This window comes from Barbus barbus (genome assembly GCF_936440315.1).
Source record: "Barbus barbus genome assembly, chromosome: 17".
NCBI lineage: Eukaryota > Metazoa > Chordata > Actinopteri > Cypriniformes > Cyprinidae > Barbus > Barbus barbus.
Window position 1 is genome coordinate 11623880 of NC_136745.1, and position 121896 is coordinate 11745775.

Here is a 121896-nt window from a genome sequence, read left to right on the forward strand (position 1 = left end):
GCTAGCGCACGCGCTCGAGCAGATGCTAACTCCTGCCACACACAGGTGGATTCAAGCATGTTTAGAAAGCTCTGTTGAATGATGGGATGCGTCCACAAAGTATGCTAGCAGGGTGTCAGGGTTGTGCAAAATTGCGAATTGAAGAATTGTCAATCTAGCTCAGTTTTAAGAGAATTGCCCCACACCCCACAGGAAGTTGAATTAGAATGTGAATATGAATGACAGGATGAGGAATTTAATTAACTGTAAATCAACCAAATATATCATAGGAAGTGCATTCTGGGAAATAAATTGTTTTTCGACCTGGTCCAAATTTATTAAATGTAATGAAATGTACTTTTAAATACTAAATATAAGCATCCATCCATCTATCTATCTATATTGTTCTATCTAGCATTCTATTGTTCTATCGTTTTACTGTTCAGTATGTCATTCAATCAGTCTATCTATCTATCTATCTATCTATCTATCTATCTATCTATCTATCTATCTATCTATCTATCTATCTATCTATCTATCTATCGTGAGTTATATAACAATTATTTTTCATTTCACTTTAATTCTACTCTACGTCCGTACATTCATATTCAAGAACTGAATCAGAATTTAAAAGGCATTGTCGGTTCAAAATAGCACATAACCCAAATGCGTGTCTTGTTGTAACTGGTTATATGTCTTAAAGTTGTCTAATTTAGCACTATTTTTTATTCTGAATTCCATTCAAATTGTTAAGTTTTGAATTTTAGAATTTCCAACATCCTACTTGAAGTCAGACTTTTGATTTGCTCATCAATCCGATTTTACAAAGACGCACATGTATGACAACATGGCAACAAGTGTTTGGCAAATGCTTGAAATGTGTATGACATTGCATTATTTGTCATGTATCAGCTCCTTTCTTTGTGGACAATTAACACCAACAAAGCTAGCAATTACATTGCTTTTTTATTTCTATGCAATGCATACTTTGTATACCCCATTTTTTCACCCATTGGAGTATCCAACACTGGACTTTGATTGAAACGCAGTTAGCCAACAGCTAGTTGACCAGTAAAATTTACTTTTTTCACATTGTAGCAGCTTAGCTTTTTTAAATATCATTGAGTTTTGATGAACACCTCCAAAGTTTGGTCTATTGAGCCTTACGCAGCCTTTGAAAACATATCTGCTTTTTATACATTGTCGAAACAATTGATATAAATAGATGCCATCACAATAATTAATGTTCTCCTCATATAGTTGTAATTATTTAATCACAGTCGGAATGTCTGACATCTCCTTTTCTCTCAAGCAAATATGAGTGTAAAGTGAGAATGGGGATTTCCACGGACATAATGCGTGGCATAAATCATCTTAAATGTAGCGCCTTTCATCTAATTGCTCTGCTTTGTGTAGCACATGTAACAGAAGGCCGTCCCCTTTGGAAGGAAACATGGTCGTTTTTCACAGTATAAACTGATCAATTGAATGGGACATCAAAAAATGAAATTTGAAGAAGCAATTTTTTTGCTCTTATCCATCTTTGAAATACCACAGTAATAGCAACAAAGTGGTTTTTCCTCAAAAATGCAGTTTCTGCTGATCAAATCAGGATTTCAGGGCAGCACATTTGAGAGTATGAACGACAGGACCCATCAGACTTAAGTGAATTATGACCCTGTTAAACCAGGTTTTAGTGCCATCCAAAGCAGACACATTTTCCAGCCTTTTCCTGTAATTTTTGAAAGCCTTTTTGCTGTAATAAAATATCACTTTTTCCAGCATTTATGCATTAAACACCCATCGTCCTCGTGTCTCTGCTCCGATGATAATCAGATTGCATCTCGCTTCCTTTTCTACGCCTCTCTCGGATCACTCTCGATAAAGATGACACGAGGGCCTGCAAACTGGACCAAATTGACCTCGGTGTCTTACTCTCGCTTCAGTTTTTCCTGCAGTCGTTCGTGTTATGATTACATCATCTAAATAAATACTGAGGTGCTTGTGTGACTGTCACCAAGGGCTCTAATGCCCCATCATGTAGCTCTTTACCCATAATGCCTTGGGACCAAGTTCCACACATATTCACCGCTCTGTTACTTGGTACACATCCTCGAACCAGCTATTACAGCACATTGGCACGTTGCCAATGGCCGTGTTTACAAAATCCTGATGTCCCCAACAGGTCCTTTTACTGTGAGAGTGAAACACTTTCAGTTTTATTTCTCATAAAGTAAACCCCCCTCTTATTTCACTGTGGAAATATGATCACTGGTCATGTGATACCTCATTGAGAACCATTGAAACCCAGCTGTGGATATTGGCAATTAAGTCAGGCATAATTGTTTGGAAATGAGAATAGGAGGCGATAAAACAGGATGGAAGAACTGACGATCACTCTCTAAATAATTCTGCTCCTTCAGTCTGCGATGAGATGGCTCACAGCAGGTTTGATTTTGCATTACTGATTTGGGTTGTTCAGTTCACCTTAACAATAGTGCTTCCCTCGCCTCAGGTAGGCCTACTGCAATTCTGAGAGCGCTCAGGACCAGAGGCAATGATAGGTACCCATCCATAACCAACAAACCTCAGCACCTGCTGTAGCCTCCAGCGTCCATTTATTCTCGCAGCATGAAGTCACTGCAGATTTGGCTGTCGTGAAATGCATTGCAGTTAGGATTTAGTTCGTCTCGGCCTCTGATGGCACACTCACTGTCCATTCTGTGACCATTTGATCTATATACACAACAATTGTTGGGAACTGGCAGGAATCTAGTAACAAAGGCGTCTGCAAGGTACTGGGTTGATACAGGAAGCACATTTAAAAAGGAACTACACTGAAAATATTTGGTGTTGGATTAACTTTAAAACAATTTTCACTCAAAAATGGCTAGTAAATCAGGGTTTTCTTTTGAATTTGAATGCAATTAAGTAATTAAAGTGAAATGAAAATCAAATAACTATCATAAGTTACAAAGATGATAGATAGATGGTAATTAACAGTCGAGCTTGTTATTTAGGATAGCTATTATTGTTTTAGCTTGAACAAAAAAAAAACGGAATGGAAAAAAAGAAAGAAATATAGATTTTGAAAGTGAACAGAAGCTGGGAGAGAGTTGCCAAAAGGATGAATGAATGACTAGACAGTTGATTTATTATGTTGGTGACAGTACCTGCTGGTGAACCCATGACAGCTTTCCCTGATGGCATCCTCAACATATCAAACACCGCACTCTTCCATTTCCTCACAATACGCACTGTGTCAGTCTTAAAGGACATGCGCTACTGTCAGCGGTGGCTAGGCTGGATTAAAGACAGGCAGTAAATAAAAATATGCCACATCACCGTCACAAAGCTTCTCTGGGGATCAATACATCTGTCAATCACTGACTGCTGTCTGCCTAAGCCAAATGGAAATGCATGCATAAGAAAACGTGTGATTTTAATAAGTCGAAGGCAAATATACTTTTACTTGAAACATGAGTATAGCTGTCACTTTATGAAATATGAAAAAGTTTGTTTGTACAGCTACAGAATACATTATGTTCCTTCAACTCGTTGCTGAAAGATTAAAGCCATAAGAACCATGAGTAACACCCTCGCCATCTTTACTCAAGTCAATACACATGTTTTATCTGAACACACCATTACATTTTCAACATGCCGTATTGTAAATATTCATTGTTCCATGCTATTCATTTGACTGTATACATTATTAAACAGCAAACAATTCCTCTGAAACCCTCTATAGTTATTGACACAAAAGATTTTATAAAAGGGAAGGACATCAAAAAGGGCTGATCTGATGTGTTTGCAAAGGCAAATGTGAGCGTCTGTAACACTGTGGTTATTTCTTGAGGCTGTGTATGGCTGGCATTGTACATTTACCTGCATAGTCTCCTCTGTGAGGGTTTGTTTGTGTGAAAGCTGATCTGTGAAAAGTGCTATAGATGAGCTGCATCCACAGACTCTGAGGCCCTGAACTCAGAACAAGCTGAGATGGAAAAATACCTGCATGTTTACTACTTACCGTAGTAATCAAATCCTGCTTTCACAGGAAAAAGCTAAGTGAAAGAGTAGCTCTCCGGAGAGCAAAATAGAAGGGTTAAATGATACATTCCTGCAAATGGAAGTCCATTCCTACATCACTGTATTCCGTTTATAAGAATAAAGATTTAGATAAGATTGAAACTGTAAACTCTATTAGGGCTCTGTTTGCTCCTGCATTTGGATAAAGTAATGTTTTAAAAAACTATACCAACTAAAACAACTAATAGGGAAGCCGGGGCTAGTTGTCACAGCAGTCGTATCTCAACTATTTTGAGTCAAACGTCAAAAATGCTCCAGTTTTCTCTGGCAGTAGTTTTGGGTGTTGGTTTTAAACCATTTCTGCTGGCCATTTGTGCTGTTTAATTAATTATCTTACTGTATTTTGTTAAGTAAAAAATGCACCCGGTCTCCGTCGAAGAGTACATAGGTGTTTTCCTCACCTATTGTTGTTCATGTAGGCTACAAGAAAAGCTATCAAAATAAAGCATTTTGATCTCATGCCACTATCATAAAATAGGCCTGCCTATTTTGTAATAGTGGCATGAAAACAAAATGCTTTATTATTAATATTCCCTCTATGCCCATGTGGTTATTTCATATTGGCCAGTCTATGAGCAGCTGGTTGTGAAAACACCAGTCAGACTGTGCCACCCAATGCCACTGCAGAAAACGCACGCGCCCCGTTAGTAATTCACCGCCATTTCCAATTAGTGTGACAACAATAACCTTTCATCCTGTCATTTATCAATTAGAAGAGAGAAAAAATCATCCAGCTGAGAGCTGTGCAATAATGTGCAGCTGTACTGAAGAATTCGGCGTCCCTTTATTACTTTGCGACAAAGGGGAGACAAAGACATATTTCACTCATTGCGTGACTTAATGAGGCCGCTCACAATCCATCATCTAAATGCCGCCCAACAGCGGACGGAATTCTCGCGAGAGTTCCTTCAAAAGCCAACGGGGTTCTCGCGAGAGTTCCAGAGGAGAGCGAATGAGACGGCAGCACGCGCCACCTGATGGTGTTAATGAGGCATTTTCCAACTTCATCTCGATTCTGCTCTTTGATAGTATTAAAGCTTGGGAAAGTAGCAATAAACTAACGATTACTGCTTGTTTTTTTTGTGGGCGTCGTTCATGAGGACAAGATCTCGTTAAGCAAAATGAGGTAAATAGGAAATACAGGAACAACTGTAAAATAAAAAAATAAAACATTTCGTTCTTGTATTTATTTATTTATTTTTCTCCCTTTCTAAATATAATGTATAATACCTTAATTACTTTTTCTTTCTAAATATAAATAAACAGGCTATAATTAAATTATAAATATATTAGAAAGATAATAATTAATGAATAAATTACATGTTATTAATTAAATTCACTCGTCTTATTTTTTATTTATTTAGGCTTAATCCTGCAGATATGAATTTCTTTGCACTGTATGAAATATCAAAATCAGCTGAATATCTGTCAGCAAGCGATTATTTGCTGGAGTCTGTTTTACTGCAGTCAGTATGATCTCTGTTCATCTCTCCTGTGGATATTCATGGTCTTTTTCATCGACCGGCACAATATTAAAATGCTTCATTCACTGTCATGACTGCTTCATTAAGTCTAATGTCTTTCCTGCATGTTTCTTTTTTCACTTTGTTTCAGTTTTCTCTAATTTTCAGCTTATGTTTTTATATAAAATCAGTTCAGATGTGTTTTTTTTCCCTGATTTCTTTTAAAAATGTATAATACACAATGTCCAAATAATACTGTCTTAAGAATTAATATGTGCTTATTTAATATATTTTAGTGCAGGAAAGTGAAGATTGTAACCACATCCTCTTCTGCTCAACTGAGGTGAGTCTTGTGTATACACTCTAGTGAAATAATGAGAAATGGTGTGTGTGTGTGTCTGTGTGTGTGGTGTGTGTGTGTGTGTGTGTGTGTGTTTGTGTGTGTGTCAGATCAGGCTGGGCAACTGGTAACCCGACCCTGCGTTTTATTGAGATGTCCATTAATCCAAGCTCTCTGCCCATGACCTCTGACCTCGGCTGACCCCTGCACATGGTGTGGCCGGCCAGAGGGACTCGGGCACTGCTGCGTCCGGATCGCGTCTCCCATCCTGACAGCAGCCCACTCTCTCCCATCGGAGAGGGAATCATTAAGCGCGAATCTAAAATGAGGGCCAGGGGAGAGCTTTATCCACACAAATACAGCCATGAGAAAGAGGCTCGGCTCTCATCTCCACGGATAGAGTTACGCTGGAGTGAGAATGATTCAGCTTTTAATTGCATTCTTCTAACTCCATATCACATCTTCATCCATCTCTCCCTCTCTCTCACCCAGTCTGTCTCTCCGATTCTCGCTCGCCCAATCGCCTCGCACGCTCCCCAACAAATGCCTTTTGGAGTACAAATCATTCCAAATTGGAATTCATTTTCAAAGGGCTTTTAAGAAGACGAATATGAGAGCCACTTACTTTAAATGATCCACTTATTTTAACGTTCAAAGTCGTATCGTTTACCTGCTGCCTGTAAAAGAAAATCCTCACCTGCCAACAAAAGTCTAAAAATAAAAGCTGTCCTGAAAGCGTAGAGATAAGCTTTCGTTAGGTATCACTGCTTTCTCACCGACAGTCTGAAAGCGAACACCTGATTGGCTCGCTGTTTCTCCTCAAAGCTGTTGTCACCTATCCGAGCTCTGGTGAGGAATTACCTGGCCTGTTGGAATCCAAGCCAAACAGATTGAATTCTGATTGATTTCTGCCCAGGAAAGAGGAGAGAATTTAAAGGTCTTCTTTTTTAATTGGGTATTTGGTGTGTGCTGATGTGAGGAACTTGTCCCTCCCCAGGGATCCTTTATGGGGCAATAATGGTGCTGAGAAACAGCCTGGTCTGCTCTCTCCCTGGAAGGCCATAACCCCACATTTGTCCTGAGTGCTTTTCTATTATGCATTGATAGCTAAGCATCAATCAATAGGGGAGGGAAGAGAAAACCCAGCAAAACCAACTTCTTAAGTGTAAAACGCCTCTTAATACCAGAGCTTTCAAACAACTTAACCTGGGTGCTTTTTTTCTGCTCAGCGTCTTTGAGAAGACAGAAGTGAAGAGAGACACTGCTGATGTTTTATTCAACAGCAGGGAATGGGTTCAGGGTAAATGCATGCCACATCAATGGCCTTTTTTGGCTTTTAGAAAAGTCTGGCATGTGCACTTTTGCATTATAACATTTGGCAATTACAATTTACCCTAAACGGACTCTTAGCAAATATTTTAGATCACAAACAATAAAGCACTCAATTTGTAAATCAACTTTATCAAATCAAATTTAATTAAGTTCTACTTTTAAGTACAATTCTCAAGAGTGAATAGAAATTATTTGGATTTATATACAATGCTCACACTTAAACATAAACCCTTAAAAGGGCAATAGAAAAATTTAAGAGTACACATTTTATGCTGAGCTTACATTTCAAAGCTATTAATAAAAAAACCATCTGTGTTTAAATGCTATGATTTTATAATCTCTGTATGTTACAAATACATATATCCACTCGGCTGGCCTTCATAATCTTCATCATCAACATTCTCCTCTTCGTCTGATATTCTATAAGCTCCGTTTTCTTTTTGCCGGAACTCTTTGGTGAGCTGAGAACCTGTAAAATATAAAGAGAACATGTTTGATTGTAGCAAATATTTATGATGCAAAACGAAAAAATAACTATTTATTTTTATTTTGTTTAATGCACTCTTAAAAATAAATGTTTTAAAAGTGGTTTTCGCAGCACAGAGGAACTATCTTCCGGTTCCCTATATAGAACCTTTCAGTGAACAGTTCTTAAAAGAACCATTTTTTTCTTAGTGTGAGGAGCATTTTAAAAATCTTTTGTCGTTAAAGGTTCTTCATGGAACCACAGATGCCAATAACAAACCTTTATTTTTATTAGCACGTACTATAATTAATATAGCCTACTATACTAAAACATTTTAGAAGATGCTTTTTTAATTAACAGAGTGAAAATGTGGTGAACAGCCATTACCAGCATGCAAATAGGATCTATTAATTATTGCACTAAATAAAGCACAGCACGTTTACTTTTGATCATATTAATGAAGCTCAGCTCAATATTTTTGCCCACAACTTCCTGTAAAAGACACACACACACACACACACATGCTTGATATATTTAAATCTTCTCTTTCTATTTTTCTCTATAGCCTCTAAACCTATAGGAAAGGGTCTGTCCTGTGGCCAGAGTCACCTTTCACTACCACCTATCCCAGATTTCATAGCAGTCGGGACGTTCCGGGAAGCGAGGGATGGGGGGGTGGGGGCAGGCACTGGTGGTGAAGATAAGGGCAGGTTTAAAGGATCAGACCCCCCAGAGAAAGAGATAACAGCCAGACAGTCACAGCAACGACCTGCCACATAATACACAAGCCCTTCCACCCCTTCTCCCTTTCCCTTCCAAATCTCCCCCCATCTAGGACCCTCTCGACCTCCTGTCATCACCAGCCTTTACGTTCCTGCTGGAGAAAGCCCTCGACTGGTGTACGGTTATCGTCAGCTTTGTCAGATTCTCGGAAGCCAAGTTCACCTTTAGCGATGAGGAGATGATAAGCTTTGATAGTGCATATGCGAATCGATCAGCTCCCACTGTTGGTGCGTTCGCATGTCTTTTCTGACCATGCTACAGACCGCAGAGAGAACATGAATAAATAAGATGAATAAATTGAGAGCAAATGGAAATCTGATTGGTACTATGTTCAAATGAAATTAAAGCTACATAACCTGTGTAGCTCCATAAAATGCTTCTGAAACGTAATGCTTATATTTTACTTTGGTCTTATCTGTATTGGTTTTGTGTACATATGTATATGTAATTTTGGCTGCATCTTGGCCAGAACACTCCTGTAAAGGAGATTTTTCATCTCAGAGTTTTTTGTTGTTGTTGCCGAATAAAGTTTATAAAAAGAATAAGAATAAAAAATGTGACTTTTGAATAGAGACTTTTTCAGATTTTCTGAGAAAAAGACCACAGAAATATTTCTATTTGTTTAATTTTGGGAGAAATACCTGAGACAACATTGACACATAAAAGTCTCCTGAACAAGTAACTTCTGAACAATAAACAATAATAAAACATGGAAACAGTGTTGTCTCTCTGTGTGTGTGTGTGTGTGTGTGGAAGTAGCCCCAACAATCATGTTTTTTCTGCTTGTTCACCTCTGACCTTGTTTTCTAATGGCCGTGTCTGTGTCTATGAATGAGTGTGTTCTCAGACATACCTCCATGTGTAACCTGTAATCTGGCGGAGGCAGACACCTCTCCGAAGGCGTTCCTGGCGGTGCATGTGTACACACCTGCATCGTCCGGCCCAACTGCTTGAATCTGGAGCCAGCCGGTCAATTCAAACTGCTGCAGACCCCCACGGGCCTGTAATTACAGAAACACACACACCATTGCACATTTAACAAAACCAGAACTGTTTCTGAGAATGTGACTGTAAACGTACTGTTTGAGAGGTCATTTGTCTGTTTACACTCTTAAAATAGGTTATTTATTAACATCTATGGTTCCATGAAGAAACTTTCATAGCCATGGAGCCATTCCATTCCACAAAAGCTTCTTAAGATTATTGAAATATTATTTACTAAGAAAAGAAAGGTGTTTCTATTGTAAAAAAATTGAAACATTTATTTATTTAAGTTTAACTGTGTGACAATGCAATGAAATGTTAACTATGGACAATCCAATGCAAAATACTTTATTATGTGACTATCATTCTGTGCAGACTGATGCCAGGTCAAATGGTGCTTTCCTGTGTACTTGTTAGAATGTCACTGGTGTTGCTTACTGCCCCCCCCACCCCCATTTTATTGTCCACCAGGTACAGATTATTTAATGTGCACATACCTGTACAGCTGTGCTTGAATCATCAGCAGGAAAAGAAATAAGGTCTCCTTCTTTACTCCACTGGATGGAGGCCAATGGATACGATGACACCTCACAGGAAAAGATGACATCACTTCCTTTGGTTGTGACGACGTCACGGGGAGCATAAGTGATAACTGGTTCTGTAAAGTTTGCAGAGAATAGATAACTTTGAGTTTTAGAGTAACTGATTATAAAAATAAAACATATTATAAGATAATAATAAAAAAATTAAAAAACATCCTGAAACAAATCTTTGCTACTGGATGCTTTTTTCACACCAGCTTCAGTATTTACTGTAGCCATTTGTGCTGTGTTTTGATTAGCTTGGTTAATTATTTTAAGGTGTGAGATTGGGCACTTTTGAGCTGCTAATCTTAAACATGACGGTAAGGTAAATACAAACTTAATGGCTGATTTATTATTCCCACAGCTGAACAAATGGGTTTTGATTTGGCCTTTTCCATGACAAAACTTTTAAATGTGGTGATTATGTTGGCACTCAGACTCTATCCATGACAATGGTTCCTCCTGAGACGACATTTACATCTATATATACATTTACATTTACATTAGCAGATGCATTCATACGAAACTGATGTGGCCATTACTTTAGCTGAGGTCGCTGAGCAAACACGTACTAGTACTAAAGATAAATATCAAATGCCAGTAAGAAAACAGATGCATTACAATTAAAAACATTTTTAATAGCTGAAGGCCTTTAGATGGGTAAATCTATTTCCCAGCCATACTTCCAAAAGCAAAAGAAAAATAATCAGATTTTTAATGATCTTAGAAATAATCATATTTTGTTGAAGTAAAAATAAACGTATTTAAGAAAAATTGCGACGTTATTTTTTATGACAATTAAGCACCCCAACCCGATTATCATTATCTTAATGCAAAAACAAAACATACTCATTATTGTAATGTGAATATAAAATGTTATATTCAATATTTAATCATTTAATTTGATCAATTTAATATTTAAAGAAATCTAAAACTATATAAACTGTAAAATGTCATTTTAATATAAATATATAAATAATATAAATGCAATATTTGTTGCTTTCATACATCATTACTAGTGCTGCCTTTAATCCATGCAAATTTTTATACTGTCTGTAATGAATTCAAATGCAACAAGAGTTGCAATAATGAAAATCACAGTTGAGGATAACAAGAATTACAATTAATCCATATAAATGTATATTAAGATTTAATCCTAGTACATTTAGAGATACTCACTTGACTTGCAGGGTCCATGGTGCACTATTGTCAGCATCTGACCTTTGGCTTGCTTGTGTTGGGCTGCCCGAAACTGGCATTTATTTTTATATGTCTTTCCATCAGAAGCGCAGAGTGCTTCCTGTTTACTGCACACACAGATGGCTCTGGGTTCACCTGTGGGGTTTCTGCGTGGGGCTCTGCAGCGCATACCTTCAGCACAGCGCCCGTAAAAAGTAGACCCAGATCGGGGCTCCGGGTCACACAGTTGCCCCTCATCGTTTCCACATTCCCAGCAGCACCCGCACTGGTCACGAACCAGCCCAGCTGGACAACCCTGCAGCTGCCTAACATCTGGACAGTGCTCAGGGTGGCACTTTTTAGGGCATCCCTCGCCTGGTAGAATGCTCTTTTGCCAGTCAAAGCGACTGAGGTTCTCCAGATGGAAGGACTCAGATACTGAAACTACGATCAGCACCAGTAAAACTAGTAAATAAGCCATTGTCTGTCAGGTTAAACTGGTTGAAGTCACCAAAAACAGATCAGTCCTTGTTTCTGATAGCAGAAGTAGCTTTTATGTTGATGTAGCAGGCCAACAAAAGCAGTCTTGAAAGCAGTCACTGGGCCTGGAGATCCCAAAATACAAAGCCTTTTCTCCCCGCTCAGTCCTTGAAGTATCTTACAAACTGCAGTGTCACAAAAGTGCAACAGGCTGAATGAGCAAGAAGGTGGTAAAGAAAACAGAGACAGCTCTAACTTTGGTGACCCCCTCTTAAACTGCAGGGTGCCTCCCCCCCATTTGCCCAAACAAAAGAGTAAAAAAGGTGTGAGCTGGGGGATGAGCAACAACCAATCAAAACACTCAATCCTGAGTTAGGGTGGGGGTGAAACCTGAGTTTGAAATCATGGGTTTTAAAACCAAACTGGACACAGAAATGGTCATAAATTAACCCTCAGAAACTTGGTCTCAGATAGTAAATGATTTTTTGCATACCCAGCCCTCACCAAGGCTGTTTTCCCACGTAATATGTGAGTTAAGTGATAATAAAACATCCATTTATAAAAATGTTTAAAACAACAAAGATTAATATGGTGAATATAGTTGTGTAACTCAGAGTTTATAGATCACTGGCAGAATCAAAGTGTTCCCATTCACTTAGAAACATTTTTTAGCCAATCACAAGACCCGCACATATCATGTGACTGATCACGGTCATCACGGTGCGTTTTACAGATCTGATTACAAGTGGAACTTTGTTGATAAAGCACAAAGAGATTTGAAAAATCAAGAAAGAAAGAAAGAAAGAAAGAAAGCCTGACTTTTTCGTGTTATTCACAAATTTGACGTTTAAAGCAGTTGTTGATATCAGACATGCTGAAGAAGTTCAGTAAGGTATTGCGCGTTTATTTAGACACGTTTCTCCAGACATTCAGTCTAGGTTATTAAGTTATTCTTATTCTTCTATTCTTATCTTATATAATTGGTCTAGATTAAAACAGTTTGGACCCTGTTTGTATCTGAATTTAGTGTAGAATTTGTGCTTGAATCTTTATTTTTCCGTAGTGACACCATGAAATTAGTTTTCTTAATTCTATTTCCTATATGGTAGAAATAATATATACCATGATTTGCTAAATTGCAGGTTGTATGGAGGGGGGGCGGAATCTAGGGAGCACACACATACTTACTTACTTTACTTTTGTCATTTAGCAGACGCTTTTGTCCAAAGCGACTTACAAATAAGAAAAAGTAACTAAAACTAAAAAGTTACAACTCTATAAATACTATCTACCCACATATTTAAGAAAATAAAGAAATAAAATAAAATTAACACATGCATATAACAACAACATTTCAATAATAAACATATCAATTAAAAAATTAAATAAAAAGCTACTACTATCCCTTGCCGGTGTCCCTGCCCGGTGGAGTCGCACGGTAGAGTCGATGGTCTTTACACTCTTTGGTCTTCACACTAAGAGGGCTTCACGCGACCGCTGCCGCGGTATAATAACCTTTATTATACCAATCTAACAAATGATCATTTCAATTCAGCTGGACCCACTTTCCTGTTTATCCACTACAAATGGCCAAGCAAGTGCACACACTGACAAGATACACGATACAGTACGAGACCAAACGCAATTTCAGCAACTCTCATCCTAGTAAACAAAATAAGCGTTTCCTAGCAACGGCAAATGCGCTAAACACTGAGACAAGTAAATACACTTACGAGCTGATTTTAAACTTCCGCTGATAGACTGCTTCTCTTAAAGACCACTTCATTACACTATATATATATATACATATGTGTGTGTGTACATATGCATGTATGTGACTATATAACCTATGTAGCCTACATGTATATTGTGTGAAGACAGATTAAAAGTCACAAAACTCAACATTTTGATTAAGAGGGGACTAAAAAACATTAAGCAGATTTGTTGTTGCAGGCCTACATGAAAAACAAAACGGTCCTCCATTACAAACGAGCTTATCTGTGCTGTGAAAGAAAGTGAGAAGACATTTAGCTCCTCTCTCTCTCACTAATGTCCTTAGTTTATCTGCTGCTCTCACCTCGCCACGTTAAGCCAAAACAAACAATTAGGCGGCCATTAAGGGCCCATTGTTAATTGTAAATAATCCATCATTAATATTGATTAGCTGTGGTGAGCAGTTCTCATTCACTTCTTACCTCCTAATGAGTGGGTCTTAGTGGGCTAATTGCTTCAGGCTATTTCTATTCAACACCGGAGAGGCTGCAGCGAGCTCTGGAGTGTGCCTTGAGTTTTACTATTAACTAACACAGATTGAACGTCCATGATACGATCAGACCCCACTCCAATTAACTTTCTCTGAGAATCTTTCCCAAGGTTACAATGTGCTTTTCCTATAATTCTCCAAAAAGCACCATAAACGCAGGTCATGACTCGCACAACTCAAGTCTTCTGAATGTAGAGCACAGGACATATAGACCATTGTTATGGTGGTAGTTCTTGTTTTTTTGTTGTTGATTTTTTTTTTGGGGGGGGGGTTGATTTTTGGACCTTGACAGCTCCAGTGTGTGATGACATTTTCATTGTTTGATTAACCGTTAAGGACTTAAACTGAAAAATACATGCTGTCACTTTAATTAGATAGCCTTCAAAGACTGTATACAGTATTTCTGTAAATGCACTGTTAGAAAGTAATACTCAACCTGAGACTGTAACATCACAAGTTTTTGCTTGAAGGCAAACCAGCTAATTGTGTAAACTCTGGTTGAGGTGACAGCAACAAAAGATTTCACATTTTCTCCCCATATGTGAGTTAGCATAATGTCTGTTGAAGTTTTAAATATGTTGTCAAAGTAAAAAAAAAGAGCTTCATTTCTTTTCTAATACTTCTTAAAAGATATGTCAATTTCTCACAAAAGAAATTTATGAAATTTATATACCAATTGCAAATGTTTAAGAAATTAAAAAGGGATATTAAGATGTTTGCATTATTTTTCATGACAAGACATTTAGTGTGTGTGTGTGTCTGTGTGTGTATGTGTTTGTGTATGTGTGTGTGTCTGTAATTTCCATTATTCTCAATGTTAATTCTTATTATACTCAACAATGCAGAATTATCAGATTGTCTAACCCAAAGAAATGCAAATCTTACCAATCAAATATTCTTTAGAAATCCTTTAATCGCAATTAGAGACCCATGAAAATAAAATAAAACAAAATTTGATATGTAAATCATTCTTATTCATGTCAATTTCTGTTGTCTGTTTTGCAGTGTAATGGGTACTTTGCTCTTGTGATTTATTTTCAAGTGGACAGGCATGTCAGTTTCATGAAGATCAATTGCCTTATCCTGTCTGTCTGTCTCTCTCATGCGTCTCACACACACACACACACGCTGTCTCACAGTCTTCATGGAGCCTCCGAAAATTCAATTCCTTTATAACAATGATGTCACCAAGCGGAGGTCACATGTGGAGCAAATGCTTGTAAATCCAAATGGCTGTATAGTGTATTATACAGTACAGGGCCAGCAATGGAATTACAGGAGGTGAAACAGGAGAGAGGTTCAGCTCACCTCGGGGATTAGATATATTGGTTTGTGATAAAACTGAAGCCATGAATCAGTGCAGTGTGAGCCCTTATCATGGGCCTTTAAATTATGATCAATATGCTCTTTATTTCACTAATTTTACAAATAAAGTTCCTCTACAAAACTGTGAAATCACCTCACAGCAAAAGCAGTCATTGATTGTTTAACATTTCATATTAAATAATTGTGTATTTCTTATTGTTTCTTGAGAATATATGAATGTAGATAGATACAAAAATACAAAATATGTATTTTGTGTACATACACAAAAAACTCATCTGTTCCATCTTTACTTGACCCTCTAACTCTAGCACTCTCTATTCTAATTTTATTTTATCTGTCTTTTTATTAAAAAAATATATATAAATAAATAAATAAATAAATAAAAAATTAATAATAATAATGATCTGTACTGCGTTAGGCTAACTGAGACTTGTAATAGCACTTGCACGTTGTCGCTCTTTTGTTGGTTTTGATTGCTTCTTATGTCCTCATTTGTAAGTCGCTTTGGATAAAAGTGTCTGCTAAATGACTAAATAAATAAATACACAGACAACTTACTTATTTATTAATTCATTCATTCATTCATTTTTTGAGGACTGAGGGTTGTGAGCCACAACTTATAAGTTCACAACTGAATTCACAACCCTTTTAAAATTAATTCAGTTTCTGAAGTTTATTGGATGTCGTAAATGAGAATTAAAATTAAAATTTGATTGGAGGGAAGTAGAATAAACAAAACATTTAAATATATATATAAAAAGATATATGTAGTCTGAGAAAAACCTGAGAAATTACTAGTAAATTTCACAAACTGACACACAGAAACAGCAACACACTGAATTAAACATGACATTTTGAACTAGAAAAACTCAAATAGTATTTTGTTGTAAAAAAAAATATTCCAATAATATGTTTTAATTATCTTTTACAGCTGCTTTACAGTAAATCTCAATTGTCTATGGCTATTTTTCTATTTATCACTTTTTTATTTACTACACTAATATATATATAATATATATATATTTTTACAGTGTATATTCATATAGGCCTACAATATATACTTCTGTTGTACTGTAAAGTAGTTGTTTTTGTTATGGTGCTCTTGCAAAGCACATATTCATAACTCTCATGTTTTGTTCTCCCATATAAAGATGCATTTCCTTGAGAAAGCAATATAAATCCCATTCAGCACATCACCTGCTGTGAAATCACAGTACGATGTTTGGTCGGGCTGTGTACACATGCTGTGTTGAAGGTACTGAGTTTAGCATAATGCATTTTGGAAAATATTTCCGCTGACATTTTTGAATTGTATCTTAATTCACTTGCATGGTTTAGCCTGCTAGCGAAGAAAACAAGAATATTAAACAAAACAAGCCAAATACATCAGCGCATTCATTTTCTCCAGCCCATCTTTGCAAAATACACCAATCCACATTTATGGCACTTTCATTACCCATTATTTCCCATATTATGAAACACCTTATAACCTGTCAAGTCTTTTATCTCACCAGGCAAGTACTTAACTTCAGCGTTATTAACACAATCCAACTGCCGTAGACTCACCACAGGATGCTTTTCCTGCAAAGTGCACCCCTTGATTTCTTTTTAAATTGTTTTAAAGTGCCTTTATTTTCCTTCGACAGACATTAGCCTCACAGCGTTAGCCACGACTTGAGAACTTGGCACGCTAGGACATCGAAACGGTCAATCAGAGCAAGCAATATTGGTCAGGGTGGTTGATTCAGTCTCTTTACAATCTTCCAGTCTGCATGATTTGCTGAGACGGACCAATTAGGCAGCATATTTCCATCATTTTAATAGTTTTATTGCTCAACAGGTACACAGATCTGGGCAGCGTGTGCTGTGTTTCCCAAAAGTCACACCCTGTGCCAAGCTGGACTTGAATAATTGAAGTGGTTTTGTGTGCACTCATTCATCTGAAGTGCTCTCTCATAAGTCTTTCTCCAGAGACGGATTTGAGCGGGAAAAGGCAGCACTGTTCCTGCATTAATGAGAAGCTCTTTCCTGCATCCCAACTGGACTCTGTTAAGAATGGCTGTGCGACCCAACATTACACAGTTTTTACAGCCATTTATCACATCAACCACAACTGTGTGTGTGTGTGTATGTGTGTACACATTTTGATCATAAATCCTTGTATACACATTTTGATATTCAAAGACGTTTTTTTTTTTTTATTTCACAGAAAGCTGTGGATTTAAACATTTAGGCTATCAACATTTTTCTTCAGTGACGTAAATATTCAGTTTTCCCACTCCTCTATGACAATTAAAAGAACACATCTTAGATGCTTAGAAATGCATTTCATGGCTTTAGTGCATTGAGGAAAGTGTGTTTAAAGAGACTTTGTTTACTAAAAGGACCTGATGTGGCCACCATACTCATAAATATGCTCATAAATGGATGTTTATATAATCAGGAAAACATAGCCTCATATTAAGGCCTCTGAAAACAGAGGATGTCTAATGCAAGTCTTAAAGTTGGCTGAAAAATTACGGTTTTAACTTTTCTTTTTTTTTTTTTTTTTCAAATTAGGTCTGTTGAAGTTGTTTACCAGTTGTTTACAATATTTTAAGATGAAATAGTGAATATGATGTGTGAAGAAAATAGATAGAAATCAAGGTAAATATTACTTGCGAACATAATATATTCATTGGCCATTTCGTTTTACCAATCAACCTGTAAAAAGTGTACAGAATAAATAAAATAATGTTTATAGAATTAGTCTAGGCCAGACAAGTGAGTCTGTCATTTTGTTCCACCACATAATGCTATTAAACATCTTAAAACATCAACTGAAATGGTAGTGGAAATAACATTGTGGTCAATTGTTAGTATGCAAATGCAAAAAAACTAGTGAGAAAAGTGTAAATAAATAAATACATACATAACTAAATCAATAAATAAATACATATATATTAGTACTGGGCAATGATTAATCATGATTAATCACATCCCAAATAAAAGTTATTGTTTATATAATATATGTGTGTGTGCTGTGTATATTTATTATGTATATATAAACACACACACATACAGTATATATTTTGAAAATATTTACATGTATATATTTATATTCATATAATTACTATTGTATATAAATATATTTTATATATAAACATAATATATTTTTCTTAAATTTATACATGCATATGTGTTTATACATAATAAATACACACACACACACACACACATTTATACATACATACATACATACATATATATAATACACACACACACACACACATATATATATGTATATATAATATATATATATATATATATATATATATATATATATATATATATATATACATATATAGGGGAAGTTGACAAATAGCCAGTAAAAAATGCTTCTTTTTTTTGTAAAAGACCATTTTTTAAGAAGAAATCCATATATTTATGTAGTGTGAAGTCTGGTCTTTGAGAAAATATAAAGGGTCCCTAACTTCGCCAATTCTTTCCTGTTTTTTTTTTTTGGGGGGGGGGGGGGGGGGGGGTTACTGGTGTGGCAAAAATAAAAATAAAAAAAATAAAATACAATACAACTCAATACAGTTTTTTTACGATTGTTTACACACTAAAATAAAAATTTCCACACAATTTGCAAAATTCTATTCCAATGAGCAAAACACCTACACAGATTTGCACAACATTACACACAATGTCTGCTTCACCCTTTTTGCAAAACATTACACACAGTGATTTGTAAAACTCTACACACATTTTCACACCTTAGACACAGATAAGGATTGTGAGGTTACTTCCTTGTCATTACAAAGCCCCGGATTGCCAATGACCACACTAATGAACGAATTGGATAATCACATCCACCAGGTGTGGAAGCACACATGTGCTAATTTGAAAACACAGCACTTAGGTGTGCTATAAAAGGCAGCAGGTGAGTTCACCTGTCTACACCTTCAACAAAAATGGAAGGAGCTAGAAGAAGAAGAAGAAGAAGAAGAATAGTGAGAATGAGAATGAGAGGGGGAGCTCAAAGAGGAGATGAAGGAGGTAGAGGAAGAGGAGAAGGAGGTAGAGGAAGAGTTAGAGAAGGACTTGAAGAGTTGATAGAACCCGAACAAAGAAGACGAGGACCAAATTTGACTTACAGTTTTTCTCGATTGTTTACACACATTTTCTGAAAGCATGCCTCATATTCTCAGAACTCTACACACAAATCCAAAAAAACACACACGATGGGCAAAACCCCTCCATTCTCCTGCAAAATGAAACTTTACATTCAAAACAATGTTATTTCTTCTCAGAATGGTATTTTGTTTTCAAATGACACACACAAACCATCATATGAATAGACATTTATAAGAACCAGCTGAACACTGATGTGCTCAATGGAAAACACTATGATGAATGGAAAACACTTCTTCTCCATTCATATAATGACTTAGGCCTTTTTTTGGTTCAGTGTTACACTTACTACAGACAGTACATACATAAGTGTGTTGTAAAATATTTGAGAATATTGTTTTTATACTCAGAACACACAAATACACGGTAAAATTTTATTTTATTTTTCCCGCAAAAACAATGTACACAGTGTACATCCCATTCCCAACCAACACAAAGTTGCACATACACTACATACAAAACAACAGAACAATTTACTGTATACGGTAAAACAAAAAAAAAAACTATGCTGCATCCTCTCTTCTGTTGCGGTCTGGCCACAGCACCTCATCCACATCACAAGCAATGTTTTCCCTGGCCAAGCAGCGGGGGAAATATCGCCTAGCATGGCGATTCCAGCCATGAAAAACATCAGCTGCTATATCTCCACATGCATCCTCCATAGCTTGGAGAAGAGGTATACGTGTTTGTGGATTTCGGTCATACACTTTGCATCTCCAGGCAGAAAAAAATTCCTCAATAGGATTGAGGAATGGAGAATATGGAGGGAGATAAACAACTAAAAAGCGTGGGTGGGCAGTGAACCAGTTACGAACCAGAGCAGCCCTGTGGAAACTTACGTTGTCCCAAATGACAACGTACCTGAGCTGCTCTGGGCCATCTACCTGATCTGGTGGAATGAGTGTGTTGTGTAGGGTGTCCAGGAATGTGATCAGATGGGCGGTGTTGTAGGGGCCAAGGGTAGCATGGTGATGGATGACGCCGTGGTGGGTAATCGCTGCACACATTGTGATGTTCCCTCCGCGCTGGCCAGGGACTTCAACAATGGCACGCTGGCCGATGATATTCCTTCCCCTCTTTCGTCTTTTTGTGAGGTTGAACCCAACCTCATCAATGAAGATGAACTGGTGCTCCACTGCAGCCACCTCTAGCTCAAGGACTCTCTGAAACACACATGACAATATCAGAAATAGACATGGAGTGGTCACTATTGTAAAGCACAATCATTATGATTACAATATTGAAATATGTATAATTTACTGTATACAGTGTTGAGAGTATGCATCAATTGTGGGACTCACTTGCACATAGTTATATCACAATTCTTTGACTCTTTCTGAATTGCGTTCAAATGGCACCCTGTAGACCTGCTTCATCCTGAGATGATTTCTGCGCAAGACACGGTCCAGTGTTGATAAGCTTACCCTATCAATATTTTGAAACATGTCATTGTTTTCTATTATTTTTCTTTGTATTTGCCGTAATGTTATGGCGTTGTTTTCTAGGACCATGTTCATGATTTCAGTTTCCTGTTCAGGAGACAGAACGCGTTCCCGACCACCTTGTGTTGGTAATCTTTCAGTTCTGGCAAACAAATAGTAAAGTACTGTAAATACAAAGTAGGTATACATTTCCTAAATACTTGAAACATACTTTACAGTATTTTTACAGTCCTACAGAACAGTCCACAGGCAATACTGTACTACTGTACTCATTGAGTGCTGTATTGATATGCAGTACTGCAATTTTCTAGTGAGAGTAGATTTCTTACCTATTCTCATTTCGGAAAGTCCGGATGATGGATGCTACAGTGTACCTGCTCAAATTTGGCTGTACTCTTTGCCCAGCCTCCCTCATTGTTAGACCATGGGTGACCACATGATCAACCAAAGTGGCTCGGATCTCATCAGAGATTACGGTCCTTGGCCTTCCTCGTCCTCGTCCTCGTCCCCGTCCTCCTCCTCTTACTCTCACTCCTCTGGCTCTGCCTCTGTTTCCAATGTTGGCATCCATTGCTCCAAAACAGAAGAGCTCACCTGTTGCCCTTTTATGCTAAAGCTCTGATTGCTCATTGTAAAACTGTGTGACGGGTGTTTGCCCTTGTGATGAGTCAGTGTGCATATTTGCATGGCAGTGTGTTCCTTGTGAAAACAAGATATTTTCTGCATGAAAATTGTGCCAAAAGCAGAGAATTGTGTGTAGTGTTTTGAAAAAAGTGTGTTTTAGAACTGCAATTTGAGTGTAAAGCAGGAACTGTGCTTGTAGTTTAGCAAAATTGGTTCAGGGGGTTGGTGAATGAGTTACATGTTGTGGTCATTGTGTCTCAAGTACCAGAATTTGTGTGTAAACAATTGAGAAAAACTGTAAGAAATCCGTGCAACACTTATTGACCATGTTATCAACCATGGACTGACACTGATGGAAGCTGCACAAAGAGTTCAACCAAATCTCAGAAGAAATACTGTTGCATCAGTAATTCGGGCATTTCATCGAGAAAACAGGTAAGCTAACCACACAGTACATTGAAACTGAAGCTTTCTGTACTTATCAATATTGTTTACTGTGACATTTGACAGTAGGCTGCATGTGTATTTTGTTTTATATATTTTTTTTACATAGGATTGAGGGTCGAGGACACCAAGGTGGAAGGGGTCCTGTGTTCACTCGTGCACAAGAGGCTGCCATTGTGAACATGGTTTTGACCAATAATTGTATCAGGCTGCAAGAAATCCAAGCCAATATCATCAATGATGACCCTATTTTCAATAACATCCGACGAGTCTCTCTGTCAACATTTGGTCGAATCCTCAAGAAAAATCAAATATACATGAAGCAACTGTATCGGGTACCATTTGACAGAAATTCAGAGAAAGTGAAACATCTGCACAATGAGTGTGTGGAGGTATGTATTGTTCATCTTACTATGGTGTGGTATTGTGCACTGCTCATAATGTTCAGACACAAAAAAATACTGTGCAATAGATATTGAATAGCATCTTATTGTCTTTTACGGTCTTTCAGAGTCTTGCGAATGGATGCTGCAGAAATTCAACATGAATTTATATATGTGGATGAGGCTGGATTTAACCTTGCGAAAACAAGAAGAGGGAGAAGTGTAATTGGACACAGGGCAATCACCAATGTGCCAGGGCAGCGAGGGGGTAACATCACCCTTCCCTTTGCACTGCTATTACACAAAATGGGGTCCTCCACCACCATGCAAATCTGGGACCCTATAATGCAAATCTAATACTTGCATTTCTTGACAAATTGCACGAGATTGTCACCGCATTAAACCAAGGGGACCAGATGCGGTACGTTGTCGTTTGGGACAATGTCTTATTCCATCGGGCTGCTCTGGTCCAGAATTGGTTCCATGAGCACCCTGAATTGGAAGTCTTATACCTTCCCCCATACTCCCCCCTTCCTGAATCCAATAGAAGAGTTTTTTTTCAGCATGGCGGTGGAAGGTATACGACCTGCAGCCCTATGACCGTTTGCCCCTCATTCAGGCCATGGAGCAGGCCTGTGATCATATCGAAGCAGCTTCTGTGCAGGGGTGGATTCGTCACACGAGGCGATTCTTCCAACGGTGCCTTGCCAATGAAGACATACCCTGTGATGTGGATTAAGTCTTCTGGCCTGATCCAGCCAGACGGAGAGATGATGAATAGTTACAGTATTCTTGTTGCTTTTACAGTAGCTTTTCTTCAGTCAAAGTATATGTACTTCATGCAGTAGTTTTTGTTTGTCTACAGATTTTATGTTTCATTGATTTCATTGTTGGTTGATTACTGTAACTGATTATGGCAAGAAATACTGTAAGTATTGAAATAAATACTTGAAATATTCAGTCTGCAGCATTAGTGTTGTTGTAAGAGAACTGTTGTGTGTGTGTGTCATGTGTTCCTGCCTCTTGTGCCCATATTTGGTTTGTTTCCTGTCCTTGTCATGTCATCAGTAGTTTATTCGGTTCCAGGTGTGTTTGAGTTAATTTACCTGTGTATTTATAGTCCTGTCTGTGTTGTGCCGTTTTGTCTGGTCTACTCGTTACTCCCCGGTGTTCCTGTCAGTGTCTGCCTTGTCTTGCCCTGCCTGATGTCTAGTAAATATGTTATTTGAGTTTACATCCTCGTATGCGTGTTCCTTGTTCCTCCCTGCTGTGTGCACCGTGACAGTTGTGCAGTGCTTGGGAAGTTTATAGTAGACCTATTTGTGTACATTCTCCCTATATCTCAAACTAATCATGAAGAATGTTGTGGGTTTGTCACTTTTTCATCTAAATTATCCCTTACATAACAATGTCTGGCCAAAAATCTAGCACATGCTATTTCCTAAAATTAGTTTTTTACAAATGTGTTTATTTATCATAGCAGTGTGAAACTGGCTGCAATAGTGTCTGATCATTGAGGACTGTGTTGGTTAAATGAAAACTAATAGCATTTTCACAAATCTGTATATGTTTTGACTGAAGTGTGTCATTTTGCAAACAATCTAGGAACTATGCAAATTGAGTGTGGTGTTTGGATAATTGTGATTCTATTTTGAAAAAATGAACCCGGTTTTCAAAATTGCGTGTATAAACAAGTGAGAAAAACTGTAATAAATAGCATGAGAGAAATTTATCTTCAGTGTTAGACATGATTTTTTTTTATTATTATTATATAGCTACTCTAAGGCATGATTTTGATTCTATTTACTTTCTGCATTGTTCTCTTAGGATCTCCTCCTTTCTGGTGGATCCCTGTTAATTTTCTGTCTATATTTCCGCGTCCTCTCTCTTCCACTAATTTTTCTCCCTAAGTTTTTTCTGTTTCAAAAACAAAGTATCACATTTAATGTAATTATTGCATTTAAGAACCCTGAAATAAAAAGGATCTTATTTAAAATGCTTTTAAAGGGCAGTCGTAGCCTAATGGATAGAGAGTTGCACTTGTAACCTGAAGGTCGTGGGTTCGAGTCTCAGGTCCGGCAGGGATTGTAGGTGGGGGGAGTGAATAACCAACACTCTCTCCACCCTCAATACCACGACTGAGGTGAGACCCTTGAGCAAGGCAACGAACCCCCAACTGCTCCCCGGACGCCGCAGCATTGGCTGCCCACTGCTCCAGGTGTATGTTCACTACTGAGTGTACACTTGGATGGGTTAAATGCAGAGCACAAATTCTGTGTATGGGTCACCATAGTTGGCCACACACCACTTCCCCCTAAAGAGACCTTGCAGGTTACCTTGGAATAGCAAGGTCATTAATTGACACAAAAGGCTGAAACGTCCTATGGTGTGACAGTACAGGCGTAAGGACAGTTTCTGTCACACCATAGGACGTTTCAGCCTTTTGTGTCAATTAATGACCTTGCTATTCCAAGGTAACCTGTCATTAGCAGTTTGCAAGAAACATTTGCATAATTTTCCATGATTATGTAGTTTAACATGCAATAAAAAATATATAATTTAGGGGTGTCACACCAAAGGACAACAAAACGAAACACTTTTGTAGTGGTTCCAAAAAAGTTCAAATTTGAACAATTCTGAGACAAAAATTGACCATCTGCTCATGTCATGGGCTTGACAGTGGGCTTCAGTAACACGACCATGAACGGGGTCCTTTAACTAATTAAAGTTTTCTCTGGAATTGGCCGATTTAAAATCAGGATATGGTGTCACACCATATAGGACATGGTTTTCAGAGACAAAATATATCAAGTTCCTACACATTCAGAAATATATGGATGAAAAAAATGATTGCCATTTTACTAAAATAGACACTTGTACAATTATGCCAGAGTATTTATTAACATTTTTATACTTTTCTTTTTAATTTATAAAAGTTGTAATTTATTGAACCATGCTTGAGACAGTCACATAGGACAATTTTGACATTTGGCTATAAAATGTAAAAAATCAAATAACACTGCAGCTTTTATAATAACAGTTCCATATATATATATATATATATATATATGTATAGGCACTGAAATGGACACCCGACGGACACAGAGGACGTACTGACACAGCAGCACCAGAGCTTCTACTGTTACACAAACTTTGCTTTCGCCCCCTCTAAATCAAACCCCTTTACCAGCATCTGCCATCTGTTTCAGGAGAATCTGTTTCACTCCCCAAGCCAAGCAAGGCCGTTATTGGTCCTAATGGCGCTATCAGCTAGGCCGCTAAACCCAATTACTGCTTAAAATGGGAGGCCACCCCAGCTAATCATGGCCGCCTAACCTGATTTGGCTGTGATGAAGAGATGGGATAAAGATCAGTTAATGCAGGGAGAATGATCTCACAAATACAAAAAACTCAATTCATTTCTCTGGGAGGCTAATCAGTCCGATTCAGCGCTAATGGAGTGGAGTTTCATTAGACTCGAGGCGTGCTGCTCGCTCTTATCAGCCTGTTGACAAATAATATCAAATAAGGGTGATCTTCATTAGGGACATGTGTCTCAAAAAGCTTCGATTTGTGCAGGGTTCAAGCAAAATGTGTTAATATACTGATCGGGACATAATGGTGGTGGAACATGACCAACATGGAAGTTTCTAAAGTGTACTAATGTCTAAAGGGAATATTTGAACAAAGCCTATGTTTTATGTTTTAACATGTATTTGAGTATCACAGACATGAATGATACCTTTAGCTTGTTCAAAAGAGTGAAGTTTTTGAAGTGACTTTTCTCATCTTAAAAAAAGGACAGATGTGAAAATCATAGAAATTTTGGGCCTGGAAGTAACCACCTGCCTAGCAACCTCAGCAACACATTCAGAACAACAGCATCAACATCTACACACTTACATTTATTATGCTTTTAGTAATAATTCATTTACTCTTACTCGTTACAACAAAATCTGTGTGCACACTTACCATGATTTGTGTTTTTTCCTATTAATTAAAGCAAGGGGTTTAGATGACATAGACCACCAGATATGATCCATATATTTAAATTGTGTAAAAAATGCATATTATAAATTTGGAAAATAATTAGTTTTTTATTGGGTTACAATATTATGATTTTTTTTTCTACTCAATATACCGTCCTGTTAAATGTATTTTGTAAAGGATTGATTGATTGATTGATTGATTGATTGATTGATTGATTGATTGATTGATTTTTTCCATTACATTTTGTAAATAAATTTGATTTGGGAATTTATTGACCAGGCACTAGAGAGAAGAGCTGAGCTTATAGCTTTTTATTTATATATTTTAATATATATGTGTGTGTGTGTGTGTGTGTGTGTGTGTGTTCCTGTAAACTTTTCCAGACCCCAGTTGGAAAACCTCTGAAAAACAACCAGGGTAATTATTTTTTCAAACTTTCTAAAAACTAGTTTCTAGCCAAACAGAAGTGTCCTTGTTTTGCCTTATGGTGAACATCAGCTTTTTTCCTGTGTGGTTTTAGGTTTTAAAGTCAAGTCCTCTTAACACACTGTTAACCACACCATCTGTTAATAGGTCTGGTCCGACAGCGCGTGTGCGTGCGTGTTCACCTGACGCTACAAATTCATTTATTGGTCCGCTCTCGTCTTGCCCTGTAGTAAGCGTGAGTTGTGCATGAGGCGGTCGTGGGGCTGAAGGGCAGGTCTGGCCTAACAGAGCCGAGCCAGGCCTTACAGACGGACATTAGGCCAAACCGGAGTTAAAATCCTATTAGTTTCAGCTCGGAATCAGATTATCGTCGTCGAGAATCACTCGTCTGGCAACTAGGGTCTAATTTACGCCAATCAACAGCAATTATTGAGGGGAAGGGGAGCATCTATTAGGGAAGCTCATCCACTTAGGCTAATGAATGGGGCAGATTCAATCTCGTATTTGGGAACTGCAGCTGGAGGCGAATGCACTGCATTCAAGGGGCACCACTGTTATCTGACTCTGTTTGTGTGTGTCTGTGGACTACATTCAGTCGTAGAGTGAGTTTTATTATAGATGGCAGCCGTATAGATCAGACGTTTCAGTTTTTAGGATTGTGTAGTATATTGCCTTTGCTGTATACTTGGATCAATATATGACAAACTGCGTTATTTGCTTTGTCAATATACTGTCAAACTGTTCATGAGAGAGATGTGGTTTGCTACAGTTAATGTAGCCTACCCTGCTCTGACTTATTACCTAGAAGGAGAAAAAGTAGGAAAAATAAAGTATTTAGCAGTTTATTGTTTTATTAATTAATTTAATGGTTTTAATTTATAAAATAATATGGAGGGCTAAAAAAAGTCATTGTTTTCCAGCCGAAGTTCTGTCTTGAGAGTTTGAGAGTTGGAAAGATAACATTGGGAAATAAGAAGGATTGTACTGCCCTCTATTGTTTGAAACCCGCAAGTGTTTCTTGCACAAAATTAATTTCTTACAAAAATAATAGCCTATAGAATTTTGTACACAATGCAAATGTGTTTTTCCCCTACAGGAAGATTTTTTATTTTTTTTTAATAGAATTACAAGTCCATATCTCACATTTTTTACTTTTCTGACAGAACTGCAATAAAAAAAAGTACATTTGAATTGAACCCAGAATTGTGAGCTAATAAGTCGCACCCTTTTATTATTATTTTTTTTACTGTTTTTATAACAAAAAACTTCGATACTAGAGTCCTAATACTGTAATAAAAAAATAAAAAACACGTAAATAAGTAGTTCGACATTATACATGCAAGTATAAATACAAGTTCGTCTTATAACAATACATGTTTTTCAATAAGTATTTTTGTGTTAGTTTAATGAAGGCTATTAAAGATTGTCAGACTGTATCGTAGTTCATATTCCAGAACGCAAGATGTCAGCCTTTAACTAAAAAAATGTGCCTATAAAAGCAAATGAATAAGATGAAGATGAAAGGTGAGTTGTCCTTTGAAAACGCAAGAGGAACATAGAAGCTATACTTACCAGCTCGTCCACTCTTCACTATATAGTAGCAGGTATCAAATAAGCAATGAGGACGCTGGACATTTACTCTTGGGTTTATAGCTGAAACGGTTCATACATAACTGTAATTAAGACACTTATTTAGCAAAATAACACATAGATAGATACTTATAGTATTTATGTTAAATATCACACTGTCTCAAAAAATAGCTATTTAAAACTGTATTTGTAGAAAATTGTACTTCTCCTATATTTATTATTTGGCGGTGTGCATTATTAAATCTTAAGTAATATAATTCTTGTGTAAAACCCAGTAAGTCGAGACTCACCATCTAGGGACCAATCAGATGCGCTACTGCGAAGCACGTGGCCTAACACGCAAATAGCTCCAGAGTGTCTAATCTCTCGTGAAACTCTTTGTTCCCCATCTAGAAATATCAGCAGCGTCTCAACATGGCGAACAACAGCACAGGCTAATAACTAGCTAGCGTCTTTTCCCTCTCACCTGCCGTTAAGGTCTGAAAATAGTATGCAGCAGCCTTTGAAAATATCCCAGGAAGAGTTTAAATAATGGAAACGAGGGGGATTGAGCAGATGTTCGACTTCCAGCGGTAATTTACTCACATTCCAAGCTTGAAATGATAACAGTTGCAGAGCTAATATAATTAGCCGTAGCATTTTCAACGTCAAACTCACAAAAACACAAGCGTATAAAGTACGTTAGAGACTGTTGAATGATCTTCAGATAAATGCACATACGAATGGATAGTCAATGAATGTTTTCTGATTCTTTTTGCACTTATGTAATTTAATACACAATATTTGCCATAAAGGTTTTTCAAACGGTTTCGAATAGCACTAACGTTCAATGGTTTATGAGAGTATTGCAGTACATAAAAAGTCTGGCTGTGTTTATATTTCATAAAAAATGTTGCATAATAACACAGTCTTAATATTTGTAGTTGTTAATGTCACTAGTAAAGCCTTTTGCATAAAACTGATCTAATGAAAAATAATTATGCATGATCGTATATTAGCTGATTTTGTCAGGGGTTTCCGCATAACGCATGTTTCTTTGGTTTGTCTTTCTGATCTCTTTGAGCAACTCAAACATGACAGCAGAAGTGAAGCACTGCTTAGTAAACAGTATTTGAAATGTGTGCACTGCTGAGGTCTCTGACATGGAGAGATGAATGTTAGTTTCTGGCAAACGGTTCTTGTCATAAATAGATCCTGAAGCTGGTTGCTATTCCTGTCATCTCTTTCCACAGGTTACCAAATGATCGCTTCGTCCTGCTGTTATTGTTGCTGTACTCCCCTGTTGGTGTGTGTTTGATGCTACTGCGAATATTTATTGGTGTCCATGTGTTTCTAGTGAGTTGTGCACTGCCTGACAGTATTGTCAGAAGGTAAGAAGCCATGCTGGAGTGTTAATAGATAGTAAAATTCAGAACAGCAAAAGACAGCAATTTTCATATGCTTTTTTATTTTATTAGTTTTGAGCGTTTTAAAATATTTCTGTTTAGCTTTAAGTATTTTTTATTCCTGATTTTTTTTTCTTTTTTAACAGCATTCATATATATATATATATATATATATACATATACAGCCCCTGGCAAAAATTATGGGATCACCACACTTAGATGTTGTTTACCCACATTTTTTACTTCATAACGAATAAACAAATCACAGATATAGCACAAAACAATTTTTGTTTAATAATTCAACATTCTGGTTATGTGAAACATATTTTAAAAAAAAATAGATATTAAACTCTTTTAAGTAATGAAAATTTGTTCTCCATATCAAGTAGAGGGAAAAAATATGGAATCATGGTCCCCTGTTCCTTTGCCTGACATGCAACCCCATATCATACAACCTGAATTCCGGAAATGTTGGGACTTTTTTTTAAATTTGAATAAAATGGAAACTAAATGAATTTAAAATCACATGAGCAAATGTTTTATTCTCAATAGAACATAGATAACATAAAATGTTTAAGAAAGAAAATTTTTACAATTTTATGCGCAAAATGAGCTCATTTCAAATTTGATGCCTGTTACAGGTCTCAAAATAGTTGGGATGGGGGCATGTTTACCATGGTGTATAGGGCTGAGTATTGGCAAGAATCTGGCAATACGATACGCATCACGATACAGGGGTTACGATACGATATATTGCGATACTGTAAGCAAGGCGATATATTGGGATATTTCTTATTTTAGGAATAGGATATATATTTTTTAGGAAAGCTGTCACTAAGAACTAGGGCTGAACGATATATCGTTATCGTATCTATATCGAGATATGAACTTTCAAGATATTACTATCGAAAAAAGCAACGATATAGATTTCCCCTCTCCGCGCTCGCCCCGCCCTGCATACAACTCTGGCAGTCACACAACGAACATCAGTTTTACGAGTGCCCTTGAATGCACCGCTGAGGTCCCTATTCGACCGCAAACTTGTATGGTATAGCTCTGGAAATTCAGACACACAGAGAATCAGCTGTTCATCCATTTTGAGTTCGGCGCTTGTTTGGATGCCCCGTTTCTATTGGCCGCGCGGGGAAACGTCATAGAGCGCAGCGGCAAAAGTTGAACTATTTTGAACTTTGACCGCGGCGCGCGCGCAAGCTCGCCGCTGGTGCGCTCCACTGCGCGTGCGCTTTGGTCGGCGCAGCAACTAACCGCCCTCGCGCAGCGCAAGCCATTGAAATGAATGGGTTTCATAGCGCAGCGCATGCCGCGTCCTGTGTGAAAGGGCCTTTACGCCGTACGAGTCGACGTCCACCAGTAAGTTCTTAAAAATAAAACTACACTTTCCAAATTTTTTTTGTATTATGATGTTTTTATTTTTCTGAGAAATGCTTGGTTTTCACCGAACCCGTAGTCATATCGTATCGATATCGAGATATGAAATTTTCATGAAAATCGAGATATGAAATTTTGTCCATATCGTTCAGCCCTACTAAGAACACACCACCATATGCAAACCTTAGCAAAAACTAAATAAATAAAAATAGTTTAACTAGAACACACTGCAGAATACACTGGGATCTGCATTTGCAATAATCAGTCCCTATAACATTCAACATTACTGAACCACTTTTTGTGCAGTACGAGTAAAGGGGGAAATATTCAAGTTCTTGCATGATTCTTTAGTTAAATGTATGTATAAAATGTATTTTATAAAAAGAAAAAAAATATATTTATAGATTCTACTTTAAAGGTTCACAGTTTAAGTTTACAATTGTGACATGCAATGTCATAAGAATTGATCTGAACAAAAAATGACATCTGCTTAATATCAATGAAAAATAAAGTGCTTGCAGGATTCCTAAAGAAAACTAAATAATTGTAAAACAATCAAATAAATACAGATGTTAAACATTCTCAGAACTTTTCAACTTGGATTTCACAGGTTTTTCAGTTTGTATTTATGTTCCGCGTGGAATCGCAGAGACCGTGACGCGAGCACCGCCCCAACTGCACAAAACACCCCCGAATTACGAGAAAGCTGCAACTGCACAGCGACTCTACCGCCCGCCGCGCAAAGGCTCTTCAACACGGGAAGCGGCAGAACCGATGTTGCGCTCGCGCCGCGGTCCCGGGGCGGACATTACTACAAAAGCCCAAATGACGTCACACTTCAGCTTTGTACACCGAAACGAGAACTGGAACAATTCTTTCATCCTCCATTACTGGCAGTGAACTATATTAACGCTAACATTAGTGGAGTGCCCTGATGCTAGTATTTCTTGTCACTGTTTAAGTTCAGAGATGAAGACTGATATCTAGCGGTCGGGATATGAACTCAAAACGAAACAACTGCCATGAATCTTGTATGATTTTTTTATTTTTTTTATATCGATATTCCGTTTTGGAGAATCGATACAGTATCGCCAAATAAAATATTGCGATACTCACGTGTATCGATATTTTCTTACACCCCTAATGGTGTAGCATCTGCTCTTTTTTTTCTAAATAGTTTGAAGACGTCTGGTCATCGAGGTTATGAGTTTCTGGAGTTTTGGTCTTGGAATTTGGTCCCATTCTTGCCTGATATAGGTTTCCAGCTGCTGAAGAGTTCGTGGTCGTCTTTGACGTATTTTTCGTTTAATGATGCGCCAAATGTTCTCTATAGGTGAAAGATCTGGATGCAGGTAGGCCAATTCAGTACCTGGACTCTTCTACTACAAAGCCATGCTGTTTTAATAGCTGCAGTATGTGGTTTTGCATTGTCCTGCTGAAATACACATGGCCCTGTTATAGACGTCATCTGGAGGGGAGCATATGTTGCTCTAAAACCTTTATATGCCTTTCAGCATTCATAGTGCCTTCCAAAACATACAAGCTGTCCATACCATATGTACTTATGCACCCCCATACCATCAGAGATGCTGGCTTATGAACTGAACGCTGATAATACGCTGGAAGGTCTCCCTCCTCTTTAGCCCGGAGGACACGGCGTCCGTGATTTCCAACAAGACTGTCAAATTTGGACTCGTCTGACCATAGAACACTTTTCCTCTTTAAAACAGTCCATTTTAAATGAGCCTTGGCCCACAGGACACGACGGCGCTTCTGGACCATGTTCACATATGGCTTCCTTTTTGCATGATAGAGCTTTAGCTGGCATCTGTAGATGGCACAGTGGATTGTGTTTACAGACAGTGGTTTCTGGAAGTTTTCCTGGGCCCATTTAGTAATGTCAATGACAGAATTATGCCGATAAGTGATGCAGTGTCATCTGAGGGCCCGAAGACCACAGGCATCCAACAAAGGTCTTCGGCCTTGTCCCTTACGCACAGATATTTCTTCAGTTTCTCTGAATCTGATGATATTATGCACTGTAGATGATGAGATTTGCAAAGCCTTTGCAATTTAATGTTGAGGAACGTTGTTTTAAAAGTTTTCCACAATCTTTTTACGCACTCTTTCACAGATTGGAGAGCCTCTGCCCATCTTTACTTCTGAGAGACTCTGCCTCTCTAAGACTTCCCTTTTTATAGCTAAACATGTTACAGTCCTGATGTCACTTAACTTAATTAGTTGCTAGATGTTCTCCCAGCTGAATCTTTTAAAAATGTCTTGCTTTTTCAGCCCTTTGTTGCCCCCGTGCCAACTTTTTTGAGACCTATAGCAGGCATCAAATTTAAAATAAACTCATTTAGTGGATAAGTGTAAAATTTCTCAGTTTAAACATTTGTTATGTTCTAATGTGAATAAAATATTGGCTCATGTGATTTCATGTGAAGTTTTTGTTTTCATTTTATTAAAATTTAAAAAACATCCCGACATTTCCGGAATTCGGGTTGTAAATGATTTGGGCAATTTGGTTGTTTTCTTCAGGCAGTCATCTTTATAAATTTCATTAGAACGGCACCAGACAAAAGTTCCAACATGTTGCAGATTCGTGATTCATCACTTAATATCACTTTCATCCAATCATCCACACTCCATGACTGCTTCTCATTAGCCTACTGTAACCTTGTTTTCTTCTGTTTAGGTGCAAGTTTTCATTTGGCTTTTCTATATTTAAATCCCATTTCATTCAGCCAGTTTCTTATAGTTCTGTCACACAGATTGACTCCTGTTTCCGCCCATTTGTTTCATTGTGCATTTTCTATTTTCAAGGCAAATTGCTTTGAGTTTTCTGTCCTGACGCTTTGAGGTCTTCCTTGGTCTTGCCTGTATGTTTTCCTTTTGTAACCTTTCCATTTAGTTTATACTTGCACCAAATTTTAGAAACAGCTGACTGGGAACATCCAACTTCTTTTGCCACACTCTGAGATGGATTTCCTTCTTGAAGGAGTTTTATAATCCTTACCATTGTTTAAACAGACTGCTCTCTTGTGGGGGCCATGTTTCCTTTCAATTAGCCAAGTCCAACAGCCCGTTAAGGTCTGGAAGCACTCTCTTTTAACTGCTGACTAAACTGCTGACTAATTTTAGATATGCAAATTACAAGCTGATTCCATTTTTTTTTTCTTTAATATTGAATGATTCCATAATTTCCTCTACTTGATATGGAAAGACAAGATATATAACAGGATATATAATTAAGCTTCAAACAAGCTAAAAGGTGTTAAAAAATGGTGCAAACTTGTCAACTTTTCCCATTACATTTAATGTTTGTTACTTTTGGATTGGCAGATTTTGGTTTTGCATTTTTGTATGTGTTTTTAGTATTGCTGGTTACACATTTGTCTTTGTTATAGGTTCATAGTGAGAATAATGTGTTCAGTATTGGGTCTGCATGTCCGGCAGAACAGTCCACGCTTACGGGACAAAACCGCCCGACTTTACATCTGCAATCACGTTACACATTTTGACCACAATATTATCAACCTTCTTACCTCCTGTAACACGGTGAGTGTATATGTGTTTCAGTGTTTTCCCAGCATGATGTAATCTTTTTCTCCTCCTCTGCTCTGCCCTTGACCTCTGTGTCTTTTGGTTCTTTCATTGGTTTACTCACACAATGAGGTCTATTTCTCCTTTGGCAGCTGTGCTGACTTAATATTGGGCCAGAGGCCAGTGAATGAGGTTTAGTTCTCTCTGTTTGCTTAATTCAAATCATTCACTTTGTTTGGTTGCAGGGCAGCAGGAATAACTTAAATTCATTTTTAAGTGTTAAGTCATGCTTGAATTCCTGTCTGCATGAGTTGACCTAGGATTTAGTTAGAAAGTAAGGATTTAGTTTTATAATTGTACATTACAATAAACATAAAACTGAAGATTCACAGTTAGTGTATTAAGTAGGGGTCGACCGATTATCAGAAAACTGTCATTTTCAAAACCGATAAAATGATTTAATTTTGAAACGCACTATTTGGCTCTGATGCAGCCTGTGGGAACTCACTACTCTGTGGCCTAGAGCAGTCTCCGCCCATCTGATTTGTTGGGAGTTATGAGTCCGACCAATCAACGTGGAAGACTAAGGCACTCTCACATCGAAAGCGCTTGCTAACTGGAGCTGCTTCATCACGCATCAGTTGTCTCTCAAAGGCAGCAGCAGACGTTGCTCAAGTTGCAATAAATCGCAATCCACTACACTGAAGTTGCAAAACACCTCAATATTAAATCAGTTTTTGTCAGAGCTCTTGTTATTCTTAATTTTGACATTACTTTTCATTTTTACACCAGACATATATATCGGTTCAAAATATTGGCTATTGGTCTACTCGGTCTGTAATAATCGGTATCAGCATCGGCCCTGAAAAACACACCGGTCGACCCCTAGTATTAAGTCATTAAATTATTATAATCATAAATATATAATATACGTAATATGTAATTTACACACGTACATAACTATTAAAATTTACATTATATGCTCAGCATAGGCATGAATTTAGTTTATTACTAGGTTTGGAGTTTGGGTTCAGAAATATTTATATTTTTTCATAATATTTTTATTCTGCAAGGACACATTAAGTTGATCAAAACTGGCAACATTTATAATGTTTCAAAAGATTTCCTTTACAAATAATTGCTGTTTTTTGTACTTTCTATTCATGAATGAATCCTGAAAAACTGTATCACAGATTTCACAAAAAATATTTCAACATTGATAATAAGGGTATATATATATTGATAATATATGTGACACTGAAGACTTAAATAATCATGCAAAAAATTCAGCTTTGCATCACAGGATTAAAATAAATTTTTTAAATATTAAAATAGTTATTTTAAATTGTGATATTTCTTTGTACCAATTTTACTGTATTTTTATCAGATAAAATGCAGCCTTGGTGAGCAAAAGAGACTTCAAAACGTTAGCAAAATATTTTTCCTGATCCCAAACTTTTAGATAGTAGTGTATACATTGCTCAGATGTATTTTAAAATGTGCTTTTACCTTCACACAATGTTCCCTACTTGATTCAGCTTCAATAATAAAATAATAAGACTATATAGCCCTTTGTATTTATTTTACACATTTCATTACTGTGGACTTCATGACTAACATCATGCTATAGCTAATAAGCTACGTGTAACCATGTTTTCCTGTCTGTCTCTTTGTGTTTAGCCACTGCTGGAGGGCCCTGTGGGTTTCCTGTGCTGGGCGAGGGGTTTTATGGAGCTGGGTCAGGGTGTACAGAGCAGGTCGGAGCTGACGGAAACCCTCCACAGGTATTGCTCATCTCCTGCTGCTTTGCCCCTCCTGCTTTTTCCAGAGGAGGACACCACCAACGGCCGAAACGGTCTCCTGAAGTTCAGGTACTCCAACATCACACAGCTGCCAACAAAACAATATTCTTTTTTTGCTTTCGACTATTGTCAAATTAATTTGAGTTTTTGGGGTATTTTAGCTTTAAAAGCAGCTTTAAAGAAAATCATATTGTTTATATCTTAATAACTTGATGCTGTCACATTTAGTAGATTACAAGCAATCAAGTAGCTAATTACGATATATATATATATATATATATATATATATATATATATATATATACATACATACATGCATGCACGTATCCGTATTGAACTGTTCTGTACAAGGCTTTCAGTTCGTTACACATTACAAACCAAACGATCCGTTGGACTAATCGTATTATGCTTGGAAAATAAAAGAGCTTAAAGTGTGTGAAATATAATGTTCTCAGTGCCAATGCACTCAATAAGGCAGCCCAAACGTCGTAACAGGCAATGTGCTGTCTGCCCCGTGATAGCCTCCCTTTGCTGGGGTGTGTCGAAAGACAATGTTTTATCGACGAAAGCTAGAGATATTGTCAAAAACATCGATTATTGGCAATATTAAGATGATTTGGCATTTCCAATTAATGTAGGCCTGTTACATTCTTATTTTTGCTAGCCTATTAGTGTTAAAAAGTTACTTTTGTAATTAAATTAAAATTACAATGAATTTTCCCCACAATAATTACCGCATAACTGATGCGCTGCAAGGATAACAAAAGAGTAGGCTATTTAGGCTGCTCCTCAATTAAAATGTAAAAACAAAACAGTTTTATTATACAATGAATTATAGGCCTATAATTAAAATATTAACACTGCAGTCATCAATAAAAACCAATGAAATAAAAAGCTTTAGACCTATTTCAAGCACCGACTTTCAAAAACGGCCTGTTTAACACAAAATGTTTCTTCTCATTTTTAGGGAATAAATTAAAATAGTTAGCTATACCATTATCAGTATATGTTGAAGTAGATTCGTCTCTCGTCGTCTCTAAGAGAATATGTGGCGTCAGATGGCGAAATCTCTGCCCGTTATTCAGTTTTTACTTTCTTTATAGTGAATTGACTGATATTAAGATGCTCACCGGCATAACTCTTGCGCAAAGTTTTGCACGTTGCTTGTGTGATATCCATTGGCTCGCCTTCATGGTTTAAAACAGAAATATTTCCAACATTGAGAAGTAACCAATTACCGTGCGCCCCGTATCGAAAACGTACCGAACTGTGACACCACTGTGTTGTATCGAACTGAACCGTGAATTTTATGAACCGTTACACCCCTAATATATATATGTATATGGACTGTCTTTTTAAATGCTTCACTTACTATATGTAACATTATGTAACAGTAATATTATTTAAAGATATCAAACAAGTCATTCATTTAACCAACCAGTCATTCATTTATAGTGTAAAAATATCCTGAATACTGCTTGTCATATCTCATCTGGTTTTAAATGTGACTATACTGTGTATAGACAGTCAGGTGCCGGATATAAATAATGTTTGGTAAGTAAGGGCCGCTTTAATGCTGAGTCTCCGGTGATTAAATGTGGTTCTGTTCTGGGAGGGTTGCCAGGTCCTCTCTAAGCTTCCTTGAAGGGTCTAAGATGTGATCAGGCTTTACTGATCCTCGGGTTTAGCCTCTACTGCCTGTAAATCAGCTGACACCCACTTTGCCATTAGCTTTTAGATGACAACATTTCCTTTCTCTTTAAGACAGACGCCATTTTTAAAAGACCAACTTCTACTCTCTCCTCAGCTCTTGGCCTTTCGCTGTGTCTGACACCATCCAGCCAGTGGCATTGCTTGTGAAGAGGCCTTTCATAGCCGTGGTAATTACATTCAAAACCTCTTTTGTAATCCACTGTTGTTAAATGATTTGTCATTAGGATGTGACCCTTGCGGTTGCTAGGTATTTTTCTTGTAACCCTTTTAAATTCTCAAACATTACAACAAAAAAAATGATTGTTCTGAATGTGTATGAAATCCGACCCAGTTTTTATGCCATTGCTGCTCTTGTCATTTCTGTAAATCGCTTCGCTGTAGAACCATCCACCCAGGCATTTAAATGTGACTGAACAATCGTGTCTAGAGTTTCCATATCTTTTTTTCATCCTCAAGTTCCTGTTAAAGCACACAAGAGGGTCTTTGTGAGAGTGTGGCTCATCAGGAGGATATTTATAGCAGCACTGATAATAAGTGACTCACAGTGCAATAGAAAGGCGGACTGTCAAATCTCATAGTGACTTTTTGCTCCTATTACGGCATTGCAAAATGGGTTTATTTATTTTTGGGTGAACATTGGAGTATGTTTACGATCCGTTCCCTCAGCTGCTGTATTACATGAGGGTTTTCAGTCTGTGTATGTTTTTTTTTCTATCAAAGCCATGAGTCCCATTGTCTGCCATTTATATGACCGACACTGCAACGGTTTGAGTTAAAAATCTTCGTTTGTGTTCTACTGAAGAATCAAAGTCACCTACATCTTGGATGCACTGGGGGTAAACAGATAAACATCAAATTTTCATTTTTCGGTGAACTATCCCTTTAAGAAAAATAGTAATGAGCTGCTCAGTTAATTTAGCTGATTCAGTTATTTTAGTGTTATATAGTTTCTGCTGCTCATTTCAAAGCATATTTTAACAAATCTACGTGCACGTTTAACATGTTGAACTCCAGTGTGAGGTAGTTGTTTATTTTTAGTTCGCACATTTTCGAGTTGTGAAAAAAAAAAAATCTAAAAATTAATTTCTGGTTAAACCATATACCTGAAAAGGTAGAATTTAAAACAGTTGTTACAAAAGAGTTGTTGTAAAACTTAATGGTCACAGTTGTGTGGTTTTGAAATATGTTGTGGCAAAGCAAATAAAATACAAAAACTGTATTACTTCTGAAAAAGGTTTTTGTTTTATCTTCCTGGAAAAGTAATCATTTTGATATATGTTGTGGAAAAGCAAATAAACAGGAAAAAAATGTAGCAAAAAAATTATAAAATGTATTTTTTTCAATTGAGAAATAAATGCCCAATGTAACATGAAAAATGTATCATAAACGCCCAATGTGTCGTATATGTAGCATTACAGAACTTTCACAAGGAGGGGTTGTATTTCAAAAACAACTGCAGAAACATGTTATAAGTGGTCCATTTGGTTTGTTTTATATGGCCCATATTTTTCCTATCAGGAGAAATTGGTCCAGGTTCTTATGGGTTAAGTGTTGTATATGTAAATGACCTCTGTTACGATTTGTTTACCCGTTTGCTTGTGAAAACAGCTGGTGCAGGTCGTTCAGGATGGGATGGGGCATTGCTCAATACTGTATATAAGTGTTTTATGTAAATGGGGCGGTCATATGTTAAAGTGCTTATGGTTGTGATGGTAATTCCCGGACAGTTTCAGAATGACCTGATTTTGAATCTCTGTAAATAATCTGTCAACTGGAAAGGGAGATTTGCATTGTGAAAGTGAAAATGTGTATATATTGTCAAATCAACAACATCCACATAACTGTGGTTTGTTAAACACTAACATCTGGGATGATATAAAAAGTCTTTCTTGGTTTCATTTTTTTCAGAACGCACCAGAATCCTCATGGCTGATAGAGCTGCTGTGGACCTTTTTTGTACCGTTCACAGTGTACCATGTAAGGTACTACATATTACAGTCTCTCCTTTGTCCAGTGGCAGTATTTTAAATGTGCAATCGACAGGCCAGCACTGGTAATATGACATTAATGAAGCTTTTTAGTATTTAATAGCCTCAGGAGTCTTAGGCATGCAGTTTATAAGATTGGCAGTTTCAGTTTTAGTCCTGAATTTTTGTGCATACTTGCCTGTTGGTAAATATATTAACTTAATTTCTGTCCCTTTTGAATATTTGGTTAGTAAATACTTACACACCTTTGTAAATGTTTAGTTTTATATAATGTTTAAAAATAGATACTAATGTTTAATGTTGTAAATGTTGAGTGAATAAAGGAAGAATCAGAAGCATTGCATCTTTCTGATTAGATCTCTGTACAATTGTAATTGTTTTGAAATGCTCTCAACCAGATGGCTTCCACCACTGTCTAAAGAAGATGTTGAATCCCATCAAGAATTTGCCAGCAAAGTACAAGAGGTAAAACTCTTTTCTTTCCAAAATGTTTTATTTTTTTGCATTTTGTGTACTTTTTTCTTCATCAGATGTTGTATGGTGGCAGTTTGCCTTGGTTGTTTTTGTTATTTAAACAAAAGTGTTGCAATGTGCAGTGATTGTAGTCAAGGCCAGTTTTAGCCTGATTAACGTATAAATGCTGGACAAAGCCGAGCTACACTATCATTAGAGCTGCACGATTAATTATTAAAAGATCTTGATTCAGACACCCACGCACTGGGATTGAGAAACGCTAATTTAATGTAAGTGTCATGCTTGTGATTTATTTATTTTATTTTTTTCCATGGGTGCAAGCAGGCGAAATTATATTATGCAGCGCCTGAAAGTAGTAGCTGGGGACTACTTTCAGGCGCTGCATAATATCATTGCGCCTGCTGCACCCATGCTATGGCGGCAAAATTCCTTTATTATTACGCCAGGATGAGAAAATCGCAACTTCATTTTCCGTCAGTCTTAGTACACGATGTAACTACAGAAGAGTCAAGTTTTAAATAGGAAAAATATCGAAACTCTTTGGTCATTTTTGAGCGAGAATGCTAATGGTTTAATCCGATTCAATGGTCTATGCTAAGCTAAGCTAAAAGTGCTACCGCCAGTCCCAGAGATCGGCTGAATGGATTCGAAAACCTTAAAACTGAACTGTTTAACTCTTGGGGAGTTGAAAAATTTGCCTATTTCCAAAAAAAGTGGAGTGTTCCTTTAAATCAAAACATACTCATGATATTATGGCATCAATTACTGCTTTATTTAATCAGAAACACAGTCTAAATATTATTTGTGTATTTTGCTTTCATTTTATTAGAAGTAGGCCAACAGTGCTATCTATCGGTACGTGCATTATCAGGTTGAATGCAGCGATCCAAAACAGTGAATCCAATCACCATTCAGGCAAAACTTTGCTTCAAGAATGAGCCACAATGCAAGACACATCGGCAACATTTTTCATATCGGGCCGATGCCGATATTTACATTTTAAAGCCATTATCGGCCTATTCCGATATTGGTCCGATAATATTGTGCATCCCTAATTAAAATGTTTAATAATGCATTCCAATTAATTAAACACTTTTAAATAGACTGCAGCAATTAATATTTTGTCACACATTATTTTGTTCAGTTCAGAATTGTGGGAGAATCGTGATCTCTGTTTTAGAAAAAAAAAAAAAATCATGAATCTCAATTTATTATCATTCAATTTTTTTTTTTTTTTTTTTTTTTTTTTTACATTGATCAAGAATGCATTAAATTGATCAAAAGTGTCATTGAATACATCTATAATGTACAAAAGATTTCTATTTCAAATAAATGCTGTTCTTTTGAACTTTGAACAAAGAATCCAGAAAAAAGTATCACAAAAGTGTCCACAAAAATATTACACACATTCCCTATTACACAATGATAATAAGTCGTTTCTTGAGCAGCACATCAGCATATTAGAATGACTTTTGAAGGATTATGTGACATTGAAGACTGGAGTAATGATGCTGAAAATTCAGCTCTGACATCACAGGAGTAAATGACATTAAAATTAAAGAAAAATTTAAATGCATTTATTTTGCATTGTAAAAATATTTCACAATATTAGTGTTTTTGTAACTGTATTTTTGATCAATTAAATGCAGCCTTTGTGAGCATAAGAGACGCCTTCAAAAAACATTTTAAAAAATCTTACTGACCCCAAACTTTTGAATGGTAGTGTTAGGTCTGTTAGTCCAATTTCCCAAAAAAACAGACTGTTGTGATTTCAGTCGGACTAAAGTGTTCTTACAAGAATTATTGCATTAGTCCTACTGAAACATTTGAAATGCACATAAATGCATTTACCGATATAGCCTGTTCAAAAATCTGTGAGTCATGCTCTGTAGCAATAAACTCGTTCTGAAATGCCTTGAAATTGAATGGATTTGAAACCATTTTCCAGTAGTCATACCATTATCTTATTGTCTGCTGACACAGCTTTTCATCTGTCTAACCTTCAGATCTATATCTTGTCCATTTTGGTGTGTCGTTTGATGTAATGTCCATTGTGTCTCTCCATCAGCTGCTGGCTACCGAGCTGGGCTTGATCTCCACACAGATCACTAAAGCAGACAAAGCCGAGCACATCAAAAGGAAAAGACACACTGCTGCTCAGACTGCACATTCAAGTAAGAACGGATTCAATGGTGAGAAAGAAATTATGATGTATAGATCCATTAAGTTAGATCACTGAATCTATATAGTAGATGTATTTTGGCTTGTAGCATAACATGAAACTATATTTTCATCTTCAGATTTGGGTGCCAGACCTCGCACAGTGGCACAGGGTTTCCTGGGCACAAATGCAGGAGCTGAAGACTCACGAATAGCACGTATGGCGCAGCAGGTGAAAGAGGTGCTGCCTGACATCCCGTTATCGGTCATCACCAGAGACTTGTGTATGTCATCCTCCCATAATGCTTTGCATTAACATGAATTATTATTAGGAGAAAATGAAAATTTGCAAAAAAAATTTACTCCCTCTCAGGCCATCCAAGACAGGGCTTGACAATAAGGACTGCCGATGGCCTGGGGCCAGCGTGAAAGACGTTCAGCACAGTTGATGGATTTGTCACTAGCTGTTTCCATCCACCTATTTTTATGCGCATTTTGGCAAAAAAAAAACACGATGTAAACGCCAAAGATGTGCATTAATTCTAAAAGTGCGCATTAAAAAAAACTTATGCACTCAACTAAGTAGGATAAATTTCTTATCCGGTAAGAAAACATACGCATACGCTACGATGGAAACACTTATACCGGATAAATTCTTTTAATGCGCATCAAAAAACATATGCGACTAAAAAAGCATAAAACTGGACCAACTAACAGACCAATCTCATTTCACAGCATCTGAAATGCTAGTTTTGTCATACTAAAATGCTTGAGCAAAGTCTTGTCAAAGTGCTTCATTATAATGAACTCCCAGAACTGCATTCCTAAACAGGAAACTGTGCTTTATTCTCAAATGTTTTATGCGATATTCCGATTTTGCACACTTTGTAACTTTGGATGGAAACATAGCTAGTGGCCCGATCAGGCCACTGCTCACAAATGTTATCATTTGCATGTGTTTTTTAAGCCTTGCCAATTTAAACATTCAAGCGATTTTATAGTATCTGAGCACAAGAAGACACAAGACATTCATTCAGTACTCACGCGCTATGTTCTGTGTGTAAAGTGCAGAAACAGAGAGGCGTGTCTCAGCCAACGTGCGAACACCGAATTGAGTTTCTTTTTAAGTCTTGCTTTAAAAGACAAATACATCTGGCCAATTTGAACATTAGAGAGATTTTAAAGCAAGAAGACGCGAATAGCAACTCCAGTCAGTGTGTTTTGTGTGCACCGCATGCACACACAGAGCCGCATCTTAGGCAACATGTGAGACCCAAATTGAGTTTCTCTCCATGTTGTCTTGCACTTGAATGGACAAATGCATACAAAAGTATGTCTAAACACCCATCTTGGTGAGGATTCTTGAAAACAGTTTGTCTTAACAGTTGAGAATAAAATCAGATGTGTATCATTATATTTGATCCACACATTGTCTCTTAAAGTGACCGCGTCAAATTTACCTGCTGCTGTCGGTTTCCTTAATTTTAATCCAAATATCACTCACTGCTCTTGACTGGATAAGCATCTTTAACAATGATTAATCTATATTTAATTTGTTTTTTACATTTGATTATTCAATTTCTGTTCCTGAACACCTAAAAAGCTGAAGTATTGTTTAATTGGTATCTTTGTTCTGTTTATTTGTGCTGTTGCTTGTAAATTATTCATTTGTTCTTATTTACTGACTGTTCACTTGTCTTTAATATTATTTGAACTTTATATTTGTTTGGCTAGTAATTGAAATCGAGAATTGTAAAATTTAACTGGTGTTTAAAAATTGGTAGCGGCTATGTAGATGCTATAGCGATAGATGCTATTTAAACTGTCAAAATAGCAAAATTGTCTGCTATTTATACTACTTATTGCAAATAGTGGCAATTATCTGCATCTCAGTATTGTACATTATAAAACAGTACGCAATAATAACGTATTGAGTGTAAATTTAAGTTTTAAATCAGATTATTAAATAAATGCCAATTGATTTGGACGACAAAGCCCTCCCTACACCTACCTCGACTACTGCTAAATTTAAGGCTGAACTAAATCACACCCTAAACTTAACCATCACAGACCCAGCGATTATAAACCTAACTTTCATTTTTTAGGCCCAATGCTTAGACAAGCCCAGCTCCTAGACCGGAGATAATCTCACACGATGTGGTATAGTCTTAACAGGCGTAGGCCCATGCACGCATCCCTCAGTCTCCCTACTCCAAACCTTCCTAGACAGGTGCTAGGTCGGGGGGAGCTGTTGTAATTTTTCAACACCTACCCGATACTTTTTCAACTTTTTGATTATTTCCTTAATTTTTATTGAAAATAAATGCCTTTCAGATGCGATTATGATATATTTGAAAACGGACAAAAAAGTTTGTCAAAAGGCGAGTTCGGGTCGATCACGTCAAAAAGCATGCGTCTTACCATCTACGCTACTGAAACTGCAAAAAGACGTTCGTTAAACATCAGTGTTGACTATCCCAATCACATGTTGGTGGGTGGAGTTAATGTAAATAGCCTTTGCCAACAAGGCAGGCTATTTCCACTTAGTGTAAATAGACACTCCGTTAAAAATTTGGTATCATATAAGCTTATTTATTAGAATGCAAGATAACAACGATTACAAGAACAACTTTTATTTTTGTGGCAGGGTCAGTGAAAGTGTTGGCAGGGCAAGTGAAAATTTGGACCACTGATGAAGATGACTTTGTTTCTTCATCAGAACAGATTTGGAGAGATTTAGCATTCAACACCAGTGGATCCTCTGCGTTGAATGGGTGCCATCAGAATCCAAACAGCTTATAAATACATTACAATAATACACAAGTAATCCACAAGACTCGAAAAACAAATTCTTCATTATGTTTTAACTTCAAACCGTCTGACGGCACCCATTGAGGATCCATACAGAGGATGGTGAGCAAGTGAAGTAATGATACATTTTTCCTAATTTGTTCTCATCTTCATCTTGGGTGGCCTGAGTGTGAGTAAATATTCAGTAACATTTTTGGATGAACTATTCCTTTAATTCAGACTAGCTTCAAAAAGCTTATGTTCCATTATGCACTTCAGTGGCTTCCGCATACGCGTACTAATGCAAAGCTGGTTCCTTGGGTTTAAGCAACGCAGTTTCAGCCAGTATGGATTTGGTTAAGTAACCCCTTGATATTGTCTCTGTACAGTGCAGACCAACTGTGTGGACACAACCATAACCAACCTGCTGGAGAGAACTGACCAGTTCAGCTCGGAGGCGGCTGTGGACACACCTTCAGGTCCAGCTAAGCAAGCAGCTTCTTCCACTCCGTCTGTAACCGCATCCACACCCAATCTGAAGGTACAGCTGACCCTCACATCAACCACTGTAAAAAATGCAGGAGCAAATGCAAGCGCAAGTGTCTTGTCCCATATTAACGAAACCATTTATTGCACAAGATTTGCACTATTCTTCATTGCCCCACAAAGAAACAAGCCCTGTGTTTTGGATTTGACCTTATCCTGTACGAATAGCACAATGGCGACCTCCTCTCATGGCCTATATTAGTGAATTTACCTACAAATAGTAGTCAAAGCCTTTTGTCTGATAGGATATTTATATAAATGTCTGTGTATTCATCAACAGCCAGCTGCCAAATCTTTTGGGAGAACACCCATAGACAGACACATGTCTCTACATGAAAGAAAAGAAGCCTTATACGAATATGCAAGAAGGTAATTGTTTTAAAATCCTTAAAATAATACTTAAAACTTGTTGCATTTTAGACATATCTGAAATGTATAGCACACAATGGCATTGTGCTTGAAATCCATTGTATGCCAATATCCACTAGGTTTTTTTGTATAACAAACGTATGTTGCACTCCATTTTTATTTGTTGAATTGAGTAACCTGATTCTTTGTTTATTCAACGCACCCGCAGACGATACATTGAAAAACATGGACTGAACAAACAGGACGATCTATGACCATGGACAAAGACACACCTGAGGAATTGTTTAGGAAAGACAGCTGCATAACACAAAATCCACATAAACAAAGCAAAAATTATAGAGCTGACCCAGAACGAAACAACATGAGTTCACCAAACATGCTGAGAGAAGACTGGATTTTTTCCTTTCTTGTTTTTGTTTCTTTGTAAATCTTCTTGCATGGCAATCATGCATGTCTTTTTATTATTTCTCTCTGCAACAGAAAACAATTATTTTGGTAAACAATTTGTATTAAGACCCAGTGACCTTGGCACACTTCATATTATTTTTTATAAGGTCCTTGGGTAGAGAATAGGGGATCAGAAACGTATGACAGTGAGCTAAAACACAACTTGAGGTTCATTATGTTGTCAAGGATACATGTTGATGCAATATCAGCTTTTGAAGATATTAAAAATCATAGAAATGCAAAGATTGTTCTCATTGTGTCTTAAATGCATCTTATTGATGCATTTTTTCCCCCAATGAAAATGTGGTTTAAAGATAGATATACAATTCTGGGCATAAACCGGGCATTTAACTTGTCTAATCTTTAAAACACTTTTTGGAAAGATTTATTTTGAGGACACCCATACACAACACTAAATGCCCATTGACTGTACTGTCTATATTTACACAAGCTTCATAGATGAGCTTTAAACCTATTAGCCATTTTAATTTCTTTATTGCTGCCAAATAAATTAACTATCTTTACTTTGTCAATGTGGTGAATGAGGAGCAAATAGTAACGTTAAACTGTCAAAATGGCATCAGGCCTGATTTAATTGTTGTTTACAAGAAAATACGTTTTGGAAAATATCCCTGCAGCCCCTCCTATTTCACAAAATCATTTGATTTTTTTAGATATGCGTTTTGAATGTCGAGAGCCGTTACAACCGCGCTTCCAGCCAATGGCCGTAAAGCTTTTCTAGTGATGCCAGCGCCTGTACGAACCAATCGTAACAATGAGTACACAAGAGAGCCAATGAGAATGCAGGAGAGGGCGTACAGCAACCAATGAGAATGAAGGAAATGTAGGTGATTTCTCCAGACTGAATAAGTAGGTGCGCATCTCATGTTATGACCTCATTGTCGAGGGTTTTTGAGTTAGAAGGGGTTTGTGTCAGTGACATATTGTGTTAAGCTAGAAAATAATCAACAATGAGGGAGATTGTGCACTTACAGGCTGGACAGTGCGGCAACCAGATTGGTGCTAAGGTAAGAACTGAACAAAATAAATATTTTTAATCGTAGTTTATTAAATACCAATTGGGCTTTTGGGGGTTAAATATAACTAATCGGCGGCGTTTAGAACAGCAATTTGTTCTAGTTTAAGCGATTTTTCTTAAATATTTGCTCCCTACACTATACTGACTTCGATTCTGGTTATGATTTCACAATTAAAGTCTACTCCGATCTAAATTTGGTCCTGGATTAATCTCACACGCAACAAGTTTTTTTTTTTTACGTTAGTTCTCCGCTAAAAATTGACCATAACTGACCAAGACTTTTTTTTTTTTTTTTTTTTTTTTTTTTATATATAAATAAAGGACGTATATCTTATGAAAAATCAGCGATTTGAAAGAAGTAATGGTGAAACGATGCGTTAGTTTTAGGGTGTTGGCCGCGACGGACCGGCATAATATCAGATTTGCAAGCGAATCGGTTCTTTTTGATGATTTGGTAGAGCCGAACTGCTCGAGTTCTCGCTCCTCCACAGCTGTCACCCGACTGTAGCGAGTGGTGACGCAAGCGAATCACGTACCGTTCAAATGAGTCGATTCGCTTGGAAGAATCGCGTGTCGTAATGTGGCCGGTTGTATCTGGCTCGGCTCATGGAAAAGTGCGGGAATGCTAAAATGACGCAGATACAAAATGCAGAGACTGGATTTGAATCACTCTGTACCGTTAAGTAATAACGAAGATAATATTCGCGACACCAGTGGTACTATGCCTGCGCTGTTTCTTTAAGCCCCTGGGTGATGTAAAATGGCCCCGGTGACTTTGCAAACTCCATTTTACAAGGCGCGGGAGTAACGGGAAGCGTTGACCATTCAATATTGGATTAGCCAAAATTTTTTTTTTTTTTTTTTTTTAATCCTTTCTATTGTCAATGTTGTTCCATTTTTAATATCCAAGTGCCAAAAACGTTTTAAATCTAAACTTAATTGTTCCTACTTTTGAATCCGTCTTGTTTCAGTTCTGGGAAGTCATTAGTGACGAGCATGGAATTGACCCAACAGGCAGTTACCATGGCGACAGTGACCTTCAGCTGGACAGAATTAATGTTTATTATAATGAAGCTTCAGGTGAGCTGAAATCCAATGCCTTTTGTTAGGTTATTTCACGTGACAACTTGCACACTGCTCCTGGTGTGTGTTCACGGTGTGTGTGCATTTGTTCACTACTCACTGCTGTGTGCACTTGGATGGGTTAAACGCAGAGCACCAATTTCGAGTATGGGTCACCATACTTGACAATACGTCACGACTTTACTTTACATGCACATTACAACATTTGGTTTGACCTAAAATTCTGCTCTTTGTCTTAAGGTGGAAAGTATGTTCCACGTGCTGTGCTGGTGGATTTGGAGCCTGGTACAATGGACTCTGTGAGGTCCGGTCCATTTGGTCAGATCTTCAGACCAGATAACTTTGTTTTTGGTAAGTTATATGCACCCAAAAGCGAAGTTTAACTGACTGTCAACTGTTTATTGGGGCATATTGGTACGTTTGATTTGGAAAGAATTAATCCCGCACTGGCTCGGAACAAAATTTGAATGGCAGATTTTGACCCGATATGGATCGAGTTCCCTTTTGCATAGATGTAACTAAACTCCAACCGTTTTTTGTTGGTAGGCCAGAGTGGTGCTGGAAACAACTGGGCTAAGGGTCACTACACTGAAGGAGCTGAGCTGGTTGACTCTGTTTTGGATGTGGTTCGGAAAGAGGCGGAGAGCTGTGACTGTCTACAGGGCTTCCAGCTCACTCACTCGTTGGGTGGAGGCACAGGGTCCGGTATGGGCACCCTCCTCATTAGCAAAATCCGTGAGGAGTATCCTGACCGTATCATGAACACCTTCAGCGTAGTGCCCTCTCCTAAAGTCTCAGACACAGTGGTTGAGCCCTACAACGCCACACTGTCTGTCCATCAGTTGGTGGAAAACACAGACGAAACCTACTGCATTGACAATGAAGCCCTTTATGACATCTGCTTCCGCACTCTCAAACTCACAACACCCACATACGGTGACCTTAACCACCTCGTCTCCGCCACCATGAGCGGTGTCACCACCTGCTTGAGGTTCCCCGGTCAGTTGAACGCAGATCTCCGTAAACTGGCGGTGAACATGGTGCCCTTCCCTCGTCTGCACTTCTTCATGCCTGGCTTTGCTCCTCTGACCAGCAGGGGCAGCCAGCAGTACCGTGCACTGACAGTTCCTGAACTCACCCAGCAGATGTTCGACGCCAAGAACATGATGGCCGCCTGTGACCCCCGTCACGGCCGCTACCTGACCGTTGCCGCCGTCTTCCGTGGACGCATGTCCATGAAGGAGGTGGACGAGCAGATGCTCAACGTTCAGAACAAGAACAGCAGCTACTTCGTCGAATGGATCCCCAACAACGTCAAGACCGCCGTCTGTGACATTCCACCTCGTGGGCTCAAAATGGCCGCCACCTTCATTGGCAACAGCACTGCCATCCAGGAGCTGTTCAAGAGAATCTCAGAGCAGTTCACGGCCATGTTCAGGCGCAAGGCTTTCCTGCATTGGTACACAGGAGAGGGCATGGACGAGATGGAGTTCACTGAGGCTGAGAGCAACATGAACGACCTGGTGTCCGAGTACCAGCAGTACCAGGATGCTACCGCTGAGGAGGAAGGAGAGTTTGAGGAGGAGGGCGAAGAGGAGCTTGCTTAAGTTAACCATTCTGTTGTGTTCCATGTCCTTTCCCTTTTCATGTCTCGTCACATCATGTTTCTGTTTTTCTTACTGCATTTCCTGTCGCTTAAAACCTTCAGTTGTACCTTTTCATGTTAATAAAACAATTAAGAACCTGATTGGTTTACAAGTGTTTTCTATTCAAAGGAAGATCTTAAGTCCAAATAGATGAAGAATTCAAGTCAAAAAGCTGAGCCTGAAATGGTCAGGGCTGCATTTCCCAAAAGCATCGTAAGGTTAAGTAAAACTTAGGCTTACGATGCTTTTGGGAAATGCAGCCCAGGTATGAACTCTTTTTCTAGTTGTGACTTGTCGTTTTAAGACTGGGGTGCCCAATCATGGTCCTGGAGATCTGCCTACCTGCAGAGTTCAGTTCCAACTCTGATCAAACACACCTGTCTGTAATTATCAAGTGCTTTTTCAGATCCTAATTAGTTGGTTCAGGCATGTTTGATCAGGGTTGGAGCTGAACTGTGCAGGAAGGTAGATCTCCAGGAACAGGATTGGACGCCCCTAATTAAGATTATGCAACTAGTTCAAATGAAAATGTAAATTGAGTCCCCTGTAACTAATTGGTTATAAACATTCAGAAGTATGTTTATGATGTGACCTGGATTCATGTTGTGGAAAATCCTCTCAGTCTGTTTAATGCATAAGTGTTTGATCCTGAATCAATGACTTTTGGGAATTGCTTTAGTGTTCAGTAGCATGTACTTTAGTCATCTGGCTTTCATTTGAATCCAGCTTTGAGAAATGCCCAGAAACTGCAACATGTTCAAACCTTTTTGCATTTTATATATATTTTTTTGTTTAGATCTGAATGTAGGCAGAGATGATGATGATTCAAGTGACACCAAGAAGGCTTTTAAAAGTGCAGATTTGTATATTTTATAAACATGATTATAGGACATTCCAGAAATATACACATACCACACACAAATCTTGCATGGGCATACACATAAATGCACATACTGTGATGAAGTACAAGAAACCACCTATTCCATCAGCAATCACAGTCTGTAAACATATATAAAGCATCTTTTATAATTCCCTGATGCATGTTAAAAATTAAAGGAAACTCGTTTCACGTGAACGTCTGCTCTGAAGTGTTCAGCATTTGTACAAGAGGAGGTGTATAGCCACTGTCTTCCTCTAAACCAACACTTACATTTGCATGGACAAAAGCCCAGGCCACAATCACAGCTCTGTTCTGCCTCTGAGGCCCTTGGCTACATGATGATTTCTGATGACCTAATCTAAAAGTAAACTCAGTATGACAACATCTAATTGGACCACAGTAGCAATGGATTCAAAAGATAATAAATAGTAATGTTAAGTGATTAAAGTTTCTCTTTGTCCAGAGCCATGTGGTTATTGCAGTTCCTGGGTTCCCTGGGTTCATTCGCAAAAATGTTAAGAGATCTTGTTGTTGAGCTGCCCAGGATAATGTTCAAACTCTTTCTCAGCCTCCTCGCTGAATGAATCACCTGGAAGCACAAATAATACAAATTAAGCTGAAATTGGCCACCAAGAAGAAAACTGAAGGTAAAGAAACGGTTTCATTTGGTGCTCATCTGAAATATCTGATTAAGCAAGCATGTCATTTCATTCCCATCAAATGTTTAATAGAATCAGGCAGGTCTGAAGGACCCAGCAAACAACAGCCCTTCTCACCAAGATGACATTTATGCAACCAGACACGGTTGCCATCGTATTTGCAGTTGCACCGCATAGCATTGTTGGTGAAGTCGCTCTCAGCTACCTCAAAGTTGGGGTTTATTATGACCTGAGAAAGAGGAAAAAGATAAGACTGATACTGGAAAACCTGGTTGCATAATTGTACTCAAACTTGATCTAGCTAACAGAGCATAATCAGCAAAGCATGTGGACAAACGTGGTCTTTTTATTTGTAAATCCTAATCTGGGTGGGTCTTTCCCAGTAAACCTCAACCTTCCCTCTGTGTACTTAAGGTTTATTACATCATTAATCAAACCAAATCCTATTATGTTTCTAACCCTTGCCTTCCTGGACATGATGGTGAGTGCTGTAACGCATCTCCACCACTAGAGAGCAGAAATGCAACAGCCCTTTGACAACTATTTGACTTGCTGAAAAGCCCAGGCAATGGGGTCCTACGGGACCAAAGTCTGCTCATGTAACAGTCTCTCCCGTTAGTGTGCTATCTATCTATCAGAAATACATTTCTACCAAAGCAAGGTGGTTATTCTTTCTGTGACAAGGTAGCACCACAACTGAATACCTGTAGAATGTAGATTCCTGGTTTAACATCCGTAATGTCAATCCACTGGCAGTCAATATCATGTCTGTACAAGTCCCAGCAGCCCACTGTGATGCCCTGCTCACCAAAGTTGGCGCACTCGTAGTGCTTCGAAACACCTGAAACAAGGTAAGCAATACTTCAGTGGAGACACAAGCCAGTATTCCTTCTCAAGGACACCTTGAACTAATCAAATGTGTTGTTCACAAGGGACATGGTTTTGCCATGTTTTTTGCGTACCACCGTGCTTCTTTTCCATTGTTTTTTTTTTTATTAAAGCGTTAGATGGACATCTTTGACCGTTACGTTCTCGCCTTGCGTCCTTTCCCAGACAGCAAGAAGTGTTGGCCTAGATCTGGCCCGCATGATTTCACAAGGGCCAGATGTGGGGTGGATCTGGGCCGACACTATGTTGCTGTCTGGGTTGCAGCATCTCGCGGTTGACAATTGCTTTTTAAAAAAACATTAAAAAAAGGTTATACTGCAGCTCACTTTTGAAAAACAGGCCTAGAGACCTCAAGCATTTTTTTTTAGTAACAATCAGCGCAGTGGGATTAAAAACCTAATATCGACACTTTTAAATATAAATAGTGTTATGAAAACGTGGCACTATAGAGCGCAATGAACGAAATAGAAAATCTAGTGAACCATATTTCCGCCACTGAATAAAAAAAAAGAATTGCTACAATTCTGACTTTTCTCAAAATTGCGAGAAAACTCAGAAATGCAAGATTTAAACGCGCAACTGCGAGAAATAAATGGTGAACCGTTTCTGCCACTAAATAAAAATATACTTGTAATTCTAAATTTTTTTCTCAGAATTTAAATTTAAATCCGCAATCCTGAGAAAAAAAAAAATCTGAATTACGAGTTTATTTTTATTTAGTGTCAGAAATGGGCTTCCATTTATTTCTCACAGTTGCGAGTTTATATCTCACAATTCTGACTTTATTACTCACAATTTCAAGTTTATATCATGCAATTCTGCAAGAAAAAATTTGCAATTACTTTTTTTTTTTTTTTTCAGTGGCAGAAACAGGCTTCCATAAAAAAATAAGTGCTGTAAAAAGCAGAAACATACTGTTTGATCGGTCTAGCTTAGTCAAAGTGGTTAGGATGAACTATATTGTGTTTAGAAGGTTTTTAGATAATTGATGACCATGCTGTAAACTACCTTTGGTTGGTTTAATGTCTTTAATATTTATTTATTCAAATTCCAAGTACTGAATAACATACAATATGTATAAAGGTGACAGCAGGTTTACAGTAATGGTCATTGTAATGTGACATTATTAAAACTGATAAATAAATACATTTCTATACCTAGTTTAGGGACCCCCTAGTGAATAAACAACTGCCTTGACGTGATGTTACTCTAAAACAGTTAAAGGGCACATATCATTGATAGTAAATGACAGAAATATTTTTTCTTTTATCTTCAGAAAATAAAAGAGTCATAAATGAAAGGGTTGATTGGTTAGACTGGTTTTCATTATACAGAAATGTCCAGCATATGACCTTTGACCTCTGTCTTACCTTCATGGCACTTTGTGTCCTCTAGGCAGAAGCTGGCTTTATGTCCGTCTGCCACTTTGGTCCCATTTAGAGACAGTAGGTCATAATAGGTGAAGATATCCATACTATGATAGTGCCTGGAGGTTATAAACACAGTCGGCTGAAATGTAACCATCCAAAAATTATAAAATATAGTTGAAATATGTCTGGCTGTACAGAACATTTTTAAATCAGTATGACTATAAGCTATCCTGAATCCTGGATACATTAAACTAAAAAACTGCCATTTTCGTAGACAAGAAGATTTAAATGGCCTTGGAGAGCAGATTCGGTGCTGTAGGCCTGTAGGAGGGAACTGAAGCCATAGAGTAAACACTAGCTTCTCAGACATTGGCCTCTGTCCCAAACCCAACTGTGTGTGTCCTTTTAGCCTGAGCACATAACAGGTTTCCTCATCATCATTGTGTCAGGCAAATGCATTGGGAAACCTAATGTCTGCTAGGAAGCTTGCAGTGTAAACACAGACCACCACAAAGAGTTAATAGAGACTATTCAGAGCTGCACTTATTCATTATTCAATGCTAAAAGCATGGTGAGGAGAGTATGAAATTCACTATTTAAAATTAAATTGGAAAAAGAATTTGCTACACCAATGAATGCAGACTTCAAAGTGGTCTATAACAGTGAGCCACAATTTTAAGGGGATAGTGAACACAAAAATTATATTTCTGTCATTATTTACTCACCCTCATGTCGTTTTAAATCTCTATGCTTGTATTTTTTCCGTGGATCAAATTATTTGAATTGGTTCATTTGGCTCACAAATCTGTTAAATTCACTTTAGCTGGTAAGTTTAAAATGTTTGAAAGGATTTATTTTGCAATATCTAGTTTCTGTCCCACAGAATGACATGGGGGGGGGGTTTGAAAGGTTTGTGAAATGATGAGTTTTCATTTTAGGTGTCACATTAGGTGTACTGACACGTTACTGGGTTTGCCATGACAATAATTAAGGGTGTTAGTATGACTAATGTAAATCTAGCATTCTAATTATTGTTATGGTAATTTATTTTCCATCAGTTTTTTTCACTTGAACTGTCCTGTGGTTGGAAAGAATCTACGAAACAAACAAAAGTAAATATAACATCAAGCAGCAATTACAAGGTAATTTTGAATCCTGTTCCAAATGTTGGAAAGGCATATGGGAGGCCATTAATAATTGTTTATATGGAAAGGAAAGGACGTGAGGCCAAATATGGTGACCCATACTCGGAATTTGTGCTCTGCATTTAACCCATCCAAGTGCACACATACAGAAGTGAGTAGTGAACACACACACACACACACACGGAGCAGTCTGTACCTCAGTCGTGGTATTGAGGGTGGAGAGAGCACTGGATATTCACTCTCCCCACCTACAATCCCTGTCGGACCTGAGACTCGAACCCGCGACCTTTGGGTTACAAGTCCGACTCTCCATCCATTAGGCCACGACTGCCTACTCTATGGCTATATGGAGCATATTCTACAGCTATATAGAGCAAGCATGATATCAAGCCAAAAAACATCATGTTTTTTTGAGTATGTTTTATAAACTTTGGCCAGTAGGTGGCGCATCCACCACCAAAGGAAAATATAATTATAATACAATATACAGTATGTGGAAATTGTAACTTGTTTGTTACCAGGCTTTTTGGTCCCCAATGATTCTCAATAAGAGTAAACATTTTAATAATTTTTAAAATTCAGTTTTAAGGGCTGCCATAAAATTCAATGCAGAAAGCAGTATTATAATTTTTACAGATGCAAGAAGAAATTGTAACCATGCGGACATAAAAGTATTAATATTTAAGCACTTAGCCCATGCTTTGCCTCTGTGTAGTTAAATGTTAGAACCATGACAAACAGAAACCACTGTTAGACTGATATAACCAGCCCTGGATCATGTCGGCAAACGTGTTCATTTAAAGCAGAGACCGCTAGCATGAACTTTCATTCACCCTGTAGGTTGTCCATGGTCTTGAAAGCCTCTGCTCTGGTTTGTAGAAAGAAATTTATATTAGTTTATGACCTTTGGAAATCAGATGTTCAGCCGACATAATCACGAGTGCTCAGAGTTAGTAAAGCCATATGGGTCCTAGGGGCTGCAGCTGGATCAGAACGGAGCAAAAGGAGATTCATCAAGGCTGCCAGACTCTCAAAAGAAAAACACAGTTGATAGATCCCTGTTCAAAACAAGCAAACAGTTTCAAGTGCTCTCTGTGAACAACATAGCATAAGTGAACATGAATCTATTTATGCATATTTCAGTCTGAGTTCAAGTCTTGATGCTGTCATGCTTAGGCCTGAAATATAATCTTTTCAAATACATAAATGCAGACATGCTTGGCCAGTGCATTGAAACATATTTAAAGGGATAGTTCACCCAAAAATGAAAATTGTGTCATTGAGTACTCACCTTCATGTCGTTCCAAACCTGTAAGACCTTTGTTCATCTTTGGAACACAAATTATGATATTTTTGATGAAATCCGATAGCTTTCTGACCCTGCAAAGACAGCAATGCAACTGACACGCTCAAGACCACGAAAGGTAGTAAGGACATCGCTAAAATAGTCCATGTGACATCAGTGGTTCAACCTTAATTTCATGAAGATACTCTTTGTGTTCAACTAAACAAAATAACTTTATTCAACAATTTCTTCTCTTCCATGTTCACTACAGTGCCACGACACATGCGTGTGCATTCCTCTCTTAGCAAACAAGCCGCAGCACATCCGGGTTCTACATCAGAACGTCGGCTCCTGCGTCAACAGCATCACACACATGCGTTGTGATACTCTCGTGAACGCGCAGCAGAGACCGACACAGAAGAGAATGATTGTTGAATAAAGTTATTTTTGTTTTCTTTGTGCACAAAAAGAGTTCTTAGAACTTCATAAAATCATGGTTGAACCACTAATGTCACATGGACTATTTTAACAATCTCCTTACTACCTTTCTGGGCCTTGAACGTGGTAGTTCCATTGCTGTCTATGGAGGGTCAGAAAGCTATCGCATTTCATCAAAAACATCATTTGTATTCCGAAGATGAACAAAGGTTTTATAGGTTTGGAACGACATGAAGGTGAGTAATCAATGACAGAATTTTAATTTTTGGGTGAACTATACCTTTAAATACAACCCGAATTCCGGAAATGTTGGGATGTTTTTTAAATTTGAATAAAATTTCTAATCACATGAGCCAATATTTTATTCACAATAGAACATAGATAACATAACAAATGCTTAAACTGAGTAATTTTTAAAATTTTATACGCAAAATGAGCTCATTTCAAATTTGATGCCTGTTACAAAATAGTTGGGACAGGGGCATGTTTACCATGGTGTAGCATCTCCTCTTTTCAAAACAGTTTGAAGACGTCTGGGCATCGAGGTTATGAGTTTCTGGGGTTTTGGTGTTGGAATTTGGTCCCATTCTTGCCTGATTTAGGTTTCCAGCTGCTGATGAGTTCGTGGTCATCTTTGACGTATTTTTCGTTTAATGATGCACCAAATGTTCTCTGTAGGTGAAAGATCTGGACTGCAAGCAGACCAATCCAGCACCCGAACTCTTCTACTACGAAGCCATGCTGTTGTAATAGCAGCAGTATGTGGTTTTGCATTGTTCTGCTGAAATACACAAGGCTTTCCCTGAAATAGACGTCGTCTGGAGGGGAGCATATGCTGCTCTAAAACCTTTATATACCTTTCAGTATTCATAGTGCCTTCCAAAACATACGAGCTGCCCATACCAAATGCACTTATGCACCCCCATACCATTAGAGATACTGGCTTTTTGTAACTGAATGCTGATAACACGCTGGAAGATTGGTAAAATAATCCATGTAACATCAGGGGTTCAACCGTAATTTTACGAAGCCACAAGAATACTTTTTGCACAAAGAAAACAAAAATAACGATTTTATTCCACATTTATATCTCTACTGTTTCTATTGTGGACGTGTGTTCACGACAGTACATGACGCAAGCGCGTGGTGATGCCAGCGCTGATCCAGATCCAGCGTGATGACATGTGAAGGCATGTGTTCAACTTCATCACGCATTGTGTGATGTATCTTAATACATATCTTAATTTGTGTTCCGACGATGAACGCTGAAAGACGCTCAGTAGGACGAAGCCTCTACCACACATTCTATAGATCGATGCATGTTTTATGTGCAAAAATAAAAGCCTAACTTTTCTTTAAGCCAAGTTGCGCATGTTGTTTTTCTTCCGGTGGCCTCAACCCATGCCTTGCTCTTTCATTGGCTGTAGCTCGTCACGACACCTGACACCACGTGATGTTGAGTCAGCCGACCGGTCCAGATATATGACATGCTAGATATTTGTTTGGCGTCTGCGAGGTGTCAGCGACACCTTAGCGAGCCTCTTTGATGCATCGTTGTGTAGTTCACACATTAAGATTGCGGAGCGCCGATCACCCGCTGATTTTCCCCTGCCGATTACAACCCGACCTGTCGGCGAGCACGTTAACTTGCAAATCGGGCTTAAAATCCTGTAGTGTGAACTAGCCTTTACGCACAGATATTTCTCCAGTTTCTCTGACTCTTCTGATGATGTTATGCACTGTATATGATGAGATTTGCAAAGCCTTTGCAATTTGACATTGAAAGAACAATGAGTGCGTTTACATGGACCCTCTAAGTGCGATTATAATGAGATTTTGACAATATTGCGATTAATCTTTACCTCATGTAAACGCAATACTTCGATTTAAATAATAATAAAAAAGTTCACAGATTAAGTTCATAATCACAGCAAGCATAATCGTATTAACATAGGTGGCGTACACCGATTTTAATCGAAATATACAGGCCTGTAAACACCTTAATCGCAGTATTGCTGCTCTGACCAAAGTGTGCATGTGCTTGTGACATACATGAATAACGTGACACGCACCTGTAATAATACGGAGATTATGCTGCATTCACGTGCTATCGGAATTATCGGAAATACGAGTCTCCTAATCGGAAATTGGCCATTTAAAGGCCAATTCACACCGCACAGACAAACGCCAACAAACAAGTTGGCTCAAGTTGGCTATTGGATTTAGAATCGTATGAAAAATAACTGTCATGTTCATACTGCCCCAACAGACACCGACCAACTCTATATCTATAAGCATGTTCAGTCAGGTGAAAACAAACTCCAACCAACGCCAACAGGGGTAACACACTGGTTGTTGGGTTGTTGGCATTTGTCTGTACGGTGTGAATTGGCCTTAAGGCCTCTCTAAGGCCGTTCATGTCCTCATATTTATGATAATTTCGATAGCACGTGAATGCAGCATAAGAGACGATGGCGGGGAAGAAAGCATCGCATTCTGGGGAAAACACAACTAGCTGCCAGCAGTCTCTGTTCCTTATTACCCTCATCCAGAAACGGCAAGTAGACCGTGATGGCAGTGTATAGGCAAATAAATTCCATTACATTTCTATGGCGTAGAAAAAGCGTGGAATACAGCCATATAAAATCATTATGCTTTAGACGTAAATAAATTAAAACAGCGGCCAGTAACACACCTGCTCTTTCTGAGTCCATCATTTGTACTGTCTAGTGAGGTATGTGAATAATGGCAGTAAAAAAATTAACCACAATTCTTAGCGAGTAATAAGAATAATGGAAATTGCATGTAAACGGGAGTAAGAGCTTTGCTCTTGACATGTAAAAATCAAAATGCGATTAAGTCCTTACTCTGATTATTGGAAATAATCGCATTATTCGTGCACATGTAAACGTAGTCAGTGTTTTTAAAAGTATTCCACTTTTTACGCATTCTTTCACAGGTTGGAGAGCCTCTGCCCATCTTTACTTCTGAGAGACTCTATAGCTAATCGTGTTACAGACCTGATGTCAATTAACTTAAGTAATTGCTAGATGTTCTCCCAGCTGAATCTTTTCAAAATTTCTTGCTTTTTCAGCCCTTTGTTGCCCCCGTGCCAACTTTTTTGAGACCTGTAGCAGGCATCAAATTTGAAATGAGCTCATTTAGTGGATAAAAGTGTAAAATTTCTCAGTTTAAACATTTATGTTCTCTTTGTTCTATTGTCAATAAAATATTGGCTCATGTGATTTGAAAGTCTTTAGTTTTCATTTTATTGAAATTTAAAAAACGTCCCAACATTTCCAGAATTCCAGGTTGTACATACTTAACATGCATTCTTGCATGGTCAGTAACAAACCTCAGTACTGGAATGAATTTCAAATGAGGAATTAAATTTACTTGTTTATAATTTTAATTAACTTGTTTATAATTTGTTTATAGCCTAAATTTAGCTTTTACTTCTGGTGACTGAATTTAACCTCATGTTAAATGAGCGTTTGCATACTTAGTGTATGTTCTTGTATGTTAAACACATGCACTACATGCAAGACTTGGCACATAGATGGCCAGTCAAGGATACAAGATCTGAAAATGAGCCACAGCTCCAGCGTTTACCTATGGCATTCGTGCCACACCCAGGAGTGGCGGCCGAGCCGTGGCCGGAAGTCAGCCTTGCCGATGTTGTGTATCTCAGAGGAGAAGCGCAGCAGGCGGCGTTGGCCATACGGCCAGTTGGCTTGAGCAGCTGATTTGGCCAGGCAGTTCTCCTCTGCTGCGCAGTACAGCAAGTGCAGGGGTCGGTCCTCGATGTAAACCGTCTGCTCCACCAGTGGAGCATTCAGCACAAGGTCCGAAGCCACTAGGTTTTGTGGGAGAAAGGGACCAATATTACACCAAAATATGATGGAATAACATTAGCTATTGCTTTACCCCTTCTCTTGATAACTAACTTTTGTTTACAGAGTTGCATATGACTTACTGTCTGAGCAAATGACGCCAGCGGAGAACTGCGCTCCCGCTCTTATGCAGCTGACGACAGAATGATGCTGACAGTCGGTCAGAGTCATCTCATCTCCTTTACACTTCACTCCGCTCAGAACCATCTCCGTCACATTACTGCTGTCCCAGTACCACGTTTCCTTCACACAGAGGAGAGCTCATCAGTAAATGAATGAATGTAGTAAATTACTGAACACGAAAATGTTTAAAATTACATTCATGAAGTAGAGAAAATATACACTGTTTGACAGCTAATAAATTAAAAATAATAATATTATAATTTATTTTTTAAATTAAAATTATATTAAAGTCTGGATTATTTTAACTTCTGCTAATTTGTCTGTTAAGTAGGAAAATAATTCCACAAAAATGTAGCCTGATTTTTTTTTTTTTTTTGTTCACCGTTCAAAAGTTTGGGGTTTGTAAGATCTTTTTTGTGTTTTTGAAAAAAACAAGTCTCATGTTAAGCAAGGCTGTATTTATTTAATCAAAAATACAGTAAAACTAATATTTTGAAATACTATTACATTACAAATATATAATATTATAAACAATATATGTAAATTGTTAATATTTTTCAAAATATAATTTATTCCTGTGATGCAAATCTGATTTTTCAGCATCATTACTCCAGTCTTCAGTGTTACATGACATTAAAATTGTTTTTACTGCCACCTTTGATCAATTGAATGCATTTTTTCTAAATAAAAGTATTTTAAAAATTGTATTGGCCACAAACATTTGAACGGTAGTGTACACTTCACACTTATATTAATAATTCCCATTTTAGGCTAACATGGGATTTCACAACCAATCAATCTGCAGTGTTTGATTAGCCAGTCCCATAGCGCCTATCTTACTCACAGTGATAGCATGCAGGCAGTATCTGAGGCCTAACTGTTTGCACGCCACCATGGCTTCTCTTGTGGTCCAGTTGTCACTGCATACAGTTCCCCAACTGGACTTGACCTGAACCTCCACGCGCCTCTCATGATCCATCCTGCCCCCCAATATACAGATCTGCAGACAGACCCCCACTGCAAGGGCTTAGCATGCAAAGTAGGCTAAATGCAGTGCTAACCAGGTATGAGCCAGCTATGCTAATGCTTCAATTACAAAATTCGATACTATCTCATGGTAACTACTAGTCATTTTAGTGGATTATTATGATAATTCGCAAAGGCTAGAGAGTATTTTATTTGTAAGTGAATATACTGCAGGGAAAAGAGGTGTTAGCATTATGCTCCATTCACACTGTTTTGAAAATGAATTGAAAATTAGTGATTTCATGGCACGTAATTAATCCGCAAGTCGGCCATATTGGCGGCACTGAACGTAAAAAAATGTACATTTCGCTGATTATGCTTAAAATGGTCAATTATTGTCATGTTTTAGGCTTTACTAATCGGTCGGACCGAAAAAAAAAAAACATCTGGAGTGCTATAGACTGTCAGAAGTTATAACAAATCAAGGAGAAGAGTGCAAAACCTGAGGAAAGAAGGCATTTGTGGCTGGCCAAACTGAACCAGGATTTCCAAGGCAAGACTCTTGACAACATTCATTTTTGTTCTTATTTCATTTCGGATAGGTGAAATATTAGGGTAATATCTTAACCACCTATTAACCTCTGTTTGTCAAAATATTTCACCCTTTCCTGCTTACTGCTTTCCTGCTTAAGTCCTTCCCCCAAGTGCTCCAGGTGTGTGTTCACTACTGTGTGTGTGCACTTGGATGGGTTAAATGCAGAGCACAAATTCCGATTATGGGTCACCATACTTGGCCACACGTCACTTCAAAATTCAAATTCAGATATAATTTAGCAGCTTCAACAACTTTTTTCCCTGGTTTAGACATAATAAATTAGTAGAACGTCTTCAGTAGTACATCAACTGTGCAATCCATGCTGTTGTTTACATCCAAGTTTCTCCAATATGGCCGCGTATCTGGGTAACTGACCAAACCATAATGTAGGTGCAAATGCTTTATTGTTATGGTAATCAGTTGAAAACATCAGTGTCAGTGTGAACGCCTACACTGCAAAAAATTATTCATTTTATTGTTCAGTGCAAATATCTAAACATTCCTAAATCAAGATATTAATCTGAGAAGCAAAATTACTAATATTAAGTCTTGTTTTCTGAAACAAATTAATGAGTTTAAATTTATGCCAATGCCTTCTTTTCCCTTTGAAAGTTTATTTTTCTGACCCCACTGGCAGATTTTTTTTTGTTTTAAGATTAAATTTAATTTGAATGCATTTTAAGAAAACAAGACTTGATAACATTAATGTCATTTTGCCTCTTAAGTAAATATATCTTTATTTAAGATTGTTTAGATATTTGTAATGGAAAACAAACAAAAAAATACTGATGAACAATAATTGCTTGCAGTGTATTTTAGCTGTGGCAAACCTGTGCACAGAGCTGGGTAGTAACTGATTACATGTAATCTGGATTACGAAATCCAGAAATTCCAAAAATTAAGTGCCAGTAATTAGATGAAATTACATTTTAAAATAGTCAGACTAGAGGAATCAGACTACAGTTACTTTTTTATTCATTACACGATTACATATTGTTTACACAATAGCAATAAACTAGCAGTAAACAAATCAAATATTTAATTTTTTAGTAAGCGTTTTATTTTGGTTGATGTTATTTTCAAATTCCTTAATTTAATTTTAAAAATTTTTGATTTATTGAATTACTAGCTTTTCGAACCCCTTGCAGTTCCTTCACGCACCCCAGTTGGGAAACCCTGATAATGTAATGTTTAATGCACTTTATGTTGCAAACAATACAGTGGCTTGCAAAAGTATTCGGCCCCCTTGAACTTTTCCACATTTTGTCACATTACAGCCACAAACATGAATCAATTTTATTGGAATTCCACGTGAAAGACCAATACAAAGTGGTGTACACGTGAGAAGTGGAACGAAAATCATACATGATTCCAAACATTTTTTACAAATAAATAACTGAAAAGTGGGGTGTGCGTAATTATTCAGCCCCCTGAGTCAATACTTTGTAGAACCACCTTTTGCTGCAATTACAGCTGCCAGTCTTTTAGAGTATGTCTCTACCAGCTTTGCACATCTAGAGACTGAACTCCTTGCCCATTCTTCTTTGCAAAACAGCTCCAGCTCAGTCAGATTAGATGGACAGCGTTTGTGAACAGCAGTTTTCAGATCTTGCCACAGATTCTCGATTGGATTTAGATCTGGACTTTGACTGGGCCATTCTAACACATGGATATGTTTTGTTTTAAACCATTCCATTGTTGCCCTGGCTTTATGTTTAGGGTCGTTGTCCTGCTGGAAGGTGAACCTCCGCCCCAGTCTCAAGTCTTTTGCAGACTCCAAGAGGTTTTCTTCCAAGATTGCCCTGTATTTGGCTCCATCCATCTTCCCATCAACTCTGACCAGCTTCCCTGTCCCTGCTGAAGAGAAGCACCCCCAGAGCATGATGCTGCCACCACCATATTTGACAGTGGGGATGGTGTGTTCAGAGTGATGTGCAGTGTTAGTTTTGCATTTTGGCCAAAAAGTACCATTTTGGTCTCATCTGACCAGAGCACCTTCTTCCACATGTTTGCTGTGTCCCCCACATGGCTTGTGGCAAACTGCAAACGGGACTTCTTATGGTTTTCTGTTAACAATGGCTTTCTTCTTGCCACTCTTCCATAAAGGCCAACTTTGTGCAGTGCACGACTAATAGTTGTCCTATGGACAGATTCCCCCACCTGAGCTGTAGATCTCTGCAGCTCGTCCAGAGTCACCATGGGCCTCTTGGCTGCATTTCTGATCAGTGCTCTCCTTGTTCGGCCTGTGAGTTTAGGCGGACGGCCTTGTCTTGGTAGGTTTACAGTTGTGCCATACTCCTTCCATTTCTGAATGATCGCTTGAACAGTGCTCCGTGGGATGTTCAAGGCTTTGGAAATCTTTTTGTAGCCTAAGCCTGCTTTAAATTTCTCAATAACTTTATCCCTGACCTGTCTGGTGTGTTCTTTGGACTTCATGGTGTTGTTGCTCCCAATATTCTCTTAGACAACCTCTGAGGCCGTCACAGAGCAGCTGTATTTCTACTGACATTAGATTACACACAGGTGCACTCTATTTAGTCATTAGCACTCATCAGGCAATGTCTATGGGCAACTGACTGCACTCAGACCAAAGGGGGCTGAATAATTACGCACACCCCACTTTTCAGTTATTTATTTGTTAAAAATGTTTGGAATCATGTATGATTTTCGTTCCACTTCTCACGTGTACACCACTTTGTATTGGTCTTTCACGTGGAATTCCAATAAAATTGATTCATGTTTGTGGCTGTAATGTGACAAAATGTGGAAAAGTTCAAGGGGGCCGAATACTTTTGCAAGCCACTGTATATTGTCTTACTATTTTTTTTTTTATCAATATGGTACAGTTTTTTACATTTGGAATCAGTAACGGACTACAATTTATAAGCAATCTTCCCAGCTTTGCTTGTGCATGAAGGTATGAAGAACAAACCTTGTCACTGCTGACAGCCACACAACAGATGTGTAAACAATAACTTGCATGCCTAATTACATTACACAAAATAGTTTTCATGGATCAGCCTACCTTCCTTTATTACGTTCAAAAAGCAGCCTTTTGTTCAGATGCTAAGCTCATTCAGCAATCTTGTGAATTCAAAGTCTGCACAGAATTTGCACCCACGGAAAGTTCAGCAGAAACACACCTCAATCGTAAAGATTTGTTCCAGATTTTCCCACATAATCAACACAGAAAATGTGGAAAGCGTGCAGATTCTGTCTGGCTCTACTTATTATTACTGCACTGCAGGTTAAAAACTGTGCCAAAACATGCTGTCATCTGTTGGAACTGCCTAAAAACATAATTTTCAGATTTTGAAAACCCTTGCAACAAATTGTCTGTATATCTGTCTGTCTAGCTATCTCTTTACGGTGACACATTTCAACCTTCTGATAGCTCTGTGTCTCTGTAACTCTGACTTTTGTAAATACAGATTTTCATATTGTGCTTGAGGTGCAGTTTGTGTGAACCCCCCCCCCCCAATAATTAATTAATGCAAAAAATAATTAATCTTATTGTTCAGTGCAAATATCTAAACATTCCTAAATCAAGATATTAATCTGAGAAGCAAAATTACTAATATTAAGTCTTGTTTTCTGAAATTCATGCTATATTGACCATAACTCTTTCCCCCGCTTTCACAGACCAGGATTAAGCCTAATCCTCGACTAAAATGTAAGTCTGAGCTTTTTCAACTGAAAGAAACTTGCACTGACTGATCTTAAAATATATCAGTGCCTTTGTTTTGTCTGAACATGCACACCTGCAATGTTTTTTTTTTTCTAAGTACGTTCATAAAAATGACTTAAATGTCCTAATTGAACTATGGCCTAATCCTGGTTTAGTCTAAGCACTGTCTGTGAAACCGGGCCTTTATCTACCATTTGTGTGTTCATGTGTTGTATGTCGTATAGCGGTTATCTTACTCTCAGGCCACTGCTGGCATGTCCCAACCCCAGCTGTCTGCACACTACCATGGCCTCCCGAGACGTCCATCCGTCCCCGCAGACCAAGCCCCAGTCCCTCACCCCACTGCCTGTAGAGAGCAGCAGCTCAACCCTCCCTTCCAACTGCGTTCGACCCCCTGTCAGGCGGATCTGTGATGGGTTACAGAGCAAGCATGAGAAAGAATTAAAATACTTAAGGACCTTGACTTTGATCATTTAACCTGAAAATGAATGCTGATCTAGGGCTATAAGAACTTGATTTTACCATGCATCGCATCACCTATTTGAATAAAAGCATGCTCGTTTTAAGTGACTTTACATATTTTTGGTGGTGCAAGGCTGTAGTTTGGATCAGCCTTGAAAAGCATTGTTAGTTTTCATAGCTGAGCTAGGAAAAACATTTCCACAATGCACATAAGCATTACGTTAGTTGCAAAGTTTATTTTAGCGGTGGAATCATCATGTATGTGTCTGACCGATTTCTCAAAGCCCATGTAGGGGATGTTGCAGATGACTGAAGCATCCTCCATGTGTTTGCAGTCTTCAGCAGTGATGCTCTTATGAGGACAGTCCCACAGGCTCTTCTCATCACCACGACACTGAACTTCATTCATGTAGATGGGACCCATACCTATGGACAAGAGATCATAACAGTTTTTGAATGGGGAGCAGATCTGTATGGATCATGGATAAACTATGATCGGCTGAACTCCTACTATCTATTAGTTATATGGAAGCCCACCTTGACCCATTCGTGCTCCGGTCAGAGCCTCTTTAGCAGTGCCAAAGCCCAGCTCTCTACACACCACACTGGCGGACTGCAGGTTCCAGTGGTCGTCACACACCGTACCCCACTCACTCCCGTTTAGGACCTCCACACGACCCTCACCTGTCTTTGCCCCGCCCTTCAGACGCACCTGAGACTGGAGAATGAGAAGGAGCATGGTCACTGGAAGCCATAATGCAGGTGTTCTTTGTTATACTGTTGTTATTACCTTCACAAATCTTAATGATTAGAAATCAGTTATTAAAATGAGTTTTATCTGATCACCATTGGATTCAGCTTGACTCTGCGAGCTCTGTCCTGTGTAAACAGCGGCCCGGGCACACAGCTCACTACAGCAGCTCCTCCATCGGGACAAGAGGTGCTAGAGTTTGCCTTGCTGAACTCCATAGAGCATGCTGAAAGATGGGCCTCATTTCCTGTGCAGGCCACTGAGTGGATCCTATACACAGTCTGGAGACTAAACAGAAACACAATTGATCAAATGAACAAAAACATATGTTGTATCCCAAAACAGTAGGAAGAAATTCTGCTGAAAGAATAATGACAATGACAGCAATTTATGTACCACATTCAGTGTAATACACCAGAAGATGTCTCTGAAAACTGAACGTTGCAGTGCTCCGAACAGACAGCATGACTTTCTAGACGGCAAGATTTCTCACATTCAATCAGCTTGCTGAGAAATAGTATCCGGTCCAGTGTGAGCAAATTTGGCATGCTGACGTTGCTTTTCCACTGAAGGCCTTGTTTAATTTACCCTTAGAACAAAAGTTGGGAATAATTATATGACCCAGACATGTTGAAGTGACATACTGCCAAGTATGGTGACCCATACTCAGAATTCGTGCTCTGCATTTAACCCATCCAACGTGCACACACACAGCAGTGAACACACACACACCGTGAACACACACCCGGAGCAGTGGGCAGCCATTTTATGCTGCGGCGCCCGGGGAGCAGTTGGGGGTTCGGTGCCTTGCTCAAGGGCACCTCAGTCGTGGTATTGAGGGTGGAGAGAGCGCTGGACATTCACTCCCCCCCACCTATAATCCTCTCTAACCATTAGGCCATGACTTCCCCTTAGCTGTTCTTGATTGTTCCAATGATTCACCCGCAGCATGTCTAGCTCACACTGCAGTATTTGCTTTATGAAAGGCTAGACTTTTACATTGATTTATGACACGTACTAGACTCTCACGCAGGCAAAGACATGACCATAAGAAATCTGGTATGGAGTAATATTACTGTAATGAGTGGCAGTGTGAGGTTGAGTCACTGAGGTTTTAACTCACTCCTGAGAGAGAGGATACTTTCCGCTCACGTGTGTGTGTGTGTGTGTGTGTGTTACATATTCATTCCACAGCAAAGCAATCGGTCAAATTAAATGATCGAATAAAAAAATCAAGTAAAATATTGGAGAATAAGATCTACATTGGCCCGAAAAAGTATTTACACGCTTACAAATGTCTGAATGTTATATTTGACAAAATATAAAACCCAAGTAAGCAAACAAATAATTTCACTGCAAAATTTCACATCTGAGAAGTGTAAGATATCCACAGTCTTCTGAATCTGCAGAGTGAGCTATTTCTGAAGTGTATGTAGACAAGCACTTATGGCACAAACCTGTTATGAATGTTATAATTACAAAGATGAAGAGAAGTACAGTATTTTACACATTTCCTTTCAGTAAATTGTCTGAGCCCACAATCATTTAAAAGCAATGGAAAAGATAAATGGAATCTTTTTCATCCACTGAAGATTACTTGTGTTTAGTCAGCTGGTAGACTTTAATATTAAAGCGACATTAAGTAAATAAAATGGCCTTCTGTCAAGAGAGGATTTTCATCAGTCAGAATAAAAATCAGCCAGCGGGAGTGTGTTTTTGGAGCTTAACTACAGCATGCTGAGGACTTGAGCTCATGTCTAAGGAGGTATGAGTCACTCATTCAGTTTAATACACACGCAGAGAGCTCATTGGTTAAATTCATAGCTATTCTCTCAAACAATCAGGATGCACACGTGAATTCTCAGATGCTTGCTTGTTTTTCTGTCCCGTCACACACTGCTTACATTTCACCATCTGCTGTGAATCGGAGTAAGTATCTCAGAGTTCAGATGTGGATGATTGTTCCAGTGCAGATGGAGGAGAGAAGCCAAACAAGCAAAGCAGAACAAAGCAATGCAATGACATTCAGCCTTATTATAGCATCATCAAAAACTTGCCACCACAAGCTGGGGTGTTGTGGGTGGTTGCCAGAGCATTGCCTCTAAGGTGTTCAGAGTGGTATTTAGCATGTTTCTATGCAGTTGCTTTGGCGTTGCTAGGTGTTTGGTCTTTTTGTTTAAAGAAATTAAACTATTGAAGGATTTAAATCGATATAGGAGAACAAAGAAAACGGCAAACGGTAAAAGATATTTTTTTAGTAATCAGTTTGAACTATTTGATAATAATATTTTTTATTTTAAAACAAGCATAGGTAAGTGTGAATGTTATATATAATATGATGGTTACAGCCTGGTTTGCAGTAAAAATGGTGCAGGATCAGATCAAATTAACATTTGATATTAAATCAGAATGAATCAGAGAGACAAAAACAAACACCGCAGCTCAGTATGAAATTCCCATCAGGGCCTCACTAATCCATATGGTACATTTTTCACTGGCACAATGATAAAACTTCCACATCCCTCACACAGTTAAAAACACGTTGGCCAGCAGCCCAGTGGCCACATATGGGATTGATTTCACTTTTTTCAGGGCTTTGTAAACATTTGTCATTACTTCATGTGACAAAGCACAGAAACTGCTGTGCGGACGACCAGCAGAATAACATCACCTATATTACCCCACGAAACACTGGGGTCTGCAATAATGGATCATTCTCTGACACTTCATATATCCATCCAGATTTGTGTGTCTGCTCACATATGCTGCCAGGTTTCATAACTACATATTCTGACTTGCATAAGCAAATTCTTACAAAAGTCTTTTTGGCTGGAGCATGGAAGAGTATGATGATCTATAATGATTCTTTGGCTGAGGTTCATGAAATAGAGACATTTTCCAACTTTTTAAGAGTGCCTGAACACATGCAGTAACTATACATCTTCTTAATGGTGTATGAGCTCTTCATTTAGAGTATTTGTAGAAAAACTATCTATAAGGCTTTGCAGTAAAAAAGACAAAAATGCATTTTAAAAGATATTTTGTATCTCTGGATGCTCTGGTTAAAATGCAAACGGGTTTCAAATAACATATGCATAAAAAATGCACAATAACGTCCCCTAAGGATCCAAAATAGTCTAGATCACACAGACAAATGATAATTTAGAGGAAGCCAGTCAGCCGCAAATTAGACAGTCAGCTTCGAGGAATTCCAAACAGACCAGGATGCTTTTAAAAGGCTCTTTTGATCACAAAGTGGCTTCAACTGCAAAATACAATATTTATTTTGGTTTAAAGTTATAAAATACCTGAAATTGCCCCATAAACCACTGCATTATATAACAAAATATCAAGCCAAGTGGTATTTAATATACCATAAGCACCCTTTTTGATAAACACTTCACAAAAAAGATGTTTGTAAGTGATAAGGTTTTCTGTTCAAAAGTAAAGCAGTTTGTGGTTGTCAAACATTAGTGCATCTCATGTTCGTTAATGTGATGAACAAAACCTGTGATTACTCTGTGAGGACATCTATGTGAGCTTGAGGAGAAATTATATCATACATCCAATCAAAATCACCAGTTGAATTTGGTACTCTGGGTCTAGCTACTTATTTTTTTATGCACTTTTTATTATTGGCATTGATGGTTCCATGAAGAACCTTATACAGCTATAGAAATTTTCCATTGCTCAAAAGTTTGCACATAAAGTGGAAAACAGTTATTCAGATTATTAAAATGTTCTTCACACTAAGAAAGTAAAGGTTCTTTTAAAGACTGCTCAATGAAAGGTTCTTTGGAGAACCAAAAATGGTTCTTCTACACTGTAAAAAATAAATCATAGGTCTTGTAATTTTCATTTAAAATTAAGGTGATAATTAAAAAGTGTGCATATTTTATTTTTAAAAATGTGGTTGTATAGAAAATATTGAGAACAATTCACTAATAAAACCAAGAGATATATTTTCCTCATTTTTAAGGAAACTTGAGCAGTTGTGAAGGAATTAAGGAAATTAAGGAAATTAAATTAAGGAATGGATTAAGATGATAAAATTACGGAAAGGCATCACTGTGAAAAACAACAATAACATTCTATGTGCAGCTTAAGTGCTTTCAAACATGTTTTCAAATATCACTAAAGATTACTTTTTGTACTAATCCTATAGAGGTACAAATATTTGATAAATATGGACCAAGAGGTTTTTTTGGACAAGCATACAATCTGACCTTTGTATTCTTTAAACGTCCGTTACCTGCTTGGCTTCTTCCCCATAGTTCTCTGCGAAGGGAATCCCATCATGCCACACACCACACGAGAGCTCTTGGTGGTCCAGCCAGTGTTGCAGATGTGACCCCATCCTTCCTTAAACTTCACCTCTATCACTCCCTCCGTCACAGGCATACGGCCGGCATGGGCACCAGAGAGCGGACGCAGACGAATCTTATCCATTCGGTTTTCATCCACCTGCATCATCTAAAACATATATGCAGAACAGGTAAATTGGATGCAGGGCATATATAGGCTTTGAGATAAGTTTTATCAGTTTTTCATGTATGTGCATGTTTGTGGTGAAGTCGTCATCCAGTATGTTATTCAGATGGTTATAAGCCTTGGATATGTTTAACTAGTCAGGTACAATCTCCTATTCCATGTGTTTTTCATGAACGAGCCTGTCTCTTTGGCTCATGCACAACACAAGTCATCTCACATGAGGGTTTTGGATCTTTAACGGCCAAACCACACCGTAACTGTGCATTGGCTAGAACACAAACTCTCTCCACCATTTACACAAGCACTTCCAAATGTCTGGCCAGAACCATCAACTGAAATCTGATTTTGGAAGCCAAGTTGTAACCTAAGGCTGAACTGCAAGGTAAAGAAGTAGCAAACCACATCTATACCAGTCGGCCTTCTCATGCAATGCATTGTGAGTTTAACAGAGTTTCCAAAAAGCTTACTGTAAAAGCTCTTGATTTTTCTTTTAATTTTGGACCTTTGACCTCTCAGATGATTTTGTCAGAAAGAAGTTACAGTGAAGACATTTATAATGTCTGAACGATTTCTATTTCAAATAAATGCTGTTCTTTTGAACTTTATATTTATCCAAGAATCCTGAAAAAAATGTATCACACTTTCCACAAAAATAGTAAGCAACAAAACTGTTTTTAATATTGATAAGGAATGTTTCTTGAGCACCAAATCATATTAGAATGATTTTTAAAGAATCATGTGACACTGAAGACTGGAGTAATGATGCTGATTTTTCGAGGGAATATGCTAATGATTTTTCTTAAAGTTAGTGATTTGAACAAACACAACTTTTAAATGTAGTACAAACATGAATAATACCTCAAATCATGCAGCCTTTTTATGGAGAGGTGTGTTAATACTTCTATTAGCTATTATAAACATGATTTTTGACTCACAGATGATAAAATTATTTCTATACTTATAAGTATAGAAATGAGTCATATCTAGAGAAAAGAATATCAGTAAACAACAAAAAACCTTAACCACATACTAATATGATAAATAAATAAACTGAGGTAGTGAGTTTTGCATGCACAAGCATCACTCACCACTTTTTTTTTTTCAGAAAATCTAATAATTTTTGCTGTCAAACTTAAATGCTAATTTAAAATCCATTTTATAAACTTCTGCACATGTGAATACTCATCATACAAACATTCAGGCAATTGAAACTATGCCAAAGACTGAATGTCATATAGTGAGTCTGATGCTCAGATATTTCTTTTGTTTATTTGTCTGCAATTTCTTTGGCTGTGTGTGTGTGTGTGTGTGTGTGTGTGTGTGTGTGTGTGTGTGGTTATGTCACATGTCTACACCAGGAGTTAGGTAACTGACATCTAAAAACAGCAGAAAACAAAACAAATGACAGTCAGTTTCAAACGAAATTGCATTTCATTGAATCAAATAGAGTGCAAATTATAATTACTTTGGGAAGGTCTTTGGAAAGAACATTCTTCTTGTCAGTCTGTGTTTCACGAGTTCACACTTACATATAAATAGAATAAAGTTTATGCGTATTTGGCGTGCTGTCCGAGGGGAGGGCTCCGAGCTCGGAATTTTGGCCCGAACCCAGAGTACCCCCCCCCCCCCCCCCCCCCCCCCCCCCCACCCCACAGGATAGGACAGTAATAGTTGTAAGTGTGGAGAAGGGGTGGCGGAGGGATGCTGGAAAACTGCCAATGAAGTCTGCTGTGTATATATACCCTCCTCTTATCTTGTTAACTGGGTTGATTACTGATTGCTCTCCTCTCGTGTTAATTAGGTTAATTATCTGAACGTGCTCCTCATGAACTTTGTTAATAAAACATAATTTTGAAAAACATTTGAAAATTTGGACATGAAATCAGTCATTTGCCCCATTCCAGTAAACTCTGACACATCTGTAGCGTTACACAAACTGCAGAGGTTCGTCTGACACCCACTCATGTTCTCTGTGTTCCCTCTGCCTTCTGGACCAGAACACAGAGAAACTTGGCATGTAAACTGAGCAGCGGCACTTCTGCACGTATTCAACCCTTCCATCTCTTCACTTCTCTTCTGCCGTTCAGTCTCTAATTCTCCAAGCTCTCATATCTCTACATCTGTCTCTCTTTCTCTGGTGTGATTCCAGCACACAAGCAGATCATCTGAGACTAATTTACAACAGAGCAACTTTCAGTCGGAGTGGAGTGACATTGGCTGTGGACTTTCTTTCTTTGAATGTGGATGAGGAAGAGAGAGAGAACATGGGAGGGAAAAGGGGCTGTCAAATGGAGAGGGAGAAGATGAAAAATTAAGTAGGATAAAACAGCCCAAGAGATAAAAGGAGTGCGTAAATGTGACAGAAAGTAAATGCATTTTAAACAAGGTGTCATACAATTCTGGGTTGCTTTTTGATCCAGGACGCAAAAATTCTTGCTTTGAAAAGTAACAGCCCACCTCTCCTCAAGATGTTAATAAAATACATTTGAAATGTAAAATCCTTTTTTTTTTTTTAAATGATGGACAGCAAATCAAGTATGTTGAATCTATAAGCATCGCTCCAAAACACCATCTCAATAAGCATTGTCATATTTATCTTTTTTTTAAGCAAAAGAGGAACAATTGATTTGAGAAAAACCACAGGCAAACACAACATCAGCAATAAAAACCAGTAAAAAATTTGCTTTTGATTCTAAATGATTTGCATGCAAGCTGAGAGAGCTTTGTTATTTGATATGCACTTCTCAATCAGCTTTACGGCACTGCACATACAGGATAATCTGTTAAATCAGATTTCATTGCTACATTAATATGATTTATTGGTGTAATAGGGTGCTGCAAGGATGCCTTATTTTTTTAGGCCAAAAAAACCCCCAGAAACGAGTATTTTAGCACTTCCGGATCCTTCATCTTGAAGGCAGTGTTTTTGTTTTTTTTTTATGGATTTTTGGTTAAATACCTAAAATATGTTCTGTGGTTATCACAAGCTAAAGATATTTTTTTTTTCACCTGACATAAAATACATCAGTAATAAACCCTTGTGATCTTTTAAAGCCTACTGTATACTTGTATTGTAAAAGGCAGTTGCTATTGTGTAGCACTATGTTTATAACCAAGACCTTGCGAACTATGCTAACTCAAATTTCATGCAAAAAATGTTTTTAAATCAAGACTGAAAGAGTTGTCAGGGGGTTAATGGTTGTGACGTTAAAGTCACGTGACTGTAGTGTAGTTCATTTATAGCCTACATTTAGCTTTTTACATATGGCACTTGAATTTAGGCTTAAAAATTTATAAAAGTTGTGTTCTTTTGTGAAGCTTTTTTTGATAAACAAAACGTGTAAGAATCATGAACTGTTGTTGGTCACAAAATCTTATTTTTTGTAATGATTCAAAAGCCAATGGAAAAATCTTATTGGGTTTTTGTTGAGGGAACCAGGGTGATGCTAATGCTCAAATATGTCATCACTGCAGCACTCTATGAAATAGCATCAGTGTTATTTTTTTTTCTCTGTTTGCCAGAATCAGTGGCATTGCATTGGATGAAAGTGATCAATTACCTCAATGATGTTGGAATCTGCAAAGCCTGGAAGTCTCTCATCTTTACAAACCACCCCTGCGTCCTCCTGGTGCGTGCAGTCACTGTTCCCCCAGCCACGGGACACACATTTCTCTATGCTGTTTTCCGATCCACCACACATGACATTATCCAGCCAGATTTTACCTGCAGATTTTTGACCAGCCAGGTTAGCTCACAACAACTTTTCTGAGAGTGTATAGAGAAAGCTGACTTTCAGATGTGAAAAACACCTAAGCTGCACTAAAATGAAAATGACATTTTGCTAATAAGATTCATTTTTAACTCACCAGTGCCCGGTCCATACTTGGCACTGTGTGACCAGCTTAGTGCCTCCACAAACCCTAGATGGCGACAGAGAACATGAGCGTTGGCCAAGGTGAAGTCGTCATCACAGATAGTGCCCCATTCTCCGTTGTAAAACACTTCCACTCTCCCTTCATTGTGCTTGCGAGGGTACCCGGCCAGGCGAAACTTTATTTTTCCATCCTGAGAGGGTGAGGTGGTCTGGCCGAGACAGGAGGACAGCCAGAAGCCCCATAGCACCATGGCAATCACCATATCCCACAATCCTCCTCTCAGCATGGCTTGAAGGTGTGAGAGATGAAGAGAGCAAGAAAAACTAAAAGGGAGAGAGTATGCATTAATTTGCAAGGTTTTAAAATGTGCATTTTATTACAACAAAATAAAGCAAATCTCACTTTAATCTTCAATATTTCCTGTTTCCATGAAATAATATCAAGCAATGTTTATATTAGGAAATGCAGAATTAAATTCAAAATATTATCATCAGTGTCAAAATATATCAGATTGAGAAGTGACATCTTCAAATATCACTCATTGTGTTTTATATACAGAATTTATGTGTTTTTGTTATTTTTGTATTCTTAGAAACTTAAAATGTGCAATAGTTTTTATCATTTCCACAGGAATGATAAAATATATCAGGCCAAGGAATGAAATGAAATTGCTAAATTTTACTCATACTATCATGTTTACATGTATTATGTTATTTTCATATACTTAGAAACTTAAAATGTGCACAAGAATGACAGAATTTAGAGAGCATATTTCAGTTGTGGGATTTACACAAATTCCTGACCACAAGTTGGATCTAACACTAGCTACTAAAGCAAATCCTTCCTCAGATCTTTGAATATCGTCTTAAACAGTGTTGGGAGTAACGCGTTACAAAAGTAATGCATTACAGTAACGGATTACTTTTTGCTGTAACGCAGTAGGCATTACTAATCAATTTTCAGTAATATTTTACTCAGTACATGTTCAGTAACACTTGCGTTACAACACACTTTTAGCCCAAAATTTATTTATTTATTTTTATTTAATTTCCCTTTGGGCCAATATTCACGTCATAGTTCAGACGCGGGTGGTCCTCGGGCCTGTTTTAGGCTTCTCCTTATCTTTATATTTGATCAATTATTGATGAAAAAATTGCCGCGTTGGTGGAAATAACATAAGTTCGTGCTACCGCGACTGTCAAGAACGGCTGGACGGGGTTTAGTGTCCCGCAGCAGCAGTGAGCCGTCAGCTGAAGAGTTCTGCTTCAAATACACCAATAAAGCAAAAGCCCCAGCAAAAGTAATTACCATGAATGTGTCCGGGGGAAATAGTAAGGATTCGCCATCTCCTCGTTAGACGCGCCTTTAGAGAGAAGTACATCTTCACGGATAACGATTGTATTAAATAGTTTTTTTTTTCGTTTTTATTTATTTCATTAAGTAGTAATTTAAAGCTTTCTATGGATATATTTATCATGTCTGTGAGGCATGTATTCGCTGTCTTTCGGTTCATTTTTGTGAAGCGCTCCTGTTCAAAATAAAAGCACGACGTTTTGTTGATATTATGAGTGCAAACAAATAAAAGTAGACCCTTTACAGTTCCGAATGATGTATTACTCTTACCTTTATGAGCAAAACTTACGGCGTAAGTTGTTTCCATTGGGGCTCTAGTACATTTTGTCATTTTAGAATGTTAAGTTCTACTTCTGTAGATATTTTGGTGAATGTAACTCAAAAGTAATACATGAGTCATGTAACCCATTACAATTCTGAGACAGTAATAGTGTAAGGTAAGGAATTACTTTTAACAGTAACAAGTAATCTGTAATGTACTGGAAGTAACTTGCACAACACTGGTCTTAACTGAGGCATGTTTAAGATGACAACACTCAATTAACAAGTGAATTATAACCACAATAAAGTGAAGTTTAATGTTTACTATATCCCATATAGGAATATTGCATGCAACTATTGTAGTAATCGTTTAATTTCAAATTAAAATTTTAGAATAATTGCATTTTTATATTTGAAAATAAATGCATTTAAACAAAAATAATCAAATTTCTATAATGTCCGTGCTCTACTTACCTGAATGCAGGAGACAGAAACTTGCACAGATTTTCTAATGAGTCAACTGGTTGTGGGCTCAGTTGAGATCTGATCGAAGTTTGATCAGTTAGTGGAAGTCCAGAGCATCAAGAGAAATCACAGGACTCTGTTGCTGTCTGCAAACAGAGAGAGAGAGAAAGAGCTGGCGGGATGCAGGGGTTGAGCTGGGACTGCCGTATATCTGCCCGGTTAACAGGTTTATGAGGAGGCAGGTCTTATGTAGAGGTCTCTCTCAGAGTCACTGAATGGAAATGTCACGTCATGTCCTCTCCATTTCTGGCAGATCTGTTTTTGCATAATCTGGAAAAGACTCTCTGAGGATGCACGTGTGCAAGGAGTAGGAGGGATGATCAAGCATTTCTCCACTCTCTCCTTTTAATTTTCTGTTTTCTGTTTTACATGCATTCATATCATTCTTGCATAGCTTTTAAGCAATTTAAAGGTCACCAATTTTAGACAGCATCTTCTAGGTTTGAAATTAAACATCTCACCTGTGTAGTAAACAATTCTCACCTCCAACTCAAGGCAGCTGACAGCTCCATCTCTTGGTCAATAGCACATAGTGCATACAAGTTAATGCTCTACAAAGCAAACAAGATTCAAGATTTTTTTTTATGTCACATACACAATTATACAGAGTATAACCACCAGTGAAATGTAGGTGATGTCATGGTTTGACATCATGATATTGATATTAAAAAGAGACATTAAGTCAGGACAAAATTAATATTTTATATGTTAAGTACTTATACAGGAGAGAAGGCCACCAAATGGGAATTAAATATTCCATGGAGGGATTTATTAAATATTTTAAAATAAATATGGTGGGTAACTCGAAGTGAGGGTTTACGGATGACAACATGCAGGATCAACACTGTTCATATCGCAGGGTACGATTAAATTAATGTACATTTAACCAGTTTAATATGAAGAGACAGTGAAATGTAGACCTTCTTCTGTGTGTTTTTGACTTACACTGTACATGATGTGAGAACAGTCCACTATTTAAGTATGGATTCACTAACTTTAACGTTAGCTAGTTTTAGCCACAGATACCTTGCTAAAGCACAAGATAACATTAATGTTTTGCTTGAGCAGATGAAAATTGTAACGTAATAAGTGTATGAAACCAGAAAATGAACGTTTTTGCCTTCATTTGGATTGGGGTTGAATGCTTAGGGACATTTTGCTCTGTTTTGTTTGGATTCAGGAAATGTAATAAAATAAATTATATTGCCTACCCTCTCAGGATACCTGGAATCAGTGTTAAAAGTACCACAGGCGCATCGTTTTTGCATTTTTTGTAGCATAAACACCGTCAAACCAATGCGAGCTTCGGATCTTCCAATGTTTCTCCCCGTGCAACTGATACTCGACTGCCATTGGCTCATCTGCGATCGAGGGGAGGGGCTTACCGACAGGTCAGTTCAACGCCTGCATGTGAAGCTTGTGAACGACTCTGTACTACAGGTAACATAAACGCAGTTTGCAACTGAAAGACTGCCAGCAAAAGGGAATATAACATTTCTTCGAAATATATTGACTGTTTTTAATATTTCATACAAAAAGAAAATATCTTATGTGCCAACATTGCTATGTATAACCAACTTGTGTAACTTTCTGACATTTAAATTTGTCCAACAAACTGTTACTGAAAGAAAATACAGTACTTTTACATAGTAAAAGTGTGTGTGTGTGTGTGTGTGCATGTTTATGTGGTTTATGAGGACACAAATTTGTATAATGACATGGGCATGACAGAGGTATTACAATATGAAGGTGGTTTATGAGGACACTGCCTATGTCCCCGTAATTCAAAAGGCTTAAAAAACATACTAAATGGTGTTTTTTTTTAATCTAAAAATGCACAAAGTCTCCTGTGAGGGCTAAGTTTAGGTGTAGGGTTGGTGTAGGGCAATAGCACACACAGTTTGTTCAGTATAAAAACCATTACGCCTATGGAGAGTCCCCATAAACCACAAAACCAACATGTGTGTGTGTGTGTGTGTGTGTGTGTGCGTGTGTGTGTGTACACGCGTTTTTGTGGCAAATGAGGACATAAATTTGTATAATGACACACAGGGGCACACTTTTCCCGGTGAGAGGGTTCAACACCCGCACTTTTTCTGCAGTTGTTCCGCAGTTTTGCACAAACGCCTTACAGCAGTCGCTCCTCCGTTTCTCTGGCCGCTCTGACTGCGTCTGCGCAGTGCGCTCGCTGCGGCTGCCTCCTCTCAAACATGACACCGGCTTTGAGTGTGACCGGCTGATGATTGGCTGTTCTGCCTTAAGCCCCGCCTCTCTTGATTTGTTAGATGTATTGGTCAGCTCGTGCTGAGGAGGCGGGAACTTATGGTTATCGTTATTTATATCTCCCTTTTCCAGGTGCTTTGAATGAGTGTTTATGTTTTCGAGGTTTTTTAATAAAGCTTGATATGTGTTTAGGAAGATGTTCTGTTTATGTATTGTTGACATGTCGAGTGTTTTCTGTATTATATTTCGTTTTTTAGACTAATTGCTAATTAGAATATTGTTCAGCAGCTAGCTAGCTAAATTCGGTTATGTATGTGGCATGCAATGTATAAAGTAACTGATGAAGAAGGCAGGGAATTGACAAGGAGGAGGGACAAATTGTCATTGTTAAGCAGTGTATCTATGGGTTTATTGCCAGTGCAGTTGATTTTGATATTTTGAGCATTGTTTGTTGATTAGCGGAATACTTTTGTGGATACTTACCTGTTGTGTTTGATTGTACCTGAGAAAAAAGTGAGAAATGATGTCATTGTTTGCATACCTGTTGAAGAACTATGAAAGAAAAGTGTATATTATTTTAATGTTTAAAAACAGTAAATTGTTACATTATTTATACCACCAGAGAAAAAGCTTTGTGTGGTCGTGTTTTTTTTTTTTTTTATCTCCCCTTTTCAAGGCGCAAGTAAGCTAAATTTAGCAGTCACAGTCCTGTCAGACCCATGTCACTATCAAGCTTACCACTGTCTTTTTGTCACACAGTATCATTAAGATGCAGAAAAGAAAGAGGCAGGAGAAGATTGACACCTTTTTCCAAGAGAAATCCTGTAAGTGAAGTTGAGAGGTCTATGAAGGAAGAGAGGCCATGTGTGTGTGTGTTTGTGTCATGGGTGGTGCTTATTTCCATCCCAGGTGCACGCGTGTGTCTGGTGTGTTTATATCAAATTCACAATTTCATTTCAAATGTTTTGATTAGGGTGTATTTGAGGATGTGGCCAGGAGTGAGGAAGACAGAGATGAAGACGGAGGAAAAGGCAGACAAGAAGAACAGAGTGAGGTCAGAGAGGATAAGGATGAAGATGAAATGGTAGAGAGAGGAGCAGAGAACTCAAACGTGGCTGTTACTCGCCATCAGGTCAGTAAGCCCAATCAACCAGATCCAAAATTAATTTCTAAACAGTCCTTGCCCAAATATACTTGAGTTTTCAAACTCAGTGGTACCAGAAATTTCCATGGCTCCATGTGAGTCCTGGTGTTGAGGGTGTATTGTGCTTTTACTGCTCTAAAGCCTTTAACTCTGAGACATCACCTCTTGTGATGTGTGTTCCGAGTGTGTTTTTATACTTTTCTAGTATCACTCATTTAAATGGGAAGCTTTTCATATCTTGTATGTTATACCTTTTGTACCCTTCTGTCATTGTATTCATCGTTTTTATTGTTAACAAACAAACCACATCCATCCCCCGCACTTTTGAAAAGCTTGCTACGCCACTGATGACACAGACAGGTATTCCAAGGTGAAGGTGATTTATGAGGACATTGCTCATGTCCCCACTTTTCAAAACACTTATAAATCATACAGAGTGATTTTTTTTGGGGGGGGGGGGGGGGGTTAGGTGTAGAGTAGGTGTAGGGCAATAGCACATACAGTTTGTACAGTATAAAAACCATTACGCCTATGGGATGTCCCCACTTTTCACAAAAACAAACGTGTGTGTGTGTGTAGTACTGAATAATTGCCATACAGATTAATATTTACATGGTACTCCAACCCATGGCTACCAAGGTAAGAAAATGTCTACCAAGAATCTGAAAATTTATTTCAAATTATTCTTGGCTGCACCTTACATTTTTGCCCTTTCTTAAATGATGCATTGAGACCGTTTGATATGATTGACACCTGTTAAAGGCCTTAAGGTAAGGCAAGCTCGCACTGAATTACCTGCTCTTTTTCAAATGTGTTCTCTCATACTGCCTCAAACCTTTTAAATCAGCTTGACAAGTCATGCTGACGACACCTTTCCTCTTCATGCATCTCAATGTGAAGTGTTGACTGCTGGTCTACAGAAACAGGGCTGTTGCTCTGCAGGAAGTCGTCTCACCCCAACCCGTAATTTAACAGCAAACGGGTGGGTGTCGGGGGGCCAGTGGCAGGCAGTGTCCCCTCTGATCGGCTTGTCTTCATTCCCCTCACACCGCCGAGGGAAAAGCAAGGCTGCAGCAAAGAGCTGTCATTTGCTGCTGTCAGTCACTGTTCAGTTTTGCATACACACCTCTTCAGGCCTATAGATTTTTCAACCTCTGCTCTTGAGTGTTTATTAACATTTTATTGAAAGTGATTGTAACAATTTGTTTGAGCTGCTACATAAAAATCTTTTGTGCAGAATAATTGTGTTATGGAACAGAGCCGGGAGGACAAATAGTAAACAGCTTAAGACAGGCTAGATTTTTACATCATTTTTAAACCAATGTAAGTCTATGGACTTTTTTTTATTATTTTATTTTTTATCATTCAACAGGAGTGTTATTTTAGTCATATATTATTAGAATATTTAATAATATTTTGCCTTTGCTTTTATTTGTATATATTTTCAGTTTTAGTACCTTTGCTATGTATATAGTCATTTTATTAGATTTTTTTTTATATGTTTAAATATTTAAACATTTTTAGTACTAACATTTACATTTAGCAGAAACTTTTATCAATACCGACTTACAAATGAGGACAATGAAGCAATCAATCAAAACCAACAAAAGAGCAATAATATGCAAGTTCTATGACAAGTCTCAGTTAGTTACACTCAGTTAAGGTTTTTATATACATACATATGCATACATGCAATAAAAAAAAAGATATATATATATTTTAAATAAAAAAAGAAAACAAATAGATAAAATAGAATTAGAATAGAGAATGCTAGCGTTAGAGGGACAAATAAAGATAAATGAACATTTTAAAGATACTTAAATGAAAATTAGAAATGTTGCCTAGGCAACTAACTGAAATAAAATAGCTTTCCATTTAATATCTATATTTTAATAATTTTACTAATTTTAATCATTTTACTTTGCTTGAGTTAATAACACTACCATCCAGCATGCAGGCAAAAATGGGTTCCTGAATAGCACACCTCTATTCAACAAGCTGCATAATTTGAGACATCAATTATATCCATTGCTCTAATGATATGTAACGAGTTACATGCCAAAGCACTTAGTGTAAGAGGTTTGATATTATGTAGTCATGTCAAACACTGAGTGATTTCATAGGCTTGTGTTTGGTTGCATTTGATTGATGAGAAGTGTTAAAATTCTGCATGTATTTTTAGTCAGTATCATATTAAATATGTTGTGCTATCATAAAATTGTGATTTAAAACATTATATTTCAGTGTACGTACAGAAACCCCATTTTGTAAAGAAACCAGAGCAGTAAAATGTCATTATTCAAGCATATCTACATATAAATATGTGGAGGTGGTGTTCTTTCTCGGGTTGATAAAGCTGCACGCGCTGAATATGACATTCAGTATGTCATTCACATGCACTGTGCTGCATACTTAACAGGCGGTTTACCTCAAGAGCGATTATTTCAGAAGGAAGGTCAATGTCACTTCTGTGCCTTCCACCATAAAATCAGCCACGCATGCTGTCTTAAGTGGCTGCTGAACAGCTCTGTGTGCAGGTCTGACTGGTGTCTGTCGGAGTGTAATCATGGAGGGAATAGGGCTGTGGAGTCTCAGCGGAGTGTGATGGGCCGATGGAGTCGAAATTAAAAAAAGAGGATGAACAGTGTCATGGAGCGCCATTGAATCACCTGATGGGAGGGGATAAGGTGAAGTCACACAAGGAGAGACCTTTGAGTGGTGATTATATGCAGTTGTTCTAAGTAGTTTTTGATGTGTTGCTATGTGGTTGCTAGGGTCAAAAGGGCCTAGTTTCTATGATGTTCTGATCTCTAGATAGATGGCTAGGGTCCTTTCAATGTAAGTCTGTGGGTTTTTTGCCCGTTTTATCATCCGCCAAGCCTGCTGAGAAAAGTAATTGTCATAATGATGCTTTCCTGAATATATTCCAAGAAAAAAGGGAGATGAAAAGGCTGAATGAGGAAGAGAAAAAGAAAAACCTGTGTGTAATATCCACCGCTGTTATGCCCACATCCAGTGTTTTTTGTTGAAAGATCTGTGATTTTCAGCTTACCATACAATTACACAGATAGAGGCCAGCTACAGCATTATAATTTTCACTGGCGTACTTCAATTGCCATCCTCTGCTCTGTTTGAATGTGGGTATTTGTCTGTGTATGGGTAAATCACTCACCATTGTCAGAAATAGGCCTTAACATGGGAATCACATGCAAATCCTGTATAAGACTGTAGATCAATTGGTCCATTCATCAACAGCAAGTAGTATTTAGACACCGCCAAGGCTGCGGTCTTCAGGATCACAGTAATTACTCATTGTCAGCTCTCAGCCAGGTGATTAGTACCGAAAAACAATGGCCCTACTTTTCTGTTTGTCCCTTGAGGAAGCCTATTGTTCCTCAGGAGGGACAGTGTACCAAGAATGACAGAGATAAATAGTAATGCATTGACATTATCGTCATCCAGATCTGCTGAAAAGCCACGTGGGCTGCTGTCCTTCAAGAAAATGTCACCTTGTAGCTGGATATGTTTTGATCCTTTTGATAAGGTTGCTCTATAGGCATGGGCAAGGGTTGGAGCTAAACTCTGCATGGACACCGGCCCTCCAGGACTTTTGCCATGTGGCTCCCTTTACACATTACGTTAACTTGCTTTTTTACGTTAACTTTTTTTGTTATTCTATATCAGATTGTGACTGGATTGCTAAAAAGCATCTGGAAGTGGTCTGTGATTTTTGACCACATTTACAACCTCAATTTATGCCATCTCATTTCCCTCTCCTACGAAAGTGCTTTAAAACATTTTCTTCACTTTCAGTCCCTGTTACTTTCTTTACAGAGGTGCTCTTAAAGAGAGGAAATGCAATAAATGACCGAACGAATGTTCAATCAGTGTTTTTTCAAATTCTGTAAATGAATGAAATGTATCAGTTAACAGAACCTCTCTATTAATATGTAAATGGTGGTGATTTACATTTTGCGGGGGTAAGTACAGTCGGTTCACACTTGACACATATTAGAATAAAGGTGTAAATGCATGCAACTAAAAATATTCAGAGTGTCTATCCTGATATAAAATCCATCTTAATGCCAGATATAAAAGGTCGCCACCATTTGGAATGTGTACCATTTGCTAGTTAATTTTAGATCTGATCTGGTTACCAATCTGAATCATACTAATCTATACAATTATGAAAATATGAATCAGTCACAACCAAATGCAATGGGGAAATATTCCAGATAAGCTTGTAAACACTCCATCCAATATTTATTTCAATATCCACAATGTTATTAAATCTATCAATAAATCATTTTAAAATCTCACTCTGATTTGCAATCTGTTGTTAATTCAGGAATTTAAACACATTTTAACAGATCTGGCTATTGTTTTACTGCTTATCTTTTCACTTTCAATGACAAACCTGACCAAATACAGTTACATATGGCCCCTAGGTGGCAATATAGTCTACTGGGTGATTAATAAACTGCACCTCTCTCTGTCTCTCTCTTTCTCCCTCCGTTTTAATGGTTTGGCAGAGATAATGTGAGAATTACAGCTAATCTGTGTTTATTCCCATGAGACAATCACATTGTGTGCCTGTTCATTATTCACTGTGCCACAACATGCAGACATTTGAGTCCAACTCAGATAGTCGTTTAGAGAGATCATAATTCTACACAACAGCATACACAAGAACAAACCAAAAATGCATCCCTCATTTTCTATGGGTTTATAACTTATCCTTTGATGGTAATTATTTTTTTGGCTGCATGCTTCTGTGTAAATTATTGTGCCGCTGTCTCTTTAAAAGGCAGGACTGTTCGGCTACACCTCCACTCCCTCTCTCATTCTGTAGATGATGTCACTGTGGCTTCCCTTAGACCTTGGACAAATGATGTGGGTCTCTGTTTGGCGTTCCTCCTCTTTCCCACCCCTCTCTCTCTCTCTCTCTCTCTCCCCCAGTGTCTCCATCTCGTACTCCACTGCTCTCTTCATCAACAGAGGGACAGCAGCTGAGGAAACTTGATAGCACTCCATCCCCTTCTCTTCTCCTCTTCCCTTTTTTTTAATCTCCCTCTCTTCTTCTCTCTATCCCTCTCATTCTCCAGCAGCGATGTAGTTCTCTCTCAAACTTTAACAGCTGTTTGGAAAAGAAGTCTTGACTGAGATCCATCACGCCTGGACCTCTATGGATTCTTCTTTTTGAGATCTTTCCAGAGTCGCCTCTCTCTTCATTCTGTCTTCTGTTTACATTGTCGTGTTGGTGGGTTTGGACCATGGCCATGAAGGAAACCATACTCCCTATCAGCGAGGTGTCGAGTCCGTACCCAGAGATCGTGGAACTCAATGTCGGCGGCCAGGTGTACGTCACCAAGCGCTCCACCCTGGTCAGCGTACCTGACACCACCCTCCACACCATGTTCACGCGGTGCAGCCCGCACGAATTGCCCCGCGACAGCCGAGGGCGCTTCTTCATAGATCGCGACGGGTTCTTGTTCCGATACGTGCTGGACTTCCTACGGGATCGCCAGCTCGTCCTACCGGAACACTTTCCGGAGCGGGAACGTCTTCAGCGTGAGGCCGAGCACTTCCAGTTGGGGGAACTGCTTAGACTTTTGGGCCCACGTGTAGCCAAGCAGGGCTCGCTCAATGACGAAGGCTGCCAGAGCGACATTGAGGAAAGTTCACAGAGTAGCGAATTGGTGACTCGAACTGGAAACTGTGCCACCAACTACGCAACTTCCTCTTCCTCCCTGGACAAGAGGTCTGGGTTTATTACGATAGGTTATCGGGGATCCTACATGATGGTGAGGGATAACCAAGCTGATGCCAAGTTTCGCCGTGTGGCACGGATCATGGTCTGCGGGCGTATCGCCCTGGCAAAGGAAGTGTTCGGAGACACTCTAAATGAAAGTCGAGATCCGGACCGTCCGCCAGAGAAGTACACCTCCCGCTTCTACCTGAAGTTTACGTACCTGGAGCAAGCATTCGACAGGTTGAGTGAGGCTGGGTTCCAGATGGTGGCCTGCAACTCAACTGGAACGGCTGCGTTCGTTAACCAGTACAGAGACGACAAGGTCTGGAGCAGCTACACGGAGTACATCTTCTTTAGTAAGTGACAGAGCAGTTCTCGCAAACCTGCCTGTGCTGCACTTTAATTTCCTTTTCATGTAGCCGAATGTTCCCAACCTTGTTCCCAAGGGACATGTCATACGTTTCACAACCCAACCTACAGCCTTTTCCCCACCAAAAAAGAAAGCATGCATTTTTATTTTATGTGTGCTTGCATGCATTTTATTTTGTGGCTTGTGTGACTTGTTTACATTTCACTTTCTGCTCACTGCGTGCAGATTAAATCAAAGCATGCATACTTTTAAGTGCCCAACGTTTGTGGATAGTCAAATTATTTTTTAATTATTTAACATTGCAAGACCTTCAAGAAGGAGTAATCAGCTTTAAATCATTGCACACATTTGATCCATTTACAAGATTTTATAAGGAAAAAACATGGACATTTTTTTTTGACTGAACCTGCTGTTTTGGGGGGTTTTTCCATTTGCCAAAAGTTATTTTTGCCTGCAACTAGAAAAAGTCTCATATTTTAGACTACTTTATAACAGCTAATAGGTTTCTCTAAAATCAAGTGCACTTGATGCCCCTTGGATCTTTCTTTCTTTTCATTCGCAGTCTTGTTTTTCGCTATTCATCTGAAATCCCATTTTGCACCTTTAGCGTGTCTCCCAATCACACTCTTTTTTTCTCTTTTGAACACCTAACTACCCACACATGCTCTTTCTCCTGCTAGCTCCTCTTCAATATGTTGCGACTTTGATGATGTAATTCATTGCAGTGCATGTAAATGTGTGTCATAACTGGGACAGCTAGTGCCTCGGGCCAGACATAGAGAAGATAGTAAGGCACACTATGCAATCCCACGTACCACTTGTGTCCAATCATAAAGAAGTCAAACAGATCAAAGCCTCCTCAGCCAATGTAAATCAGAGTTGGATTAAACGATTGCTGCTTAGTTAATTCTTATTGGTTGCCTTGGGTTAGTCATTCTTAAATTGTACAGACTAGTGCTAATCCACTGCAGGCTGATGCTTTCACACTGCAGTGACTATGAGTTCACTTTTTTACGAGGTATCAACCAAAATGCAGTGCAGCGTGAGGTCTCTGACTGAGCTGATGTGATTGTGGTGGGCCGAACCACAAGCTGGTTTGATTGATTGGTAGCTGGTTAATGGTGTTTTTTAACCTGTCTTTCATTGAATTTGTATGCTCTTGAAACTGCTTGAATCATTTAAGCATGTTTTAGCGGGTTTTGTACATGTGCACGTTTAAGCTGAGATAAGGCATAGCTGCGTGGACAGGTATAGAAGTGTGAAAACATGCTGATAAGGAAAAGAAGGACTGTCTCGAAGGAAGGAAAATCTCACTTTGGTAGACTTAAGCGAGGTAATGGAACTTCAAGAGCTAATCCTACCACTGCATGTCGCAGATAATGAGGCTGTGTGTGTGTGTGTGTGTGTGTGTGTATGTGAGTGAATGACTGTCTATATTTGTCTTTCACTGTGTTTCCTAGTAGGTTTTAAAAGATAATTGATGAAGATAAGATGTCCACTCTGTGAAGCCGCCAAATACTTTATTGACATAGTTGTTTAAAGGGATCATCGGATGCAAAATTCACTTTTCAAGTTTTTTGAACATAAATGTGTTTTCCTGTAATGATAAAAATCCACCCTGTGGTTTTTTTAAAATCCCTATTTTAAAATACCCTCTCTCGAATCAGGCTGTTCTGAGGTCCCTGTCAGAATGAACCTCAGAACCCCCCCCCACGATAGTTGATTGAAAAGGCCGTCTTACCTTAGACCCGCCCTGAGTGAGCTGAGAGCTCTCCGCCTCCGGTGCAGGGGAAGACAAGATGTCTCAGATTAAGCGAATGAGGTGTTTTGTTGTTGGATGTAATGATGAATAAAGCAGTCATCATTTACTCCTGACATCTGAGCTGCTGGAAATGCAGAGGATTAACGTTGCTTTGAAGTGAATTCGCCAATCCCCGATCTGCATAAATGTGTCTATGTTCGCTCGAATCATTCGTGATCCAGCTTCATCTACAGCAGAAGTGAGTATAACATTTTTTTATGAATCTTTGCAAATCGCCTTTCCTAATATGTGCTAGTTAGCCAGTTTCGCGGCTAAAGTAAACATAACTGCTCATCACCCCACGGAAGAGAGGGGCAGGGTCAGCAGAGTCATGAGCATTTAAAGGGAGATGGACTAAAAAACAGCTTGATGAAAACAGAGCTGAATTTGACAGGGTAAAGACGGTGTTTTTTACACTACATTGAGAAATTTTAACCAAAGTATATTATAGACTTTTCATTAAGACCCTAAAGCAGGGGTGTGCAATTAATTTTTCAAAGGGGCCACATGAGAAATTTGGGCGGTTGCAGAGGGCCGGACCAATACACTTAACTCAGTTCTACCCAATATATTTTATATCTTTCTATAAATGGAACATTGCAATCATACAATGAAAATGTGGAGCACACAATTATACCATAGACTTTTTTTTTTATTTAAATAAATTAGTTTTTGTGTTTCAGAGGGAAAATCAATGTTACGGACGGACATCTCTCCCTTACGGACGTGACAGTTCTTAGAGCGGAATTTATCCAACAATGGAAACATGTTGCTAAAATGCTTTAACAGAGACGTCTAGCTGGTAGGCTATTTAATAGAGATGCCCCCAACAACTAACCTAGACGTTCATTTAAGTCATTATTAACTAATCGCATGTTTATATTAAAGCTAATAATCCTATGAGCTTCATATTCCATGCTCAAACTCACGTAGCCTATAAAGTTTGCCACCAAGCACAAGCAAAAGTCGCCTAATGATTATGAATGTGTTGAAAAAAAGGAGATATTTTAATTATTTATTCATTCTCTCTCATCTCCAGAGTAGCCTACAGGACATGCCTTTAGAGAGAAATGCAACCTTCATTCAGATTACAATAATCAAGAAATATTTGTTTTTGAATTGGTTGGTTTAAAAGTAGACATTTTAAACTTTCTAAAGATATAGCCAATTTCACATGTCTGTGAGGCAGCTGTACGGTGAGTTTCGGTTCTTTTTTTCTGACGTGCTCCAGCTTCAGAGATGGCAGAAAATGTGTCCTGCTTTCATTATTTTACAAAAGCAACGTTTTGTTGTTTTTATGAGTTTGCAGAAATAAAATCAGTTTTGAACTGATTTTAAAGTGTTTCATTATCAGGAAACAAAGCATTTGCGATTGACTTTTAATTCACGAATTACCTCATGCGGGCCGGTCAAGGATAGCCAGAGGGCCGGATGTGGCCCGGGGGCCGTACAATGCCCAGGTCTGCCCTAAAGAATCATATCAACTTGCGGAAAATGGGCATCCGATGACCCCCTTTAAAGATGATGTGTGCAATTATTTTAATGTTAAATTCTTTATTCTGTTCCCACTCCTACATATTGGCTTATGTTTAAAATTGTATTTTGAAATCAAACTACAATTAAATACACATTTTAAAAAATGCTTTTTTTTTTAAATTGGTGTTATGTATTTATCAAACTTCAGTGTATTATTTGAATGTTTTTGTTCTGTGTACTCTTTTACAGTTGTATTCTTGTATTTGTATATAATTTTTGCATCTATATTTTATATACTTTGCTCTATCTATCTATATATATATCTATATATATATATATATACATACATACATACATATACAGAGCTGGGTAGATTACTTACAAATTGTAATCTGTTACTGATTCCAGATTATATGACAAAAAATTGTAGTCAGTAATGTAATCCGTTACATTACACATTTTAGGTAATATAATCAGATTACTTTTAGATTACTTTTGATTTAACTTGTTTATCACATTGATTTAAATAGCATTATCTTGTACCATGATGATGTAAAAACTGCAAAGAGTAAGAACTTGTTCCATTCATTGTAATTTACAACATGAAGTGCATTAAACATTATATTACATCAAGGTTTCCCAAACTAGGGTTCGTAAAGGAACTGCAGGGGGGTTGTGAGTTTAATGAAAAGCTGACAATTAAATGAATCATAAAAAATTTAAATTAAAATAAACCATTTTAAAACAAACTCCCTTTCGAGAAATTCTCTTCTCTTGGCAGCCATATTTGCAACGCCTCCGGACAACTCGTACAAGACCTATCTTTATGAATGGGGGAATCCTGACATCTCAATAACTGCTCATTGAACTCACAATTAAATTACATATGTCAAATCAGCAACAAAAATCTGAAATTAATTGCCCTATGAATGTTGTTTCTTGTACTCAAATTGCGTTTAAAAATTTTTATTTTTCAGGCAAGACCAGCCAATGCACATGTGGAGTCATAGGGCGTTGTTAGCCACGACGTGAAGCGGAGTAGTAACTGATTACATGTAATCTGGATTACGTAATCAGATTCCAAAAATTAAGTACTTTTAATTAGAGTAAGTTACATTTTAAAATACTCGTAATCAGACTACACTTACTTTTTTATGGATTTCATGATTACATATTATTCACACAATAGCAATAAATTATTCATAATTCATTGATTCTCCTTAATTTCTCTTTTTCATCTTTTAAAATTTCCTTTCTAAAATAGCCTACCGATTATATACATATTATATATGTATATATAGTCCAGTTTTGTGGACTTTCACACAGAGATCGGGTCTCTTGAAGCATCTTGGAGACGTTGCCACGGTTCTTCTGTATTTAGTCTGTCTCAGTTTGTTCTGTTTCTTCATTTCATTCCAGACAGACTGGATGATGATGAGATCAGATCTCTGTGTGAAGCAGTTGTAGCAGGCTATTTTATGATAGGAAAAAACCTGTAGCATCTATTCGAAAACCTGCACCATTGCATTTTACATTTTTTTTACACTTGAGGTTTGAGTTTATTTTTGAAGTATTTCTCAATTTTTTTTTCTTAGTTTAAAATGGTTTATTATAGAGATAGAGAAGGTGTCCCCCTCTCTATCTGTCTTTCTCTCCACCACACCCCTGTCAGTTTATATTGTGCCAATTTGCGTATGTGATTGCAGAGGCAGAAGTGACGGAGAGCCTGAAGAAAGGAGGCGAGAAGTAATAAGTGAGAGAGCATGAGGGACGCAGTATGTTGGGGCTGAGGGGGTGGAACGGTCACCAGCGGTCCCGACTGTAGCGGGGCTGTCGTTCAAGCTTAGCGTGATGTGTGTCCGCCCCGCAGGAGCATCAACACCGGCTCCTTATCTCTGTCAGGATGCTAATCACAGCTCTGGAGGCTCAGAGGAAGAATCCGGACATGCCTCAACGTGCCAGAGGGGCTTACAGTACAATAGTTACTACTTAACAATAGCAGACCCCCACCAGTATACAAGAGCCTAACATTTGTCATCCAGGGATAGTAACACTCACTAATTAGTGATGTTTACTAAGATAAGCATCAATAGTACTATTGCTGGAGATTAAACAACCCATTAACACTTTAGTATTAAACTTTGGTGTGTAACAGACATGAATGATTTTTTTTTAGAGGATAGGAGTGCTGTTACTTTAATAACTTAAGTGACTTGGCATTTTTACCTTACGGACAGGTGAAACTATCAAGACATACATTAAATGAGGGATGAAGGATCCGAGTCATATATAGATTGGTACATTTACTTTATGAAATAATGTATATATTATTAAAATTGTTTAGTTTTTTTCATTACTCTGTTTTGGTAGATCATCCTTCATTACATTATTTTTCTTCTATTTTCAGTAACTAACAACAGAAAATTTATATGCAGTATCGTTCAAAAGTTTGGAATAATTGCATTGTTTTCATGATTTTTGAAAGACGTCTCTCGTGTTCACCAAGGCTGCATTTAATTCTCTAAAACTACAGTAAGAATCAGTAATATTGTAAAATATTATAAAAAATGTAAGTGTTTTCTGTTTAAATATATTTTAAAATATGTTTTATTCCTGATATTATGTCAAAGCTGAATTTTCAGCATCATTACTCCAGTCTTCAGTGTCGCATGATCCTTCAGAAATCATTCTAATTCTAATTTGCTGCTCAAGAAACATTTCTTATCATTATCAGTGATAAGAAATGTTATGCAAACAGTTGTGTTACTTAATATTTTTGTAGAAAATTTGATACACTACCATTCAAAAGCATTGACATTTTCAGCATTGATAAAAAATAAGAATCATTATTAATAACTGATTTTCAATAAAAAGAAATGTATACGCAATAAAAACGTGGGGGCGTGTTTAATTGAGCAACAAATCAGCATATTACAATGATTTCTGAAGGATCATGTGACACTGAAGACTGGAGTAATGATGCTGAAAATGTATTTTATTCTTATATTCATAATTCAGTCATAGTTTAAAATATATTCAAATATACAAGTTTAATACAATTTTAAATTGGAATCATATTAAACAAAATTAAACTAAACTCTTTTTTACTGTATTTTTAATCAAATTAATGCAGCCTTGATGAGCATAAAAGACTTGAAAGACAAAAAAATTAAAATTTGGAAAGTATTTATTTGGAATGTTTGTCTCGTAGTGTATTTTGGGGTCAACTGGATTGTGACAAGTGGCTGTTAAATACCAAGAATTGCACTTGTGAGTTAGCTAAAGCAATGCCTAAAATAGTTGTTTGGCTGTTAGTTAACCATATACTATAAACACACCAGCAGGACACAAAAGTTGTTACAGAGGAAGAGCAAGTTGCTGCATTTTAATGAAAGATTATGTAGGCAAATATTTTTTTCTTTGGACTAACATGCACAGATGAATCATTCACAATAAGACTAACAACGTAAACAATGTAGAGTTTGATTTCAAGTTGACTGTAAGTGAAAGACATTCACTGTGTCTGTGGACAATTGTGTGTAATCTATATTTTAATATAGACCAGTGTTGAGATTAGCTGTGGGCAGAATTTGATCATGCATGTTTGCGCTTGTCAGTATGTTTGTGTGTGGGTGTGTTGTGAATGTGCCTGTTTCTCCACACATCCTCATGTGGTGCTGCTGTTGAGATGCAAGCATACGGGTGGTTCTCACTCTGTCCAAGGACAAATCAAACCTCTGATTACCTCTGCCTTAACTCACTCAGAGGACACAAGTAAATCTCTGTCATCTGTCCAACGTCGATCTCATGGTGTCCTCCAAACCTCTGGATGAAGGAGCTGGAGCCAGTCAGTCATCTCATGAACTGCTGCTTTCAAGCAAAGTAAACAAGCTTGAAAGAAAATTGCTTTGTCTTTCTCTTTGATTTTTCATTATGTCCGAATTCCCCAGGCCGACAAAGCAAACTGAAATGTAAAAGTTTTGTCTGATTCATGTAATTCGGTGCCTCAGCACCAAATAAATTGTGGAAAATACTGTAATTTTGACAGTGTTGTGGATGCTGAGTTACATCTCGGTGTTAACCGACCCCCCTTTTTTAAACTCAGAACAGCGTAACTGTTAGATCAATGCCTGTGTGTGTTAGTGAGGGAAGCAAGGAGACTTGAAAATGAGCAGGTCAAGGTTGAGTATATGCATCTGAATCGCATGAATATTTATACAAATTGATTCACATATTCAGCAAATATTAACAAGAGTTTAAACAGCTGTTACAGAGATTGTGGGAGACATATAAAGTGAAACCAGAGATGGGATGGATTAACCAGGGATGTGCCGTTACACGCTGTTGCTCAACAACAACACAACACATTGATAGTCTTCACAGACCACATACATTTGATACTGACAGTGATAGTTAAACCAAAAATGAAAAATGTCATGTTATTTCAAAACACAATTATATTCTTGGTAGCTCAAGTGACATTATTGCATTAACTTTGACAGATTGGATTAATTTTGACTGACAAAAATTAGTACCTGTTAACATACCATGCGGTGTTCAAACAACAGTAGACCCCACTGGCTTTCATTGTATGGACAAAAAACTTCAATCAGACATTTGAGGTTGAGTAAATGACAGAATTTCCATTTTGAAATATTCCATTAAAGTGCACCTATTATGCCCCTTTTTAAAAGATGTAAAATAAGTCTCAGGTGTCCCCAGAATTTGTTTGTGAAGTTTCAGCTCAAAACACCCCACAGATAATTTATTATATAATTTTGAAAATGCTTATTTTGAGTGGAAGCAGAAACAGGCTGTTTTTGTGCATGGCTCTTTAAATGCAAATGAGCTGCTGCTCCCCGCCCCGTTTTCCAGAATAGAGTGGTGGAACTATGACATTACTTTGCAGGCAAAACCCAGAAGCGAGTTAGCATTTTAGGTTCCATTGTCCCAGAGTCAATGGGTTTTTTGAATGGGAGTTCTTGAATGGGACTACAGGCGCTGTCGGAGTCATTAAACGTCATCATGCCGAACAGTTTATCAATTTACAGTAGTTTCCAATCGTAGTATTATTTATAGTACAATTAATTGTAGAATAACCAATTAATAGTTTACCGCATTTTATATTGTTGTTCGACAAAGTATAATTTTTTTTTTTACTTTTTGCTTTGCCCCGAAATGCAACAAAAGTCTTCGGATGGAATATGCTCCTTTTATCACTTTCCTACTGATACGGAGGCTCTGGGTTCGTACCATACTGTTTACTCAAATGATTATTCCATGTAAACACCACATTTACCGGAAAGTGAAACTTTAATGATGCACAGTGCTTAAAGCCACGTTAAAATTAAATGTTTACGGCCACATGAAGCTGTTAGAAAGCATATATTGAGGATTTTCTAGAAGCAAGGATAAAATAACATTTTGTGTACGCACCCTAACAAAATGATAGCTGAAATGTGGTACTTTATTCACAAAAATAAGTTTAACCTTACCATATCCAAAAACTTGCTCACTCTGCTGTTAATTAATAGATTAAATGCACTGGAATTATATTTAATAGTACATGGAGACACGTTTTTAATAAAAAAAAAAAAAAAAAAAGTTTTTATTACTATAAAAGATTTTAAACTATTAAAATAATTAAAACGCTCAAGCATGAAGATCAACATGGCGGATAGTGTGCAGCTCACTCAGAGAGGGGTCTCTGCTAATATGGCAGTGGTCATGAGTGGGGCCTGTGCAAAGTTACATCACATTGTACAGATTCTGCGAACAACTTGTTCTGAGACACTACTTATGATTTATAAGGATAAAAAAAGGAGTGGGTGGATTTTTATCATTATAGGGTGGTTGTGTACACACGGCCAACACACATTTATGTTCAAACAACATGTAAAAGTGAATTTTGCTGTTGGCGCCAACAGCCTTGTGGGCAGTGTGCCGACAAACAGCTCTGTTGCACTATGGGTGTCCCAAGTTCAAATCCTGCTCCTATCTCTCTCCCACTTCACTTCCTTTCAGTTCTGATTTGTTCTATCGCAATAAAAATGGCAAAAATAAATCTTTTAAAAAAACAGAATTTTACAAAGGTACCTTTTAAAGGGGTCATATGACGTTGCTAAAAAGAACATTATTTTGTGTATTTGGTGTAATGCAATGTGTTTATGCTGTTTAAGGTTCAAAAAACACATTATTTTCCACATACTGTACATTATTGTTGCTCCTCTATGCTCCACCTTTCTGAAACGCATACATTTTTACAAAGCTCATCGTTCTGAGAAGCGAGGCGTGCTCTGATTGGCCAGCTATCCAGTGAATTGTGATTGGCCGAATACCTCAAGTGTGTGACGGAAATGTTACGCCCCTTTACGTATTGTGATGCCGTGTTCCGGCGCGACGACACAAAAACAATAAAACCAATTATAAACAAGGCATTTGTTGCATCCAGTGGGGACATAATTACTAATTATAGTGACTTATACTGTCTTTTTATGCGTTGCGTTGCATTGCGCCGCGTAAACATTACCATGTCTGCATTTGTGATCGGAGAAACGACAAACAACAAGCACTACTCTACACTGCTCAAAACTCACGTTTGAATAGTCAGTGGCAAATTCTTTAAATAAGAAAACGTACTTACAGGCTGTGAGTCAGAAGCGCCAGACTGTCCTTGCATAGTTGGAATTGCCCCACTTTATAGAAACAGCCTTTGTGCAAGCCAGCATTGTAGGCTACTCTTCCACGTTTAGGAAATAGTCCTCTGTAAAATGCGCTGCACACACTAATATTTGGGTTGAACTGTTCTGGAACAGTGTTGTAAATACAGCTTAACCACTGATTTCTAGTTGTGTCCTCTTTTGGAAGCCCAAACAAAGTAGTTTTGCTTCCACAACGAAACAGCGTCTCCACGACATGGCGCCGGTGACAGCAACTATACTACAGCGAAAATAATAGTTCCGCCTTCTTTTATTACGTTTACATTTGGGCGATGTTTTGCAAATCGCCTCACATCGTGACGTAGACATGTGGGGGCATGTTTGAATGAGCCGTTTTAGGGGGTCGTGGACAAGTCTTAACTTTTATAAAGAATATCTCTTTGGTTTTGAGACTTTAGTCTTTGCAACTTCAGGGATCTTATCTATGCATGAACAGCTTGTAACACTCCAAAGAGAAAGGAAAACTTGAAATCGCATCATATGACCCCTTTAAGATTATCTGTTCATCCATTGGGAAAGGAAAATCTTACAGTTGTTTCTCCAAAAACAATGAGACTAAACTGAGAGCAAATGGGGGCTTTTACTCGAGACACACATGTTTCTGCTCTGGAGTTTTAGAGGACATCTCAACAATGTATTTAAATGTGCAAAGACAACGAAGGTAAGAGATCTCAAGAGAAGCCAGGAATATTTATAGTCCATTTGACGAAATGATCTGAGCCTATCCACATTTAATGTGTGGTGTACTCTTATTGTATCAATTGTCCCTTATGTGTCTTTTTATTTCTCCAAAGGAATTTTAGGAGAAACAGCTAAAAAGATTTTCAATTCCAACCCAATTTCAATACATTAATAACATGAAAGTTTTGTTTAGACAATCAGGCATCTTTGAGCACAAAATAAATGTCAAGCTATTAAACCTATACCTTTAGATCTAAACTGACTTTGCGATTTTTGATTTTTTTAAATGTTTGCGACTAATTTAATATGTCATATTAGTTGATTTGGATAAATGGATCTGCCAAATGAATACATTTAAATGTAAAGATGTACCCATTTTACTTGTCAAACTGAATTGTCTAACAAAATAATCATTTATTATCCCAAAACCTGATTATTTCATGATTAACCATTTTTTAAAAATATCAGTCACACTGTCCGTCTTGATTTATAGGCATATAATATTATGTAATTAGAAGCTGAGAAAGCCCGCCAGAGCTCCATGATGGCCGCTCATTTGTCTTTGTCACAGCACAGGGTTGTTGTGGTGTGTAAACACTGATGATGTTCTGTCATTATGTTTGGATGGTTTGAATGGTTTTGTCACATCATGTAAACAAATTACTGCTGGGGATGAGAGTTTACAGTCACTAAATTACTTGAGCATGAATTGATACTGTGAAAGGACAACAAAGAAAAGAGAAGAATAGCTGCATATTCATTAACAGGATGAGAGTAGTCACATCTATTGTTGTTTTTTGTATTATTGGTTGCTTTACGGATTTATTTGCTTTATTTATTTATTTATCTATTTAACAATGGAAGCTATTTTCGGCTTCAAATTTAAAAAAGGTAAGTGTGACTATATGTCACCATTATGTAATTTATATATCACAGTTTTTGTGTGTAATACTTTCTCGTAATAGTGATTTTATATCTCACAATGTGACTTTATATTTCACAGCTTGTAAATTTTGTTTTCTTGTAACTGCCCCTTTCGTATAATTGTGATTTTATTTATTTTAGTTGCAAATTTATATTTTACAATAGGACTTTATATCCACTATTTTTTGGTTGTTTGTTTCTCATAATTGCAATGTTATTTAACATAACCACAAATGATTTCTCATAATTAGAATTTAATATCTCACAATGGGACTTTAAAAATAAATTCTTATTTAAACTTTTCTTACATTTTAGTGTTTTTTACTGTGAGATGAAAACAGGTTTCCATAGAAAATAGACAGTAAAGTTTTTACAGTTCAAACCTCAGAGCCTAGAGCAGATACTGTCACTTTTATCTAGCAGTTTGAGAAAATCCACTCAAGCTTCATCCATCCTCTGGTGAACTTATAAAAGCTCTCTCCATTTCTAACCCTCAGGGTTAATAAGAATATTCAGAATGAAAGATATGGAAAAAGAAAGCGCTCTGACAAAAGAGCAGATGATAAGGTAAGCTCTGCTGCCCTGCAGGTGAGGAACTGTGTTCTTCTCTCTATGGAGGAGCCTAAAAAGAAAATTGTGCCATAAAATTCTGCATTCTCTTAATATAATGTAGTTTTTTTTTCACGGTGTGCATTTGTAGTAATTCTTCTGCTGTACTTTAGAACTGGATTATTATGATATTTCTGCAATATAATGCCATTAAGTGCATGATCCTGATCCTGATTCTGCTGCTGTGTAAGTAAGGAGTAAAAAGGTTTTCTGACTGCTTTTAAGCACTCGGCTGTTATGAATGTTTGCTATGGTGTTTCTAGTTTCTAAGGTGTTCTAGGGGGTTTCTTACTTCTCAAATCTATTTGATTACTCAGGTCTCTAAATATGTTTTATAATCTGCTATGTGAAATCCATTTGTCTTATTAGTTTAAGAAGTAATAGCATACCTCTTAGCACAATTTTAGGTATTATTTTTTTATATGGGATGTTACATATTGAACTTTAATGTTTAGCTGGGTTTCTGCAGGTCTTACAAATGTCTTAAAAAGTCTTAATTTGCACAAATTCAATCCCTTTAAATGGTCTTAAATTTGAGTAGAATGTCTTAAATTCATGAAGTCATGGCATTAAATGATGGATGCACTGCAAATAAATCTTTTTCAGTTTTTGTTTTTGAATACAAATATTGAAATATCCTTAAATCAAGATGCAAAATAAAGATATAAAGTCTTGTTCCTGAGAAATTGAACAAAATTAACATCTGCCGATATTCTGAGCCCATCGGCAGATATTTGTTCTTGTTTTAATCATGAACTCACTTTTTTTTTTTTTTTGATCAATTAATGTTGTCGTTTTGCTTCTCAAGTAAACGCATCTTGATTTAAGAATCTTTAGACATTTGTACTAAAATACTGAGGAAGAACATTTTTGCAGGTACCATAAAAGTTATGGTTATTTCCTTATTCTAATGGTTGGGAACAGAGGTATTTAAGCCTTAAGCTATTCTTTTGGCAAATTAATTAAAAAGTATTGGAGATCTGTTGAAACTTGTATTTTTAAACGTTCAAGTGTCGCTAATACAACTCATTGTGTGCTCCCTAGACATTTATAACAAGAAAAGATATTGACGTATTGTGTTCCCTTCAATCGATTCCTTAAATTTTCTTTACTACTTGGTCTTAAAAAATCATTAAAAAGGTGTTATATTTACCATTATAAAACCTGCATGAACCTTGCTGATGATTAGGGCTTTTAAATAATGTAAGCACCACAAATTACAGTATAGCTCCTGCTTTGAAATCTGATTTCACGTGCCACATTCCAAGCTATTGTAAAACAGACAGTATTTTCATTGATATACAGTATGTGACTTCACATGCTATTATATTAATGCGACACATTGCTATATGTTTTTTCATATCATGCCACATGTTAACTTTAATATTGGTAACTAAATATATTTTACACAGTGCATCATGCCTAACAATTGCACTTCAATGTACAACCTTTTGTCATTTATTTATTAATTATTTCACATTTAACAGCAAACAGTCACAATGACCATCTTGATTTATAGCCATATAATATAATGTAATTAGAAACGTGATTATAAAAGCTCCATTATAGCTGCAACCCTTTGCAAACTGTAATATGTAATTCTAGCAATGCAAATGAACAAAACTAATGCCTGTTTTCCAGACAGGTTTTTCATGCACTATCATTGCTCAGACAAAATATTTTAGCCCGCTGTAATGCATGGCCTTTTATGCTTTTGCATACTCAGGACAGAGTATGTTAGAGCAGGTTTTTGTCATGGCCTGATCTCATTCCCCATATCCTCCACTTTCCTGTCTACCTCTACTATTCTTTCAATTATAAGCAAAAGCCCATAAATGACAATGAGAAAAAGGTTTTATAATAAAGGAAAGGCAGCCGAGCTCCTCCCGCAGGTTCTAATTAACAGAACAGAGATAAGAGGCACCGCCTCTCTTTCAGCCCACTGGCTAAATTGTAAAAAGCTTCTGGGCAGCAATAAATTTGCTCAATTGAAGTCATTTGGGAAAGAAAAGGAACCTCGCACTGAGTAAAGGACAGTCTTCACCTGCCGTTTAGCTTTAATCGTTTCATATGTCCACTCCATGAAATGTTCACAATCACTTCAGTGGTCAAAACGTAGAAACTTTCTCAAAACGATAATGGAATGTCATTCCAGTGGAAAGTTACTGCTGCAAATCTCACAAAGGAACATTTTCTCTCAGGGTAGAAGATATGGCAGGACCATCGCTCATTTATCTGACTACCGCAGGCCTCTATCTCTTCTCTAAGTAAAGAAGAACCAGGCTGTTGAAACATATGTAATGCTTTCAGTATCCTATCTGAGCTGCTAGATAGGGCCGCACTATCTTTCCCCTGGAAATACTGAATTGTTGTATGTTCTTGCCAAGGTGAAGAATGAGATGGAGAGAATCTGTTGCTCCTGCTGTGTATTTCCGACTCAACGAGATCTTGACATTTTGGGGTGGTTTGTGGATTTTTGCAAGCGGAGGTTTGTAAGGTTTTATTTTGCACAGATATTTATCTATAAATAAATATCTGCACTATGTATTTACAAATTCTTGTTATTTTGCATTTCACTGCTGTTGTACTTTAAACTTGCCTTAGTATGAATAGTATTGGTGTTTATCACAAATTGCTTGTGATGTTTCTCATTAGTAAGTTGTTAAATGCTAAATCAAAAGTACATGTAAAATGTGAAGCTGCAAATAATTGATGGAGAGAATGTCCTCTAACAAACAAATTGACAAAAATATGGACAGCTCAATCCTGAGATTTGGCTGTGGACTCATTAGCAAATTGATAAATGCCTAACCTAAATACTATACAGTACTTTAAAATACAAGTTCTGTAATGTCATCTTTGTGCTACGGCCAATATATTTGGCAACTAGCGATATGGCCAATGCTCACTTGGTATGTACACTTGGTAAGACTATTCTACCACCTGTTTGAAATCTGACTAGTTTTCAAATGTGCACGATATCCTGTCATATCACGAGAGAGAGCAAAAGCGTGCAAAAGAGCTGTGACGAGTCGGCTGCCTCCCCCCTTATCATCATCACCACCCCGTCCCGACGGGAGTGGGTGCGTGAGAGAGGAGGGGCGCTGAAACAGCCAGGGCTGGCGGCGTGTGATGAGGCGCCTGATATGAATAGAGCCTCATCACCGCCACCGTTTAAATGCCGAGCGCGCCTCTCCTCGGGAGACCGGTCAAAAAAACCTCTCCGAGGCCTGACGCCACACCCACTGTGTCTGTCGTTTGCTCCTCCCGCCACAGTGGTGGAGAATGCGGGCAGGCGGAGCCTAGACAGCGCAGTTGGGCAACACCTGATGGCGTCATCCCCTCTCGCTCGCAAGAAGCCGTGGAGCCCGCACGGGGATGGAGGAACGACGGGGACAGCCTCCCAGCCACCAATGGGGTAAGTGACGTTCCTTTTGTGTCGTTACCCCGTGGTTGGTTGAGGCTGTCGACTAATACCCGCTTTCTCTGTCTCGGTTCCGGCGCGGTGCGAGAGGGAGAGTTGCCCGGAGAGGAATTCCTGCCCCGCCCACTCCGACCGCTGGAGCCTGGTTGAGGAAGGTAGCACTCCTGCGTGGGCGGCGACCCTAGGACGAGGATGTCGCTTGGGGGGGGGGGGGGGGATGGGGGGTGACGAGTCGGCTGCCTCCCCCCTTATCATCATCACCACCCCGTCCCATATTCGCCGCCCTTCACCAGGCTCCCAACGGGAGTTAGTGCGTGAGAGAGAAGGGGCGCTGAAACAGCCAGGCGTGTGATGAGGCGCACCTGATGTGAATAGAGCCTCATCACCGCCGCCGTTTAAATGCCGAGCGCGCCTCTCCTCGGGAGACCGGTCTCTTCCTCGTGGAGTCCTCGCGGGTCCAGGAAGGGAGCGTCGAGTAGGAAGACTGCCGCATCCGTTACGGCTGACAGGCCAGGATGCCGGGCCGTTTAATCCCCCAGAAGCTCCGGGAGCCCAGGAGTAGGATGAAGCCGCTGGAAGAAGCCGCCGCCACTCGCTCCCGGACCCGAGAGGGGAGCGTGTGCGGCCACCGGACTCCGCCCCTTCCCTGGACCCTTCCTTTCCGAACACTGCCCTCCTTCACGAACCCCGTAGCACGGCGAGGACACCAGATCCCCTGTTTATTTTGGACACTTTACCCTTGGACACTATTTCGATTATTATTGTTTAATAAAAACCTCTCCGAGGCCTGACGCCACACCCACTGTCTGTCGTTTGCTCCTCCCGCCACAGAGCAAAAAACAATAAATAATAAACACCAAACTGCTCTGCACATCTCCCCAAGCACAATCTCATCTATGTTTTCGTGATGTTTTCATCTTTTTTACCATTCTGTGCGAATCTGTATAAAACATCTGCAAGCTCTTCCTCCTTGTTACTTGTTGACATGTCAAGAATAAACTCTCCTGTCTCTGCGTGCACGAGTTTCTGTATGAGAATGAATTCTGGGTTAAAAGCTTCAGTCAGGGTGGTGTTGTGTTGCATGGCATGTGCTCAGACGAGGCTCAAAGACAAGGCACAGTGAGTCTGAGAGTGACGTGCTTCAGTCTTGTAGAGGGCACTTGGCTTTAGTGTCAACTTCTCAGCCTGAAACTTCAACTCAGATTTACATGAAAGAAATCTCTGCTATTGCTCAACACTTCCTAATCCCTATCATCAAACTAACCTGGTTGTGGTCTGCTTGCTCTATTCAAGACCATTTGAAACTGTGTTCGCTGGCCTTTTTAAAATATGAAATGTTTCAGGAAACATGCACTGGGGTCCGAAAATCTGAAAATGCATTGAAAATCTGGAATTTAAAATCTAGTTTAAACCTTGAAATAATATAATTGAAATTATTGGAGAAGTCAAAATGATTGGATTCCCTGTATGTTTTAAATAATGTAGCAAATGTATATACTGTAAATTATTAATTATAAAATTTTGAATTTATTTGATAACAATTGCTTTTTGGTCAAAATGATAGATCCTCTGATCTCTGAAAAATCATTTTGTAAACTATTTCAGTGCAAATTCATAAAATATATATTTGGACACAAATTATTTTAGCTGTTGACCAAAAAATATTCAAGTTACAGTTAGCCTATATAATGAATATGGGCTTAAAGTGCACACTGAGCTTTAATTTGAGGGTATTCTCATCACAATTGACCTGTCGGTAAGCTCCTCCCCTCGAATGCAGATGAGCCAATGGCAGTCGAGTATCAGTTGCACGGGGAGCGGAACTCGGACATCTGTAGGTTTCAGCACCATAGAGAAACATTGGAAGATCCGAAGCTCGCATCGGTTTGATGGTGTTTATGCTACAAAAATGAAAAACTATGTGCCTGTGGTATTTGTAACTCTGATTCCAGGTATCCTGAGAGGATGGGCAATAGAATTTATTTTATTACATTTCCTAAACCCAAACAAAACAAATCAAAATCTCAAAATCGTGCTCTGATTGGCCAGCTATCCAGTGCGTTGTGATTGGCCGAATACCTCAAGCGTGAAACGCAAATGTTACGCCCCTTACCGTATTGTGATGCCATGCCGTATCCTGACAAAAACAATAAAACCCATTATAAACTAGGCATTTGTTACATCCAATGGGGATATAATTACTGATTATAATGAATATACTGTCTTTTTAAACATTACCATGTCTGCATTTGTGATCGGAGAAACAACAAGCACTACTCTACACTGCTCAAAACTCACGTTTGAATCGTCAGTGGCAAATTCTTTAAATAAGAAAACGTACTTACAGGCTGTGAGTCAGAAGCACCAGACTGTTCTTGCAAAGTTGGAATTGCCCCACTTTATAGAAACAGCCTTTGTGCAAGCCAGCATTGTAGGCTAACCTTCCAGGTTCAGGAAATAGTCCTCCATAAAATGCGCTACACACACTAATATTTGGGTTGAACTGTTCTGGAACAGTGTTGTAAATACAGCTTAACCACTGATTTCTAGTTGTGTCCTCTTTTGGAAGCCCAAACACATTAGTTTCACAACGGAACACAGCGTCTCCACGACAATGCTACAGCAAGAATAAAAGTTACGCCTTCTTTCTTTGCGTATAAATTTGGGCAGTGTTTTGCAAATCGTCCCACACCGTGACGTAGACATGTGAGGGCGTGTTTAAATGACTCGTTTTAGGAGGGCGTGGTCGAGTCTTAACTTTTATAAAGAATATCTCTTTGGTTTTGAGACTGTAGTCTTTGAAACTTCAGCGATCTTATCTATGCACAAACAGCTTGCAACACTCCAAAGAGAAAGGAAAACTTGAAATCGCATCATATGACCCCTTAAATTCCCACTTGAATGGTGGCCCTTCTGTGTCCAAAATTGTGCGAAAACATTGTGGGACAAGGTTTTCACACTGACAGCTGTCATTGTGAGACAGTGAGAAACTCTGTTTGTTTGTCCAAGGGAGCAACAGTAACTAAGGGGCGGAGCTTACCGATAGGTCAATTGGAGGAAAGGTTAAGGAATTACAACTATAGAATTTGCTACTGACTATTCAAACACAAGTGTTGAGCAGTGTAGAGTAGTGCTTGTTTGGCGTTTCTACAATCACAAATGCAGACATGGTGTTATGTTTACGCGGCGCGGCGCAACATGTAAAAAGACTGTACGAGTCATTATAATCAGTAATTATCCTCACCGAATGCAACAAATGCCTCGTTTATAGCAGGTTTTATTGTTTTAGCTAATAGTTTTGTGATAATAGATTTGTGCTACCCTGTCAGATTTTCCTACCTCCCATTAAAACAGTAGGTAGTACAATTCGACAACGAAAAATGCTACCTGTTGAATTATGATTTATTAATGTCTACACCTACCACAACACGAATATAACACATAATTACTGTATTTGCATTACTGTAAGGGTAGGTTTAGGGTTGTGGTAGGTGTAGACATTAATAAATCATAATTCAACAGGTAGCATTTTTCGTTGTCGAATTGTCAGAGAGAAACCTATTAGATTGTGTTTTATTAACGTCTACACCTACCAAAACCCTAAACCCACCCTTACAGTAATGCAGATGCATTAAATATTGTTGTTCAGCATGAGAAAAAAGACGAAATATTGATGTGTGCATGCGCAATAAGCCCCGGTAGGAAAATCTGACAGGTAGGATAAAATGTCAGGACACCTGGACACGGCATCACAACATGGTAAGTGGCGTAACATTTCTGTCTCACGCTTGAGGTATTCGGCCAATCACAACGCACTTGATAGCTGGCCAATCAGAGCACACCTCGCTTCTCGGAACGATGAGCTTTGTAAAAATCGACGCGTTTCAGAAAGGTGGAGCATAGAGGAGCAACAATAATGTACAGTATGTGGAAAATAATGTGTTTTTTGAACCTTGAATAGCGTAAACACATTGCATTACACCAAATACACAAAATAATGTTCTTTTTAGCAACGTCATATGACCACTTTAAAATATACCTCTATTGCCAAACTCTAACAGACAGGCAATCAGATATGCAGATATTGTCCTGACTTTACATGCAAGGCATGTAAGTGGCCATGGAGCATCTGCCCTTTTTCGATACATGCTCCTGGTCTTATTGTGCACAATTATTACAGATGTCCCCAACAGCAATTTCAAAGTCCTTCTGTTTCATATCTTTACTTTCATTAATTGTCGATTGTAAATTTGCTCTACAGACTCTGTAATGTTGTCCAGATGGCCATCAATTATATTTGAGTCCTTGTAAATTCCCTCTTCATTTCTGTGCGAAGCCATGGGGGTGGATCAAATAATGGTGGAGTTCTGTTTCCTGTTGTGTTCCCTGTTTTTCAACTTTCTTGTTTTCAATCTTTCTCGAAGCTGGCATTAAAAAGGTTGGTCGCAAGCCTTACAATAAGAAAAATGCTTAGGTTATATATTGATGGTTTATTTATATGTGATTATTTGTGAGAACTAAGCCTAATATTTCATTAATAATTGATATATATTTGCATGCATTGTTTTATGCATTTGGCAGGTGTCTTTATCAACTTTCATTTCTGTTTAGAGATGAAAAACTTTCACTTCTGAATGTGTTTCAAACATTCTCTAAAAATACTATACTACGGGCCATACTATAAATTTCTTTCTTTATTCAAATAGCACATAATTTACTGTGGTGAATTTAGCAGTGTGCTGATATATATAGTGTGATTGGATGTGTAGCCTTTGACATCATCAAAAGGATATGGGGAGCATTTTTTCCTTCCTTAGGATGGATGACCCTATTTATTTTTGCATCTTCTCTATGTACAATCATATGGTTAGTTGATTTTTATTATTTGTATTTAGCAATGTTTTTCCCTGCTGTTTGATCAGAACACGTCTGTGTGTGAGTGAACTAAATTTTCAGCATATTATATTCATCTCTGGCAATAAACTCATTGCAGTGTCCTGTTATAAAATGAGTGAAAACAAGACACCGTAGTTGTATTATTTACAGTTTGTTCCATCATGCTTAGCGAGGCGGATGAAACCGAAAAGCGTAAATCATGGGCATCTGTGTCAACCAAAATATCTCGTCAGAAATAAAACTCTTCTCTCCTTTCAGGTTTGCAAGAGAAAATGAGAGTTAGAGTAGAGAGAGTATGGGGAGATTTCTATGACAGTGGTTGTGGTGGAAACATGAGCACACACAATATGTTTACAATGTTTTCATGCTAATTATTTCTAAGACACGGTTCGGCCCCCAGAGAACCCAATGAGAACATCTGCTGTTTCTCTGTACAGGTTATGAAGTTATTTGTAGTAAAGTTTAAGGGCCCGTTCACAAGAACTAGAACTATAAAGATAACTATAACGATAATCACAGTAGTATCCACACCAACAAACGATAACGTGCTGTTTATTATGGATGGATTCTGATTGGCTGTCAGTGTTTTTATCATTTATCAGCTGAAAAAAAAATATTCTGAAAGTCATTCAAGTTTCTCTCTGACATAATATTCAGAGTATTCAGAGTCGTCTTAAATGTTAATCATCTAATTTTTTCTTCCAAATTATTTTTTTAGTCACTTACATAAAAACAGATTTGTCTGATTTGAATCCGAAAAGTAAGACTAATTATCACTTGGTTAACTGCTAGTTAGTTAAACTAGTTCTTAAGACACAGTCATAAGTGGGTAGTATAGCGGCAATGCAAATGTGGCACAAATGGTGCAGGATGAGTGTAAATTTAGAAGGTTGTTTAAATCCCACACCTTATGCATTTCATTTAGTAATAGTAATACGTATTTGTCTTGCCATTATAGTGGAAGAGAGTGGACATTTTATTGCATGGAATCTTAATTACCATATATTTTTGTTACAGTCCCTCTGGCATTATCAGCTTCGCAGTGACATCTAGATAAAGCACAGTCTGTTTCCTGCTTCCAGTGGAACACAATCTGATTGGCTCGTTTTATCACAGTCATCATGATTATATCATAACCTACGCCAATCTATTACATTATCTCCATCTAAACATATTTCTATCAGTGCGAGTCCTGAAGGTCACTTCATGTAGTTCTCATGCCCTGCTGTTTGGCTTCCCGGCTGACGGCTAGACTCCTGTAATCCTGTGTTTCTCCCTGTGGGATTACGGCCTTATTGAAATCCCTATCAGATTTTTGCTTTTCAATCCTTTTCTATTCCTTCTGCGGAAATGCTCTGTGCATCTCGATGATATGTCAGCATTGTGTTCAACTTGTCTGTTTTTTTCCCCCTCGTCTCTTTCTCTCTCCAATAATCCATTCTCCCCAGGCAAAGGTCAGGGTGCATTCAGTTGTGGCGGCCTGGCACCGCCGAGTAATGCTAAACAGATGAGCACAGGGAGGGGCAAAGTTTCATTCCTCGACTCTGAAATCTTCCAACAATTGCTAAAAGTTTGTGTGGCATCCCTGGAATGCTTTCACATTAGTAATTTTATTATAATTACACACACATACATACATACATATACACACACATATATTTCCACACACATTTTATTGCTACAGTAATGAATTATGCAAGTTTTCGTTTTTAGCTGCAATAATGAAATATATATTGCTAGATTCTGGTGGGACTGTTCTGTTCAAGCCCAGTAATTCCACCTCCCCCAAAAAAAGAGCAACTTCACTCAACATATTGGAATGTCTGTCCGTTATGAGAGCTGAATGAGTCGTCAGAATCCTTCTCAAAAGAAAGGATCCTTCTAAAGTGGCTCGTGTCTCTGCCAAAGCTAATTGGTCTTTATTTCACGAGGGCAGAATGAGGGATAAACCTGTGTCTCTCTGCCAACAGCATTCTGACAGCTGGGAGGATAATTAACATTTTCAGCAGTCATTATCCAACCTTAATGCGTGTGGTTTCACATTATTACAAGAAGCATTTGGCATATTTGTTTAGTTTTTAGGATTAATACTATTATATATAGTATATATAGGGGAACCAGGGCTAGTTGTCACACTTTTTATTCCAATGCATGTTTCTTGGGGTTTGTTTATTTTTGAAAAGCAATTTCTTTATGGAAACTAATCTTAAAGGATTCGTGAACTGAGTAATCAAATTTCCCTTGATCTTTTAACATATAAGAGGTCATATTATAAAAAATTACTATACAAATATCCTAAGTTTCAGAACACAAAACTTTCTCGTAAGTCTAATAACAGCTTGTGGAATGTGCCACTTTATTATGTAATAGTGACCACCTCTGCAGAAGAAGATCAATGCCTGCTTCTAAATCACTGCCTGTTTAGCCCCACCCACCGATGCACGTGCAGTGTAAATAACGAGAGAGGCAAATACAGGTCTATGCAGAAACCAACTGATAAAGATGGCTCAGAAGACAACAAGACGCTGTACACTCTTAGAAGAGATTGAAACTGTATAGTTCAAAAAAGAACTTTAAAGTGCAAATATGAACTTCTAGCAATCAGAAAGGTTCAAAGTTGAACTTAAAGGTTCTATAATGATCCACTGGTTATTTGGTTATTTTTAGAACCTTTGTTGTTGTAAAAGGTTCATATTAGAACCTAGCATAGTTAAGGTTCTTTCATGAACCTTTTCTAAGATGTACTGTAAAGACTAGACTGAGTACAGTTAGAACATCATTTGCTTGTTACATTAGTAAATTACTAATTCACATACTCAGTATAAATGAATTGACTCTTATTCAGTTACTAATTGTGATGTCAGATGCAGTTGTGGCCTCCATCAGTTAAACCAAAATGTTTAGACCTTGAGTTGATATAATGTGTTTTGTCTGTGCCCCATGACCACCTCACATATCTCTAAATTGCACAATAACCTTTAGGGCACCATGTTGTTGTCCTTTTTTAAGAACACAAATGAAAAATAACAAAAATCAAAGTTAAGTTTTATGTTCATAAATGAACAAGAAGCTATTCTCTGTTAAATTGAGAGAGTGAAATTCTTACCCGTAAAAATAAACTTTATATTCAATAGGCTATCTTCATATTTTACAACTGTACGTCCTTTAAAATTTCACATTCAACCTTCAAATCTCAGATAGCCTACTAATTCAGCTCAGAACATAACAAGTGACAAAATCTGGTTGGCAAACACCTTTTAGACATGATCAGGTTGGGCACATGTTTATATTATTGAGGAACACCATTATGTCATTCTGTAACACTCCTTCAAATGTGAAGCAAATCTATGTGTTGTTTAAGGTTTCATCAGCAAGATTATTTTCTTTCTTTCTCTTTCTTTCTTTATTAGTAGTTTTATTATTATTATTGTTGTTGTTATTGTTATTGTTATTGTTATTATACTATTATTCTTACTATTATGATTATATTGTTTCCATTTTGAGAATTAAAATAAACAAAACAAAAACATTTAAACCAGGCCAAGGGTTTCTGCCTTGGCCTGGTTTAACGCAAAGTAAAGCACTGAAACTGTTGCGTGCAAGATCAGAGGTCGCGCGGAAAAAACGTTACAAACATTCAAACGCATACAGCAGCACTCAGTGGAGCAGCACGAATATCTAAGGTAAGACAACAAAACCTTTCAAATAAACAATGATCTTTCTGAAAGCTATGAAAATAACACATACGTAATGTCATAATTGTGTGTTTCACAATGAATAAATGACGACGGGCCACAGAATTGTAGAAAAATTCAGCACACACAATGTTAATGTGGCCACAATATTAAGTCAGTTTACCGGTCCAGAGTTCATTATTCCACGGATACCATGGTTACTACATCTGAAGACCTTTTCTCAGATGTTTTATTTCAATATATATTTTAAGATTTTAGCCTGCTGGTTCCCCTGCAATTCGGTCAATCTACATTGCTATGGGAAATACATTTTCCTCGAATACTACTGAAGCCTTATTGAATCACACCAGTGAAACTGGCCAATGGCGTTCAAGCGTGCGAAATATGAGCGGGAAAACGAGTGGTACCTCCAGTCGGAACGCGGCTGAAAAGACACCCCGCGGAGACCTGGCCCCTTTTTCCCCGAGGTGCACGACGAGATAAAAAAGTTGTGGAATGCCGCTCACCAGTCGGGTGCATAATCCGGGATCCTCCCTCCTGTCTTCTGTGGACGGAGCTGACCAAGTGGGTTATGCCAAACCCCCCCCGCCCCCCACCCCCCGTGGAAGAAGCCGTCGCTGCCCATCTTTGTCCTTCAGCTGCAGCGAACTGGAGAGTGAGAAACAACGCGTCTCTCCCCTCTAAACCTTGCCGCCCCACTGCAAACCTCGCCGGCAAGGCTTTCTCCGCGGCGGGCCAAGCAGCTTCAGCAATGCACGTGATGGCGATACTCCAGGTATATCAGGCCAAGTTGCACAAGTCTCTAGATGAGGACGGGCCGGACCCTTAAGTGTTTAAAGAGCTCCGACGCGCCACGGATCTGGCCCTCAGAGTGACGAAGGTGACAGCTCAAGCGATCGGCCGCAATATGGAGAATCTTGTGGTGCTAGATTGTCACCTGTGGCTTACTCTGACCGAGTTAAAGGACTCTGAGAAAACGGCCCTTCTGGATGCTCCCGTGAATCCCTCAGGTCTCTTCAGAGCGGCGGTGGAGACGTTCACGGAGTGCTTCGTTGAAGCGCAGAAGTAGTCGAAAGCCATTAGCCACTTCCTGCCAAAGCGCGCCGGCGCGAAACCTCCTGCGCATTCCCTTTCCTCCTCAGCGCAGTGCGCGGGAAAACCGCACGCCTCTTCTGCTGCTGTTCAGCGTGAACAGATGCCGACTGTGAGGTCAAGACAACCGTGGCCGAAGCGTCATCAGGGCTCGAAGGGCCAGAGACCCCGCCCTGACAGAAATAGCGGACCACCGGCACCGGAATCGAAGCCGCGTTCCTGATGCTATTTCTTGGAGGAGGAAAGCTGCACCCAGCGCCGAAGACGAGCCACTGAAGAAGTCTGCTGGCCACCGTCTTTCTTTGGCACCAGAAAATAACAACTCTCGCGGTCTGTAAAGGGCACTGTCTCTACAGTGCGCTTCGCGAGAAGAGCATGCTGGTACCGAGCCTGAACTGAGCTCAATCAATATGCGAGTGTGTCTGTCGGAGGAGCGCTCATAAAAATTTATCAGCTCCCTCGCAGTCTTCAAATTAGGTCATTATTCCCCGCTAAAATGCTTTCAGAGGACGCTCGGCCAGATGGCTGCTGCCTCGACAGTGTGCAATCTAGGGCTCCTACATATGCGACCGCGTCGGCTCTGGCTAAAGAGCCGGGTGCCACAGAACACATGGCGCACGGGCACCTTGCGTATCAAAGTGAAGTGTGACTGTTTGCATACGTGTTATGATATAGTTCACCACGTCTTTTAGGACTTGATCACCATCATACTCTGCTTATTGAGCACCGCTATGGCCATGCATCATAACACATGATTTCATTTGAAATTAAACAATTTCAACTAACCTATATCACATTCTCTGTTTCACCGGACTTAACTCCGCCCCTGGTGTGAAACGACATCATCTAGTTGCCCCCCCCCCCTTTTACATGGTTTCGACTAGGTCCTGTAGACCTGAGCTGTGTTTACTAAGAGCGCCAATATCATTGCCGTTCTCATTACGGCTCCAGATGTGAAACTTTCCATACTTAGTCGAGCCAGGCTCCATCGCTGTGACACAGCGGGATTTGATATGTTCCCATAGCAATGTAGAGTGACCGAATTGAAGGGGAACACTCTCGGTTACTTACGTAACCTCGGTTCCCCGAAATGAGGGAACGAGACATTGCTCTTATTGCCGTGTCACCGAGCGCAGGATCTTAGAATGCAAGTTGCTTCAGTCAAAGATTCTGAATGGATGACGTACAAGCACTGCCTTATATAGAGTGGGATTCCCGCTCATATTTCGCACACTTGAATGCCAAAATTTATGTATTAAACAGTTTATGGACAATCGCAGTGTTCTGTCTACATTTACATTTATTAATTTAGCTGACGCTTTTATCCAAAGCGACTTACAATTGCTATATATGTCAGAGGTCGCACGCCTCTGGAGCAACTAGGGGTTAAGTGTCTTGCTCAGGGACACATTGGTGTCTCACAGTGGATTAGAACCCGGGTCTCTCACACCAAAGGCATGGGTCTTATCCACTGCGCCATCACCACCCCATCTATAATTGGATTAGTAATTTATAATAATAATAATAACAATAATAATTATAATAATGTTATTGCTATCTAGAAAAAGGTTCAAAAAGGAACCCATGAGGGTCATTAATGCACCTTTAAGTGAAGGTTCCAATTAGAACCTTTTCAAAATGTACCTTTAAGGTTCCCCCACAGTTGCAATCTCCAGGAGCCTCAAAAGGTTCATTTTTGAACCTTTTCTTCTAAGAGTGACAGTGCCAAGTTGTGGAAAAACAGTCTTTGCATTTCCTTCCTTCTTATCCCATTGTTAGGAAAGAGTGGATAAACTTTATTTCTAATGAAGTTTCAGACCGCGTGAATAAGGACTTGGCCCTTTATTTACACTGTAAAAAGTGTTGCCGACTTAACTTTAAAAAATGGAGGAAACCCGTTGCCTTAAAATTATTAAGTAAATAATAATTTGAAAAAAAAAGTTAAGTGGCACTTGAAAATTCACTTAACTTATACTTTTTTATTATTAATTACTTAATAATTTGAAGGCAACGGCTTTCCTCAATTTTTTTTAAGTTAAGTCAACTTATCACTTTTTACAGTGATAAGACGCCTATGAAATATTGTGTGTCATCAAGCAGCACGCAAGTTTAACAAAAGTAAAATATTTAATTGTGTTTGAGGCAAATATCTGCACTCCTTGAATGCTGAATTTGGGGGCTGTAGCTAACTGCTGTAATCACTGTAAAAAAAAAAAATGTTTAATCTTAAAAAAATTGTCACCCCCGCTGACTTAAAATTTTTAGTTTAGTCAACTAAAATATTTCAGTTGTCCCTTAAATTAACACTGAGTATCTTAAAATTTCAAGTTGACTAAACTAAAAATTTTAAGTCAGCGGGGGTGACAAATTATTTTAAGTTGAAACAACTTTTTGAAACTTATTTTTTTTACAGTGTACTTCATTTTACTGCAGATTCGTTTACAAACAAGGCACAATTTGACACAGGATTTTCAGAAAGATTCAAACCAAAAGACGACTATATTGCTGTGCCGACTATATTGGATCCGACAGTAATGTTGCACCCTTTAAAATCTTGGCTACAAAAGGCTATTCCACCATTATTTTTCAGGTAAAAAGATTATTATTCATTGTACTGTAGGTTTGTTAATTACAGTGTTAACTGGTGTTAAAACATACTGTAATATATATATATATATATATATATATATGGGCTTTTAGGCTTTTTGAAAGTGTTACCTAAGAAGAGTAGTGTCTTAAAACATGTTTATACTAAAAAATTTAAATAAAGTTTTATATGAACTTATTGATCTCAGACCAAGATGCTGCATCCTCGAATGACACACTTGTATGTAATGGGACAGCAGTTTTAGTATTTAACCCCTCTATCATGATTTATCAGTCTGACCTCCATATGTCACAGCTCATGGCCTGGTTTGGAGATGTTTTACGATGCACGTTTTTCAGCCTGTAGAGCCAGTGCAGTTATTATATCTGCTTATTTATGTGTTCTTATGCATTTCATTAACCCAATGACAGTTTGATATAGACTGTATTTACTCAAAGGAGAGAAGCTATTACTGTTTTCCTTCGGGCTGCACATGTGCGAGGCACACCAGTAAGAGCTAATCTGTGGATCTACATGTGTAATTGTTTTTCAAGTGAGATGGGAAGTCTGTGTGTGTGATTTTAAGCCATTCATTAGCCCGACTAGCTCATTTGCTGCAGGCCCTGATGTTTATTGCTGCTGTAGAGATTACGAAGCAACAGGAGAAAGTAAAATGAACAGACTGTTAAAATACCTCCATCTCACCACATGTGCCTTAATGATCAGCTCACCATATGTTATTCAATGGCAGGATATTCATTTTAAAACACCCAGTCACACAGAATGACTTCACAACGGACCATTCAACCTAAAATGGCCAAAAACAGAGGACGTTCTAGAACGTTCCAGGCCTGTAGACAGCGCTCATGCTAATTTGGAATGGCAGGGGGGTGTAGAGGGAACATCTGTTGGGTTTAATAAGGTCACGCTGCGCTCTCTACAGCTGCATCTGAGGCCCCTTGACCTCAGCAAATGGATACGCAGCTGCTTCAGATACGCAGCTATGCAATTTACAGCATGAAGGTTGCATGTGGTCCTCTGACGGTCAGTTATGGTGTAAACTGGGTTTTTTCAGCACAGTCAGTGGGTTTGCTCAACAAGCTCAGGTTTATAACATGTTTTTAACCTATCATTTCATTGTTTCTGAAGAAAATGTGGTTGCTTAGTAGTTTTGGGTGGTTATAAACCCAAGACAAAGAGACTGTCTTCAAGTTTATATGATATACTGGTCTTTAGGTTTGGGTCCCTCTGAAGGATTTTGTCATTAGTTTTATACTTTTTCTACTAACTTTACTGTAGTAAAGTACACTAAGAAACATTTGGTGTATACACACATACATACAGTATATATATATATAAAGAAAATAAAGAGTTTTGAGAAAATGATTATTAAAGAACCTAATTTTTTAAAGAATATTTTCATAAAATTGCTTATATACATGACATCCCTCATTTCTATTCTCTCATTCTTTTGATGACCTGGGTCACTCATTTTGGGTAGTTTTTCTTTTTCTTTTTTTTCTCTCTTTCTCAGTTCACGTGTAAGATCTAGCAACAAGTGCACCTTTAAAAACATTTGATTTTACAATGTTAATTTTCCCACTTCACCTGAATATTCAGAGACAACTATAAGCAATCAATTTGTATGTTGATTTAGAGAAGTATAAATATTCACAACATCTCATTACATTTCTGTTCCCTATTCTGTTGCAAATTTACACACTTTTAAATATTATTTGAGTTGTAAATCTGTCTAAATCATAATTTTTTAGGTTTTAGGCGTTACTTTAGCATAACAGCAAAGTTTTTAAATTTGATGTAATTTTACACAGAAAAGGTTAATAACACATTGTTAATGTATTTTGGCTATAATATTGAAATATTGAGTATTTCAACATTAAACATTTCAACATTGATTAATTTTCTTCAATTATAAGTTTCTCACTGTAACCAAGATTTTTGCATTTTTTAAGGAAAGAAGGGATTAGTTAAAATAATTTTTTGATGGTAATTAACTTTATGCCTCAAATGCTGTTGGTTGAGCTTAATTTATATAACCCAGATCATTCCTGTAAGATGCTAATTGAACTATTTTTAGTTTTGTCAGTGTGAAATACATAGTGTATACATTTCAGTTTTACCATGACGTGCAGTTGGTTTTACGCCGCCGTGGTCAGTGTCCCAAAGGTCTGTTAATCAGGGATCTGAGTCCAGCCAGTGGTCAGGTGTCCTGTTCCCAGAGGTCCTTCAATGATCGGTGTCCTGAACAGCGAATGATGGAGTCTTTGTTTTCAGCTACGTCTGCATATCCACATTTAATCACCAATTAGCAGCTCCTCTGCATTACATTAAGAGACTTGCTGAAGCATGCAGTTACAGCTGGCTCTTGATTCTCTGCAAAAATGTATTATTTCATCATTATGAGCTAATAAAGAGATAACAGACAAGAGATTAGATGTAGTTAGTCAAGTTAGTTGTGTTGGTCGTTTGTAAAGCTTGATTTTTATTTCAAAATTAACTACATTTTCTCTTTTGAGAAAATAAACAGAGAAAATAAAAGCCATTTCAATGTTTTGAGCCGGACCCAAGTGCTTTGGTGTTTTGGTTGAGGCTGAATTACATAACTGAGAACCCCTCTATCTCAGAATACATGCATGGCATCCTTTCACAGACTCCTTAAATCTCTGGTTAGGAGGGAATGCATGGATGTTTGGATATTTTTGCAGTGTATGCAAAACAAAGCTAATGAAAAGAGAAGAAGCAATGGATATTTGGTGATTTATTGCAAACGCTAACACAAAGGAGCTAAGCATTTCATCAATTCAGTCTGTGGGACTTTGGCATTGGCCTCCAGGGGTTTCTATTGTATTATCAGCTAATTTTTCTTTATCTATCCACCAGGACCAGCCTGCAAGTCAGCATCCCCTAAACTGGAGCGTGAGGATCCCAAGTCCGAGAAACTGCTTGATAAGGCCAGCGAGAGCGGAGCCTCATTGAACGAGCTCTCCACATCCAGCTCCGAGACCCACTCAGAGGCCACGTCCCCCCAGGACGGGGGTCCCATCCTGGTGTCACGCGGTGAGGTTGTGGGGGGCTCACTGGCCCCGTGCGGTGCCCTGCACTCTGTATCTCGACCTCCGAGCACTCTTACTCTGGGCCGACCGCCCAAGAAAGGTTCCTCGGTGCAGTGGATGGAGCTACCGGATAAGAGGAGGAACAGCGAGCTGTTCCAGTCCCTCACCAGCGGGGTTGGTCCGCGGGAAGGTGTGGGAAGCGGTCTGACCCGGAGGAAGACTCTGGAGAGGCCCAGCACAGAGGAGGAAATGAAACAGTGTATCCGAGATTTCCGAAAGATCAAGATCCCTCCGGCGTTCCCAGAGCGCAAACGGCAGTGGCAGTCAGAACTACTTCAAAAATACGGCCTTTAAAGGAAACTCAGGATAGGCGACTGGTTTAAACTATCCAACCGATTCACAATCTTGCTCAATAGATTGCCCAACAGACTTTAAAGTCCTCAAAGGCCTTGATTCACATTGAGAAACCAAACAACTGAGTATCAGAAAAGAGAAAGAAGGAACTTGAGCAAATGAAACATGTTCCATTTTGCTCCATTTTTGTTCAGATTGACAGCATCATTCATATCTTTGAACTAGACTTTAAAAACCTACCAAAAAGTGATGGAGCACATTTCGATGAAAAGCCATTCCATCTAGTCATCTAAATAAACCTTTCCATTGTCCAGAAGGTTTGCAAACAGGGCTCATAGTATAAACTACTGAACTAACAGACAGTGTTGGCTATCTTTGGTGATGTAGCCGAAGTGGGAGAGGAAGTAAATTTGTGTTGTGTCCAAAAGAGAGATGTCACTGTGCTTTAACTAGTTGTTCAGTTTGATTCTATACAAATGACGCAGATTTAATGTAAATGCGGTTGTCTCTACCTACCTTTGTTTCAAAAATTAATTTGGTTGTAGATGAAATGGTCTGTCTTTTGTATACATATATTAGGGCTACCAAACTATTTAAAATGGTAATCAAATTACCATATGCTGATTACTTCATGAAATAGCAATTAATCACATATATATCAGCATTTGTTAAAGAAATCCCCCATTTTTCAGTCAGGTCTTTCAATCAGTCAATCAGTATGTATTCAATCAGTCTGTCCTAAGCGGACATATGTACCATTTCTTAATTTTTAGTTTATGTACACAAGTTCCAGATGGGTGTCTTTGGATGTTGCATTATTTCTTATGTCATATCTGTTTGTTTCAGCATGTCACATTCAAAACTGTTTTATGTGTCTTAAGAAACTTTCATGAACGTCTTGAACACAAAAAAAACATGTGCTTTGTGAGCGACTCTTTAGTCGTTCTGTGCTTCTTGCTCTTGGTTAGGTGTGGTGATTAAATGTATTCATTTTTGGAATGAATTACACTATATGGATATTAAATTGACAACCCTAATATATATAATTCTATACAATATAAATATATACAAATATAGCTGTATATTTGCTGAGAATCATCAAACTAGAATTAGAAGGTGATGAATGAATTACACATGATCTAAAATCTTAATTGGAATATGAGGTTGTTGGAATTTTATATTAGCTATGTATAATGAGCACCGAAATATAATGGATAAATTATCTTCTCATTCCATCCCTTTAATTGACCCAATTGTTGCATTTATATGATGGACTACTATGAACATCTCTGCGCAGGTTCTTCTCTGTCTGAGGTTTCTCTGACTGATGCCTGGAAATTGTCCATTGTCTGGGCAGCTTTTGCTATGTGTTTTGTGCCATTCATTTTCTAATTGTTTGTTTGTGTGTGCTTCTGTCAATATTTGTGCACACACTTTTCTTTATGTACTTTTCTGTAGAGTCATTTGAGAAGGAAATTTTGATTTTGAATCACAAAAAAAGAAGGATTGCTACAAATTGCTATTCATAAAAAAACAATTGTTGGTCCAGAGCTGATGATGGAGAAGGCCAGGAGTTGACCTCCAATGATGCATGCCCACACTGGTTCCTTTACAGTTTTTCTCAGTGCAAAACCTTAATGTGAAATCATCTTAAAGTATTGATCTTCTTAACACAGATTAATCTAAGTTTGAGCCTTGCGATATTTATTTTTAAATGAAAATAGCCATGGCGTTGAGCCAGTAGCCTCATCTACGTGCTGAAAATGGTTCCAAGATATTATGGCAGAGCGTCATTCTAGACTCGGGGAATGATCTTTCCATCTGCCGTAGGCTGCTTATCAAATGTCAGTGAGCATTCACTGTGCATTTCCATCTCCATAAAGACTTGTATTTGAGAGATATTAGATGATTGCCTTCTAATTGATGTGTACGGTGTTCTTTGCACATTTAAAGCACAACATTCTGTTAATGCTGGTTTGAGACATGATATGGTCTCAATCCAGGACACAGGTTTGAAAAGCACAAGGCACAGTTGACTCTTATACTAGAATTACAATGTTTAATGGGTTTAAATCAGGACTTAGTGTTAGTCTATTGCGGAAACAAAATTTGTGAAGACATTCGTTGTTATATCTGTTGATTTGCCTCAGTGTCCTGTAATAAAGGTGTCATGTTATGATGGGCAATTTAATGTGCAATTTCCTTATTTCATTTAGAGTGATATTTTTAGATTTTTTTAAATCTTTTGGTAATTTACTAAAATATTAACCTTCTTGCACTTTTATTTATTTATGTATCAATTTATTTTATGTATCAATTTAGATAGCCAGTTGTCTAATTTTTGTATATGTAACATTTCTTTTTATTTAAAAAAGTATTTAAAAAAAAAAATTATTTGCAGGAAGTTATAGTTTAGCTATGTGTGTGTGTGTGTGTGTGTGTGTGTGTTTTGTTTGTTTGTTTGTTTGTTTGTTTTTTCTTTTCACTTTTTGCAGTCCACAAATTAACATAACACAAAAATTTTGCTTATTTAGGTGAGGAAAGTCACTTATTTTGACTACATTTTCTTGGCAACACTGTGATGGTAAGTTGTTGTTAAAATACATCTCTTTTGTAAGTTTTAAGCTGTGTCCTCACATTTCAACACAGTCAGAAATTATTAAAAACATCTATAATATCAGACAATATAAAGGGCAGCCAGGTTCC

At 38.1% G+C, this 121896-nt stretch overlaps 5 protein-coding genes across 6 annotated transcripts; 3 read left to right on the plus strand and 2 right to left on the minus strand.

Moving 5' to 3' along the window:
- Positions 1-7418: 7418 nt before the first annotated feature.
- LOC306883215 (kazal-type serine protease inhibitor domain-containing protein 1-like) lies at positions 7419-11680 on the minus strand (the record flags this gene model as incomplete). The annotated part of the gene is made up of 4 exons (XM_079438332.1): positions 7419-7672; positions 9306-9453; positions 9934-10094; positions 11200-11680. The coding sequence occupies 4 exons, from the start codon at positions 11678-11680 to the stop codon at positions 7551-7553; spliced, it is 912 nt and encodes a 303-aa protein (XP_079294458.1). The 3' UTR covers positions 7419-7550.
- Positions 11681-28663: 16983 nt separating this feature from the next.
- Positions 28664-47475, plus strand: LOC306883532 (lipid droplet-regulating VLDL assembly factor AUP1). Of its 2 annotated transcripts, none has more exons than XM_079438847.1 (12): positions 28664-28915; positions 29576-29713; positions 34528-34678; positions 36344-36534; positions 38273-38345; positions 40087-40160; positions 40565-40631; positions 42709-42814; positions 42941-43084; positions 45980-46131; positions 46417-46505; positions 46714-47475. In XM_079438847.1, the coding sequence occupies exons 1-12, from the start codon at positions 28875-28877 to the stop codon at positions 46757-46759; spliced, it is 1272 nt and encodes a 423-aa protein (XP_079294973.1). In that variant the 5' UTR covers positions 28664-28874; the 3' UTR covers positions 46760-47475. The 2 variants fall into 2 exon arrangements, with proteins under 2 accessions (XP_079294973.1, XP_079294972.1); XM_079438846.1 differs by having other exon boundaries at positions 28696-28915; positions 42709-42832; positions 46714-47192.
- A 136-nt stretch (positions 47476-47611) lies between these two features.
- Positions 47612-51793, plus strand: LOC306883534 (tubulin beta-4B chain-like). Its single transcript, XM_079438849.1, has 4 exons — positions 47612-47980; positions 48963-49071; positions 49315-49425; positions 49621-51793. Exons 1-4 carry the CDS (start codon positions 47924-47926, stop codon positions 50679-50681), a joined length of 1338 nt encoding a protein of 445 aa, XP_079294975.1. The 5' UTR covers positions 47612-47923; the 3' UTR covers positions 50682-51793.
- LOC306883533 (lysyl oxidase homolog 3A-like) lies at positions 51562-78620 on the minus strand. The gene is made up of 14 exons (XM_079438848.1): positions 78319-78620; positions 76222-76553; positions 75915-76078; positions 72116-72336; positions 67959-68151; positions 67650-67830; positions 67384-67538; positions 66887-67057; positions 61362-61521; positions 60998-61241; positions 54518-54633; positions 52964-53100; positions 52377-52488; positions 51562-52189 (listed from the first exon to the last, which is right to left on the minus strand). The coding sequence occupies exons 2-14, from the start codon at positions 76514-76516 to the stop codon at positions 52116-52118; spliced, it is 2223 nt and encodes a 740-aa protein (XP_079294974.1). The 5' UTR covers positions 76517-76553; positions 78319-78620; the 3' UTR covers positions 51562-52115.
- An 8389-nt stretch (positions 78621-87009) lies between these two features.
- LOC306883476 (BTB/POZ domain-containing protein KCTD8-like) lies at positions 87010-121368 on the plus strand (the record flags this gene model as incomplete). The annotated part of the gene is made up of 2 exons (XM_079438761.1): positions 87010-87844; positions 118664-121368. 2 exons carry the CDS (start codon positions 87010-87012, stop codon positions 119188-119190), a joined length of 1362 nt encoding a protein of 453 aa, XP_079294887.1. The 3' UTR covers positions 119191-121368.
- Between the last annotated feature and the right edge of the window lie 528 nt (positions 121369-121896).

Excerpts from the sequence above, each read along its gene's own strand:
- LOC306883533 (XM_079438848.1), bottom strand. The coding sequence starts at position 76,516 with ATGCTGAGAGGAGGATTGTGGGATATGGTGATTGCCATGGTGCTATGG. Across the intron at positions 67,539-67,649 it reads CGGAGCACGAATGGGTCAAG|GTATGGGTCCCATCTACATG; the intron begins GTGGGCTTCCAT and ends TCTTGTCCATAG. Across the intron at positions 61,522-66,886 it reads ATGCCAGCAGTGGCCTGAGA|GAAACGTGGTACTGGGACAG; the intron begins GTAAGATAACCG and ends CTCTGTGTGAAG.
- LOC306883534 (XM_079438849.1), top strand. The coding sequence starts at position 47,924 with ATGAGGGAGATTGTGCACTTACAGGCTGGACAGTGCGGCAACCAGATT. Across the intron at positions 47,981-48,962 it reads GCAACCAGATTGGTGCTAAG|TTCTGGGAAGTCATTAGTGA; the intron begins GTAAGAACTGAA and ends GTCTTGTTTCAG. Across the intron at positions 49,072-49,314 it reads TTATTATAATGAAGCTTCAG|GTGGAAAGTATGTTCCACGT; the intron begins GTGAGCTGAAAT and ends CTTTGTCTTAAG.
- LOC306883532 (XM_079438846.1), top strand. The coding sequence starts at position 28,875 with ATGGAAACGAGGGGGATTGAGCAGATGTTCGACTTCCAGCG. Across the intron at positions 40,632-42,708 it reads TTGCCAGCAAAGTACAAGAG|CTGCTGGCTACCGAGCTGGG; the intron begins GTAAAACTCTTT and ends TCTCTCCATCAG. Across the intron at positions 46,132-46,416 it reads CATCCACACCCAATCTGAAG|CCAGCTGCCAAATCTTTTGG; the intron begins GTACAGCTGACC and ends ATTCATCAACAG.